At 38.3% G+C, this 117,234-nt stretch overlaps 2 protein-coding genes across 7 annotated transcripts; one reads left to right on the top strand and one right to left on the bottom strand.

The window, feature by feature from the left end:
* Positions 1-44,369: 44,369 nt before the first annotated feature.
* On the bottom strand, positions 44,370-89,893 carry SLC18A1 (solute carrier family 18 member A1). Of its 6 annotated transcripts, XM_072796385.1 has the most exons (19): positions 89,748-89,893; positions 88,991-89,052; positions 76,043-76,239; positions 69,635-69,847; positions 67,453-67,674; positions 66,381-66,741; positions 65,689-65,747; positions 62,580-62,663; positions 61,398-61,490; positions 59,103-59,192; positions 58,638-58,681; positions 56,554-56,614; positions 56,335-56,430; positions 49,299-49,377; positions 48,320-48,371; positions 46,681-46,744; positions 46,103-46,222; positions 45,752-45,885; positions 44,370-44,932 (listed from the first exon to the last, which is right to left on the bottom strand). In XM_072796385.1, exons 5-19 carry the CDS (start codon positions 67,574-67,576, stop codon positions 44,819-44,821), a joined length of 1,575 nt encoding a protein of 524 aa, XP_072652486.1. In that variant the 5' UTR covers positions 67,577-67,674; positions 69,635-69,847; positions 76,043-76,239; positions 88,991-89,052; positions 89,748-89,893; the 3' UTR covers positions 44,370-44,818. The 6 variants fall into 6 exon arrangements, with proteins under 6 accessions (XP_072652486.1, XP_072652492.1, XP_072652489.1 ...); XM_072796391.1 differs by lacking the exon at positions 76,043-76,239; XM_072796388.1 differs by lacking the exons at positions 88,991-89,052; positions 89,748-89,893 and adding an exon at positions 78,558-78,714.
* A 194-nt stretch (positions 89,894-90,087) lies between these two features.
* ATP6V1B2 (ATPase H+ transporting V1 subunit B2) lies at positions 90,088-115,482 on the top strand. Its single transcript, XM_072796392.1, has 14 exons — positions 90,088-90,274; positions 96,560-96,615; positions 101,925-102,023; positions 102,789-102,882; positions 103,015-103,092; positions 103,526-103,665; positions 104,040-104,141; positions 104,490-104,587; positions 105,704-105,827; positions 107,388-107,538; positions 109,470-109,552; positions 110,950-111,054; positions 111,919-112,048; positions 114,049-115,482. Exons 1-14 carry the CDS (start codon positions 90,139-90,141, stop codon positions 114,186-114,188), a joined length of 1,536 nt encoding a protein of 511 aa, XP_072652493.1. The 5' UTR covers positions 90,088-90,138; the 3' UTR covers positions 114,189-115,482.
* Positions 115,483-117,234: the final 1,752 nt, after the last annotated feature.

The raw sequence follows: 117,234 nt of genomic DNA, 5'->3' as shown, positions 1-117,234 counted from the left end.
TGCAAAAAAAACCCCATCAGGGCTAATCTCCTGATAACTGGTCCCTGTTAGCCTGCAAAACAAATGCCACTGGATCACTCCTCACTGCCTCTTGCCCAGACAACCCTCACATTCCACAGTCTGGCCCAATGCCCTCTGTGGCCTATTGCCCCTCATCAGGAAAATGCCATCTAATCTTAGAATCTTCCTGAACTTTACCTTCATTTTCTTGCTCTAACTCAGTGGTTTTTCCCTGGCTGCACATTTGAATTGCCTGAATGTGTAGAAAAAAATTTAAGTTTAAAAATCCATCTTCTCTCTCCCACTAATTAAGTCAGAATTTGGGTGGATGGGGTACAGTACGGGCACTTTTTAAAAGTTCAAATAGGAAGTGGTTTATCAAAGAATATTAGGTATTAGTTAGTGTACAGGATCTTCAAGAGAGTCAGAGCACCAGGTGGATCAGCTGGACCACTAAGAATAAAGCTCAACTCTCCTCCCTGGGAGCTACCCTGGAGATGGGGATGTTTCCACTACCACCTTCACCAAAAAGTTGAATCTACTCATTGCTGGCTTCCCCACAGCCCAACTACTGGTAAAAGGGCTGTTTTGTTGTTTATTTTTTTGTAATTAATATATAGAGAAATTGACATTTTAAGTTGGCATACAACTATATGATTTTTAACATGCGTACACAAAACTATTCCATCACATCAAATAACTCAGGAACCCCTCTGTAGTCACACTCTCCTCCTGCTGTCACCTACCTTGTCCCCATGACTATAATTTTGCCTTTTGGGCAGTGTGATATAAATGGAATCATACAGACTGCCTTTTTTTCACTCAACATAATGCCCTTGAGATGAATCCAAGTGGTTGTGTATCAACAGCCTGCTCCTTTTTATTACTGAATAGGTGTTCCATTGTATGAATACACCAGTTTACATATCCATTTGTCTGTTGAAAGACATTTGAATTATTTCTGGTCTTTGATCATCAGCAATGGAACTGCTATAAGCACTCATGTGTAGGTTTTAGTGTGAAAAAAATTTATTTTTCTTGGGTCAATACCTGGGAGTGGGGTTGCTGAAACATATGGTAAGAAACTGCCAAAATATTTTCCAAAGTGGCTGTACAATCTCACCAGCTGCTCTATCTCCTCGCCAGAAGTTGGTATTGTCAGTACGTTTGTTTTTCTTGTGATGTGTGCTTTTTATTGAGGTATAGTTGACATATAATTATATTAGTTTCAGGTGTGCAATGTAATAATTCTGTATTTGTGAATATTGCAAAATCACACCACAATACGTCTAGCTAACACCCGTCATCATACATAGTTATAATTTTTTCTTATGATGACAACTTTTAAGGTTGACTCTCTTAGCAATTTTCAAATATGCAATATAGTATTATTAGCTGTAGCCATTATGTTACACATTGTATCCCCATGACTTGTTTATTTCATATCTGGAAATTTTTACCTTTGATCCACTTCACTAATCCCCAATCCCTCACCTCTGGCAACTACCAATCTGTTCTGTATTTATAAGCTTGTCTTGTTGCTCTTGTGTTGTTCCGTTTGTCAGTATGCTCCATCTTAGCCATTCTCATAGGTGTGTAGTACTATCTTTTATGGTTTTAATTTGCATTTCTTATCAGTATTTTTTAATGTTCTCATGAAACTCCAATATGTAGCTAGAATTGCAAGCCATTGAAAAAACTAAAGTTTGTTCACTCAACAAGGCCAGTTTTCCACTATAAACTCTATTAATGCACCTGCGCATTTATGCTGTGTTTCCAACTGTGACAATGAGTGAACTGCCCATATTCTCACCAGATGCTCCATCTAGATTCTATCCACACACTGGAGTTTGTCCCTTCTTCCCTGTCCAATGATAGTACTTGTGTAGTTGTTCCTTCTATTTCTTAATATTATCATTTTTTCCTATGGCTGGATAATATTATCAACTACAATTTCTTTACCTCACTTTCACCTACCTCTGTAGCTACCACTCCATTTCTCTACTTTCCTTTCAACAAAAGTCTGTTGAAATAGCTACAACTATCCCTACAACCTTCCCCATTCCATATTTACTATCCCTACAACCTTCCCCATTCCATCTTTTTCTGCCATCATCTTTTATATCTAGTGCAAGAAAGGACTCCTCCAGTCCAAGAAAACTACTCTTATCAAACTCACCAACTGCCTTCATGAGCCAAATTCAAAGTTCAAGCACTCTCAGTACTATGTATTCAACTGTAATCTTCAGAATTGATCACTGTTTCTCTTTTTACATTTTCTTTCTGCTTGTATTGTAGGCTACTCTCCCATCTCAGTAGGTAGTCTGTCTCTGCTTCCTTTTCTGGTTCTTTCTTATCTTTCTGACTTTTATAATTTGGAGTAGCTCTGGGCTCAGTTTCAGATAGCTTCTCTTAACATTCATTTCCTAGGTGGTCTTATTCTATCCTATAGCCTCAAATACCATCTATAGATTAGTGACTTCCAACCATATATCTCTTGGCCTATGCATTTGGATGTCTAATAGGCATTTAAAATATGGGCATGACTGAATTCTTAATCTCCCAATTATCTTTTTTCCATATAGTCTTCCTTATTTCAAAAAACAGCAATTTCATTCTTCCAGCTACTCAAGCTAAAAACCTTGGAATCATGCTTGATTTATTCCTCTCATACCTTACATCTATTCAACCAGCAAATATTGTTGCTCTATCCTTGAGTAGATTCAGAAGGCAAATAATTCTAATTCCACTGCTACATTTCAGTATAAGCCACCATCAAATCCCATGGAATTATTGGAATACCTTTATAAATAGTCCCCTTTTCCCACTTTCCTCCTTCAGTTTATTCTTTACATAGCTCAAGAATAAACATAACGTAAAGACTGCTAACTCTGGGAAACGAACTAGGGGTGGTAGAAGGGGAGGAGGGGGGGGTGGGAGTGATTGGGTGACGGGCACTGGGGGTTATTCTGTATGTTGGTAAATTGAACACCAATAAAAAAAAAAAAGAAAAAAAGAAAAAAAATTAAAAAAAATTAAAAATCAAAGACAAAAAAAGAATAAACATTAAAAACATTCAAACTTTAAAAACATTAGTCAGACAATACCACTCTTTCACTTAAGTTTCAATGGCTTCCCACCTCATTGTGAATAAAATGCAAAGCCCACTGACTTTCCCGTGACCTTGCCTTAACTACCTTGTTAACCTCATTTCTTCCCACTCTACTCATAAGCAATCACTATGGCTGGTAACTTACAGCAAATACAATTGCAGTTGCATTCTTTTTTTTTTTTTTTTTTTTTTAAGATTTTATTCATTTATTCATGAGAGACACAGAGAGGCAGAGACAAAGGCAGAGCTCTGGAGAAGCAGGCTCCATGCAGGGAGCCCGACGCGGGACTCCGATCCCAGGTCCCCAGGATCACGCTCTGGGCTGAAGGCGGCGCCAAACCCCTGAGCCACCTGGGCTGCCCTGCAGTTGCATTCTTAGTGAGTCTGATTTGGAGGAACAGGGATGAAACTGCATTAGTGTACTCATTGGCCATTCTGAGCAACCTTCCACTTTGGAGGGCCTGCACCTGCTTTTCCCTCTGCTCAGAGGTTCTTCCCACAGATAGCTGCTTGAATCATCCCTCCCTTTATTCAGGTCTCTCTGCAAATACCTTCTATCAAAGAGGTTTCCCTGGCCATCCTTTCTATATTCTAATTTATTTTTATTTGTCTTTTTTATATTTTTAAAATTTAAATTCAATTTGCCAACATATAGTATAACACCCAGTGCTCCTCCCATGAAGTGCCCTCCTCGTTGCCTGGCCATCCTTTCTAAAACAGCATCTCTCTCCTCTGTCACTCTCACCCAGTTTAATTTTTCTTCAAGACACTTAACATCACCTCACAGAGTTAACTCCCCTTGAAGTTCCCTCTACCTTCCACCTTGAATAAAAGCCCTCATGAAACAGTGATCTTTCTAGGTATTCTAGGTTTTAGTCCTTGATTTAATCCATGTGCCCAGTATTAGTGCATAGTACGCTGAAGGAGTTTAGTATGAGTTGAACGAGTAAGTGAATGAATCTTTTAGTGATAATTTTTCTTTCTAAATCTTCTCTAAATTTCATTTGAGCTGAGTTATAATGTGTTTTTCCCAACCACATTTTCTAGAAATGACTCTGAGACCCTAAGTCATGCCTAGGGATGCTCTAGCTCTAAATCAATTTATAATGGCATCACTTCAGAGGAGACTCCTATTTGGAAAATTCACGCGAATGGAAATTAACCACAAATGCAGTGCTCTGGGTTGACAGTTTACATACAAAAATGCAATGCATAAATATTCACAAACATTCACCTACACACACACATAGTCTCACGAACTCACATACAGACAGTTTGGACTCTTTGGTAAATTATATATTTTGTCTCCAAGTAAGATATATGTTGTATTTATTCTCTGGAATGTGTATTTTAGCTTTTCAAATGTTTAAAATAAAAACCAAAGAGTTTAACTCTTTAGGGATTTTTAAAAAGATTTAATTTATTTATTAATGAGAGACAGAGATAGAGAGTGGCAGAGACATAGGCAGAGGGAGAAGCAGTCCTATAGGGAGCCTGATGCAGGACTTGATCCCTGGACCCTGGGATCACGACCTGAGCCAAAGGCAGACGCTCAACCACTGAGCCACTCAGGTGCCCCCATAGGGATTCTTACAGAAATAAGTTGGCAGCTTAAGTATTTAAAAGCAGGTCATCCACAATGTAGAAATAACTAAACACAAAACTAAATAGAAAGGAATTAAAAAAACAAAAACAAAAACAAAAACAAAAAAACAAAAAAAAAAAGAAAGAAATTCAAAATGCATCCATTCATGTAATAGACTTATACTTTTAGGACATAAATTGAGAAAATTTTAATCATGTTGATTTTTTTCAAAGTCCTAAACTGGCATTATAGCAAATTACAAGATTACCTGCCTACAAACGTGCTATGTGTGGATAACACTCTATAACTCAATCAATGTTATCATTTTCATGTGTTTCTATATGGAGTTATATTTTATAAACTTAGCCCATCTTGGAAATCTGCATTTACTCCATAATGCAGGGAGATTATCATGGATGTAATTATGGTTATGTCTATGGTATTTATGCTTTAGAGGAACGAAGGTAAAAATAAAGTAGTCTGGACATTTGTACCTTACTGGCTTCTGAGTATTCTTTTCTTACTAAGTTGTTAAAGCATTGTTAAGGATTTTGTACCATTCTAATATCCTTATTCCTTTCATCATCCATTCAACAAATATTTATTATACTTGTTATATTATTATACCTACTATGCACCTGCTCTGAAAGTTTGGGGCATATCCATGAAAATGACTAGAAAAGATTTCTGTCCTTATGGCAATTTTTATTAAGGAGAGACACATAATAAGAATGTATTATTTTTCTACTGTTGCATAAAAAATTATCACAAACTTGACAGTTTAAGAAAACATACATGTATTATCTCACAATTTGTGTAGGTCAGGAGTCAGTGCACAGTCTGTCTTTTAGAAGCTTCCAATATCACTACAACAAAAGAGTCATGTGAAAGTATTACTAACAGTTTATTAGATACTAAAATCTCCTAAAAAATTAGCAACTTAAAAACTAGGTCATCAACTTAATACCATTCAATTTTAGTTTAGGGATGAAAAGACTATAGCTATGATTTCAAATGTACTTCTTAGGGTCGGATTCTAATCGCTGTCTTTATAGCAATTTACTAGGACTGGTATTTATAGTGATGACCTTTAATCATATGAAAAAGTAAGAATCTGCTCAGTGTCATCTGTACAAAAGTCTGCAAACATATATTTTAAATTGATTTCTATCCAAAACAGCTAGAATGTATCCATATTTTGGTGCTTAAAGGCATAGGCCTTCTCTCATTAAAATTAAAATTGGGGGATCCCTGGGTGGCGCAGCGGTTTGGCGCCTGTCTTTGGCCCGGGGCACGATCCTGGAGACCCGGGATCGAATCCCACGTCGGGCTCCCGGTGCATGGAGCCTGCTTCTCCCTCTGCCTGTGTCTCTGCCTCTCTCTCTCTCTCTCTGTGACTATCATAAATAAATAAAAATTAAAAAAAATTAAAATTAAAATTGGTCCTCAGAAATGACTAATTCCCTAATGTTAACTATTCAAAATTTGACTACGCTTTGAAGTTGAAGAGGAAAGGCCGTGAGAGTTTTCTTGGAGAATGCTCAGAGGGGACTTTCCTGCAATGTAGGTAATCCTGAGCACGTTTAGCTTGTAACCTATGTCCCAATTTCTGGTGGACATATGTAGGTTCAAGGCATACTTCCCTGTTTCTCCTTAAATTATTTCTCACTTTCTTTTTAAGTCAAGTAGCAGCATGATTCATACAATTACTCCTTCTCCCACAAAATCTTAGAAAATGTCTTCCAAATGAGAACAACAAAAAGATTACTATGGTTATTTAGTGGCAGGTCAAGATTAGCTCATTGAATTGCAAAATTTCCCCTTCTGCTTTTGATTCTAAAATGGAAAGAGTTGGGTGGGATTCATGTAAGCATTTAGGTTCTGATTCATATCCGTCCCCAATAACTCATTCCTTGTGACATAAGGGACAGTTTCATCCGATAGTACACAGTTATAAGTGGCAACTTTAATGAGGATGTAGACATTCTAGCATTCACAAAATATTTTCCTTTCTACTTGTTGAAAGTGATTAATTACCATAAGTTAGACTACAAAAGAGAAACAGGTAAAATTAATAGTAAAAGGAATGTTGGAGCTCAGAGATGTTACTCTATGATTAAGGAAAAGTCACCTAAACTCAGTCATCCTCACCTGTAAAATGGTGTTTAAGAATATATATTTTGCTTACTTTACAGGCTTGTTTTGAGGATGAAATAAGCAGTATTTTGTAAGCTTGCCTAGTTATAAGAACTACTTGAGCTGCTTTTTTTTTTTTTTTAAGTAACAGTTTACCCAGATTCCTATATTTTCCTGAGAACTTAGTAATTCTTATCATTAGATAGGTTTGGAAAACAATGAGATAATAGGAAATGTAATTTGCCAACTGGAGAAGATTACAGAAATATAAGATGCTTGCTTTTCTGATAGTGTCTTATAACTGCACGAAAATTATTTAAAAAATTATTTTACATTTGTCCTTTATCTACTCAGAGTAGAGATTGTTTTGTTATGGTTATTGTTGTCACTTTTGTTACTTAAGACCTAGGTTCCAGTTGCAACTCTGCTACTAACTGGTTGGGTAATTTGGGTGATTTTTTTCATTTTTCTGGGCCTCACTTTCTTATATACAAAGTGACTAGGTGGTATTCATGTGTGAAGTCCTATCTTCCCTCGATAATCTTTCCAGCTCCTAGTCTCTAAGTGCCTACCATTGTGAAGTATTTGATTATTCCAGAGTTTAACATACCATCATTATTAAGGAGTGGTTGTAATTCTTCAGTTATGTCATTTGAGGACTTACTATTTTAAGAATCTATGGTAATATCACAGGAAATGCAAAAGAGTTCAAAACATTCAATAAGATTTTATTTATTTATTCACAAGAGACACAGAGAGAGTGAGAGAGGCAGAGACACAGGCAGAGAGAGAAGCAGGCTCCATGCAGGGAGCCTGACATGGGACTCGATCCCGGGTCTCCAGGATCATGCCCTGGGCCAAAGGCAGGCCCTAAACTGCTGAGCCACCCAGGGATCCCCACATTCAACAATTTAATTGGGGAGAACAGAGATAAGTGAACAATTATGTGTGAACTCAAAAGAGGATACTGATAAGAATGAGATATAAGTGAATGTGCTATGAATACAGATAAGAGAGATAACACTGTAGGTAAGGACAATTGCTAAATGTTTTGTGAAGGTTTTATTCCTCTTTTAATTTTTAATGACAAATCATGTGTATTTTTAAAAAATCAATACTACCCAAGAATAAGCAATTAAAAGTAAATCCTCCTTCATCTGAAACTAATGATGTAGTATATGTTGGCTAATTGAATTTAAATTTAAAAAAAAAGTAAATCCTCCCACCAATTAGATTCCCAACCATTTATTCCTCAGAAGTCAACTTAGCGAATTCTGCATCTCATTTTCCAGAAATATTCTATACATACACACACATGCACACACAAATCCATAATACACACACATACAATGAACAAACCTTCATACCTTCCTTTTTTCTTAAGAATTTTACTAACATATCTTGTAAAACCATCCATTTCAGCGCATAGAAACATTGTATTTCACATCTTTAAAGTGTTTCATATAGTTCAGCATCATTTACTTTACGATTCCTCATATTGATGAATGTTTGAAGGTCTTTTGCCTTTTTGCTATTAACCAGTCACTAAATAGACCTTCATTGAATATCTTTGTACATATACCTTTGCATATATCATAGGGATTATCTGTAGGATAATTCTTCTAAATGGAATGGTTGAGTATATGCATTTAGAACTTTGAAAGATACTGACAAATTATTTTTCCTTTAAGTTGTAGCTATGTAAGAGTGACTGTTTCCCTACACCCATATAAAGATTCTGTTTATGAACAATCTTTTGCTCTTTGACATTTTAATAGATAAAAATGAGGCCTCATTATTTTCCTTTATATTTCTTATAATAAGGCTAATTTTGAGAATATTCTGTTTTTGCTTCCTTGTTTTCTGCAGTTCTTATTCATGCCTATTGTTCATTTTTAACTTGATTTTATTCTTATTTATAAATTCTTTAAACTTTAAGAAATTAACCCTTTGTTTTAACCACAGGTCTTACAAATATTGTTGCTAAATATTTTTGTCTTTCAACTTTGGTACAGTGTTTTTGTGAAGCACAAATTTTTATGAAATAAAACTATCAGTATTTTTTTCTCATAGTCCTGAGTTTTGCTTCTTACTTAGAAATTCCTAACAAAATAATCCCATTTTTTCTTAGACTGTAGCTTATTTTTCTAATGTTTACATTTATGAACTACCAGGGAAATAATGTAGTGTGAGAAGTAAGTAGGACCCACAACTATATGGTCAACTAATCTTCAACAAAGCAGGAAAGAATATCCAATGGAAAAAATACTGCCTTTTTAATGAATGGTGCTGGAAAAACTGGATAGCAGGATGCAGATGAGTAAAACTAGACCACTTTCTTACACCATACACAAAAATAAATTAAAAATGAATGAAAGACCTAAATGTGAGACAGGAAACTATCAAAATCCTAGAGGAGAACACAGGCAGAAACTTCTTTGACTTTGGCTGCAGTAACATCTTTCTATATACATCACCAGAGGCAAGGGAAACAAAAGCAGAAATGAACTATTGGAAGTTCATCCAGATAAAAAGCTTCTGCACAAAGAAGGAAACAACAAAACTAAAAGGCTACTATGGAGAAGATATGGGAGAAGACATTTGCAAATGACAGATGAGATAAGGTTTAGTATCCAAAATAACTTATCAAATGCAACACCCAAAAAACAAATAATTCAGTTAAGAAATCAACAGAAGACATGAAATAGACACTTTTCCAAAGAAGACATACAGATGGCTAACAGACACATGAGAAGATGCTCACCATCACTCATCTTCAGAGAAAATACAAATCAAAACCATGATGAGATACCACCTCATACCTGTTAGAATGGCTAAAATTGACAACACAGAAATAACAGGTATTGGCAGGGATGTGGAGAAAGGGGAGTCCTCTTCCATTGTTCGTGACCATATAAACTGGTGCAGCCATTCTGGAGACCAGTCTAGAAGTTCCTCAAAAAGTTTAAAATAGAACTACCCTATGATCCCTCAATTGCACTACTTAGTATTTACTCAAAGGATACACAAATACAGAATCAAGGGGATACATGCACTGTGATGTTTATAGTGCCATTATCAACAATAACTAAACTATGGAAAGAGCCCAAATATCCACTGACTGATAAATGGATCAAGAAAATATGGTATGTATACATATAATATTATGGAATATTACTGAGCCATCAAAAAGAATGAAGTCTTGCCATTTGCAACAACGTGGATGGAACTAGAGTGCATTATGCTAAGTGAAATCAGTCAGAGAAAAACAAATACTAAATGATCTCACTCATATATGAAACTTAAGAAAAGAGATGAACATATGGGAAGGGGAGAAGGGAGAGAGAGAAATAAACAATAAAAGATTCTTGATGATAGAGAACAAACTGAGGGTTGATGGAGGGGTGTGGGTGCAGGCTTGGATAGATGGATGATGGGGATTAAGGAGAGCACATTTTATGATGCGCATTCAGTATTGGATGTAAGTGATGAATTACTGAATTCTACTCCAAAAACCAATATTGCACTGTATGTTAACTAAGTAAAGTTCTAAAAAAGGAAGGAAGAAAAAAAGAAAGAGAAAGAGAGAGGGAGAGGGAGGGGAGAGAGAGAGTGAGAGAGAGAAAGAAAGACAAACAGAAAAACAGAAAGAAAGAAAGGAGGGATTGGGGCTCAGTCAGTTAAGCCTCCAACTCTCGATTTTGACTCAAGTCATAACCTTAGGGTCCTGGCTCTGTACTCAGTGTGGGCTCTGCTTGGGATCCTCTCTCTTCCTTTCTTTCTGCCCCTCTCCCAACTCATGTGGCTCAATAAATAAATAAATAGATAAAGAGATAAATAAATAAATAAATAAATAAATTCTTAAAGAAAAAAAAAAAAGGTAAGGTAGGAATTTATTTTTCTCCAGATGGGTAGCTTGTTGTCTCCAAACCATTTATTGAATAAACCATCATTCCTCCAATTAATTGCAATACTTTTTAAAATTACATATTAAATTCACACATACATTAAGTCATATTTCTAAAACATCTATTTTATTATATTGATTGAACTGTAATTATACATCCCACCATAATTGTTTCAATTACCATAATTTTATAATATATTTCAATAACTGGTAGGATTTTTACTTTGATACTCTTCTATGCAGATTTTTTCTAGGTATTCTCACTAGTTTATTTTCTATATTAAAATTTAAGAGAAGTTGGTCTAGTTTCTAAAAAACATTTATCTTGGTATTTTTACTGGGATCATGCTAATTATAAATGATTTTGAGGAGACCTGACCTCTTTACAATATTGAGGGTTTTTTAAAATACAAAACAAGTTATATCTTTCCACTTACTCAAATTTTCCTTGGGTATTGGGAGCAGAGAGAAATGGAAATGCGAAGAAAGGGCAGTAAGATTGAAAAGCTGTAAAAGAAACATTTTGGGAACCTGAGCAGATCTATTGTTTGGAGTCAAAGGGAGAGTAAATAAGACTGGGGGTGTATAGGAGTCAAGTTGTTGAAGAATCTTGAGTGCCAAGTTAAAGAATGTGGACTTGATTCAGGTTATTTATTTATTTATTTTTTTTTCCAGTTTTTTTTTTTTTTATTGGTGTTCAATTTACTAACATACAGAATAACCCCCAGTGCCCGTCACCCATTCACTCCCACCCCCCGCCCTCCTCCCCTTCCAACACCCCTAGTTCGTTTCCCAGAGTTAGCAGTCTTTACGTTCTGTCTCCCTTTCTGATATTTCCCACACATTTCTTCCCCCTTCCCTTATATTCCCTTTCACTATTATTTATATTCCCCAAATGAATGAGAACATATAACGTTTGTCCTTCTCCGACTGGCTTACTTCACTCAGCATGATACCCTCCAGTTCCATCCACGTTGAAACAAATGGTGGGTATTTGTCATTTCTAATAGCTGAGTAATATTCCATTGTATACATAAACCACAGCTTCTTTATCCATTCATCTTTCGTTGGACACCGAGGCTCCTTCCACAGTTTGGCTATCGTGGCCATTGCTGCTATAAACATCGGGGTGCAGGTGTCCCGGCTTTTCACTGCATCTGTATCTTTGGGGTAAATCCCCAACAGTGCAATTGCTGGGTCGTAGGGCAGGTCTATTTTTAACTCTTTGAGGAACCTCCACACAGTTTTCCAGAGTGGCTGCACCAGTTCACATTCCCACCAACAGTGTATGAGGGTTCCCTTTTCTCCACATCCTCTCCAACATTTGTTGTTTCCTGCCTTGTTAATTTTCCCCATTCTCACTGGTGTGAGGTGGTATCTCATTGTGGTTTTGATTTGTATTTCCCTGATGGCAAGTGATGCAGAGCATTTTCTCATGTGCATGTTGGCCATGTCTATGTCTTCCTCTGTGAGATTTCTGTTCATGTCTTTTGCCCATTTCATGATTGGATTGTTTGTTTCTTTGGTGTTGAGTTTAATAAGTTCTTTATAGATCTTGGAAACTAGCCCTTTATCTGATATGTCATTTGCAAATATCTTCTCCCATTCTGTAGGTTGTCTTTGAGTTTTGTTGACTGTATCCTTTGCTGTGCAAAAGCTTCTTATCTTGATTAAGTCCCAATAGTTCATTTTTGCTTTTGTTTCTTTTGCCTTCGTGGATGTATCTTGCAAGAAGTTACTATGGCCGAGTTCAAAAAGGGTGTTGCCTGTGTTCTTCTCTAGGATTTTGATGGAATCTCGTCTCACATTTAGATCTTTTATCCATTTTGAGTTTATCTTTGTGTATGGTGAAAGAGAGTGGTCTAGTTTCATTCTTCTGCATGTGGATGTCCAATTTTCCCAGCACCATTTATTGAAGAGACTGTCTTTCTTCCAATGGATAGTCTTTCCTCCTTTATCGAATATTAGTTGCCCATAAAGTTCAGGGTCCACTTCTGGATTCTCTATTCTGTTCCACTGATCTATGTGTCTGTTTTTGTGCCAGTACCACACTGTCTTGATGACCACAGCTTTGTAGTACAACCTGAAATCTGGCATTGTGATGCCCCCAGATATGGTTTTCTTTTTTAAAATTCCCCTGGCTATTCGGGGTCTTTTCTGATTCCACACAAATCTTAAAATAATTTGTTCTAACTCTCTGAAGAAAGTCCATGGTATTTTGATAGGGATTGCATTAAATGTGTATATTGCCCTGGGTAACATTGACATTTTCACAATATTAATTCTGCCAATCCATGAGCATGGAATATTTTTCCATCTCTCTGTGTCTTCCTCAATTTCTTTCAGAAGTGTTCTATAGTTTTGAGGGTATAGATCCTTTACATCTTTGGTTAGGTTTATTCCTAGGTATCTTATGCTTTTGGGTGCAATTGTAAATGGGATTGACTCCTTAATTTCTCTTTCTTCAGTCTCATTGTTAGTGTATAGAAATGCCACTGACTTCTGGGCATTGATTTTGTATCCTGCCATGCTACCGAATTGCTGTATGAGTTCTAGCAATCTTGGGGTGGAGACTTTTGGGTTTTCTATGTAGAGTATCATGTCATCGGCGAAGAGGGAGAGTTTGACTTCTTCTTTGCCAATTTGAATGCCTTTAATGTCTTTTTGTTGTCTGATTGCTGAGGCTAGGACTTCCAGTACTATGTTGAACAGCAGTGGTGAGAGTGGACATCCCTGTCTTGTTCCTGATCTTAGGGGAAAGGCTCCCAGTGCTTCCCCATTGAGAATGATATTTGCTGTGGGCTTTTCATAGATGGCTTTTAAGATGTCGAGGAATGTTCCCTCTATCCCTACACTCTGAAGAGTTTTGATCAGGAATGGATGCTGTATTTTGTCAAATGCTTTCTCTGCATCCAATGAGAGGATCATATGGTTCTTGGTTTTTCTCTTGCTGATATGATGAATCACATTGATTGTTTTACGGGTGTTGAACCAGCCTTGTGTCCCAGGGATAAATCCTACTTGGTCATGCATGGTGAATAATTTTTTTAATGTACTGTTGGATCCTATTGGCCAGTATCTTGTTGAGAATTTTTGCATCCATGTTCATCAGGGATATTGGTCTGTAATTCTCCTTTTTGGTGGGGTCTTTGTCTGGTTTTGGAATTAAGGTGATGCTGGCTTCATAGAACGAATTTGGAAGTACTCCATCTCTTTCTATCTTTCCAAACAGCTTTAGGAGAATAGGTATGATTTCTTCTTTAAACGTTTGATAGAATTCCCCTGGGAAGCCATCTGGCCCTGGACTCTTGTGTCTTGGGAGGTTTTTGATGACTGCTTCAATTTCCTCCCTGGTTATTGGCCTGTTCAGGTTTTCTATTTCTTCCTGTTCCAGTTTTGGTAGTTTGTGGCTTTCCAGGAATGCGTCCATTTCTTCTAGATTGCCTAATTTATTGGCGTATAGCTGTTCATAATATGTTTTTAAAATCGTTTGTATTTCCTTGGTGTTGGTAGTGATCTCTCCTTTCTCATTCATGATTTTATTAATTTGGGTCTTCTCTCTCTTCTTTTTAATAGGGCTGGCTAATGGTTTATCTATCTTGTTAATTCTTTCAAAGAACCAACTCCTGGTTTTGTTGATCTGTTCCACAGTTCTTCTGGTCTCGATTTCATTGAGTTCTGCTCGAATCTTTATTAACTCCCTTCTTCTCTTGGGTGTAGGATCTATTTGCTGTTTTTTCTCTAGCTCCTTTATGTGTAAGGTTAGCTTTTGTATTTGAGTTCTTTCCAGTTTTTGAATGGATGCTTGTATTGCGATGTATTTCCCCCTCAGGACTGCTTTTGCTGCATCCCAAAGATTTTGAACGGTTGTATCTTCATTCTCATTAGTTTCCATGAATCTTTTTAATTCTTCCTTAATTTCCTGGTTGACCCTTTTATCTTTTAGCAGGATGGTCCTTAACCTCCACGTGTTTGAGGTCCTTCCAAACTTCTTGTTGTGATTTAGTTCTAATTTCAAGGCATTATGGTCTGAGAATATGCAGGGGACAATCCCAATCTTTTGGTATCGGTTCAGACCCGATTTGTGACCCAATATGTGGTCTATTCTGGAGAAAGTTCCATGTGCGCTTGAGAAGAATGTGTATTCAGTTGAGTTTGGATGTAAAGTTCTGTAGATATCTGTGAAATCCATCTGGTCCAGTGTATCATTTAAAGCTCTCGTTTCTTTGGAGATGTTGTGCTTAGAAGACCTATCGAGTATAGAAAGAGCTAGATTGAAGTCACCAAGTATAAGTGTATTATTATCTAAGTATTTCTTCACTTTGGTTAATAATTGATTTATATATTTGGCAGCTCCCACATTCGGGGCATATATATTGAGGATTGTTAAGTCCTCTTGTTGAATAGATCCTTTAAGTATGAGATAGTGTCCCTCTTCATCTCTCACTACAGTCTTTGGGGTAAATTTTAGTTTATCTGATATAAGGATGGCTACCCCTGCTTTCTTTTGAGGACCATTCGAATGGTAAATGGTTCTCCAACCTTTTATTTTCAGGCTGTAGGTGTCCTTCTGTCTAAAATGAGTCTCTTGTAGACAGCAAATAGATGGGTCCTGCTTTTTTATCCAGTCTGAAACCCTGCGCCTTTTGATGGGGTCATTAAGCCCGTTCACATTCAGAGTTACAATTGAGAGATATGAGTTTAGTGTCATCATGTTATCTATTCAGTCCTTGTTTTTGTGGACTGTTCCCCTGAACTTCTTCTTAAAGGGGAATTTTAAGAGTCCCCCTTAAAATTTCTTGCAGAGCTGGTTTGGAGGTCACATATTCTTTTAGTTGCTGCCTGTCTTGGAAGCTCTTTATCTCTCCTTCCATTTTGAATGAGAGCCTTGCTGGATAAAGTATTCTTGGTTGCATGTTCTTCTCATTTAGGACCCTGAATATATCCTGCCAGCCCTTTCTGGCCTGCCAGGTCTCTGTGGAGAGGTCTGCTGTTACCCTAATACTCCTCCCCATAAAAGTCAGGGATTTCTTGTCTCTTGCTGCTTTAAGGATCATCTCTTTATCTTTGGAATTTGCAAGCTTCACTATTAAATGTCGAGGTGTTGAACGGTTTTTATTGATTTTAGGGGGGGATCTCTCTATTTCCTGGATCTGAATGCCTGTTTCCCTTCCCAGATTAGGAAAGTTTTCAGCTAGAATTTGTTCAAATACATATTCTGGCCCTCTGTCCCTTTCGGCGCCCTCGGGAACACCAATTAAACGTAGGTTTTTCTTTCTCAGGCTGTCGTTTATTTCCCTTAATCTATCCTCATGGTCTTTTAATTGTTTGTCTCTTTTTTCCTCAGTTTCCCTCTTTGCTATCAACTTGTCTTCTATGTCACTCACTCGTTCTTCCACCTCGTTAACCCTCGTCGTTAGGACTTCTAGTTTGGATTGCATCTCATTCAATTGATTTTTAATTTCTGCCTGATTAGCTCTAAATTCTGCAGTCATGAAGTCTCTTGAGTCCTTTATACTTTTTTCTAGAGCCACCAGAAGCTGTATAATAGTGCTTCTGAATTGGCTTTCTGACATTGAATTGTAATCCAGATTTTGTAACTCTGTGGAAGAGAGGACTGTTTCTGATTCTTTCTTTTGAGGTGAGGTTTTCCTTCTAGTCATTTTGCTCAGTGCAGAGTGGCCAAAAGCAAGTTGTATTGGGAAAAAGAGAAAAAGAGAGGAGAGAAAGAAGGAAAGAAAAGAGAAAGAGAAAAAAAAGGGAAGAAAAAAAACGAAAAAAAAAAGAAAAAAAAAGAAGAAAAAGAGAAAGAAAAAGAGGAGAAAAAAAGGGGGGTGGAGGAAGGAAACAAATCAAAAAGCAAAACAAAAAAAAAAAAAAAAAAAAAAAAAAAGAACCACAGTGGAGTATCTTCTGATTCTGTGTTCTTTAAGTCCCTTGGCTTCTCCTGGAACTTGTCCGTCTAGCTGGTCTTCTGGGGGAGGGGCCTATTGTGCTGATTTTCAGGTGTTAGCAGTTGGGGGAGCTGCTGTGCCCCTGCCTGGTGCAGGGCTCAGTGGGGGTTGTTTACCCCGTGAGGCCGCAGGAGGAGCAGCCCCAGTGGCGGGGCAGCTCTGGAAACCTGGATTCAGCTCCGGCAGGAACTCCGTCTGCAGGGCCTGGAGGCTCCGGGGCGGGGCCGCTGCTCTGCTCAGCTGGGGCAGGGGCGTCCTCGCTGTCCTGGGCCCTCCCGGCCTCTGCCTGTCCCGGGGGAGGCGGGATCCTGGGCTGTGTCCCGGCGCCCTGTGCTCCGGAGCCTGCGCTGGTGGATTCGCGCTCCCGAGTGTCCTGGGGACACTCGCCCCGGCCTCAGCCCGGCTCCTCGCGGGCCCCTCCCCCTTGGAGGCCTTTGTTTCTTTACTTCTTTTTCCCCGTCTTCCTACCTTGATAGAAGCGCGAACTCTTCTCACTGTAGCATTCCAGCTGGTCTCTCTTTAATTCTCAGGCCGAATTCATAGATTTTCAGGATGATTGGAAGGTTTTCTAGGTAATTTGGTGGAGACAGGTGATTTGGAGACCCTACTCTTCCGCCATCTTGCTCCTCCCCCCTCGATTCAGGTTATTTAATAAGCTTGCTTCAAGAAGATTCTTAAGAGCTGTCAGTGGTTCTCAACAAGAGGTGATTTTGCATCCAGGGGACATTTGACAACTCCTGGAGACTTTTGTATGTCAGAGTGGCATGGAAAGTACTACTGGCATCTAGAAGTATTGGCCAAGGATGCTGTTAAGCACCCTATAACACACTAAACAGCCTACCACAACAAAGAATGATCTAATGCAAAAGGTCAGTAGTGCCAAGATTGAAAATCCCTTAACTGGAAGGATTAAAAGGCAAAGAGATTCCAATTAGGAAAACAATTTAAGAGGCCGGTGCAGACACAGTGGGCTCTGACCATGCCTTAATGTAATTCCCATTGTCATCTCTCCTTCCAGCATCTACTATTCAAAAGCCGTGAGGCCTAGACAGTCCTAGTAGGCCCCACCGCTGCAAAGGAATTGTTATTTAGTGATTTGCATACTTCATACTTAGCTACGTTAATTCAGACAAAGAAAAATCTCAATCCAGAAAACGTTTTGAACAATTCTTGGTGTAAAACTTTCTTTCAAAAGAAAAGCTTGTTTAGAATTTAAATGCTCCGAATTACAGAAACTACACTAGGCTAATTTTAGAAATTCAAGTAATTGTGGGTGGCTTTTCCGATCTTGAGAAAAACGAACAGCATTTCCTGCTAAGGAACCACATCCCTGAAAATGTTATACTTCCCACTGTTCAAAGTGGGCTTAGTTCCTGGGCCCCTAAAATAACAGCATAATACACGCAAATAGTAGGCACTGATAAATAAAAGTGAGTGAGTACATAGTAAGGGAAAAGTAAATAAATATATATAATTATGCTATATGGAACAATTGAATATTATAATTGACTTACAACAACTAAGTTTATTTTGCCTTTAATATGAGCAAACACTGAGTGGATTATCTCACTTCTCACAACAATGAAATGATGAGATAGGTGTCGTCATTGCACATAAGAAAATAAGGCCCAGAGGGTAAGTGGATTGCCAATGGCCACTTAGCTAATGAGTAGAGAACAGGGATATAGGAAATCTGTCACTAGAATCTATCACGTTAAGCACTAGGTTGTATTGACTTTGCTACTCCTCTTACTAATGATACACAACTCCCACCCTCTGTCTGATTTGACCTTAACAATGTCCTTGAGGGATAAGCATATGGTCGTGGAATTTGAGGATCAGAGTTGAACCTGCCTGAAGTCCTACATCCAGTGAGTCGCAGTATTACGTCTATAGCAGCCTGATGTTTTTATAAGATGTCACAGCCTATATCAGTTTTCAATTCATTGCCTCTTAGATCAAAATTCACACTTCACTGCTTTGTGAAAATTCATTTACTGCTTTGTGTAAATGGAGCTGGATCCCATAAATATATCTCCTTTGCCAGTTGACATAATGTTAGTTTTTGTTAGTAGAAAATGTTGGAGAGACACTGCCAGAGGAGGGGGTTTTTCTCTTCTTGGTTCCAGAGTGCTTCTTTCTTGAAGTTCTGGCAAAGCATGATCTGCCCAACATCCAACTCCTGCAGTGAATGACCTCTTTAGCACCCAACTCCTACTGGGTCCAATGACTGGTACCACTCTTTGGCCACTTCTTGGGAAGTTTTGCAATGAGTTTTGAGACATGGCATTGTCTTGTAAGCAGTGTCCCTCGTAATCCAGAGGGCAGGTTTCCAGCAAGTTCAACCAGCATGTTACCTGAGCAACATCATGGCCATCCAGTGAGTTATGGCTATGCCCTCCAAGAGACCTCAATCTTAGCCTTAGGGAGAGTGACTGCTCTTTATATCTGCAATTCTATATTCTTCAGGCCTCTCTTTCCTCCTTACCAAACAATTCCCCATAAATTCAATGTCCTGTTATAGTTAATCACTCTTTATTTTAAACTTTCTCTATTCCAATGACTGTGGAGTCTCTCTCCTGGTTGGTTAATTCCCTTCAGAACATCTTATTAAGAGTAAGACCAGAAAATTACCTGGCATTCCATAACATTAGCAATAGAATCAGGAGACAGAAGCCAAGGGAAATTTGCTTTTATCTTCTTTTCTTTGTCTGTTATTTCAGTTTCATGGAGTGCAGGAGAAAAGGATAGACCATATTGCGCTTTTTATAACTGACATGTATGAAATATATAAATATTAATAGTTTAATGTTCTAAAATAATTCAAAATCCTATTTATTTCTAAACTTATGTTTCAAATACATCTCTAAGTTCAATAGCCAGCATCCAATTCTCCAATCATGGACTTGATTGTTTTCTATCATTTGTAATCTCAGTATGTCCCTTCTTGCAGGAACAAGTGCTTTTGATCACCAGCTCTCATGAGAACAATATCACCTCACATAAACATGGCAACTTTACATATGTTAGGTCATTAAGCTATCAAAGAACCTCCTGGGACATCCAAAGCAAGTTTCCCTGCGAAACCTGTCACTGGGAAAGTTAAATGACTTTCAAAAGAACGAGTGATAAACATCAAAGCTGCAAGCTAGGAATAAAATTCAGACCTTCCGAGTTTTATTGTTTTTTTTTTTTTTTAAATCTTCCCCTTTTTAAAATCTTCCCCTGCTCCCTATCTCCCTGTTTCTTGAACAGAAGCTTTGAGGAATTTCAAAGATAAACATCTGAGAGTATATAGAGGACTATTTGAGAGGCCGCAAGGTTTTTCTAGCACCCCTCCTATCACTGTTGGGCAGAAAGTATCTCAAGTACTGGACCAGCTACACCTCCAGCCTGAAACAGAGGCAGTGACCGAGGGTAGGCAAGGGCTGGGTAGGATTGGGGCCATGAAAATAGCATTATATAATCTGAATGTAAATTTAAGATCCTTCCCCAGCAGAGGGCCAAGACTGCACAGAGAAGGAAGTAAGTGTGTATGTAGGAAGAGGGGGGTCACAGTCATTTTGCCTGTCCTGCTTAGATACTAGCAAGGCTTTGTGGAAGAAGTAGCCTGCCATCTGAAGGGGTATGTAGCCTGTCCTTACATGGTGACTTAGGACTTGTACACTAGCGGAGAACTATCATCACTTTATAGATAAGTTTAGGTATATCATGTTTGCACTAGAGCATTAATTTCTGCTAATTATTTTTAGTACCCTTTCACTCTCAAAATTAAATTACAGTCACCATGTTAGGTCTACCACAGACAGTGAACACTGAGATGCAGAACTAAAGGTTGTGCAATGATGCCCCCACTTTGAATGGGAATGTTCATTCTCTCTAAAGAAGCACTTTGAGTAGAATTGATGTTCTTTGAGGTTCCCTCATTTTGTGGAAAAATTCTCTCCTCTTTTCACGACTGATCCAGCTATTTCTCTGCTGATCAGCACCTCCATCAAGGTTTAGTAGAGTAAACTTGAATTCATTCTCTAATTCTGTATCTTGCAAAGTAGCTAAAGACAAATTTATCAATCAGTCAATCAATCAATCATGTTTTCAATTTCCTAACAAATTATGATGGAGTTGGGTAAGAATCAAACTAAGAGAGAGATCTAACCGGGAAAGAAGGTATATGCAGATGTGAAAATTTCCAAGTGAGATATGTGTGTGATCAGAACACCTCTAGGTTTTACCACCTTGTAACAACGATGGCGGCAATGAAGATGACATTAGGAATGATTAGCATTTATTAAGCAATTATCATGGGCCATTGACTATTCTATGCATTTTTATGCACTATTCCACTCACTGCCAAAATAGCCATATAAACTATATGTAAATTTAAATGTTTTAATGTTTAAACTTAAATGTTTAAATTTAAATGTTTTAATATAATATAAAAGGCATAGACACTTCTACCTGTAGGACATCTTCACTCTCCCACACCCTACCAAAGACCTCCTAGCTACAATCCTCCCCCCCCCCTATTTTTGGTACCCTGGAAAGTTTCACAAGTACTTGTGTTTTTCTTTTCTTTTTTACTTTTTCAAACTTCTCATTCTGAAATAATTTCAGACTTATATAGAGGTTGCAAAAATAGTACAAAGAATTCTAGTATACTTTCACCCATATTCCTCAAATGCTAACACATAGGCCAATGATCACAGCGAATAAATTAGCATTGCATAAATAACACTATTGTCTAGTCTATTAATAAGTCACTAATGTAACTTTTTCTTCTCCAGTATCCAATCCAGAATCACATTTTTTTTAAAGATTTTATTTATTTATTCATGATAGACACACACACACAGAGAGAGGCAGAGATAGGCAGAGGGAGAAGCAGGCTCCATGCCGGGAGCCCAATGTGGGACTCGATCCTGGGACTCCAGGATCGCGCCCTGGGCCAAAGACAGGCGCTAAACGGCTGAGCCACCCAGGGATCCCCAGAATCACATATTGTATTTCTTATTGTCACTTCTCCTTAGTAACGAATCTGATATAGTTCCCCAGTCTTTCTTTGACTATCCCCAACCCCGATACTTTGGCAGAGCACTGATTGTATATAGTGTTGTTCAATTTGGGGTTGTTTGATGAATCCTCATGATTTAAGTTCAACTTAGGCATTTCGGGCAAGATTATCACAAAAGTGATATGTATCCTTTTCAGTGCCTATCAGGACACAGATGATTTTATTTGCCCCTTTACCAGTGATGTTGATTTTGACTGCTTATTCTCATGCTGTCTATGTTTCTCTAAAGTAACTTTTTTTCTCCTATTATGATTAGTAAGTATCATGAGGGAAGATATTTTGAGCAGATAAACACTGTATTTTCATCATGGCTTTGTCAATTAAGTTTAGTCTATTTTGATGATTCTTGACTGTAACAGTAATAATCACTGCTGTGTTTGCCAAATGGTGATGTTTTACTGTATCAATCCTTCTACATTTATTAGTTGGAATCCTACACTAAGAAAGAGTTTTCTCTTCTCCCTTATTTATTTTTAAAAAGATTTTATTTATTTATTCATGAGCGAGAGAGAGAGAAAAGGAGAGAGAGAGAGAGAGAGAGGCACAGACACAGGCTGAGGGAGAAGCAGGCTCCATGCAGGGAGCCTGACATGGGACTCCATCCCGGGTCTCCAGGATCACACCCTGGGCCGAAGGTGGCTCTAAACTGCTGAGCCACTTGGGCTGCCCTGTTTATTTATTTTTAAAGATTTTATTTATTTATTCATGAGAGAGGCAGAGACAGAGGCAGAGGAAGAAGCAGGCTCCATGCAGGGAGCCCAATGTGGGACTCCATCCCATGACAGGATTACCCCCTGGGCCAAAGTCAGGGACTGAACTGCTGAGCCACCCAGGGATCTCCTCCCTCATTTATTTAATGATTCTTTCTATATTTATATCAGTGTGGACAAAAAAAAAATAAATAAATTTTTAATGCACTATTCCACTCATCACCAAAATAGCTATATAAGCTGTATGTAAATTTGAAATGTTACATTTAATGTAATATAAGAGGCATAGATACTTATTTTATTCCATTGACTCTCTAATCACCTCAGACTTGGCCACTGGGAACTGTTTCATGTTGTGCCAATAGGACTCATGTTCTCTTGAGGCTCTTTCCTTATGGAGGTCTGTGTCTGAGAAGCCACTTTTTGCAAAAGGTGGTGTGGCACCATCACTACCTGAAAACCCTGCTTCCCTAATTCTGTATCCCACTGGGTGCTCCTGCCGCCGCTGCTTCTCTTCTGCAGTTCCTGGCTGCACTGGGTTCCAGGGCAGGAAGGAGACATTGCCCAGTTCAATGTGCAGTTGAGCAGTGACTCAGCAGTGCCTCCAGCAGCACTGCCCATATCCCAGAATCACACATCAAGTGTGTGCATTTTCAGAAAGTGATTTTCTCTAGCTTCTAACTTTTTTTTTTAATCTCATGCAGAGACTTTTAGAGGAGTCCTAACAGGAAAAAAATGTGGTGAGTGTAGAGGCTTTGGAACAGCTGACTTCTACAGAAAAGAATCAAAAAGGATCATGGAAAGAAAGTTTAGTGATAAAATGTGAGGTGGAAGGATAGTCTCCAAAACCAAATGTATTAGGACCCTCCTATTGGAACAATAATCACTTTATCAATCTCTTTCTATTAGAGTAATAGTGAGCATCCCTCATATCAAATGCAAATAGTTTCTTTTTCCCCTTCAAATGGCTTTTGCATCCACTATCTGTCTCAATCTTGATGCAAAACAAAGTTGTTATTGCTTAAATCCACTTAGGGATGAGAAAACCGAGGTACTTATAAGATCATACAGGCTAAAGTGAGTATTTAGATGTCCCTGATATAAATGCCTGATTTTACAGTTCAGGTCTTTCTCAGGTCACATTGCTGACCAAGTCACTTTCCTTCTCTTGGCTGGGCTCCTCTAATACACAAAGCTGTGTTTGGATTCAGATTATGTTTATTCTGGGAGGCATATCAGAAATTGGTGGGGAGATGATATAAGACAAAAACAAAGCAGATTGTTGGTGAGAATGCAAACTTGTTTTTTTTTTTTTTTTTTTGAATGCAAACTTGTATAACCACTCTGGAGAACAGTATGGGGGTTCCTCAAAAAGGTAAAAATAGAGATACTGTATGATCTAGCAGTTGCACTACTAGGTATTTACTGAAAGAAAACAAAAATACTAATTCAAAGGGATGCATGCACTCCAATGTTTATAGAAGCATTGTCAACCACAGCCAAATTATAGAAACAGCCCAAGTGTCCATTGATGGTGACTAGATAAGGAAGTTGTGTATGTTGGTGGCAATGCAAACTGGTGCAGCCACTCTGAAAAACAGTATGGAGGTTTCTCAAAAAGTTAAAAATAGAGCTATCCTATGACCCAGTGATTGCACTGGGTACATATCCAGCCCACTCACACCTTCTTCCTCCAAACTCTTGGATCCTGGGGGGATTGAGGGATTGGGATATGAATCAGCTTTCATTGATATAAATGATCCAGAAACGGTTCCAGGTATGTTTTTAGAATGTTTGTGGTTGAGAGGTAGGAGTTAAAGGATAATTTTTGCTAGAAACTAACAGCAAATTTAGCTCAGAGCTTCTCTCTTTTCCTTCTTCTCCTGCCAGGATTGGAAGGAACAGAAAATTAGGTGTTTCTTGGCTTTAATCATAAATAATCATTATCAGCTGGTTAAAAATCAGGTCAAATATGTAATATAAACAGCTATTGTAATCACTGTTTTTATAGATCATTTACTCAGAGAAGGAAATAGGTTCACATTTTAAAGAATCAGGGATGCCTGGGTGGCTCAGCGGTTGAGCGTGTCCCTTCAGCTCAGGGTGTGATCCCGGAGTTCCAGGATCAAATCCCACTTCGAGCTCCCTGCAGGGGGCCTGCTTCTCCCTCTGCCTGTGTCTCTGCCTCTCTGTGTGTCTTTCATGAATAAACAAATAAATCTTAAAAAAAATAAGATAAGGAATCATCCTTTCAGTGTTCAGAAAGTACTGTGGCCTGAAGTAAAGGAGACCTGATTTGCATTCTGAATCTGCCATCTGTTCGTTAAGTGACCTGAGCATGACACTGAACCTCGCAGAATGTCTGTGTCTCCATTTACATAGTGGAGCAAATAATGCCTGCTGTGTTCAATCTGGATCAAGGGAGGGGATTTCTATATGTTGTAAAGTGTCACAAAAATTTAAGATGATATTATTATTATTTGCCATCAGGGACTTTCATCTGCAAAACCTATACTAATTTCCATCTCTCCCAAGACCAAAGGAGACCCTGTCTGTGGTTTTGTTTGTCCCAGACCCACAGAAAGATAGAAGGTTGCCAGAAGCTCTGTTGTTCCTCTCCTCAGAACTGAATGTGCTGTGCGGCTCAATACCTTCAACAGAGACTGCCAGAAACAGAAAGCTCTGTCTTGATCTGAACACAATTTGACATATGATAAGATATAATACAGTGTTATTGCTTCGATAGATCCAGTTTCAGGCCACGCAGTTTCTCAGCCAACTTCCTGTCCTGGGGCTCTGCAGAGCAAGGGTGATTCGACCATGGACCATACCCCAGAAACCACTGGCTTTAGTGTCAGAAATGACTACATCTTTACCACATCTAGCGCCCTGAAGCAGCAGACTTGTGGGAAAAATCAAGGCAGATACTGCTTGCCATTGGTTTGGATTTTTTTTTTCTTGATTTAAGATTACAGAATTGTGTGGAGAATTTGATCAGGCCCTCTTTCACCTAAAAGGATGTGTCTCTAGCTTTCTTTGCCAAGCATAATGAAATGTCTTTACCACAGCTCTCGGGGGAAAAATGGTCATATATTTTAGAAACATTTGGCTCAGCACTGTGAATTATGAAATGATTTTGAGAGAACTATCCAGTGATATCCATTTGGATAGAAAGAGAATGTGAGTTTTTTGTTGTTGTTTTGTTTTTTAGTGGAAAGGTGAATCTTACAAAATCAAGCCAATTCCCTCTGCTTTCTCTACTTCCCTTCTCCTGTATGTAGGAGAGACAATATAGAGGTTGTCTTCTGTCAGTGTCTTCATACTTCCTACTAGACAGAGAAATCATATTCCTGCCAGTGAGCACATTAATCCCATAGTGACCTCTCAGATGCAGTGTATCTCCTCAAAATTGTTTGTCTCTGGCACCTTGAGATACGTGCTTATGATCTGTTTCTCTGGACTGCCATATGCTTCTTGGCTCTCCTCATGCTGTTCTCTCATTTCCTTGATCCAAACAAGATAATGATTTTGAAGAGTCCCTTGGACTTCTGCACCCTACACTAGATTGTGCCATTTTCTCAATTCCGAGAGAAAACAAAGTCAGAGATTAACAGCTATAATACGGCAACTGCAATGCAAGACCTGAAGCTCTGGTTCAGGCTCTGCTTCTCCCAGGAGGAGGCACTGCTGCAGCCTCCTTCCCAGTAGGCCTGTCTCCTACTGCCCCCTCTCGGTCTTGCATAGCCCTGCCAACATCATCTTCCTGGACCATCCTTCTCATGGAGCTCCTTTCCTATCATCAGTAAGATAAAAGCCAACTTTCCTCAACCTGGCTTTAGAGGTTTCTTATAACCCAGGGTCAGCTCATTGCTCCTTTGGTTCCCATTTTGCTCAACGTGAAATTTATTTCCTATCCCATTGCCTCCTTCTTCCCATTGTCACTGGTGTTTTGCTCAAAGCATCTGTGTGCTTTCCTAAGATACATTTCTGAGCATTTTTGCTCAGCTGAAAATAAGCTTCTTTTTTCTTTTTCGTTTTCTAGTTTTTATTTAAATTTCAGTTAGTTATATAGAGTTATAAACTCTGTTAGTTTCAGGAGTAGAATTTAGTGATTAATCGCTTTCATACAATGCCCAGTGCTCCTCCCAAGTGCCCTCCTTAATCCCCATCACCGGTCTATCCCAGCGCCCACCCACCTCCCTCCATCAACCCTCAAATTTGTTCTCTAACATTGGGAGTCTCTTATGGCTTGCTTCCCTCTCTTCCCCTTCCCTTATGTTCATCTGTTTTGTTTCTTAAATTCCACACGAGTGAAATCATCCGGTATTTATCTTTCTCGGACTGACATTTTGCATAGCATAAAATCAGCCTCTTTTTTAAAAAAAGATTTTATTTATTTATTCATGAGAGACACAGAGAAAGAGAGAGAATGGCAGAGAGACAAGCAGAGGGAGAAGCAGGCTCCATGCAGGGATCCTGATGCGGGACTCGATCCTGGGACTCCAGAATCCTGTCCTGGGCCGAAGGCAGGTGCCAAACCGCTGAGCCACCCAGGGATCCCCCAAAATCAGCTTCTTCTTGAGACTACAGTTCAAACTTTACAGCTTCCATAGTGCCTTCCTTCACATGAACTGATCTCTCCATCCTTTGAACTATTTCAGAAATTTTCTGTATTTTTCACTTCAGTCAACCAATCTCCCACAACTGTAATCTTCAGTAATGGCATCGACTGAATGTTTGTATTCCTCTAAAAGTCATTCGTTGTAGCCTTATTCCTCAATGTGATGATATTTAGAGAGGAGCCTTGGGGAAATAATTAGGGTTAAAAGAGGTCATGAGGGCAGATGCCCTGATGAGATTAGTGCTCTTATAAGATTATAAGACATGAGTTCTCTCTATTCTCTCTCTTCCCCTGCCCCCTGCCTCCCTTTTCTCCCTGTAGGCAGGGACTAAGGAAAGTACATATGAGGACAAGACAAGGTGGTGTCCATCAGTAATCCAGAGAGAGGTTCATCACCTAACCATGCTTGCCCTTAATCTTCACAAGGAAATTTTGTTCTTTTGTTTTATTTCTTACTTTCCCAATGGGATAAGCAGACTTGTCGGAAAAGGTCTTCAGTACCTTAACATCCCCCCCCATAGGGCTTGATATTAAAAATATTTTTTAAGATTTTATTTTTATTTATTCATGATACACGGGGGAGGGGGGGGCAGAGACACAAGGCAGAGGGAGAAGCAGGCTCCATGTAGGGAGCCCGATCCCATGATCCAGGATCATGCCCTGAGCCAAAGGCAGAAGCTAAACCGCTGAGCCACCCAAACATCCTTGATATTCAAAATATTAATTGGTAACATTTGAATTCAATTTAGCCTTTCAGGCCAATTGAAAAAAGATCTATCTATATTTATGGAAGTATGTTTTTAAAAAATAACCCAAGAGTTATTTATATCCTCAAGCTTTATATCCTCAAGATCATACCTTAAGTAGAATAATGTTTCCTAAAAATATTGCTCAAAAAAACTGTTTTTGAGTCTTTAATGTATACATAGAAATTATTTCCTGATTCCCTTAGTAACTGGATAATCATGTGTAGTCCTTACTCTTAACAAGATTTATTTTTTCACCCTTCCAACAGTTTGAAACTGACCTTCCATCTTGTTAATATGACATCTTCACAAAAGCCCTTTATAATCACAAAGGTTAATGTCAGTTTATCCTCCATCCTGAACCACTGTGACTTTTCAGGAAGCTGAATCAGAATTGGTGAGGTTTAATAACATAAGCATTTTACAAAATACGTTTTCTTTCTTTCTCAGTCCACATTTTGCAAAAGCTTTATTTTTTTCTTAGCATGCCTAGTACTATGTGGGAGAGGAAAAAAAGCCCCCCCCCCCAAAATGGCCAAAGGTTTGTTTCCCACTCCTCTCCTACAACTGAAGTGGGGTTCTGACTCTTTGAAACACGTCCTGAAAAAACTCCAAGAATAGCAGGAAGGAAAGGACTGACTTCTGGGAACTCATTGCACTTCCACTTAGAAATTCAGGAAGACCAGGTGGCCCAGAGATGTCAGCAGCTGATGAAAATAAGTGTGTGAGCATTGGACAAGTGACCTAATTCAGTGGGGCTGCTGTTCGCTCATGGGGAAAAAGTCCACAATGCATTTTCTGTCCTTAAGTAAATGTCAGTTTGTCAGATGTTATCCATAGAAAGCATATGATTAACAGCTCAGTCTATTAACCCCAAGGACCTAGGCATGATTTAGAGTGCTCTCCAATTTCTCCTTTACTGCAGTGGCTGCTTTCTGGGGATTCTGTTTCCTGACTCTCTGACCACCGCTCTCCCTGCACTTACTGGCCCCAAGTGACTGTGCTCAGCATACTTATTCAGAAGCATTTGATGGCCTTTAAGAGTCTACAACATTAATTCTAAACAAATTCAGAACACTTTTGAAAGCCCTCCACAACATCTCTTCTCTAACCCATTCAGGCTTCTCTCATTATATCTCATACATGTTATCCATAACCCAGTGGATCTGAACACACTCTAGTGCTTCCTACCTTTGCCCAAGGTATTCTCCTTTCACATGCCCTTTCCCTCTTTACTGACCTGGCCAGTGTTGTGCCAACTATGTTGGAGTCAAGGCAAAAGGAAGAATACACGCTCTCAGAGACACTTTTCAAAGTATGCTCTCATTTTTGGAAGCAAATGCAAAAGTCAATAAAAATTCTACAATAAAAAAACTTGACTATCTATAAAGCTCTATGTTGCCCACTCTATTTGCAGGTCATTATCAATCCCCACCATTTATATGGTAAGGAACTAGGAACTAGGAACCTGGGAGCTGATTGAAACCAACGGTTCCCATTATACAAGAATGCACCATTATAAAACAGACAGACATCCTTTCTTTATTGAAATTTTGATGTTCTAGTCATCATGGGCTTTTTTTGTGTGCAATTTTTAAAAAATATTTCATTAAAATTCTATTTATCTCGATAACTGAAGAGTTTTTTCCCCCTTATTTTCCACTTGTTTTTCTTGGAGTACAGTTGACACACAATACTACATTAATTTCAGGTGTGCACCTTAGTGATTTGACAAGTTTATACATTATGCTATGTTCACCACAAGTGTAGCTACCATCTTCACCATACAATGTTGTTATATTATCATGGATTGTATTCCTTGCGCTGTGCCTTTTATTCACATGATTTACTCACTTCATAATGGAGACCTATATCTCCTTCTCACCTTCACCCATTTGGCCCAACTACCCACCTCCCTCCCCTCTAGCAACCATGAGTTTGTTCTCTGTTTATAGGTCTGATTCTGCTTTTTGTTTGTTTATTCATTTGTTTTCATTTTTGTTTTTAGATCCCACTAGTGAGTGGAATCATATGGCATTTATCTTTCTCAGGCTGACTTATTTCACTTGATTGAATGCCTTCTAGGTCATCCATGTTGTCTCAAATGGCATAATCTCATCATTTTTTATGGATGCATAATATTTCTCTTTCTCTCTATATATATATGTATACATGTGTATACATATATACATTTTCTTTATTCATTCGTCTAATAACTGAGTTTTTTAGTAGCACTCTTTTACATTTCGCACCCTAGTCAAAGTGTCTTACTTGCCTTACCTGAATCCCTGCCCTGACTCTGGCAAAACAGGGCTCTTAGATGCTATTTCCTCTAGTAAGCTTTAGCAGATCGCATTCATTGGAATCTCTCTCCATCATCATACTTCTACAGCATGCTGCTTGGGCTGTGTCTGCTCTTTTCCAGGTTATTGGCATGTGGATCTTGCTCACTTACCAGTTGAGGGCTCTTAGAGAAGTTAGTTCACACCTTTTTCATCTCGATATTCTTTGCTGTGCTTAACACAGCACTCTGCATGTGTAACTATTCAATGAATTTTGGTTTGATTAAATAAAAAATACTAATCCTCTGACCTGAAATCCCATTCAGATATTATTTGTTGTAAAATACAACTTAGTATAAATCCTCTTATTGCAACTGAGGGGAACTTGGTTCCTGAAGTTCTGAGGATATTAGAAAGTAGTCTCATTATAGACTGGAGTGTAAATGTACGGCACAGACAAGCCTCCCAACGGCCTCCTACTCTACTCTGTTAGTGTCTCTTTCCAATGAGCCTCTTCCCATTTTTCCCTATTAGATCAGGGAGGGATTCTCCACAATGTAGGCTGCCCACATTCTTTACTCTCTTTGCTAAAGAACTATGCCTGGGCTCAGTACTTCTAGTGATTCTCATATTTGTGCTTATTCCTGATGCTTTCCACTGATCTCTTTCTTCCGGGTAATATCTCTCAATGGGATAGGCCACTGTTTCCCCAGATTGTGGGGGAAGAAGGGAGCTCCTGATCTTTCCTAGTGCAGCCCAAGGTGCAACTGTCCCTGATTTGAAAGTCTTTGGGCCTACTGGTAATTCCCCAGGAAATTTGAAAACATCTCTCCATATGTTTAATGGCATGTTTTTGCATGCTTAGATTAAGTTGCTATGAATTAAAGCAACTCAGAATAGTGGAAATAAATGTTTAAACCAAGAGAATAAATTAACAGCTGAGTAACTGTCTAGGTAAAATGGTCTCAGAGACCTCTCTACCACCCTAAAGGTGAAATATTCCTAGACTCCAGGGAAGAAAGGAAGGAAATGTGGGCCTTTTTATTTGTGGCAGCGTACAAGGTTTTATAGCCTACATCTAAAAAAATTCAATTAGGGACACAGGGGAACAAAACTGAGGATAAATTCCCCCAAGTCAAGCACTGTGACTAACCTGTTGCTTCTAGGTCCAAGAAGCATTGAAGCATCTTTTAAACTCTGTTACAGTTTGCTGTTGCCTGCTGTGGACACCTATCACAAACTCTTTTTTGGCCATGTGACATAGCTTCCTGGTGGCCACTGCTGATACAGCCAAAGCATGCAGCCCAACTCACTGGGCTAAGCCTGGAAATTCCTCAAGAGAAACAAACCACAATGCCATGAAAGAGTTACAATAGCCTTTAATTTGGGTTAACACTATACTTGCTCTATTCAACCTTTGCATCAGCCAATTCTACAGATTCCCAGAGAAAGTCACCAGAATGCTCTCATTCTCAATCCCACATCTGACAGACTGCATTTACATGTCCCAAGGGAGCAAGTATGATAGGTGGTTTTTCTAGAATAAACCCTACATGGCCTCTCAAGCCAAGAACAAGCCCTGAGAAGTCTCTTTAGGAAAGATTTTCTCAATATTCTAACTCCTACTTTTCCTACATCACATCAGTGTATATGAAGTGTGAGTGACGCAAGCACTCTATGAAGTTGAGCACCCCAAATTCCAAGGCTGATCGGCTTTAGACACACACTGAAGCATACATGCTAGCCTGTTTATTCACCTTGCTCTATTCCCAGTACTATGTTCCATCAGTATATCTCTTTCTCAGCCCATTTCCGTTGCTATTCCATGTTGGTCTTTGCCTCTTGAGTAAATGAGTCAAATTTATTCATTCATACCCTCACATATTCACTTCTTCATCCACATGTTTTTTTTTTTTTTTTCATCCACATGTTTTAAGTAACTTCTATATCCAAAGCACTGGGCAGGTGCTGTGAGGGACTCAGAGATGACTCCCAGGGCACCTGTGAGCCCTGCCAGCTGCCACTCTCTTTTCCCTGTCATCCCCTTTCACTGCCAACACCCTTTAGGTTCAAATAAACTATTCCCCTTCCTCTATCCATAATTCCTTGGGTGAATTAAGTTTAAGTCTCTAATAGGAAACGTTTTGGAGACATCCTTACAGGAAGAGGAAAAACAAGATTCCTGAAACCAGTAGACAGGTTTTTCAATTTGAAAATAGAAGTTTGGGTTAGCTAAATACTACTAGGCACCAGGAACTGTGTATAGGCAGAGAAATTGTCTGCAGCAGGGCCTGTGCCAGGAGAATCTGCTGCTCAGCTCCTGTGGGAGTTCAATACGGGCCAATGTACTGACTCACCAGGGAGGGCTTTCTAAGAAAGATGGCAGGACCAGTATTTTTCTAATAGCAAACATGCTGTTTTTCTTGTGGCTAGTTCACCCAACTCCCACCCTAAGCCTACTGAATAAGACAGCTCATTAGCTAGGTTTTTGAGTGCTCAACCTGCCTCACTCTATACTAAATATCCAGTACCCTGCAGTAACTAGAGGCTCCATTTCCTGGCTGAGAAGAGCCCAGACATTGATGTGCGTAGGGAAGATCTACAGGTACATATAAATAGAAATGAGCAAACACCATCATGATTGCAGGCAACACTTGAGAAGGAAGAAATATTATTGTCAGGAACCCCTTATTAAGAATAAGTATGAAAAAAAAAAAGAATAAGTATGAAAATAAGAAGCTTAGAATTTGCTTGCCACATCTAAGAAGCTTAGAATTTGCTTGCCACGTTTCAGGTGCAATGTTGCTAAGCCTCACCACAGCCCCTGAAAAACAGATGTTAATCTCATTTTCCCACAGGAGAAAACCGAGGCACAGAGGTGACCTTGCTTGTTTCACGTGACTGTAGACAGGGATGCCAACCCAAGACTGTCTGACTCCACCTCTCTCTCAAATCTTTCCCAGAAATCAAACCCTTCATGCGATACTGTCCTCTGGGACATACAAAAGCCAGGGCTGCCCATTCAGGCAAGGAGGAGACCACGTTTTTTGACACTTCCTTTTATTCCTAAATCTCCGCATTCACCCACAAAAAGTCCTATAAATTCTACTTTCTTTTACTTATTCTGTCTCCTGTGTTATTTCTACTACTGCCCCTTTTGAGTCCTTGTTTTTTCTGATAATAAAGAGACTCCCAATGGATCTTTCTGCTCATAACATATCCCCACGTTAGTGGAACCTCTACATGGCTGTCAAAGAGATTCTTCAACTGTATAAACATGGTCATATCTGTACATGAATAAAAACCTTATACAACCCTGATTCGCTATAAGATAATGTCCGAATTCCATGGATTAGCCTTGTTACAGAGTCGTTTGCTGGATGGCCTGCAACCACTTCCACCATTTACATAGCTCTCCAGACTCTCAGAAGGACTTGTCACTCCTGAAAAGCTATGCCTTTCCATTTGTGCTGCTTACCTCCCCTTTGTGACGAGCACACTCTTATCCATCCCTCAAGGTCCAATCCAAATATCACCTCTTCTGGCCAAGTCCCCCTTCTCTCCCCAAATTCCTTCCCCCAAGAATGATGGAACTGAGGTGCCCTTTGTACATCCACAGCACTTTCATCCCAGCCCCCAAGCCTTCTTTAATGAGTTGTTGGACAGGTAAGAGCCAGGTTTTGTTTAACTTTGTTTTTTCTAATACAGTAACTGATACATCATAGGAACCAAATAAATGATAATCATGATCATTAAAATACATGAGTGAATAAACTATGAATTTAAATTCTTCTTATAAGGGCTTTCAGGAAGGAGGGAAAAAGAGAGATGGAGGTAGCTAGAAGGGGAAGCAGAAGCAATGAACAGGGTAGCATACCTTAGTTTACCAGATTACCAGCTTTATTTATTTATTTATTTATTTATTTATTTATTTATTTATATTTTACCAGCTATATTTAAATGAAAAGGCTATATTTAAATGAAATGACTTTTATATCATAGGAAGCCAGCTGGCAGTTTAGTACTAGAGGCTGCTTAGGAACCCCAGGCCAGGTAAGAATCAGTAGAGAGATGACGCCAGTCCTAAAAATGGGAATGGTTATACCCGGCCTCTGGATGCCTGTGCATTCTGAATTGAAAGAAGATAGAAAAATGATTAAAACAAACTCTTCACAACTTTTCCTTGGGCCTTTTTGTGGAGTGACAGTTTTCTATGCCCGAAGAAAACTCCCTGAAATTGAAAAAGCTGAAAGTTTTCAAGGAGAGGAGCTAGGTTTCCATAGTGTGATGAGGGCTCCTCCTGGTGGATCTCTATAAAATGAATCTTTCCTAATTTCATCCTCTTACCCATTTATTCAACATTCTCTGTCTTCATCAACTATTGTATGTATATCAATTTTACACTGCTACTGTAACAAATTATCACAAATGTAGTGACTTAAAACAATATAAATATATTATCTTATAGTTCTGTAAGGGTCAAGGGCCCAAGATGGGCCACTTTACAGAAAGATTATTTTGAGCTGAAGGCAATTGAGACTCTATAAGTTGTCGGGAAGGAGGAATACCTGTCTTCTCAAAGGTCCTTCTAGCTGCACTAAGAATCAAGTTTACATAAGACAGATTAACAGGAAAAAAAATCAAATTTAACATGCATATGTTTGGGGACTCCAAATGCACATGCAAATACCAAAGACAATCAGACAAAATAAGATTATATTCATTCTGAACTAAAGAGAAATGGATGGGGTCTGGGATTTCAGAGGAAAAGAGTACACTTGACAGGAAGAAAAGAAGTGCAGATGTTTGATAATTAGATGTTTGCCCTAATATACAGATGGACCACTCAGATAAAATTTATCTCCATGAATAACATTTATTCTGGGAAAGACTCCCAATTTAGATTATTCTGTGTGGTTAAGGGAGGGACAGAAGTTTCTTTTGAGCCCAGAGGGTCTCAAGTGACTTCAGCTCAAAATAATCCATATGCCAAAGTGGCACATTCGTGGCTAGGGGAGAGGGAAGCTGTCCTGAACCCCATCAGTCTCCCGATCTGAAACTTCCATGGGGGTATCACATATTAAAAGTTGGGCTGGTAGGTTGTTTCACTCATTGATTCAGTCTTTTTGTCCTAACAATAGATATGTTTAATTAAACTCATTTCAGGAAACAGTGGTGCAGGTGTATTCTCAAAGGTAAGCTTATGGTTCAAGTAAACAGATATTAAATGAAAGACATTTCTATGGAAATAAAAGAACACCAATAATTATTAATTGGATTAAATGTTAAGCCAGTGCCTGAGTTCTAAGGGTAGCCAGTTGAGAAGATTTCTAGATGTCAGACTTTAAGCATCTTCACATAGAGTGAGGGCAGGTTGAGGAACTCTGACAGATGTTCCTGCTTTGTAGTTCAAATATTTCTGGGGATCTTGTGAGTAGCCTGTAGAGCAACAAGCACAAAGATTGTCTATGAATTTGTTATTATGGTGATTTCTTTACCTCAAGTTATTGATATTTAGGGAGCCTGGGTGGCTCAGTCAGTTAAGAGTCTGCCTTCAGCTCTGGTCATGATCTCAGGGTCCTGGGATCCAGCTCTGTATTGGGCTCCCTGCTCAATGGGGAGTCTGTTTCTCCCTCTCCCTCTTTCCCTCCTCTTTGTTCTCTTTCAAGTAAATAAATAAAATATTTTTTAAAAGTTATTGATATTGGGATCCCTGGGTGGTGCAGCGGTTTGGCACCTGCCTTTGGCCCAGGGCATGATCCTGGAGACCTGGGATAGAATCCCACATTGGGCTCCTGGTGCATGGAGCCTGCTTCTCCCTCTGCCTATGTCTCTGCCTCTCTCTCTCTCTCTCTCTCTCTGTGACTATCATAAAAAAAAAAGTTATTGATATTTAGTTTGCAGGGCCTCAGAAAAATAATGGGCAATTTTAGTTCCCAAATGATTTCAAGTCAGAAAGTTCATATCAAAATGTTAGTTAGGTACTATTGGAGGACACTAGAAGAAATCAGGATCTACTCAAGTTTATAATGAATAGTATTAAAATCTAACACCTAAAAAGACTATTGTTGAAATATATTTTCTTTTTATAATCACTTTCATTTTTACCAAAGATAGCCAAATTGACACTAATGTGTTTGCAAAATAAGTCTAGTCTCAGAAAAACTTGTTTATTTACATAAGTGCAGCAAGAATAGTGGTTGACAATATACACTCTTTAAAACTTGTTTGCTGAGGGAAACAAAAGCAAAAGTAAACCTTGGGGCTTCATCAAGATAAAAGGCTTCTACACAATGAAGGGAACAACCAACAAAATAAAAGGCAACCTTGGGAATTGGGGAAGATATTTATAAATGACGTATCTGATACGGGTTTTATATCCAAAATCTATAAAGAGCTTATCAAATGCAATGCCCCCCAAAACAAATAATCCATTTAAAATAGGCAGAAGACATGAATAGATATTTTTCCAAAGAAGACAACCAGATGGCTAACAGACACATGAAAAGTGCTCAGCATGTACTCATCAAGAGGGAAATACAAACCAAAACCACAATGAGATACTACCTCACACTGATTAGAATGGCTAAAATTAACAACTCAGGAAGCCAACAGATGTTGGTCAGAATGTGGAGAAAGGGGGACCCTCTTACACTGTTGGTAGGGATGCCACTAGTGCAGCCACTCTGGAGGACTGTATAGAGGTTCCTCAAAAAAGTTAAAAATAGAGTTACCCTATGACCCAGCAATTGCACTACTAGGTATTTACCCAAAGGATACAAGAGACATGAATTCAAAGGGATATATGCACTCCAATATTTATAGCAGCATTATCAACAACAGCCAAACTATAGAAACAGCCCATGTGTCCATTGACTGATGAATGGATAAAAAAGAAGTGGTATACACACACACAGGAATATTATTCAGCCATGATAAAAGGAATCTTGCCATTTGCAACAACATGGATTGATCTAGAGAGTATAATGTTAAGAGAAATAAGCCAGTCAGAGAAAGACAAATACCATATTATTTCACTTATATTTGGAATTTGGTCTGTTAAACCAAGTAACAGACTCTCAACTACAGAAAACAAACTGAGGATTACTGAAGGGGAGATGGGCAAAGAGATAGGTTAAATAGGTGATGAATATTAAGGAGTGCACTTGTGATGAGCACTGGGTGTTGTACATAAGTGATGAATTCTACACCTGAAAGTAATATTATACTACGTTAAATAACTTGAATTAAATTAAACCTCAGAAAGAAGAATAAAAAATTTGTTTGCTGGAACTTTTCATAAGAAAGCTCTAGATGAAACTCATAACAGCCTCCTCACGCCAGAAGCAAGCCAAACAGGCTTTGCCTGTAATACCTATAGATTTAGCGAATTATTCTCTTCTCAAGGTCCCCAAAATATCCTGAGGTTCCTACACCTAGCAAGAAGTGACATTCTTTACTTATCTGATAAAGATGTTGGGAACTCTATAAGCAAAGTACCAGGATAATATTTCCAAAGGGTCTTTATTGGCTCCATAAAGCCAACATTTGTTCCTTAAAACTGTCTGATCATATCTGAGTCTATGTAGGTCTTTCTCAAATATGACATTATGGTCAAAGCCAGGTAACGTAACCAGTGTTTCCAGTTGTATCTTGTTAGAAAGAGAACAGATTCTAATTGAACTTACGCAAATAAATATATTGCCATAAAAATATAAGAATATTTGCTGAGAGTTTCTGAGTTCTGGAGAACTCAACTAGAGAGAAACAAATAAATATTGCAATTTGTACACAAAGGTATATTGTGTAAAATTGCTGACTGGTCACTTAAGAAAAAAATGTTTTCTATTCCCCAGTATAAGCAAGAAGAAACTCTGTAGAAGAAGGACCATTGGGAAAGAGCAGCCTAAACCCAACAGCAGAGAGTATACGTGGCATACACCTGAAACAGTTCTTGAAGTTTTTATTGTTATTACTGTTGCTTTTCTGTTTTTTTTTTCTTTCTACCTTTCTTTTCTGGACACAATGACAAGACAGAGAAATTCACCCAAAAAGAAAGAGCAGTAGATAGTACTCAATGCCAGGGATTTAATCAATATGTCTGAACTAGGATTTAAAACAACAATTATAAAGATACTAGCTGGGCTTGCAAAAAACATATAAGACACTAGAGAATCCCTTACTGTAGAAGCAAAAGAACTAAAATATAATCAGGCTGAAATTAAAATGCTATTAATGAGATGTGGTCTAAAATAGAAGCTCTAACAGCGAGGATAAACAAGGTAAAAGAGAGTCAGTGATACATGAGACAAAATGATGGAAAATAAAGAAGGTGAAAAGAAGAGAAAGACAACTACTGGATCACAAAGGAAGACTTTGAGAAAATAGCGATTCCATAAAGCAAAATAAAATCCTGATAATAGGGGTCCTAGAAGATGGAGAGAGAGAGAGACAGACAGACAGACAGACCGAAGGTTTATTTGAATAAATTATACCTGATAACTTTCTTAATCTGGGGAAGGAAATAGTCATTCAAGTCCAGGAGGCACAGAGAATCCTCCTCAAAATCAATAAAAGTAGGTCATATAATAGTGAAGTTCGCAAATTTCAGAGATAAAGAGAAAATCCTGAAAGCAGCTCAGGACAAGAGGTATTTAATCTACAAAAGTAGAAACATAAGGCTGGCAGCAGACCTACCCACAGAGACCTGGCAGGCCAGAAGGGACTGGCATGATGTGTGCTAAATGGGAAAAAATATGAAGCTAAGAATACTGTCATTCAGAATAGAAGGAGAGATAGAGTTTCCAGATCAAACAAAAACTAAAGGAATTTGTGAACACCAAGCCAGCCCTGCAAGAAATATTAAAGGGGATCTTTTGAGCAAAGAAAGAGCCCAAAAGTACCAAAGCCCAGAAAGGAACAGAGGCCATCTACAGAAACAGTGATTTGCAGGTAATACAATGGCACTAAATTCATATCTTTCCATAATTACTCTGAATGTAAATGGAATAAATGCTCCAATCAAAGGACATAGGGTATTCCGAATGGATAAAAAACAAGACATATCAATATGCTGTCTACAAGGAACATATTTTAGACCCAAAGACCCTCCAGATTGAAAGTGAGAGGGTGGAGAATTATTTACCATGCTAATGGACCTCAAAAGAAAGCTGGAGTAGAAATCCTTATCCCAGACAAACTAGACTTTAGAGCAAGGACTGTAATAAGACACGACGAAGGACACTATATCATAATAAATGGGTCTGTTCAACGAGAAGATCTAACAATTTTAAATATTTATACCCCTAACATGGGAGCAGCAAATATATAATCTGATTAATAATAGAATGAAAGAGGGGATCCCTGGGTGACTCAGCTGTTTGGTGCCTGCCTTCGGCCCAGGGCATGATCCTGGAGACCTGGGATCAAGTCCCACATCGGGGTCCCTGCATGGAGCAAAAAGACAAGAAGACAAAAACTAACTAACTAAAATAAATTACCTAAAATTTGAAACCAGAGTATAGAGTATAGTGGATTCAGGAGTGAGGAAGCAGGAAGCAAAAGATTTTGTATTTTTTTTTATTATACACTTGTGGAATTGTTTATTTAGTTTTCCATTTTAAGTATCTGATATATTAAGACAGGATACATTAAGCAACACAGAGAGATGCTGATATAAAGATTACATTAATCAAGTTACTTTAATCAAAACAGGGAGATACTGGCTTAATGAGTAAAAATAGATTAATGAAATAGAAATAAATTCTCAGAAATAAATTCTGACACATGCAGTCAATTGACTTTCAAAAAGGGTTTTGAGAAAATTCAATGGTAGAAAAAATAGTATTTTCAACAGATGATGCTGGGACAACTGGATATTCATATGTAGAAGAATGAAGTCACACCATATACAAAAACAAATGCAAAATGGATATCTAAATGTAAGAGCTAAACCTAAAAACAGTTAGAAGAAAATACAGATATAAGTCTTCACGACCATAACATAGGCAGTGATTTGTTAGCTTTGATGCCAAAGTACAAGGAACAAAGAAAACATTGATACATAGACTTCATCAAAATTACAACTATTTGTGCTTCAAAGGATACTATCAAGAGCATGAAAAGACAACCCACAAAATGGGAGAAAATATTTGCTAATCATATATCTGTAAGGGATTTGAATATAGAATATGCTTCATTCTAGTTGTGTGATCTTAGGCAGCTCATTTTCCCTTATCGGACCTTTGTTTACTCCTTGAGATAAGAAAGTTGGAATAACTGATAATAGAAAGTAGCACTTGAATAGAACTTTATGGTTTATAAAATGTGTTCTTACTTATTATCTTATTTAATCTTCATTACAACTCTGTTATGAAGGCATTACTAGTATTCCAACCTTACAAATAAAGAAGTTTCTATTGTGACATTGCTTTTATGTCGTGGATTTTTACCTGTGCTTCACTTTGTAAGCCTGCTTTCCCCTCCCCAGACCCGACATTCTATGATGATTCCATGGTAGATTGAGGTTGAGCACCACGCCACCTGAACATTGTCATACTTCACTTTCCTTTGTTTCTTGTGAAGATTTGCTAAGCCACCTGTTGCGTCATCCACCTTGTCTGCTGACCCACAGCACACTCAGGACACTGCAACCCTTCCTTTAGGAAATAGTTGCCAGTTACTGAACTGGGCAAGGAGTCTGAATAACCAAAACAAGAAAGATTCGATCCAACTTCACTCTTCTCCCTTGTGATTTCAGGCGACTGCATGATGACTCACTTTGGAGGATAAATGCAAATAGTCTTTGATCACTCCTCCTGCCTCTGCTAATACTGTGCTCTTCCAGAAAAAGAACAAAGACAAAAAAGGGGGAGGAGAAGGAGGAGGAAGAAGCAACACATCTTATTTCCAGTAATTTCCTGAAAGCAGAAATTCAAACCTAAAGCAACATTTGTATTTCTGGAGTGATGTGGAACATTGGACTGACCTCTCAGGTTTGACTCAGGCTCCTCCCAAGGCCCTACCCCTGGCCCTCACTGAAGGGATGCCCCCAAATGAGCCAGTGGTGGAAAGGAAACACAGAAAGATCTGCAGATGGTGATGCAAAGTCCCAGAGATATGAAATGATCTGTACCAGGTCATACAGCTAGATGAAAACATCAGAATTAGGCCTAAAATATTAGGATTAGGTCTACTGCTGGCTTTATCCTCCTATCACTTATGACCGACGATCATTCCTCTCCAAAGACCCTCAAGACAATAAGTATGGAGAGTGCTGTGTTCCAAAGCTACCTCATTCCAATCCTCCCTTGTTCGAGAAACAGTTTTTCTCCTACAGACAAGACTGTAGGGATGAGCCGTGTAACAGGGGCTCCAGTGTGCTGCCCATGAAGCTCAACCTGTGTGGGGAGAACTAACAGGTTTGTTACAGACCACAGAGGGACTTGGCCACATCCTATCCAGGGACATCCCGGAATGCTAGGTGGAGGGACTGCATTGCCCTTTCTTCGTGTCAGCCTCAGAGGACAGACTTATTCCTGCATTACAGATCTGCCTCCAGGAATAGAGTCAATTCGATTTGGGCTATATCCAGGAGTAATGAATTCTGTAAGACAAGACAGTGAGGTATAATATCCCTTAATATTAACTCTCATCTTACCTCTCCAGTGCTTTTGGAGTGGCCCTTTGTGGGAGTGTTCTAAGACCTGATCACCAAGACTGGGAATTACTTATATATTTTAGCTATTTTAATCACATCCCCTCAGATTTGGGTCTCTCCCTATAAGAATTTCCCTGTCTCTCTCTACATCACTCTCCTTGCCACTGATTCATCAGCTCCTGTGCCTCCTCTGCATTTTCTCCACCTCCAGTCACTGCCTTAATTTGTGGTGCTGTGGATTTCACCCAGTTTTGTACTTTGGAAACAGAACATCTTCTGGTTTGTTTCTAATATTCCCTCTGAGAATGCCCAGTATTTCTCTCTCTGGCCTATTGAACACAATGTCTTATCAGTCCTACTGTCTTCTCTGCTGAATCATAATTGATAATTTAGAGCCTATCATTTATTTATTTATTTATTTATTTATTTATTTATTTATTTATTTTTATTTATGATAGTCACAGAGAGAGAGAGAGAGAGAGAGAGGCAGGGACATAGGCAGAGGGAAAAGCAGGCTCCATGCACCGGGAACCCGATGTGGGATTTGATCCCGGGTCTCCAGGATTGCGCCCTGGGCTGTAGGCGGCGCTAAACCGCTGCGCCACCCAGGGATCCCCCTATCATCTTTTTAAAAAAAGATTTTAAAAAATTTATTTATTCATGAAAGACGCAGAGAAAGGCAGAGACACAGGCAGAGGGAGAAGCAGGCTCCCTGCAGGGAGCCTTATTCGGGACTCGATCCCACGACCCTGGGATTATGCCCTGAGCCAAAGGCAGATGCCTGATCACTGAGCCACCCAGGTGTCCCCAGAGCCTATCACTTATAAATATGTTTATGGCCTCCTCAACTCTTCTCTTTCCAAAGGGGAAAATGCATTTCTTTATCTTTTCCACAGGGGAGGTCATCTGACATTTTATGCTACATAAAAAAAAACAAAAAACAAAAAAACAAAAAACAAAAACAACAACAAAAAAAACCCCAAACAATTTATTGTGGCTCATTTTCGCTGGATTGATATTTTCACTTTTCGAAGAACTTAGTGTCACCTGTAAATGTGGGAAGTTTTTAACACATTCTTCTCTTCATATCATTTATAAAATCATCAATAAAAACTAATCTCATTTTCTATTTTTATGGGATTCTCCTTTTAATACTTTTCCATACCTAGACTATGTTTATGACCTATTTGTGAACTAAAATTTAAAAAATATTCTTGACTTACTTTGTAGTATGTAGTGTTAACTTTTCTATAATAAATTATAATTATACATTATACCCATTGTTTTCCTCCAAATATATGTTTTATACTGCTTAAACAGTGTTAACTGGCAAGTCAGGGATGAGTTACTCTTTTAAAAATTCTTCCTATTTTTTAAAATGTGTTAACAATTTTTGCAACAAGCCATTCTTTATTATAAATCCTCCCCCTGTAAGAGTAAGCAGTGTACCATTATCAGTACCCCTGACTCCTTGGCATCCTACCTTACTTCACTCCCACTCTTGTATGGGATCCAGTGGCCATTCACCCAGTCTACATTTGTAGTTACAGCTTACATATTTTGACGAAGGATTTTGTAATTTTACCCGCGGGTTCTTCAAATTCTGAGAAAAATATCATCTTGGCTAAATGACAACCTAAACACATCTGGTTTTGAAAATCAAGTAAGCCTTGTTAATGTTAACCCTCTAAAAACATATCCATAAATGAGATATCCATTGTCTGAGTGATAAGGATTCATTGAGTTTCAGCTTGAAAGTGTTCTGGTGATTTGATACTTGCACTGAGCCCACCAAAATTCTGCAAAGTAGTGCAATGATCAAAGCCAGATAGAATTCCAGGGTAAAGTTTGAACATCTCAATATGATATCCAGATATCCCCACAGCCTGCATTTGTGGGTCTTTCCATTCTTACCTCTGCCTCCATCTCCACCATTATTCTCCATCCGGACCATGAGCATCCCTGCCTCTTCGTTCTTGAACATACAGTGTATGCTAACTTGCAGTATTGATCATATTTATGCCATGTATATCCTGATTGCTCAAGTAGATGAGTGGTTAAAAGTGGGTGCCATGTCTCCCATCTCTTTGAAACCCCACATTTAATAAATGTCCCTAAAAGGTAATAAAACATCAAAATATTCAGAGTACCTATATATTTGCCCGCATATTCTCTTTTGCTATGAGAGAGCATTTAATCGACCGTGTCTGAATCAGGTATAACTTATTCACTAACAAGTGAGAACAATTCCTCATCATAATCCCTGTTTTAGGGAATCCACTATGGGGATGGATTTCAGAGTGGTTGCTTTAAACTTCCTTCAATACATTCTTGGAGTTAATAATTTTTTTTTCTGTCCTTCTCCATTTATTTCTAAGAGTCACAGGAGTTTAGGAAAGGTATAAACCCAGCCCTCCATTTGCAGAGGGCAAAATCACTTTAACAGCTATAGGTTCAGTCACAGAAAAACTACTCAGCTTCTAAAAACCAGGCAAACAATTTCCCAAATTGGCAATCTGGCAGCAAGATAATATTGAGGATACTTTCTCAACTCAGCTGAGAAAACTCAGGAAGGACCACACGGAGGAACAGAAAACAAAAGCTTTATGGTCTGTTGGGAGTGTGCCAAAGAAAATCAAACAACAGATGAAATGAGGTTTGTCGGTCACCCCACTGGTTTCAGGGTCACATTGTACTCACTGCTGTTTCCATGGAATGAGTCACTCCTTGAAGAACCCACTAGCTCAAGTTTAATCAGCCTTACAACAGCCTAGGAAAAGTATCACTATCTTCTATAAAAGATGGGCACCGGAGGCAGCAAAGCTTAGAGGAAGAGCTATACATAGGTAAGGAGAGAATCAAGGAATGGTATTTATGGGAAGGGAGGAAAGGAGATACTCAGGGGAAAGAGAAGTGAAACCCATTGAGCAGCCCATAGTGATTTAGTGATCAGGGAAAGAGGTGGTCATTTTGGTCACTGAAGTTCAAGGCTCATGGATCCACATGTGACAAGGCTCAGAGACCACCTTCTCCTACTACTCCTCACTGCCAGGCTCCTCTTCGCTGTCCTCCCTCAGTGGAAATTTCCTTTTGGGCTTCTGCGTTGTGTACATCCGAGTCTCCATGACGCTGTCCTCGCTCAGAATTGCCTGAAGCAAGATGCAGGAAGACAAATTACTGCGTATCTTTTACAGGATACTGCGTATCCCTGTTCCCTTTCCTTGCTAGCTCATCCAAGTCTAGTGTTGCTCAGGAAAGATTCAAGAAACAAGCATAGGATTCTTTTTCTGCTTCATGTACAGGCACAGGCCTCCCAAGGCACCTAGGTGTAGCAATCCTAGTCAAGACAGATATCTGGTATATCCTTAACTGAATCCTAACAGTGGCAGTGCAAGCTATAGCAGGGAGCCGTCAGAAACTGGTACCATCCCTGTGGTACCAGCCCCTATGTCCATTGCTAAGCTACCCAAACCATTTAGGGTGCTCATGCTACAATAAAAGGAAAGTATCTTATTAAGTAAAATCACATGTTATGGTTCTCTTCCCTGGGATTTTATACTTAAATGATGACCTGGTAAGGATAATGGAAAAGAATGAATGAATGAATGAATGAATGAGCCCAGTAGAGCTTTGCCTACCTTGGGGAGATAATTTGTTAACTCACATTTTGCTGGTAACTAAAATATGGCCCCTGCCCCCAACTCTTTATAAGTTTCTCATTTTTTCCCCTTATTTAGGGCCCTTCTTAACCACCCAGTATAAGAAGTGAAGTCATTATGTAGAAAAGGTAAAATAAGGAAGAGCACAAATGAAAAATAAAGGTGAAAATTGGATCAGAGAATATGGTAAAGGAAAAAGACATCCAAAGAGGGAGGAAATAGCATACAATGAAAAGCAGTGAGAAAGAGATGAAAAAACAAACAAACAGATAGATTATTATTCTTTTAACAATGATCAGAGCCCCTTACAAGATTTTCCTTCTTAGCTGGGGGGCTTCTCAGGTAGTAGCAGAGAGGAGCATAGATGATGTTGATGACTCCAATGATGACCATAAGCCAGGGGAAGCCAATGGCATGCACAATGGCACCCCCAGTTGATGGGCCTGTGAGGAAAAAAACCAAATTCACAATATTTATTTACCCATGATCACACAGAAAACACCATGCAAGGGGCAATGGGTGACACAAAGGATGTCCCAAAGTCAAATATCTTCAGAACCTTGGGAGAATCAGCCTCCTGGGTTTACTTCCAGCTGGTAAACAGTAGATAAGAGAAAATGGGACACCAGGTCCTGGGTGCTCTCTCCCCTGCCAACATACCTATAGCAAAGCCCATACAAAAAGCCACATCAGCTATGGCATAGACACTCCCATATACTGAGGTGTGACGCAGATCCACCAAGTGTCCCATGATGGGCATCACAGAAGAATCAACCATGCCTGTGGCCAAAGGAAACAGAACACTGTCAGCTCTACCACCAGTCCCTTCCCTTTTTGTGGCACCCTTCCTTCCCCTCCTCCCTTTAGTCTATTCTCTTTGCCTGCTATCCTCCCATTCAGCACTAACACCTATTCCTGGTAAGAGTTAAGAGCCCACACCTTTGTCAGCCACCCTCTTCCTCCTTCTGCCTTTCCATATACCTCTTATGATCTGACCCAAAGCCAAAATTCAGGGGCTTGTTGTCGCCTTTTTTTTTTTTTTAAGATTTTATTTATTTATTCATGAGAGAAAGAGAGAGAGGCAGAGACACAGGCAGACAGAGAAGCAGGCTGCACGCAAGAAGCCTGATGTGGGACTTGAACCTGGGAATCCAGGATCACACCTTGAGCCAAAGGCAGGTGCTCAACCACTGAGCCACCAAGGCATCCCTTCTTGTCTCCTTTAAAAGTACTCTTACCTATGGAAAAGCCAAGCCCTGCATTGGGGCCAATGAGACCAAATATATTGTGAGCCAGAGGAACCTGCAGCAGGAAAGGAGGAAGAGTTCATTAGGAGTCCAACTGAGTCACCACAAAAACAAAGGGTTTTCACATGATATACAATTATCAACCATGTGCTATATACCACATGTTTTATCTATCTGGATTCTCACATATCCTCATGAAGAAGAATCCTTGAGCACTGGATATCATACTATATGTTGGCAAATTGAATTTAAATTTTAAAAAATGTAAAAAAAAAAAGGCTAAAAAACCCTTTACTTCTATTTTAAAGATATGAAAGCTAGATTGGTGCCATTTGGGTTAAATGCCCCATCCAAAGTTAAAAAGCTAGTAAGTGGCAAGATGAAGTATAAATCTCAGGTTTGACTCCATTATATATATTAATGGTCCTCTTCTATTGCATGAATTCTTCTTCCCCTTCCTTAACCCGCCTCCCAGACACACTCTGTCCTCACTCTTCCCTGAATGGAGTTTCCTCTCTTTTCTACTAGCAATGTTCAAAGGTTTTAGTTAAATCCTAATTTGGTAGCTACTGGAACAAAAAGACAAAAGACACCAACAACCATTTACCTATAGTCTAGAGGGGCAAGTGGCATGTCTTAGGGTGCTGCATCAGCTTGTGAAACTCATTCTTTTACCTTCCCAATCCTCCACTGAAAGACTTCCTTTCCTCTTTTGTGGATTCCTCACATGCCTCCCTGAGGACCTGTTACCTAAACCTGCTACCCGAACACATTTACTCCTCAGAGGCTAGAGGTTAGTGGTTAATAATTTTAGGGATTATTCCTCAAAAGGTAATTATATTTTAGTAATAGTTTGGGTTAGGATTTACAGTGGGCTTACTGTGTGCCAGACATTGCTGCAGTTTTTATGGACAACCCTATGAGAGGCTATCAGAACCCTCTCTACACAGATGAAAATACTAAACAAAAAGAGCTGATAGATCTAGCTCAAAATCACACAGGCAGCAAGTGGTAAAGCTGGGAGTCAATGTGGAACTCATGCTCCTGATCAAGACCTCCAGCCTTTCTTGAACACTGTACTCCGTGCTTTACAGCTCTAGTCTTATCACCTTTAAGCCTAGGAGGTAAGGTGCTTATGGTCCCCATTACGGGGAGGAGAAATGAAGGCTGAGAGAGCTGGAAGGGGGTTATTGAATATAGGAAAGGACTTCTTTTTTTCTTTTTCTATGAAACATTCTGGCATTGGAGACTACCTCTCAGATGATGGTTCCCCTGGTGGCTTATGGGGTCCTGTCAGGGTGGGATAAGTAAATTATGTCATAAACAAATTTGATAGCTTCATAAATATATACCAACATGAATTGTTTCATGTGCCCATATATAGGGCCTCATACCTCTGTCTATAGCTGCTCCATTGCCCTTTCCTCCTTCCCCACCTTTTTTAATGGGATGCCTAGTGGCATCTCTCCCAGAGCTAAATTCTTACCTATGCAGAAGGTTTTTCCAACAGTCATTCATTGCCAGGTTAGCCTTCTGTTCATTTTCAAGGAAAATGGTCTTTAAATGTTTGAGTCTCTCTCCCCCGCTCCCTCTCTTTCTCTCTCCCTCACCTAGACCTTGTTATACTTACACAAAGCAAGCTGGTGCCTACTACCATCATCCCAATCAGGGAGCACAGCCACCTGGAAGAAAAGAGCCATCAGCAAATAGTGCTAAAGGGAGACATCCCTTTCACCTGCCACCCCATCTCTACCACACTAGCCAGTCCTACCACCCCTAATTCCAGGAACCCCTTAGGATGTGAGAAGATGAAGACATCTTTGCATGATCTGTTTGTAACCAGGTGAGCCCTTCCCTTGCTCTCCTCCTTGCCTGTCTCTATATCACTTTCCATAGTAGAAGCAGAGGAAGTACAGTGGGACATATTCTTTATTCCTCTAGCAAAGGAATCAGCTTGCTCAGAAGATACTTGCCCCTTGGAAGTAACCCTCAAACTTAATTCATGCTGTTTCCCAATTCAGACTATCTCTCACCTATTTGTATTTTATCTGGTCTACGAAGTGCATCTCAAACCCACAAAAAATACCAAACTTTTTCCTTTTCTTATTTCCTATTACAAGGTTTTTAAACTGATTTTAAAAATCTGTATGCTGAGCTTCAAAGATAAAATTGAGGCTGTTCTCACTGCAGTAGAACAGAATCCAGACTCATACCTTTTAGCCCTCAACCCTTTGCACTTGGTGGCCTCTGATGTACCTCTTTAGAACTCTCTAGGGCTCCAGGGAGCACAGTTTCACGACACTGCCCCCAAAGTACTGAGCTTTTTCATAGCTATTCTCTGTGGGGTTATTTTAGCTCTTCAACTAGATAACAAATATTGAAAAGTAAAGGTTATCCCTCATATATTCACAACCAGCTCAGGGCTATCCTTTGTCCATATCATCCTTAACACCTACCCACTCCTATCCTCCCTTGCAGTCAGCTTTTATCCATGTGTCCTAAAGTTTCAACCTCAGAGAAGTTGTTCATTATGCTAGATGCAGAACAATTTCAAAAGCCTCTCCCATCTTACATTCCTATTACTATCCACAGATTCTCAGGCTACATACCGACCCATCTTGTTGGCCAATACACCAAAGATGTTGGTGCCTATGAGGTAGGACACACTGGCGGGCAAGAAAGCTAGACCTGTAGAAAGACACAGTCCTAAGATGAGGACAGGCCAAGTTTACTATAAAACACCTTATTTACTACAATACAGTGAAGTCAGGGCACCTGGGTGGCTCAGTTCATTAAGCATCTGCCTTGGGCTCAGGTCATGATCCCAGGGTCCTAGGATTGAGCCCTGCATCAAGCTCCTTGCTCCGTGGGGAATCTGCTTCTCCCTCTCCTTCTGCCTGCCACTCCCTCTGCTTGTGCTTTCTCTATCAAATAAATAAATAAAATCTTAAAAAAAAAAAAAAGATAGTGAAGTCCCTCTGTCACCTTCAAGGATTCCAAACCACTTTGTTTTAGGTGTTGGAGGTCCTTGTGCAAACCCAGAACAGTTGGCATAGGGCTCTACACTTCCATTTTCCTCAGAGGCAGGGCTTTGTTTAGCTTCAATATGATGTACTCCCAGCTCTCTACTTAGACTTCCTAAAGAATGACCCTAATGAGCCATTCTCATGTATAAAATCATTATGATTATCAGCATAAGAATATCACCAGCCTTACAGAAAGAAATACATATTTCCTTGGGGGGGGGGAGTGAAATTCCTGCCTTGCTATTCACCCTTCTTTCTATTGCCCTGGTAATGATCTTGAATAAGTTACTAAATCTTTCTGAGTTTTAATATCCATATCTGACAAACAACAAAGCTATAATTCTATCATACCAATTTACATTGAGGAGGAAATTGAATAGCGTTCATAAAAGTATTTTATAAATTGAAGCACTGGTCACATTGCTTTTTCTAAAGCAAAGGCTTTGAAGACACACAGTTCTGGATTCAAACTGTGGCGTGGCTACTTTTTAGCTCTGACTTTGGGTAACTTACTTTTTCTGAGTCTCATTCATTCATTCATTCATTCATTCAGTATTTTTAATGAGCTTTTACTATGTACCAGGTGTGCTGGGGTAAATAAACTAGACAAAATCTTAGCTTTCAGGGAGTTTATATTCCAAGGGAGGGAGCCAGACAATAAATAAGTAAACAAATGAAGGAAAAAGATAATTTTGACAAATGATGAGTTCTGTGAAAAAGAATTTAATGTTGTATTATGCAAGTATGACCAGGAATAGAACTAACTTCCATTCAGGGGCCAGGTAAGGCTTTTTTGAGAAGATGGCATTTCAACTGAGATCTAAATAACCAAAACAAAGCATTCCAAGCAGAAACAAACAAAAACATCTAATGCAAATACAAAGACCTTAAAGAACAAACTATTTGTCTGTTATAGGAATAGAAAGAAAGTCTGTGTAGCTGAAGCACAATGAACAAAGTGAAAAGTAATGGAAAGCGTAGGCCTGGAATTTAGAATTTGTAATTTATTCCAAGTGCCATGGAAAACTTTGTAGAGTTTCCATGACTCCAGAGAGTCATATTTTAATTTATATATTTTTAAAGTCTTCTGGTTGTGGTTAGATGAAGGGTTCACAGGATAAGAGTAGAAGCCAGAAGACTATTTGCAGAAGCCAGGAAGAAATGTTTCATCTTAGAAGTCATGATGGAAAGAAGTAAATAAAGTAAAAGGTATTATTATGGTGGTAGAGTCAGTGGGATTTTCTGTTGAATTGGGTATGGGCATAGTGGGAATGAGACAAAGAGAGAAAACAAGTATTACTCATTTTTTTCTTAACTGGGTGACTGGAGATGGAGGAAGAGCTTGGGGAAAACATGAAATGCATATTAGATATACAATTGGAGATGTCAGGCAGTGAGTGTACAAGTCTAGACTTCCAAGGACAGATCCTAAGCACAGATACAAATGATTGACTGTTGGTTTATATATGGTTCTTAAAGCCATAAGAAGAGCTGGGATCACCTCTGAAACATCAGAGAGAGAAGAATAGAGATCCAAGTTGTGAGCCTTCAGGAATTCCTACCTTTAAAAGTTAGCAAAGGAAAACAAGATAACAAAGGTGTTAAGAAGTAGCCAATGAAATAGTTGAGAGGGGATTGAATGAAGAAGAAGAAGAAGAAGAAGAAGAAGAAGAAGAAGAAGAAGAAGAAGAAGAAGAAGAAAGAAGAAGGAGAAGGAGAAGAAGAAGAAGAAGAAGAGGAAGAAGAAGAAAGAAGAAGAAGAAAGAAGGAGAAGGAGAAGAAGAAGAAGAAAGAAGAAGAAGAAGAAGAAGAAGAAGAAGAAGAAGAAGAAGAAGAAGAAGAAGAAGAAGAAGAAGAAGAAGAAGAAAAGAAGAAGAAGGGAGGAGGAAGGAGAAGGAGGGGGAAGAGGAGGAGGGAGAGGAAGAAGAGGGGAGGAGGAGAAAGAGAGGAAGAAGTTTGGCCTCTGAAGAAGTTGAGATGCTTCAACCATAAAAAGAAGGCAATGAATATAGGTACAAGCACAGGAAAATGAGTATACTTATTGACGGTACATGTGCATTCCCATCTCATTGCTTCTGATTTCTCAATGACTAGGAGTTGAGAATGATGAAGATAAAGGGATGAGGGTATGGAGGAGGTTTGAGTGGGCAAGTATAAAATTGTCATTTCAGAAAATAGGAAGGAGAACATAATTGGGGACTTAGAGGAAGATTGTTGGGCAATGTGAAGACCTACTTTAGATTTGTAGCTATAAATATAACGTGTAACTGATAGCCCAATTGTGTGTTTTCCCACAGCCCCGATCCACCACTCATGCATAGGCAAGGAGTGGGAGATCAGATTGGCTTATTCAGAAATAATGCTCTGCCAGCTGACAACCCCAGCGGGAGAGCAGGGCAAAGGAATTAACAATGGTTTCAAAGGAGTGACATCATGATGGAATCCAAATTGAGTACATAAAGAAGAGAGGACATGAGAGGGGATGGAAATAGAAAAAGAATTGAGGCCAATGGATTGGTGACCTCAGAGCGGCCCAAATTTGTTGATATGGGGATATTAGGATATCTGAGCAGGGAATATGTGAGTTGATAAGTGGACTGCTTGGAGTTGAAATTTAAGAGATAATACAGTTAATGTCAAGGTCAAAATTATATAAAGGTTTGATTGGTTAAAGTGGAGAGGAGAAAAAGATCATTGTAAAAGATTATTGCAAGAAAGTAGATTAAGGGCTAGACCAAAATGTTGGTAGGGTTATCCACCTGGATATTGAAGCCACCAAAAGTGGTGACAGGAGTAAAGGAGAAAAGAATATGATCCGGGTAACTTTAATGAATGAGAAGGAGTAACTATGAGTCAATAAGTGATTGCAATGAAGAGAGGTGGGGAGGGGTACAATGTAATGGTATGATCTTCAAGGGAGTTGGGGTCTTTGAAGAAGAATTAAGAAGAGATGATTCTGGTCTGCCTGGGTGGTTCTGTCTTCAGCTCATGTCATGATCCCAGGGTCCTGAGATCAAGCCTGGAGTTGGGCTCCCCACTAAGAGGGGAATCTGCTTCTCCCTCTCCCTCTGCTCCTCCCCCTGCTTGTGCTTACTCTCTCTCACTTAAATAAATAAATAAAACCTGAAGAAGAAGAAGAAGAAGAAGAAGAAGAAGAAGAAGAAGAAGAAGAAGAAGAAGAAGAAGAAGAAGAAGGAGAAGAAGAAGAAGAAATGATTCAGAAGCAGCAAAAGGGAGCAAAGTCTAGAAGAACATAGATTTCCATCAAGATGGCTGGGAAACAGTGTTTTCAGGAAACATTCGACTCTCAGGACTAAGAAGATGAAGGGAGTGTTTAGAGAAGAGGCTGAGGACATGGGGACACTTGTCAATGACAAGAGGTTCCACAAGGCCCAGGATTTTAAGGGGGGGAGATATGAAATTGGGTCAGTTTAAGAAATTTCTGAGAAAAGGGGATAATAATAATTCCTACCAGACAGGCTCGTTGTGAGTCTTAAATGAGGTAATGCATGCCAATCATTTTGCACAGTGTCTGGCACAGAATAAGTGCCCTCTGAGCATCAGCCTTAACTATTATCATCATAACCAGTGAGTAACAGGATCAGGACTTGAACCCAGGCCTTCTCCTTCCAACTTCATGTCTCCACTACCCACACCAGCAGTGTGACCACACAGATGTCTCTGACTGACGTAAGGTACTTTACAGAATCAGCAGTGTGAGTTTCTTCATCTCACCAGCCTCTCTAGGCCTTTCTGTACCTATAGGAAACAGTGCTGCCTAATAGAAACTGCCGTGATGATTACAATTAAACCTAAAGTCAACAATTCACCAGTTACTCGTTGATAGCTTGTTTGATTTTAATATTCTCTTCCATGGGGTGGAAGTTAAGCGTATCTTAGTGTATTTGTCTATTTGTACAGGGCTGCAATCTGTTTCAAACCGTACCCATTTAATTGCTTTTAAAAATTTAGAACTATAACTACTCCACTGTTTACCTGAGATCTGGAGATAGGCATCTCCAGGAAATGCACTAGCTTCTTAGATACATCTCTTTACTATCGTTTTAAATGATGGGAAATTTCCTAAATGAGATTTTCCTCAACTCTTGTTGTTTGTTCTTTAAGACCGAGATAGAGCTTGCATTTCAGTAGCATTTTGTGGAAAATAGGTATTTCAAATTATATGTCTACAAACAAACATATATTTTTCACAGCATATCTCCCAAGGAGCAAGAAATTACACATAGTTGTGACTGTCAAAATAATTTCAATAAAGGGACGTCCTGGTGGCTCAGTGGTTGAGCGTCTGCCTTTGTTTGACTCAGGGCATGATCCCGGGATCCCAGGATCGAGTCCCACATCAGGCACTCTGCAAGAAGCCTGCTTCTCCTCCCTCTTCCTATGTCTCTGCCTCTCTCTGTGTGTCTCTCATGAATAAATAAATAGAATCTTAAAAGTAAATAAAATAATTTCAATAAAAACAATGATGAAAATAGTAACAATTTTTATTTATGGAGTATATCCTGTATTCCATGCACTGTGCTAATCCCATTATGTATTTTTAAAGATTTTATTTATTTATTTAAGAGAAAGAGTGTGTGTGTGTGGGGGGGAGCAGAGGGAGAGTGACAGACTCCACAATGAGCATGGAACCCGATGGGGGGCCTGATCTCAAGACCTTGACATCATGGCCTGAGGCAAAATTAAGAGTCAGATGCTTAATGGACTAATACACTCTGGTGCTCCTGAGGATACATAGCTCAGGGGCAAGAAGGCCCCAAAATGCAGAATAAAAAAATGCTCAAGCCAAAAAAAAAAAAAGAAAAGAAAAGAAAAGAAAAAAGAATACATAGCTCTATTTAATCCTGAAAACAACCCTGAAAGCATCTCCATTTCTTCAGTGGAGTTTGAAGAGGTTAAATAACTCATCCACAGTCACAATCATGTGATCAGGATTGGGCACAAAATGGGTCACTTAGAAAGTACAGTCACGGATTACAAATCACTCTCAAAAGTACTGTCTCCTCTCCTTCAAACACCTGTGACAGGTTGTCTGCATTTAGTCGTATTTTTCAGTGGGGTCACAGATACCATATCAGCACCACTGGGAAGCTTAAAAAAATGTAAATTTGATTCTATTGAAATTCTGGGTGAGGCCCAGCACTCTGAGTTTTAACAAGCTCTCCAGGTGCTGTGAGAGCTTCTTGAAGCTAGACTTAGAGATGCAGATAGCATTGAGGAAAGTTGTAAAGGATGGTGGGAGACAAAGCCTTTTCAGCGTTCTGACTTTCTCTCCTGAGGGCTTTCTACTGTAACCTCACCTGCATAAGGGACTGTGTAGAAACAGCCCAGTGAGTTTCTTTGGGTTTCACTAGCTTCTCTATGCTTTTCTGTACCTAGAAGGAACAGTGCTGCCCACTAGAAATTGTCATAACAACTATAATTAAAGCCAAAGTCAACAATTCACCAGTTACTGAAGGCTAGTTTGCTTTTAATATCCTCTCCTGAAGAAGGGCTGGGGAGGAGTTGTTCTGAGCTGTGTTTGTCCACCTGTACCAAAAGCCTGAGCTGTCAGAGCCTTGGGGCAGAGGATTCTTTTCTGCACCAAGCACCAGCTAACTCAATTAATTGTCATGGTCAGAGGCAGTTGCAGCCCAGAAAAATTCAATTTGAGGCTAGGAGTACAGCTTGGAGACTTGCTTAGAATTGTCCCCTAAAAAAAAAAATTAGATTTAATGCTTTTCATTGCATGCTGAGCCATATCAGGTCCTTATCAACTTCCCCTCTGGCCGCATAAGCCTCTTCTCTCAATAGTGACTGAATGGCTCATAGCCTTCTCTGTCCTCTTTCCTCAGGCTTCCTGGGAAGGGCCAGAGCCTTCTCTCTAAACTCAAATGAGTCACAAGGACATCTCTCCATAAAGCAGGGGAGACTGGAGGACTTTCTCTCAGAATAACATACTCCATAAGCACCTTGTTAGAGGTTAAAAAAAAAAAAGATAGCAAAAGGGCAATCTAGGAAAAGAGTGGTTGAAGAGAGAAAGGCATGGATGGTAATGGTGGTACATATTAATATTCTACAGGTGCAAAGCATTTCCACATATCACGCCATTTATTTCCTCAAATGACCTTTTGAACTAGATAGTATTCTGATGTCCCTTTCAGAGATAAGAAAATTAATCCTTAGAAAATTGAACTATATCTGAAATTAATGATGTACTATATGTTGGCTAATTGAACTCAAATTTTTAAAATCCTTGAAAAAAAAGAAAATTGATATGGCTGCACAAATTTGCATGGCCAATGGAGCTGAAATGAAAACCTAGGTATTTTGACTAAAAATTTATTGATCATTCTACCACATAGTGAGGTATGTTGCCATTCCATAGCTGCTCTCAACCCCTTCCACTCTGCCTTTCTTGGGCTGCTTCTTGGAGGTATTACCTGCCCACTCAGGTTTGATTTACAGGTGTGGACAGAGAAGATAATTCTACAAAGGAAGCCCAATGTGCCTCTGTGACTCCAAAGACCCAGGTCCCACAGAGCTTCTCAATTACTTGAGAAAGGGCTCATGGTACACACCTCCGTCCACACCCAAGTTGGGGAACACGGTCACTTACCTAACTGCCATTCGGGTGAGCACATGGTCTGCATCATCCAGATGGGCAGTGTGGGCTCCAGTATGGCCACTCCCATGTTAGCAAAGCAAAGGGAGCCTAGAGAGACAGGTCTATGAGCCATCAGGGCTACCCAGAAGCCCAGACTCTCCCAGCTTACCTGCCCAGAAGCCCAGACTCTCCCAGCTTACCTGCCCAGAAGCCCAGACTCTCCCAGCTTACCTGCAGCCACCAAGATATAAGGATCTTTGAGAAGTGTAAGGAGAGGAGTCCCCCTGGCACTCTGAGAACATGGACAACAAAAAAACTTCCATTTGTACAGTTTACATCTCTCCTATTGTCAAAGAATGTGAGAATATGCAGACAGGACCTTAGAGACTATATCAACTCCTTTACTGAAGAGACCAGACACCCAAATCAAAGGAGATAAAGTGACTTGCCCAATGTCACAGAGTCACCGGGCAGTGCAGCTCCTGTGTGCAAGGCAAACACCATGGTAGTCATAAAGAACAGGACAACATATTCCAGACATGCTTCCTGCTTTCAAATGATCATCAACCAGATGAGAGTAGATTGTCAGCAAGGCCAGCAATGGACAATGGCTATCTGGATTCCCAGTCTTGGGTCTCGCCACTAGATCTTGCTGGCACTAAACTTTGCCCTTGGACAACCACAGGTAGAGAGCTGAATCCCAAAGGTGAGCACAGAGGTATTAACTCAGAAGTCTCCTCAAGCATTCTGAAGGCTTTATTCTGACCATTTTGAGCTATATTGGCAAGTCTAGCAGAACATCTCGATTAGAAGGCAAGCCTAAATGTTCAGTTCTAATTTCCCTCTCCCCTCAGAAAATCTTTATTCCAGTTAAACTCAATCACTTTGCCTTCTTCCCATGCATTCCAGCAGGTTATTTTTGCCTAAACTATGTTCATGGTTAATTTTGCCTAAACTACCTTCTTTCTCTCTACAGGTCCAACTCCTACCCATTCTTCAAAGTCAGCCTTAAATGGCTCCTTCTTTTCCACTGTATTCCCTGACTCAGTAGCTGAAACTTTTCCCTCTTTCAAACTTCCTGAGGACTGTACTCTAATCTGTGGTGCTAACTACATTCTATCTGGCAATAGATTTAATAGTTTTGATATGATTACCCTCTCTGCATACTCACAGGGGTGGATTAAATATTCAGAAATATTCAAATTAAATATATAATTCAAAATAAAGAGATAGATCTAAATTACAAAATACAAATAAAGAAGTCCAATTAGCCCTTTGGCCCAACAATTCCACTTCTAGGAATTTATTCTATAGATTACCTCCAATGTTATAAAAAATGCATATACATAAGGTTATTAATTACAGCACTATTTGTAACTGCAAAAAACTGGAAACTACCTAAATGTTCAAACATAGAGGATTGAATAAAATATGGTATGGACACAGTGGTGTTTCATAGAGCCAGAAAAATAATAATTGAATTTTTTGAATACGTAGAACACTACCATCAAAGTCAAAGCTATTCAGAAAGATATTAAAGGGAAATCATTTCTCCTCTCACAACACTTTAGTACTAAATGTGGGGGGTTTTCCACCAAGAAATTCTTCAGTTCTCTGTGGGCACCGAGTGTCCTATAATGTAATTCAATTCTGACACTGACTATTTAGAGTTAGCACAGACCCCACAGGTTAAGGGCTCAGTCCTCCAAGGCTGCTCCCTTTCCAGATCCTAACTGCAAATAATGGGTTCCCAGGTTACCCAGACTTCTGTCTGACTTGGCTGTAAAAACAAGGTTTTTAGATCAAACTTTCCCTTATTTTCTGTATTTCCTTATCTTTCATTCTTTGTGGTTTGATATGGATTTCCCAGAGCCATCTTTGGCTTAGAGTCAGACAAATACCAACTCTGACATTTAACCATGATAGAATGATAGTCTATAAACATATTCTTGGGGGAGAGATTATCTAAACATCCTCTAAGGTCTTCTCTAGCTCTGAGGTATTATGACTATGAACATACAGGTCCCACTGTCATTGTCTCCTGGTTCTGAGTTTATATATATATAAATTTTGTAATGTTTCCTTGATTCTTCAAAAGGCCCTTCCTCCATCTTTGTCCAACATCAAGCCAGACTCCCCCATCATCCCTGATGCTACCCTAAATATGACACTATCTGGAATTCCAAGTATGTTTTTACTTTCCTTGACTCCATTCTCTTCACTTTTCTTCTTATGCTTTGACAGGGATAATCAAGAAGTCTTAGTACATAGCCATTCTATACATTCTTTGACAATGGAGCTTAGTGTCTACTTACCTCAGGAGAGACTTTGGAAGGCTGTAGGATACACAGCTGGAGTGCTAAGAAAGGAAATGGGAGAGAATGAGACAGCTTAGTTTGTCTACTGATTAGTTGAAGGCTCCAATAACAGGCACATTGATATCACCTTATCATGCACAGGTCTAACTCCCTGAGTTTCTTCCTTCTTTCCCAGAATAAGGCAGTCCTGGATCTTTTGAGCATGTCAGGACACTCAGCATAGTGCATTCCCAACCTGACTTCAGCTATCGTTTGTCTGGTGACCTATTTTTTAAAAAATTTTATTTATTTATTCATGAGAGACACAAAGAGAGAGAGGCAGAGACATAGGCAGAGGGAGAAGCAGGCTCCACGCAGGAAGCCCAACGTGGGACTCGATCCTGGGACTCTGGGATCATGCCCCAAGCCAAAGGCAGACGCTCAACCACTAAGCCACCCAGGTGACCTCTTATGGTGACTTACCTCCATCCAGTAGTGCTAGGAAAGCCAATATGAGGAACGGTGAAGACCTCCCAACAAACACATACATCACACTTCCAAAAGGAGCTCCCACTGGAAAAGCAAAACAGGTACAGATTTCAGGAGTAAGCACAAATTCCTAATTTGTGTGACGTGTCCCCATTTACCTAATGAACTTCCACATGAGGTTCTGAGGATTCAGAAATGAAGAAGACCTGGTTCCCCGGAGCTCACTTTCTAGTAGAGAAAATGCATGTGGTAGAATGCAAATAATTAGACCACGGTAAAAAGTAGAGTTCAACAATAAAGGTTCAACCTGCAAAGTACTGTGCAGATTACAGTGCAATGAGTTCAGATGGCCACAAGGACTTTGTCAAGTGGATACGACAGGTAGAGAAGAAGTATAAGTGAAGAGCATTGAGGAATCATAAAAGAGAGTGTGGTTGCAATATGGAGGCTCCTCAAAAAGTAAAAAATACAGCTACCCTACAACCCAGCAATTGCACTACTAGGTGTTTATCCAAAGGATACAAGCATAGTGATTCTGAGGGGCACATGTACCCCAATGTTTACAGCAGCAATGTCCACAACAGCCAAGCTATGGAAAGAGCCCAGATGCCCAATGACAGATGAATGGACAAAGGATATATATATAAATATATATATACATATATATATGTATATATATACACCTTGTCATTTGCAATGACATGGATGGAACTAGAGGATATTATGCTAAGCAAAATAAGTCAGCCAGAGAAGGACAAATACATATGATTTCACTCATATGTGGAATTTAAGAAACAAAACAGATGGACATAGTGGAAGGGAAAGAAAAATAAAATAAGAGGAAAACAGAGGGGGAGGCAAACCATAAGAGCCTCTTAGCTATAGGGAACAAACTGAGGGTTGCTGGAGGGGAGGTTGGGGGGGATGGGGTAACTGGGTGAGGGGCATTAGGAAGGGCACTTGAAGTAATGATCACTGGGTGTTGTATGCAACTGATGAATCAATGAATTCTGAAACTCTGAAACTAATAATACAGTATATGTTAATTAAATTGAATTTAAATTTAAAAATTTATAAGATAGACTGTGGTTGGATAACAAATAGGAGAAAATCAGGATTCGGTGTTCAGTCACTGAATATAAGTATTTGGGAGAGGGAGAGTAGAGGTGGGGAATGTTGAAGCCAAATAGTCAAGGGCCCTGTATATCTAGATAAAGCATCTACTTGGCCTTGTGTGGGCAATGGAGAAACATGTCTTTTAGCAAGAGAGAAATACCACCAGCTCTGGGCAGAGAAAGCTTCTTCTGGTGGCACCTTGAGGGAAGGAGAGAAGGCACAAGAGATCAGGCAGTAGGCTGGTTCCAACTGAGATGTGATGAGGAGCCAACCTTGAGGAAGTGGCTGTAGAGAATATACTGGGTTTACAATCTGGAAGTGAGAAGTGATAAAGGAGATGAGGACATACCAAAGTTTTAGCTTGGGTGTTTGGGAAAATGGATATTAACAAAGAGCAGGAATTTTGTTCCTTCTTCTCCCATGGTTGTGGTGGTGGTGGTGAGGGGGTGGTGGGTATGGACAGGGAAAGAGACCTTTGGTGTTTTCTCCTCCACTAGCTTGTGGAGCCCCTAGAGGGTAGGAACCATGTGTGAGGCTTTTTATCTATATCCCCTGTGTGCTAACATTGTCCTTGGCATATAATAAGTGCTTCACAAAATGCTACTTGTTGGTATAGTCAATCAATATATATGAGGGATGAACTTCAAAGAAAGTGTTATGGTTTAGAGCTTGGGGTTTGAGTCCAGAAAATCTGAGTCTATATCCTGGCTCTGACATTTTTTGGCTATGTAACCTTAGATGGCTATTTAACCTTTTTAGTCATCATCTCTGTAATAGAGACAATCATTCCTCCTTCATAGTGATGTGAGGATTAAAAAAGATCATATCAGCAATGTATTTAGCATAAAACCTGACAAAGCACTCCTCTCATTTTGAAAGCACTGACCATGTGTGGAAGTAGAGGTGAGACAGTGGCTGCTAATATGGGGCTATCTGCTCACTGGAATAGACTAGGTTTCTTCCGTTCCCAGGACCTCATGGGCTATTTGCTTCTTAAGGGGAAAGAGATTTTTTCTTTCCTGGAAAAAAATTTCAGAAGGACTCAAAACATGATTGGACAGAAAAGGAAAGAAAATACTACCTTCCATGAACCTTAGGGACACTTGCCTCCTGGAGCCATCTTCGAAGAATATGCAGTGTCTGAACCTAGATTTGCAGCCAGGTGCCACTTACCCAGCACTCCCAAAGCCAGGCCCCCCAAGGCGATTCCCATGGCACGCCCTCTCTCATAGTCATCAGTGTAGACACTTGCCAGCATCCCAAGACCTGAAAGGAGAGTATGGAGTTAGCATATAGGAGACTTCTGTCTGCCTCTCTCACTGAATACTTGATCTGCTAGTCCTTAGTCCACCATCCCTATTATGTCTTCAGGGATCATCTTAGATACAGTTGCAGTTTGAAGGATTTTGTAAAACTTAACCCATAGTATTTTACAAATACTGGACCCCCCAACACCAATTTTTTTAAAAGATTTATTTATTTATTTATTTATGAGAGACACAGACAGAGAGAGGCAGAGACACAGGCAGAGGGAGAAGCAGGCTCCATGCAAGGAGCCCGATGTGAGACTCAATCCCGGGTCTCCAGGATCACGCCCTGGGCCAAAGGTGGTACTAAACCACTGAGCCACCCGGGCTGCCCCCACAACACCCATATTGCTCACTCCTGTTCGCAATATTGTCGGAACTGCAAAGGTCCTTGGCAAGGGTAATACAAAATACCACTGTCCATTGTTATAGCATTTCATTGTATTTCCTAGCACATTTCCCCAAATGAATGGATATGGAGTAAGTCAAAGGAAATTCTATAAACACAGAACACTATTCCATTCAATGGAGGTGCCCAATGAAGAAGAAAGTACAGAAGACATGTAGAAGACAGTATGGGCTGGGCTCTCATGTCATTTACTCATGTGTAAAATGGCATAGAATAGCTACTTTTATAGGATTACATTAAATATTGTTTTTGATGATACTTTGCAAAATGTAATAGTGTTACTGGTAGTATTAGCATTATTCTTCTTATAAAATGTTAAGGAGGAGGAAGAGAAAAGGTCATAGAAGGGCATTAAATAAAAGCTGGGCTTACTTTTTGGTTTTACCTTGGGCTTGGTTTGACCTTAGCTGGCTATATCTAAATATTATCAGAGGAAGTTATGTCAGGCTTAGGGATTTAGAACACTGATGACAACTCTATAATTATCTTGTTTTTGAATCATAATTTCTGCCTACCAGAATACTTTCCTATTTATTCATACAAATCTTAGAGGGTAGTAAGATATGGTAAGAGATGTGTGTGTGTGCACGTGTGTGTGTGTGTGTGTGTGTGTGTGTGCACGCAAGATGTCAGCATTACCTGCAACAGATGAAAATGAGGAACCAATGCCTTGAAGGGTTCGGGCCACAAACAGTAGGGTATAGGTACCAGAAAAAGCAAACACTGTGTATAGAGAATAGTAAGAATGCTCCAGTTAGCAAACTGTCTTTATTCCCTTTCCACCAGAAAATATGCCCATGATATTGTAGATATGAGCCACCATACATATGTTTTAATAAAGCATGATCACTGCTTCCTGTTTTTGGAGTTGTCTTTCTAATCTCTCACACCTTAATCAGGATTGCATTTTAATTGACGTGAAGACAGAGAAACCACAGAAGCATAAACCAATTCATCACTTCCAGTGGATGGAAGTCTGGATTTTCACATTTCCTGCCCAAAGCTCACAACATCCTGTCCACTGGAATCATGGCTGTCTGAAAAGTACAATGCCCTTAGACCCTACTTCTCAATTCTTCATATTCAACACTCCGATTTGACCTTTGCCATTGTTGGGCTTCATTGGGTCATCTACAGTGAGGGAACAAAAACTATATGTAATTGAAGGACCATAGGCATTGGGTAGAAAACAGTATCTTGAGATCCAATCAGATATTTCCTCTTATCTTATACTGGAAAATATTTTAGCTAAATCAGATCAGTGAGTATGTAGCAAGTAATATCAAACATGGAACTATACTAGAAGATGTGAAATAAAGAGAATATTCAGTTCATGCTCTTTAAGAGGTTCCATCTACTCTAAGACTAGCATACACAAGACTAAGTACCAAACAGGAATATGTTATCAAAAACTAAATTATAGGGCATTGGTGGTAAGCTTGGTAAATCCAGACATGTCTCATCTCCATTTCAGGACAATGCCCTTGAAAGAAAGAAGAATTCCTCCCAAAGTATCTGAATCAGCAGAATTTGAATCCCTTTGCCCTTTCATTACAGATGTATTTGGTTGTTTGATGTCTTATAATCTTCTCCCATTACTTCCTGACATGATCACACTGTCTCCCAAACATGCACATGCTTGGTCTCTCTCTGCTGAGCTTCCAGTGCTTTCTCCTAGGACTTCTGATTTCCAGTCTGTTCAAGGTTAGCTATTCCTATGTCCTTTTTTTTTTTAAATGTCTTTTAAATATTTTACTTATTTATTTGACAGAGAGAGGGAGAGAACACAAGCAGAGGGAGCAGCAGGCAGAGGGACAAGCAGATTCCTGCCTGAGCAGGGACCCCAACCCAGGACTTGATCTCAGGACCCTGGGAACATGGCCTGAGGCAAATATAGTTGCTTAACTGACTGAGCCACCTAGGTGCCCCTATTTCTATGTCCTTTGAGAATAGTGTGACCAACTGTCTCAGTTTGCCAAGGACTTTGCATTCTGGGAGGTCCCTGAATTCCAAAGTAGGATGGCTGGTCACCCTATTTAGGAAAACCAAAACAATTTCTTTTTCACTTTACCCCCTAACGTTGGTTATCATTTTGCTCTTAATTACATTACTTATGGCTCTCAGCTGGGGACCCTTAAGGGTAGTAATGGACATCAACTTCTTTTTCTTTTTTTAAATATTTAATTTATTTTTTCATTAGAGACAGAGAGAGAGAAAGAGAGAGAGAGAGGCAGAGACACAGTCAGAGGGAGAAGCAGGCTCCAAGCAGGGAGCCCGATGTGGGACTCAATCCCGGGTCTCTAGGATCACGCCCTGGGCTGAAGGTGGCGCTAAACCGCTGAGCCACCTGAGCTGCCCCTTTTTAGTATTTTAAAAATCTTAAAGACATGCCACATAAGATTCCCTAAAGACCATACATCTGTTAGAATTAGGCCAACTCAGTATAGTGACACTGGTTATGGTGCAGAAATAATGTAATTGCATAGACTTAAGCAAGGACTTCAAGCTAAAGAGTTTGGGATACTCTAGCATTAACTTATTTTGCAGGGTGTTTATTATATCTCCCCTGGCAAGTATCATAAACTCCTAGGCTGGAACCAAGTCATTTCACTCTTTATCTTTCCCCAGTGACTTTTGCCATCAAGATGTATGCGTGCCTCATAAAGTTTTTTAGAGAGAATTCGAGTCTCTTTGATGAAATGGAGAATCCTATTAGTTTTTAATTTACTGTTTGGCATGCGCTGAGATTTTAGAATTTCAGTGAGCATTTCTAACTTGAATTGCCTCATTTTCTTTGATTTACCTAGAATTTTCACAAGTAAGCTGCAGTTCTCAGAACTTTACACATCGAGCTTCTGCTCTTTCCAGCCCTGAATGCAATGGATTCCTGTTAAGCATTGGTTGATAAGAGTCAAAGCTGTACACTGAAAGCAAAGAAAACTTGAGGAGGAGGAATAGAAAAAGCAGAAAAGTAATGAAAAGATAAGAAAAGCAGGAGGTATGTTATTGGGAGCAGAGTCAGCAGAGGCATCAGGGAGCCACTAATGGCTCCAGATGCGGCCTTCTCCTTCAATTAACCTCTAACCCCCACACATCATTCCCTCTTATTTTAATTCTCAGTGTCAATTTCCAAACAATATGTTTACTTACTGTTGTTATTACATCTGCGTTTTATTAGGACATTTATCTGATACTGGATAGACTGTCTTTCTCTTTCTTGTTTTTTTTTTTTTTTAAGCAAATTTATTTCTCTATCTAAGCTATAACCTTTAATGTCCTTACTTGAAGGCAGTAGACTTTTTGGTATTATCCAGTTGCTATTGTCCAATTTAGATTCTTTGTTGGTGGCTCTTTACCTCTGTGTATCAAAATAATAAAACTTCTTCCCAAAGATGGGATGTTTGTACTAACCTCATTCAAGGGACTACTGACACACACACACACACACACACACACACACACACACACACAGAGTCATATCTATTAAGACAGCTTTTACAATTTTCCCCAGCTGAAGGAAGTAAAGTAGCTGTTCTTCTACAGCAGAATATACAAATTCCAACTAGACTGATTTGCCATTAGTGTTCTAATGCCCATATCCCAAACTGCAAACCATTTAAATCAGTGTCATAGGCCATTTAGTCAAATGTCTAATTAGCTAATTTGACCCTACTCTCTTCACTGTAGTGCATGTGATAAAATCAAAGGTAATCAGTGAGAGAAATAAAAGAGGAAGCAAATTACTTACTAACTGTGGAGAGAAAGAGGATAACAAAGCCAGCAAACATGGGGATATGATATCCAATCCTAAAAGAGAATTAAAAAGAAAAAGGATACACTCCCAATAGGCATGCATATACTGAGACTATATTTTTTTCATGTAATTCTGAGCAGAAATGCAGTTATTTGAGTACATGATAAAAACATATTTCTGAATGCAAGTGTGCAGATGGGATATGACAACATTAATGTGTATAAGTAAATAAACAAACATGCATATTTACCCATAGACCCGGGTCAAAATCCTCATTTCCAGAAAGGATGGCCTAGTCAGAGTGCATATCCCTTTGAAACATCAGGATAATCTCAAACACTGCTAATAAGCCATTGCTCTAGATTGCAGTAGTCCTGCCTTCAAGCCATGTTCCAGAGTACTGAAATAACATCAGCAGTGTACTTCTGATCACTGGTTTGTTTGTTTGGTTTTTTTTTTTTTTTGGTGGGGTGGGGGATCCTCAATAGTCATTATACTACTAAGAAAATTTGAAGCCCATGGCATTTCATCAATATCATGTTATCTTTTGGGCAACCAGCTTTCCAAACAGCTGATTTCCCTGGAGACAATGAGTTTTCCCTTATAACTACTTTTATGATACCTTAGCCCATCATTCTCTTATTCCTGAGCCAGTATCATATAGAACATTGCACCCATTGAAATACCTGTTGGTGAGAGGTCCCACAAACGGGTTGACCAGAAGTTGCATCAGAGCCTTTGAAGCAAACAGAACACCAACCCGTACGTTCTCTTCCTCCAAGAACTTTGTGCCTTGGAAGCAGTTGTTTTGTTGTACTGGGATGGCTGCAGTGACTGGAGGGGGGATGGTGCCAGAATTGTCATCTGTCCATGTTGTGCCACTGGGTGCACTTTCTTCAACAGTCATGGTGTTGTTATCAAAGAAGGAGAAGATGGTGGAAAAGGCAGAAGTAAGGACATGCTGAGAAATTGTGGTGGGGCCAAGGTACAGAGGAGCATTGATTTCTTTGAACTCTGTGGCATATAGGAAGTTGGGTACGATGGGCACTGAAAATCAAGAAGAACAAGTGATAAGAACTAAGGATACTTTTTAACACTAATTGGTTCAGGGGGATTACTTTGAGCTTTATATTCATGCTCAAGGAAAGTGTCTAAGTGACATGATTTGAAGTCTATTAAAAGACTGTGCCAATATATTAGTAAGTTGAATTTAAATAAAAAAAAACACAAAAGATTGCCCAAATTCCAACCTGTATACAATTGATCCTCATTCTCCAAAATTCTGTATTGGCCAATCAGCTACTTGCTAACATTTAGTTGTAATCACAAATCAATACTCACAGAGTTTTCATAATTTTTCTTAGACACACATACAGAATAGGGGAAATTTCAAGTCATCAGATGTTTACTTCCACAGCCGAGGGCAAAGAAGGTAGGCTCTGTCTTACTGTTTCAGCTCTAATACAGAGATGACAGCATGAAAATGGTAGAAGCAAGAAAGTATAGTGCAAGAAGCTCCAGCCCTGGGGTCAGTTGGACAGGACTTGAACCCCAACTTGGCACCTAAGGCAAGTCACATAACATTTCTGAACCTCATTTTCTATTTTGAGTTTTCTAAGCATAAAAACAGAAATTCTCAAGTCCACTTACTGCTGAGTTTTAGCAAAGTGTTTGTTGCCTGCTGGGGCCCAGAGCAAATTAACCCAAATTAATTATAATTTATTAATTATGAATTGATACAAAGACACTCAAACATACCCACTACAGTTAGCAGCATGTTGTCCAGGAGCAGAGCAACAAACACCACCACCAGTACCAGCTTCCGTGACTTTCTCCCCTCCTTTAGCAAGTGCTGAGGAGTGTCCAAAAACCTCCTGAGCATGGTGACAGCTGGGGTGGGGGCGTCTTCTCCAGTTTCTTATGAAAGGTCCTGTTACAGCTATAGGTCTTCTGCAGCCTTTATAGAAGAAAGGAGAAATCCTGCTGGGACAAAAGAAACTCACTATTAAAGTGAAAGGTACAAGTAGTTGCAAATACTAGGATGGTGTTGAACCATTTCTATGCCTGTGTCTCTGCTCACTTCTTATACATCTCAATAATTCCACCTGGTTCTCAGATTGCCTTCTAAGAAAGCACTGCTTACCAGCTTTTTGTATCTGGAATTCTAAGCAGATTCTAGCCCTGTTCACCTAGCTCTGTGTCTCAAATGCCTATCATTTCAATGGTTTTTGTAGATATCTGAGGCCTACTTGTATTATTATTACTTGTTCAACCTTTCCTCTAAATCCATTCTTTTTAAAAACCAAAATACTGTTGTTTTAAAAAATAAATGTGCCATACCAAATTATGGTTTGTGTGCATGCACCAACCCAAAATTATAGCCTATATGGTCTGTATCACCCCCAAACATGTCATGTGCCACAAGTGTTACTTGTGCTGCCCACAGAGAAACTTTGGGCTAGACCAACACTGTCAGTTCACAGATGAGAAATCTGAGACTCAGAATGCTAGAAGAGCTGTTTCATACAATTAGTATCAGACTGGAATGAGACTCCAAGCTTTTTAACTTGCAGGATTATGTTCCACCACCTTCTCTTGTTCCGTGGTACTTAAAACACTTCTCTGTTGTCTGAACCATAAATCCCTGCTCAGGAAGGTGTGTTACTGTGTGTAAATGAAATACTATCGTAATTAGTTCTCTACTTAGGATTTCATGTCATTAAGTCACAGTATTCTGTTAAACTTCAGGTAATGGGGATGCCTGGGTGGCTCAGCGGTTGAGTGTTTGCCTTCGGCTCAGGGCATGATCCCGGGTCCAGGGGTCAAGCCCCTGCACATCAGGCTCCCCGTGAGGAGCCTGCTTCTCCTGTCTGTGTCTCTGCCTTTCTTGTGTCTCTCATGAATAAATACATAAGGTCTTTTAAAAAAAAACCTTCAGGTAATAGTTTCAGGGAAGACTATTTCTGTTTTGGCTTCTGTTGTGGTATCAACAATACTAATCATATATATTTTAAAATATATTACTGTCATGAAATGCCTAGGTTCTAAAATTTATGTAACCTTTGATTCAATAACTCTACTTCTAAGAACATATCTTAAGGAAAAGTTCAGAAATATGGCCAAAGATTTATGTTTAAAATTATGAATTGCTGAATTATTTATATTAGTGAAAAAAAGCAAACATTTTAGTGGTGGAATATAAACAGCTCTTAAAATCAATTTTTAAAAATAATTTCAATGTCTTAGAAATACCCAATAAAATATTAAGGTAAAAAAGGGTATTAAACTGTTTTTGCAGCTTGACCTCAATCACATAAAAAAATTATGTGTATACTTTAAAAGGCTAAAAAAATATACACTCAAGTATCAGCTATTATAATCACTGACTTAAATTATTTTCTTTTTGCTTTTCTGTAATTTCTAAATATTCTTTAATTAACTATTTTAATACAAGTAGTAAATAATTTTAAATGATTATCACTGGAGTTCAATAGTGAGCCTTGTTGGGAGTGTCCTAAGCCCTGAGTTACTCTGTTCTATTCTAAGACCAGAGCTAGGAGAGAAACATCATCCACACTACAGTTGTAAGTGACCAAGTGGTCCCCACCGAACCAAAATCCCAGAGTTTTAACTTTTAACCAGAAAAATGCATGCAGTGATTTAAGATCTTTTAATTCTCTATATAAATAAGGTGTTTCTAAATGCAAATTTACCTAGGATACATAAGGAAGAAAATAAGAGATGAAAAAAAAAGGCAATAGACAACTAGAAGATGTAAAATGGGTAAGTACAATAAAGACAGATCAAAAACCACAACCAAATGAAACAAAACCAAACCAAGAATTTGCCAACCAAACTTTACCGTAGAGTCAAAATTCTCTGTTAAGAGACACAAATTATAAGGAAGGATTAAATGTGTCCAGGGAAAGAAACATCTTACCTTAGAGCCCATCTTGTGTGAGGTACTCAGATATTGGCAGCTGTTAGCGGTATAGCAGGGACTCTGTTCTCTGAGTGGTTGTGCTGATGGATTTATTGCCACCTGTTATCTGAGGATGTCATGTGTGCCCTTTGTCCACAATGATTTAATTGGAACTTCCAACAGGTTTCATTCAGAGCCTTAGTTCCCTGCGTCAGAGGCAGGAAAGCAGGACTGGAGAGGATAAAGAGAGGGGGAAATTATTCAACCAAAGATGGACTGGGCTGGGCTGTTTTTCATCTGTGCTTATCTATCATTGAATTCATTAACTCTTGCATAGGTCTGAATATAAATTGGAAGAGAGAATGAAGCCAGAGTACAGTTCCTGTCCCTTGCTATTTAGTCGAAGAGACTCCAATGTACTCCAGTTGCTTTCCCAGAAGAAACAAATCTTAAAACATCCACCAGACCAAAAGCAAGAAAAAACAAAATCAAAAATAAATCTATGCATGTTGTTCTCAAATCATAAAAATCCAAGCTCTATGTCCTCTGTAAGGCATAGATTGTGCTGCATCTTTGCATCTCAATGCTAGCTGATTGCCTGGAACATAGTAGCCTCCAGTAAATACTTCTTGTATGAATGACTGAATTAATGGCTACAGGAGAGAGTGTGGCTCATCGTTAGGTTCTTGGAGTACCACTACAGTTCTTTATTTTTCTGAGATTAAGAATTATTAGTGGGGCAAAGGACATAAACAATTCACCAAAGATCAAGAGCAGCAGTAGAGGTTTCCAACTTATGGCCCCTCCTAATTGTTTTGAACAACTTGGAGACTTTTACTTTTGGCCAAAAAAGGAGTTTTAAAAGAAACCTGGAAAGAGAAATAAGGGGAAGAGGCAAGGAAATTAAGGGAGCATATGAGTTTCTTATTTCTGTGTAACAAATTTAATGGCTTAAAATAATACAAATTTATTATCTTAGAGATCTGGAGGTCAGAATCCAAAATAGGTTGTATTGGCAAAAAATCAAGGTGTTGGCAGAACTGCAATTCTTCTAGAGGCTCTAGGAGAGAATCTGTTTCCTTGCCTTTTTTTTTTTTTTAGCTTCTAGAAGAGACCTGTATTTCTTGGCTTGCAGCTCCCTTCCACCTTCGAGTCAGCAGCAAGGCGCTAACTCATTTAACACATATTCTCTAGCTCCCTCATTCTTAGCTTCCGGTCTATTTCCTTCACTTACAAGAACTCAAGTAATTGCATTGAGCCCATCCAGATAATCCAAAATCATCTCCATCTAAATATCCTGAACTTAGTCACATCCAACAAAGGCTCTTTACCACATAAGGCAACACATTCACAGGTTCCGGGATTTGAATGTAGACATCTCTGGGGGCATTGTTCTGCCTACTATAGGGAGCATAGCATACTACCCCCTCACACATGCCGTGGCCTGAGTCTTTATGAAGAGAGAGGGTTGGGGCCAAAAAATGGAGGAGACATATTTATTAAATGTCTTTATTAGACATTTACAAGACTCCAGGCATAAGGTAGTGTCCTACATGAAACCCAGGGGACACTTCTGCAACCATGATGTCTACCCTAAGTGCAATTCTGGTACACTGAGGGCTTAGGAAAGCTACCAGCAAAGCAAAGCTATGACTAATAGTGAACACCAGCAGCAGAGGGCTTGGTTGGAGCACCTCCACAGTGAAGAAAAAACTGTTCTGAGTTTTTTTCCCAAAAAACTGGGGATGCCCCACGTAACTGGAAAGCCATGGCTTATGAAAGCTGAGGGCCTGAGAAAGCAGGTACAGGTTAAAAATCATCATACTTTGTGCACTAATAGAAACAACAGCAATAATAATAATAATAGTTATCATTTTTGAGCATCTATTATGTAAGGTATGTTTCTAATACATGTATATATTTGTATTTATATTAGTACTCACAGGCTAGCCAAGTCTGGGCTGTTCTCACAAATGCTCATCACTGTTAATATTCAGAGTGTTGTCTATTAAATAGGAATGAGCTTTTATCTTCCTCTTGTTTAATTTTTTAAATATTAATTCCAGTGTAGATAACATATAGTGTTACATTAGTTTCAAGTGTACAATATAGTGATTCAACAGTTCCATATAGTACTTAGTGTTGATCGAGATAAGTGTACTCTTAATCCCCTTCACCTATTTCAACCATTCCCTTACTCACCTACCCTTTGGTAGCCATCAGTTTGTTCTCTATAGTTAAGAGTCTATTTTTTTTTTGTTTGTCTCTTTTTTCCTCCCTTTGTGCATTTGTTTTACTTCTTAAATTCCACATATGAGTAAAATCATATGGCATTTGTCTTTCCCTGGCTGGCTTATTTCTCTTAGCATTTTACTCTCTAGATCCATTCATGTTGTTGCAGATGGCAAGATTTCATTTATTATGGCTGAATAATATTCAATTTCATTGCATATATATATATATATATATATATATATATATACACCATCTTTTCTTTGTCTATTCATCTGTCGATGAACACTTGGGCTAAACCACTTCCATGGTTTGGCTATTGTAAATAATGCTGCAATAAACATAGGGATATATATATATATCCCTATATATAGGGGTCCATATATATAGGATTCCAGTGTCCATGTCTCCTCTTGTCATAAAAACCAAAAGAGGCTGGGCCACTCTGCTCCACCTTGGACTTCTGCAGCAGCCACTTCTCACCCCCTTCTGATGCCTGCAATGCGCCCCCACCCAAAGACGCTGGGTTGCTCCTCTTGGCTTTGCCCGTTGTGTCACAAGCCCACTTGTGGTTCTCCTTGTTGGTGAATTAGTGTTTTTGAATTAGTGTTTTCATATTCTTTGGGAAAATACCCAGCAGTGCAATTACTGAATAGCAGAGTAGGTCTATTTTTACTTTTTTAGGAAACTCCATACTGTTTTCCACAGTGGGTGCAACACTTTGTATTCCCATCAACAGTGCATGAAGGTTCATTTTTCTCTACACCAACACTTTCTTGAGGGTTTTTTTACCCATGCTGACAGGTATGAGGTGATATCTTTGTGGTTTTGATTTGCATTCCCCTGATAGTCAGTGATGTTGAGCATCTTTTCATGTGTCTGTTGGCCATCTGGCTGTCTTTTTTGGAAAAAAATGTCTGTTCATGTCTTCTGTCCATTTTTTAATTGAATTATTTGTTTTTTTTATAAGTTCTTTCTATATTTTGAATACTAACCCTTTATTAGATATGCCATTTGCAAATATCTTCTCTCATTCAGGCTGTTAACTTTTAGTCTTGTTGATTGTTTTATTTTACTTGGCAGAAGCTTTTTTATTTTGATGTAATCCTAATAGTGTATTTTGCTTTTGTTTCCCTTGCCTCAAGAGATATATCTAGAAGGATGTTACTATGAACAATGTCTGAAAATTTACTGTCTGGGCTCTCTTCTAGGATTTTTATGATTTCAGGTCTCACATTTAGGTCCTTAACCCATTTTTTAAAATTTATTTATTCATGAGAGACACACAGAGAGAGAGAGAGGCAGAGACACAGACAGAGGAGAAGCAGGCTCCATGCAGGGAGCCCGATGTGGGACTCCATCCCAGAACTCCAGGATCACACCCTGGGCGGAAGGCAGGCCCCAAACCGCTGAGCCACCCAGGGATCCCCCCCTTAACCCATTTTGAGTGTATTTTTGTGTATGGTATAAGAAAATGGTCCAGTTTCATTCTTTTGCACATAGCTCTCCAGTTTTCCCACCACCATTTGTTGAAGAGACTGTCTTTTTCCCATAGCATAGTTCTTGCCTCCTTTGTCAGAGATTAATTGACCATATAATTGTGGACTTATTTATAGACACTCTTTTGTCCTATAGATCTATGCATCTACTTTTGTGCCAGTACCACACTCTTTTGATTACTACAGGTTTGTAATATAACTTGAAGTCTGGAATTGTGATACTTCCAGTTTTTTTTTTTTTTTTTCTGTTTCAAGTTTACTTTGGCTATTTGGGGTCTTTTTTCATACAAATTTTAGGATTATTTGTTCTAGCTCCGTGAAAAATGCTGTTGGTATTTTGATAGGGATTGCATTAAATGTGCAGATTGCTTAGTGTAGTATAGACATTTTAAGAATATTTGTTTTTCCAATCCTCAACTGGGGATTTCTGTTTCTTTGTGCTGTCTTCAATTTCTTCCATCAGTGTTTTACAGTTTACAAAATACAGGTCTTTCACTTCTTTGGTTGAGATTATTCCTAGACATATTATTATTTTTGGTGCAATGTAGGTAAATGGAACTATTTTCTTAATTTCTCCTTCTGCTGCTTCATTATTAGCATGTAGAAATGCAATGAATTTCTGTACATTGATTTTGTTTTTTTTAATTGTTTTTTTTAAAGATTTTATTTATTTATTCATGAGAGGCCCACAGAGAGAGGCAGAGACACAGGCAGAGGGATAAGTAGGCTCCCTCCGGGGAGCCTGATACAGAACCAATCCCAGGATCCTGGGATCACAACCTGAGCTGAAGGCAGATGCTCAGCCACTGAGCCACCCAGGTCCCCTGTACATTGATTTTGTATCGTGCAACCTTACTGAATTCATTTATCAATTTTTCTTTTTTTTTTTTTTTTTTTAATTTTTTTTTTTTTATTTATTTATGATAGTCACACAGAGAGAGAGAGAGAGAGAGAGGCAGAGACATAGGCAGAAGGAGAAGCAGGCTCCATGCACCGGGAGCCCGACGTGGGATTCGATCCCGGGTCTCCAGGATCGCGCCCTGGGCCAAAGGCAGGCGCCAAACCGCTGCGCCACCCAGGGATCCCTCATTTATCAATTTTTCATCCTCTTTTTAAATTTCTTAATGTAAAAAAAATAAAGCTGATGTATATACAATGAAATGCAAATTAATGTACTATTCATGCTAATAGTAGCTATACAAACAGATACAATTCTTTTATCAACCAATTTGGGTTTCTATCTTTTGTCTTTTAAGTCATAAAATGTTCATAACTTTTGACCCAGCAATTTCACTTCTTAGGAATCTATTCTAAGAAAATAAGCTAAAATATGCAGGGAATATTATAGGTACAAAATTCTTATCTTAGCATTTAGGGAAAAATTAAAAATATCAAACATCAAATATCCAACTATAAAAAATCGCATAAGTATGTGGGCTTGAAGAACTTTAGTTGCTGTTAAAACAGAGAAGAAAAGATTATTATGAAGACTACCTAGAAAAATTTATGCATATACATAGATATTATAATGGAAAGTGAAAGGTAGGACATAACACTTTATATATATTCATGGCAGAATTATGCACAATTGTCAAAAGGTAGAGGTAGCCCCAAATATTCATTGATGTATAAATAGGTAAACAAAAAGTAGTATATCCATATAATGGGCTATCAAAAGTGGGATATATCGATACAGTGCTTCCTTAAAAAGGAAGGCAATTCTGGGGCACTTAGTGGCCTAGCTGGTTGAGCAACCCTGTCTTGGTTTCATCTCTGGTGAAGATTTCCTGTAGGTTGGGAGACTTATCCCCAGAGTCAGACTCCACCCTCAGCTCTGAATCTACTTGAGATTTTCCCCTCCCTCTTCCTCTACCCCGCCCCCCATGCTCTTTCTCTCTCAAATAAATAAATGAATCTTAAAAAAAAAAAAAAAAAAGGAAGGAAGGCAATTCTGACACATGCTCATCTTGAGGATGAATCTTGAGGTCATTATGCTAAGTAAAATAAGCCAGTCACAAAAAGACAAATACTGTATAATTCCACTCATAGAAGAAGATATCTAGAGTAGTGACATTCATAGAAACAGAAAGTAGAATGGTGGTTTCCAGGGTCTGGGGGAGAAGAGGAAATGAGGAATTCTTATTTAATTCATAGACTAAACTAATAGAGTTGCAATTTTGCAAGATGAAAAACTGGAGGTGGTTGCACAACAATGTAAATATACTTAATACCACTGAACTGTATGCCTAAAAAATTTTAAGATAATAAACTTTATGTATATTTGACCACAACTAAAAAAGGTTCAAAACTTTATGTATACTATAAAAATATACCTATAAAAACTCCACTCAAATAGGATAAATACACTTCTATTAGTGGTTATGCTAAATGGCAAATTATGGGAGATTCTTTATTTATTATCTAAGTTATGTGGAAAATGTAAAGATAAAAAATTGCCAGTAAAAAAATAATAGCTCAGTCTATATGTTTTTGGACTAGAGAACTCTGAGTCCCTGATATGGACTAATGATTTCTAGCCAGAGCAGCCTGTTGAGAGCAATTTGGGACTGAAATGGAAGTTTAAGGCTCTTGGATAGTGGTTCTGTTATCACTCCAGTTAAAGTGGCTGGCACACAGCATCATCAGACAGTTTTTTCTCCAGATCAAATAACATGTATAACCTAATTATACCTACCTTTGCTTATGACTGACATGGCCTGCCAGAGCAGATGGTCCTGTAGCTCAAACCTAGAGGGTGCTTTTGTTTCTCATTGTTTCCTGTTTTCCTCACTGTTGAAATATTGAACAATCAGTTCAGACTTCCTCTTATATCAAGTGTATGTCAGTGTTCCAGCCTCAGACTAGAGGGGTTTGGTTCCCTGTCACAGGCTTCTGAAAAGAAGGCCAGGAAGATGTTACTTTATGGCTATGACTTACATGACATTGTAGACCCTATACGGGCGGATTTGTGTCCCAAAAGGCAGGGAATTGCTGCGCCTAGTAAATTGCTGTGCCTAGTAAAAGAGCTCATTTCAGATGAAGGAAAATGAGGTGGTTTAAAACCAAACTCAAAATAAGCTGGAACTTCATTGAATAATTGTATTGTAGGGACCCTGGTGGCAAACTGGATAATCAACGAATAAGTAGACTTGAGATTAGGAAAATTCAGCACTGCCCCATTCCCAACCGACGTCTCTTGATCCCCAGTGCTCTTGAGGACATAGCCCTGCCTATGTAGATAGCAAACTCAGAAATGTTTAAAACCAAAGAAGATATAAAATCTGCCCCCTGTGAAACTAGCTTCCTTATCCCTAGAGCCAGGTCCCTTCAAATTGCCTTGCCTTTAGCCAGGCCTACCAGGGGAGCCTGCAGCTAGCTGTCCCTTGACAATACTAGAGTGCCTTTGTAGAATTTGCCCTTAAGGGGCTTTTCTAGCTGTGGCTTTTCACCGATATCTCGATATCTCGGTTATTTCCTTTGTTTCCTCAGTATAGACCTAAGCCTCATACCCACAGGCCTGCCTATCTTGTACTTTTTACATACTTTTACCTTAATTAACCTGGTAAAGTCTCTCCTTTTCTAGTTTCTTATTGCCTTTTAGTATGTCATTTTCAAAAATCCTCCCTTCTATCAAGTCTCAGCCTGCTGTTTTCCCCCTTGATTATCAGGGTGCATCCTCTCTGCCTAGATTCATGCCCACCATGCTTAGGAAATGCAGCCCCAGCTACCTTTACCAGTCAGTGTTTTCATCTCCTTTCTTTAGTGCCCACCTTGGAGTTATGCAGGAATTGGTTAAGAACAAGACTGGCCAAAAGCCAAAAGCAGAGATATGATATTTTATAACACTTATGGCATTTTTCTTTGATTGCAGTTATCTGCTTCTAGACTGTATACTACTTAAGGGCAAGGTTTTATCTTCTTCATCTTTGCATTCCATGTGGCACCTGGCATCTTGCTCAGTAGAAGTAACTGATAACTATTTGTTGTTATTGTTCTTATGATGATGACGATGATGATGAACTTTCTTGCCTTTTTGAGTATCACTTAAGACTGGCAAAGTATTAGATGCCTTGAAGGAGACTTGCACTTTTCAGAACCTCACTGCTTAAGAATGGAAATAAGCAAATTCCACCTTCCATATGGAATTCAGCTCCCAATCTCACTCACTTTGACTGTATGAGCAGAATTCCACAAGCAGAGTTGAGAGTTTTGACATCTATCACTGGCTCTTGGGATCTTAGCCTCAGCAATAGCTCCTTACTAGCCATAATTCTAGAGCAGGGATGGAAAATCTACCATCTCATGCACGACTGCACTGAATCAGAGTCTGTAGAAATATTCATGGATGGTATTGTCTCTTAAAAACAAGGGCCATGTTTTCTATAAATATCTTTCTATAAATACCAGGAAACAGAAAAGAAGCATCTGAATTAGCAGAGTTTGGGGCCTACTTCTGCTATTCACCAGGTATGAAACCTTGGATAAACTACTTGATTTCTTTGTGCCTCAGTTTACAAACTTATAGAATTGATGTGGAGATTCAATGAGTAGATTAACAAGGAGTACCTGTGAGACTGCCTAGCACATAGTAGTCATATAACACTAGAGTCTGTGAACTTATTTATCAGAAAAACAGTAAAACATTGACCCTGCTCCAACTGAACTCTATTTTGGAGTAGAATTTACAAACAATTAAGTTCCCTAAAATAAATTCCTCTTCTTAATGGACCATCCACCATGAACTGCTTCACTGCAGTTCTTGTTTACCATGATAATTTACATGCCTTGCTCAAGACTGTCATCAGACACTGAATTAATGTTCCTCTAATCCAAATGCTCTCCAAATTCTAACTGGAAAGATCTGCCTTTCCATGAAGACCAATGTAACCTAAGTAAATCTTAGGTGACTTTTCCCTTACCAGTTAGACAATCAGTGTGTCATTTTATGCTGTTTTGCACATTCTTTTGTCAAATCAAATGTGTTAATCTTGTCTCCACCATTTAAACTTAAGCTTCTTAGAAATAAGATTTTAGATACGTCATCTTTACTTTAATGCGACACTGGTCCAAAGAAACTGTCTGCCTGAAAGCACAAGGCTCGATTCAATGGAGTCCAGTCTGCTTACCACTTAGGAACAGAAATATGTCCTCTAATTCTCCCAAGGCTTTCCAGTGCCTAGCACCATGTTGAGTTCATTATTGGTACTCACTCAATATGCATTTGTTGATAGAAAATTTTATTCAGGCTTTAACTGCACCTCTTTAATGAGTACATTGTAAGTAAATCAGGACATAAGGCCTTCCCATTTAGGATGGTCATATTCAGACATTGAGATAGTACAGGTATGTTGCCATGACAACCAGTGGGAAAATAGGGATGGTCCAGATCAGAATAAATCCTTAGAATTTTTCCTGAGAATCCCAGATGTTCTAAGTCTAGCTTGTCCCCAAGTCATCTTTGCAGTCAAAGTAGGAGCTTCAGGCAGACATTAATTCAGGGCCTGGGCCTTGGATTCTTATTTTAGAGAATTATAATCCCCGCCTCTCTGAGGAATAATTTAGTCTTTCAAAGGACCCCTAAATAGGGATAGAATAGACCATCTACAATTACCCTTCATCAGAGGTAATTTCCCAGACTTAAAGAAATGTATACATAGGTGACAGAGCTAGAACTGAGCAGCTATGGAAGCTATGGACAAAAAAAAGATTCTAAAGTTTAGGAAGGTTAGAATGTCTTCTTAGCCCTGCTACTATCTTGCTTCTGGAATTTGGGAAAATCACTGTACTTCCCTGAACTTCAGTTTCTTCACCTAAAACATGGAGAGTAAAGTCTAGTTGATTCCTAAGGTCTATTCTAAGCCAAATAATCATGAACTAATCTTAGAGGGAAAACAGTGAGTTCTCATCAAATGCTGATTCTGTGTCATGTCACTACTTTAACCCAGATTACTTCCAGGTCTCTGTAATACAGAACTTTCCACTTGCCTGATTGTATACTTATTTTACCTCCCTCTGCCTGTTAAAATAAAAACTCTACCATTTTAACCAGAAGCATCTTAACATTCTTAATTTTATTGCTGATTAAAAATGTAATGAAGGCTCATGCAAAAAAAAATATTGACGGAATACAAAACCTCCCATAACTCAGAGACTACCACTGATAATACGTGTTCATATTCCTTTCCAATATTTCCTCTGAGGGTATGTGTAGATAATAGAGATTATACTGTGTATGCCATTTCATATAGAATTTCAACTTAATACTGTATTGTGAAAAATTTCCTATGGTTAAAATATTTCTCTTTGTCTTAATGTTTGAATAGTACTCCCACACATAGACACATCAGCATTTATCCAACTGATTTCTTTTTGTTTGGAACATTTAGGATGAGAAAGGCTTTGACAAAGGGCAGAAAAAGAAAGGCTTTTTTTTTTTTTTTTTTTTTTTTAAAAGAAAGGCTTTGACAAAGGGCATCGAGAGTTTCAAACTTTTTCCCACTTCACACTACGAGGCATGATACAGCCACTACCTGGTAAAAGAATTTCATTTCTTTTTCTTGGATTTACATGTTTAAACATTTGTACCATTTGTTCAGTAGCCATTGTACTGATTATAGGGGGCCCTCTATTGTTCTCTCTCTTTCCAAACACATCAACGACCCTAGTGACAATGAAAACAATATAGAATAAAATTAGAGATCTATTTTCAGGAGGTCAATACAATTTTCAGCCTATAAAGCTCACTTTTCTGTCTGATAGTCAGAAACACAAAATAACCAACACATCAACAACAAAGAGAAAATGCACACACACACACACACACACATACACACCCATACATACATGCAGGAATTAATTAGCTTCCTTTCCCAGCTGCTGCCAAAAATTTTATATTGATGATTTTATACTGGTTTTTGCCATGTTACAGGGAAATGTACAGCTCTGTTTATTTAAACTGCTGTGGTTTGTCTTTTTTTTTTTTTTGGTTTGTCTTCATAATGCTTTCCTTGATCAAAAATTTCCAGCAAGTCAAGAGAGAAACACTGCATATGGGGAAAATTAGATCACTGGCATGAGCTTTTCTTTCACTTCCCTTCTCTGATTTTCTTCCCCCAAAATCATTTGTGATAAAAGAATAAGCTTTTGCATTTCTTTTTTGAGATATTGATTTCTAGAAACCTTCTTTTAAATCGTAGAGAACTATCACATAAAATCTTCCCAACTGACATATGGATGCTCAGAGACAGAAGGGATTGAGTCACACTGTGCATTAGAAGATAGTCCATACTGAGACTGTAGCTGGTGACTCTGAATCTCATGTTTTGACCACATTCCCTAATGCTGGGGCCGGCTGGTCTTGCATTCCTTGGGGATAAAGTAAGGGCACGATTTCAACAAGTAATAAAGGAACAATAACCAGCATACAGGATGAATATACCTTAGGGGAGAAAAAAAAATCCTTCCACGTGGAAGTATGAGATTGGTGAAAAGCTGCTCATCCTTAGAAAAGGAGTGACACTTTTGGTTCATCTAATAGACATTTATGAAATGCTATGTGCAATTTGCCTTGCTAGGTACTATAGATATAAGACACTGGAAAATTACAACATACAATGTCTGCTTAATACAAACTGGTTAGGGAGACATGCCATTTATAAAAACTCTTAGAAAAGAACCTGACACATAGCAATTAATATGTAAATGTTTGATCAATCAAAGTATATAATAATAATGCCAGCTGATATATATTTAGCTTTTGTTGTTTGTCAAATCAATCTCTTTTAAGGCATTACTATCTCTTAAGGCTTACAAGTTTATGAGGAAGGTAGTCTCATGTTTCTCAGTTTACAAATGAGACTTGGAAAGAATAAATAAACAAATTTTTGTCCACGATCATAGAACTAATAAAATCAGGACTTAAATTAAATCTGTCTGGCTCCAGAGCCTCTAAACCATTCCTGAGGTTACACTCCCTGTGTGAGTAAATGTGAGTTTGGATAGTTAATGTCCACTTAAAAGGGGAAAAAAAGATACCCCCTAAAAAACTGCAATTATCAATTATTTATTTCACTACACAATGTCTCCTGATTTTTATCGGGGTACAAAAGTGTTTTATGCTATTGCAATTGGTCTATATTTGTGTCTAGCTCTTTTTATTCACTATTATTTTGTACAAATAGTTCAATATACTTAAAATCCACTAGCTATATATGTATACCAGTATCCATTAAATATAGAATCCTTCTACCAAAAATCTATTAGAAGTAATAAATGAACTTACTAAAACTAAAGCACACAGAATTAATGTACAGAAATATGTTGCATTTCTATACACTAATAATGAAGTAGCAGAAAAAGAAATTAAGAAAACAATTCTACTTACAACTGCAGTCAGGAATAAACTTAATCACAGGGTCAAAGACCTATACTCTAAAAACTGTAAGACATTGATGAAAGAAATTGAAAATAACACAAATAAATGAAATGATATCCCATGCTCACAGATTGGAAGAATTAATATTGTTAAACTTTCCATACTACTCAAAGCAATCTACAGATTCAATGCAATCTCTATTAAAATACCAATAGCACTTTTCAGAGAACTAGAACAAATAATATTAAAATTTATAGGGAACCACAAAGACCCAAATAGCCAAAGCAATCCTGAGAAAAGATAAAGATGGCAGTATTACTATCCCAGATTTTGAGATATCTTACAAAGCTATAAAATCAAAACAGCATGGTGTTGGCACAAAAACAGACATAGATCAATAGAACAGAATAGAGAGCCCAGAAATAAGACCACACTTATAAGGTCAATTAATCTACAACAACAGAAGAAGGAATATTCAGTGGGGGTAAAGACAGTCTCTTCAATAAATAGTGTTGGGAAAACTGGACAGCTACATGCAAAAGAATGAAACTGGGTTACTTTCATACACCATATAGAAAAATCGACTCAAAATAGATTAAAGACCTAAAGGTGAGATTTGAAATCATTAAACTCCTGGAAGAAAACATAGGCAGTCATCTCTGACATTAGCCATAGCAACATATTCATGGATTTGTCTCTTGAGGAATGGGAAACAAAAGCAAAAATAAACTATTGTGACTACACCAAAAAAAAAAAAAAAAAAAAAAAGCTTTTGTACAGAAAAGGAAGCCAGCAACAACAACAACAAAAAAGACAACCTACTAAATTGGGAGAAAATATTTGCAAAATATTTGCAAAAATATTGCAAATGATGTATTCAAGTTAATATCCAAAATATACAAAAGCTTATAAAATTCAACACCGATCCCCCCAAGTATTTTTTCAAATAATCTCCTAGATATTTTTTCAAAGAATATATCCAGATGGTCAACAGACACATGAAAAGATACTTAACATCACTAATTACCAGAGAAATGCAAATCAAACCACAATGAAGTATCACCTCACGCCAGTCCGAATAGCTAGTATCAACAAGACAAGAAATAACAAGTGTTGGTGAGGATATGGAGAAAAACTCCATGTGCACTGTTGGTGGGAATGCAATTGTTGAAGCCTTGTGGAAAACAGTATGGAAGTTCCTCAAAAAATTAAAAATAGAAATAGTGTATGATCTTGCAATTCCATTACTGGGTGTTTACCCCCCAAAATAAAACCATTAATTCAAAAAGTTATATGCACCCCTATGTTTATTGCAGCCTTATGTAAACAGCCAAGATATGGAAGCAGGCTAAGTGTCCATCAGTAAATGAATTAAGAAGACATGATATGTATGTGTGTGTGTGTGAGAGAGACAGAATATTATTCGATCATAAAAAAGAATGAGATCCTGCCATTTGTGAAATTATGGATGGACCTAAGGGGTAATATGCTAAGTGAACTAAGTTAGACTGAAAAAAAAAACCCATATTATTTCACTTATATGTGGAATATTATTTTAGATTCCACATATAAGTGAAATAATATGGGTTTTTTTTTCAGTCTAACTTAGTAACACACAAAGCAACACACAAAGCAGAAACAGATCCAGAGGTTGCCAAAGGAGAAGGGGGTACAGGTATGATCAAAATGGATGAAAGGGAGTGAGAGGTACAGTCTTCCAGTTATGGGAAGAATAAGTCATGAGGATGAAAGGTACAGCATAGGGAACATAGTCAATTGTATTGCAATAGTATTGTAAGGTGACAGATGGTGCTACACTTTTGGTGAAAATAGCATAATCTCTATGTTATACACCTGAAACTAATGTAACTAATGTATAGTTGTGTGCCAACTATATCTCAATTAAAAAAATAAAATTGTTAATAGCCATACACAGATATAAATACAAATTCTTTGTCCAGTTCACTATTGTTAGACATTTGGGTTATTATTTCATTTTTGCTATGATGAATAATAGTATTACTGTAACAAGCTATAAACATGGTTGTATTAACTTTGTTTAATAATCACATTCTTGAGATTACTGAAACAAATTATTGGATCAAACACCATGACCAATTTTGTGATCCCTAACCCACACCAGGTTGCTCTATAGAAGGAATGGCTAATTTACAAAGCTAGGAGAAAAGTGTTGGTTACCTCTTAGTCCCTAATCCTGTCAACATTTTAAAAAATCATTTGGTTAGTTCTGATAACTTTAAAAGATGCAGTGAAACCTCATGGTTGTTTCAGTTTGAATTTCTTCATTTTTAGGGAAACTAAAATTTTTCTGGATTTTCCTATCTTTATTTTTCTATATGTAAAATATTTATTTTGGCTTTTGTTTTTTTATATGAAGAAAATGTTTTTTAAAACATGAGGAAAAGTGTCTAAATATTAATACTCTAATTTTTTTTAAATTTTTTTTTATTTTTATTTATTTATGATAGTCACAGAGAGAGAGAGAGAGGCAGAGACACAGGTAGAGGGAGAAGCAGGCTCCATGCACCGGGAGCCCGATGTGGGATTCCATCCCGGGTCTCCAGGATCACGCCCTGGGCCAAAGGCAGGCGCTAAACCGCTGCGCCACCCAGGGATCCCTTAATACTCTAATTAACTGAGGAACTCTCATGTTCAATTTCAATTGATTAATATTTTTGAGTTATCTGTCAATTATATCATAAAACCTTAAGGAATTTTAAAATAAAAATAATTATAATTGTCCAAGAAGTTGGAGATGGTGCCAAGTAATACCAACTACCTGACACAATCATATAGAAATTTAACACCTGTGAATCTATAAATGGATATCTCGTTTATCCAATTACTCAGTGATGCTTAATTATTTTTTTTAAGAGTTTCAGGTTCCTTTGAGAATCTGATAAAAATTTATGAGTCATTTCCATGAAAAATACTCATATGCATAATGTTTATTTTGTATAAGGATTCTATTCCTAGATAATGACACCTGTTTTACAGCAATCTTAAACTTATCTCTATTATTTTTCCTTTCATAATGTTTCCCCTAAGTGTACTCTTCTCAACCCCATTGCCAATCCCCTTGCTCTGTATCTGAGATTACAGAAAGGTATAGCAGAGGAGAAAAATATAAATGGACACTTATCAGTGCTGTCATTAGAGGTCTGAGTTCTGTGACAGAGATAAAGCCAGAGTGCTGTGGAAGTGCTGCAGGAGAGCCATCAGTCTAGTTTGAATCATTCCTGATCACCCAGACCATTTCAATAGCACCCTAACTGATCTCTCAGTTTCTTTCTCGTCTTTTGTCTCAGTTCTTCACCCAGTAGAACAAGATGTTTTAAAGTCTAATTGGATAACGTTATTCCTTAAAACAACTTTCTGCTAACCCTAATAAAATTCAAACCCCCATCCATATCTTCCAAGGCTTTATCTGACCTGGCCCAGCCTTCTCTCCTACTACTCTCTGTTTAGCTAAATTCTTTCTGGCTGCACTTTAATTCTACCTCAGGACTTTCTACTTACTGTTGTCTCTACGTGGTTCACACATCTTCTGGGCTTCCATGACATCCTTTCTCTTTTAATTTGGGTCTCAGATGGCTGAGACCTTGACTATACCACTTAAAATCTTCTATCCTTCACCTTGTTTTGTTATTTTTCATCATACTTGTCACTAGGCACTTTATTAATCTGTTGCTTGTTTTCTAATTTTCCCACTCTTTTATTTTTTTAAAGATTTTATTTATTTATTCATGAGAGACACACAGAGAGAGAGAGAGCCCAATGTGGGACTCGATCCCAGGATCTGGGATCACGTCCTGAGCCAAAGGCAGAAGCTCAACCGCTGAGCCACCCAGGCGTCCCGACTTTCCCACTCTTATAAGTGCCATGAGGACAGAGACTTTGTTTATTTACTGGTATATGTCTAGGGCTTAGAACAGTACCCAGGACATATTTGTTCAAATATTTGTTAAATGTAAATATAAGTCAATTGTCCGAATATTTGTTAAATAGATTTTGAAGTTATATTTTTTACAGAACTAAAACAAACAATCCTAAAATTTGTATGGAACCAAAAAAGAACCCAAATAGACAAAGGTATGTTAAAAAAGAAAATCAAAGCCGGGGGCATCATAATTCCAGACCTTAAGCTATATTACAAAGCTGTAATCATCAAGACAATATTGCACTGGCACAAAAACAGACACAGAGATCAATGGAACAGAATAGAGAGCCCAGAAGTGGACCCTTAACTCTATGGCCAACTAATCTTTGACAAAGTAGGAAAGAATATCCAATGGGAAAAAAAGAAAAAAGTCTCTTCAACAAATGATGTTGAGGAAATTGGACAGCTACATGCAGAAGAATGAAACTGGACCACTGTCATACACCATATACAAAGATTAACTTGAAATGAATGGAAGACTTAAATATGAGACAGGAATCCATCAAAATCCTAGAGGAGAACAAGGCAACAACCTCTGTGACCTTGGCCACAGCACTTCTTGCTAGACAAGTCTTTGGAGATAAGAGAAACAAAAGCAAAAATGAATTATGGAGACTGCATCAAGATAAAAAGCTTTTGCATAGCAAAGGAAACAGTCAACAAAACTAAAAGACAACCTACAGAATGGGAGAAGATATTTACAAATGTTTTGTCAGATAAAGGACTAATATCTAAGATCTATAAAGAACTTATCAAACTCAACACCCAAAAAACAAGCAAAAAATTCAGTCAAGAAATGGGCAGAATACACAAACACACATTTCACCAAAGGAGACCTCCAGATAGCCAACAGACACATGAAAAAACACACAACATCACTCAGCTTCAGGAAAATACAAATCAAAACCATAATGAGATATCACCTTACACTGGTCAGAATGGCTAAAATTAACAACTCAGGAAACAACAGATGTTGGCAAGGATGCAGGGAAAGGGGAACTCTCTTATACTGTTAGTGGGAATGCAAACTCTGGAAAACAGTGTGGAGTTTCCTCAAAAAGTTAAAGATAGAACTATCCTGTGACTTAGCAATTGCACTATGAGGCATTTATCCAAGGCATACAAACAGTGATTTGAAGGGGCACATGTACCCCAATGTTTCTAGCAGCAATACCCACAATAGTCAAAACATGGAAAGAACCCAGATGTTCACCGCAGAAGAATGGATAAAGAAAGGGTATATATATATATATATATATATATATATATATATATATATATATATATATATATATATCGAATGGAATATTACTCAGCCATCAAAAAGAATGAACTCTTACCATTTGCAACAATGTGGGTGGAGCTAGAGGGTATTATGCTAAGCAAAGTAAGCCAGTCAGAGAAAGACAAGTACATATGATTTCACTCATATGTGCAATTTAAGAAACAAAACAGATGAACATAGGGGAAGGGAAAGAAAAATAAAATAAAAGGAAACAGAGAGGGAGACAAACCATAAGAGACTCTTAGCTATAGGGAACAAACTGAGGGTTTCTGGAGGGTAGATGGGTGGGGGAATGGAGTAAATAGTTGATGAGTATTAAGGAGGGCACTTGAAGTAATGATCACTGGGTGTTATATGCAACTGATGAATTAATGAATTCTACCTCTGAAACTAATATATATATTATATATTAATGAATGTTAATGTTATGTAATATAATGTTAATGTTAATGAAATTGAATTTAAATTAAAAAAATTTTAAATAAATGTTGAGGTAAATACTTTAGGCCAGGTCATGATCTCAGGGTCCTAGGATTGAACCCCATGTTAAGCTTTCCATTCAGCAGGGAGTCTGCTTCTCCCTCACCCTTTGCTCCCCCTCACCCCCTCCATTTGTGCTTTCTATTTATCAAATAAAGAAATAAAATCCTGAAAAAAAAAAGTAGAGGGGCCCCTGCATGGCTCAGTCAGCTAAGCTCCTGCCTTTGGCTCAGGTTATAATCTCAGGGCCCTGCATCAGTCTTCCTGCTCCTGGGGAGCCTGCTTCTCCCTCTCCTCCCTTCTCATGCTCTCTCTCTTAAATAAAGAAAGAAAATATTTTATAAAATAAAAAAAATTAAGAGGTAGAATTCTCTCACATATATCTACATATATACTTATATATGTACATATATACATACATACTTATATGTAGATATATGTACTTTTCTACATTTGTGCTTATATAAACATGTATATACTTATAATACTACATATTTATATACTACCTAAAACGTCTACAAATTTATCTACTTTGCAGTTGCTTTTTAAAAACTTACTAATTTAATTTGATATATATATATATTTTTTTAATTTCAACACTTAAGTCTATGCTGAATTCTTCAAAGGTTAAGGAGTACCTTTGACTCGATAGGAATGGACATCTAGATTATTTCTAGATTTTTGTAATTTTAAAATATTTCAATGAATATGTGTGTATATATCCATGTATATGTATATCAATATAGATCACATATATAATACTATGTGATGTTTATCATATATAATTGAAAATATTCATCATATATACTGATACAGATAAATAGGTGAGTCTGACACCACCAAATTGCTTTTCTAGATATCATACCAATTATACTTTTAGCAATAAATATGAAAATTCTTGTTTCCTTATGTTTTTGCCAACCTAATTGTTGTCATTCTCAGAAATTAAAGCAACATTATGTCTCATACTGTTTTCTCTTTCTTTTCTTTAGTTATTAAGACATACTAAATGATGCTCAATATCACTCAAAATTAAGGAACACTTGCTTCAGTGGTATGGTTCAAAAAGAGCTGTGGGCATTTATACCAAAGGGCATGAAAATGAGATTCACTTAAAATAGACTTTAAATAACCAAGTAATATTCACTTAATTTGTAATATACCATCATGACATATGGTTCAAATCCTAAAATTTTCGCATATGTGAAAAAGTTTATTACTCTCTTAAGCATCCATGGTCCCATCACATCACAGTGGTTTTCTAATGGCCAAATACAATGAATATTTGTAATACTTTTATGACTTGCCTTCTCTTTGGTTTTTGGCATTATACAATAATCTGTCCTAAAGCTTTTCTCTTCCTTTTGCTTCTAGGACATGTGTTCTAGGTTTTCTCCAACTCTAATATCATCCCAAATTTGATTGCAGGATACTCTACATTTGTTCATCCCCTAATCTTAGTGATCCCATATAAGTGGTCTTTAGCACTTCCCCACAGTACACCCATTCTCTGACTTATTTCTTTTATTTCTATATTACCTACATGGTGATAAGTCACGAATTTTGATCTCATTCAGCCTAGGTATCTTCTCCTGAGGCATTTACCTATATAATCAAATAGAAATCTCATTCAGAATATTCCACTGGAAACTTAACAGATCCCCAATTAGCTTTTCACTTTTCCTCCACCACCACCTGCAAAGTTCTTCACTTCCTTCTCTATTCCCCACCTAAAAAAAGCACCACAATCAATTCAATCACTCAGACCCTACCTAAGCCTGGCCTGTCAACCTCCACAACCACCTAGTCATTCTTATATGAGTTCTATCTCTTAAATAGTATCGACATATGTCACACTTTGTTTCACACTGCTAACAGTACCCTACATATTTCACCCTGTTTTTTGGATAGATGCATAAATGAATTCATTGGATCAGTAAAGTGCAGGAAATGATGGCACAAAGTGCCCTATGTTAATCACTAGAACAAATTTACTCATTGTTTTTCTCTCTCTCTCTTTTAAAATATTTTCTTTATTGATTGATGAGAGACACACAGAGAGAGAGAGAGAGAAAGAGAGAGGCAGAGACACAGGTAGAGGGAAAAGCAGGCTCCATGCAGGGAGCCCCATGCGGGACTCTGATTCCAGGACCCAGGGATCACCCCCTGCGCCAAAGGCAGATAGATGCTCAACCACTGAGCCACCCAGGTGCCCCTAGAGCATCTTTCTCTTTTACAAAGTGCTTTTTCAGATTTCGAGGTTTCGTTATTCAAGGTCATGGAAATGGACACCAGTTGACCTTTTCTTCTCTGCGCTCGCCTTTCTTCCCCCTCCGTGCCTTCATGCGCCTCCCTTTTTTCCTTCTCTTCCTCTCTTAAGTCTTGCCTTCCCGGGACCCTCTCAACGCTTCTCCCCGCCGCCCTGGCCCCGCGCCCTCCCTCGCAGCACGCTGGTCAGCTCCCCTCGCCAGTGCGCGGACTCAGCCCCGCCCACCCGGAGCCGGAGTCACGAGGCTGCAGGAGGGGAGCCGCGAGGGGGCGGGGCAATGGGCGGGGCAATGGGCGGGGCGGGGGCGGGGCAAGGCCGAGGCTCCGCAGCGCGCATGGGCGGAGCCGGGAGCCTAGGCCACCCCGGCTATATCTGCGCCTGCGCGGCGCGGCTGCGGGGCCAGTCGGGACGGAGGAGACAAGATGGCGCTGCGGGCGATGCGGGGGATCGTGAACGGGGCCGCACCCGAGCTGCCCGTGCCCACCAGTGGGCCGGTTGCGGGATCTCGGGAGCAAGCGCTGGCGGTTAGCCGGAACTACCTTTCCCAGCCTCGCCTCAGTGAGTATCAGAGAACGAGACGAATCCTGCCTTGCTCCTTACTTGGCTCAGCCTCTTGCTCCCCATTCACTTGCTTAGCGGGGGAGGGGGTCTGCTTCTCCCCCCCCCCGCCCACCCCGCCCCCTTAGTCTGTCTCTAGGAGGAGATCTGAGTGTACCTAGTGTTTTCGTAAACCTAGGAGGGTCGAGGGCAGGAGCCGCGGCGAGAACTTTTTCCCGGGGTTGGTGGGCTCCCGGCCCGTGCCCCGCCCTCCCCAACTTCCCTGCGCTGGAGCCTAGAGTTGGGCCCCGGCTCCTCGTCCCCGAGGGAAGGCCGCGGCTGGCCCCTTCAGTCTCGGTCTTCCCCTGACCTCATTTGGGCCTGTGGGGTCGAGGGAGCGCCCCTTCCCGTCTCCCTCCCCCGGTGTGGACCTCCAGGGATGGGCAGGAGCCCCTGCGGGGGGAGCCGGCGTCGTGCGATGGCTGATCGCTGACGGGGATGGAGGCCAGGCCCGCAGCCCGAGGGAGATGTTCCGTGGAGGGGCCGCTGCGCCCGAGCACACCTTGATAGAGAGAAGCTACAGCTGAAAAGTACCCCGCAGGTTATCTAGTCTAACCCTCTCATTTTACAACTGGGAAGCTTAAGGTTCTGGGAGGGACGGGGACTTGCCAGACTTTAAACACTTAATTATTGACAGAGCAGAAACTAAAAATCTGTTTTTTTTTTTTTGTTTTTTTTTTTTTAATCTAGACTCCACGCTGGGCGTTGAGCCCAACCCGGGGCTTCAGCCCACGACCCTGAGATCAAGGGTCACATGCTCGATGGACTGAGCCAGCAGGGGCCCCTAAAAATCCATTTAATTCTCACCTTTTTTTTTTTTTTTTTTTTTTTACCGTCGACTCTTCATTTACAGAGGAGTTCAACCTATCACAGTTAAATGCAAGGCTGTCTTGGGAAAGCCAAGCAGCTTTGCCGGTATTATTATATGCAAAACTTATCATATGCATGTTTAAATGTTGTGATTATTTAAAGAAAAAAAAACCTACCTTAATAAATAAATCCAGAAAAAAAATTACCTTAATAAATAAATCCAAAAAAACCCTACCTTAATAAATAAGCCTTTTAAGTGGGCTCCCCAGCCGTTCTGAAAGAAATGGATTTTTATTACTAAACCATAGGGTTCTCTTTGCAGCTTCCTTAAGGAATTGGGGATGAGCCCTGGAAATAGACTCTTTTCAAAACTTGGGAAAGCTGGTGTTTCCCCAGGTGGTGAGACTATGTTTGCTCTGGTTAGTTGCCAGAATGCCGGTTTGTGGGTGGCAAACTGGTTAAAAAGAATTTCAGATGAAGGGTTTCAGTCCCGGCGCGCTCTCCTGTCTGACTAATCCCATCCTGATCTGTCATTGGGTCATATGACAGCACTGCAGCTGAGGAAGAAGGGAAACACAGTTGATTCCATGGTTTGCTGAGATGTGATTTTTACACTGAGAATTATCTAAGAGAATGCCTCCTGGAGGCTTATATAAGCTGAAGTGAATGTTTCAGGAAAATGAACAGATGTTGCATTCTTACATAGATTTTGACAATAAATTTATAACTAACAATTCGTATTTGCTTTTATGAATTGCATTTGCATGCTTTGCCTTTCTTTGGGTTGAATAGATAGACGTTAGTGGTGCTTCTAGGAGATGATGATAAGGGTGCAGTAGCCACTTTATGTATAATTATTCATTCTGTGTCAATTCAGAGAGTATCAGCTGAAATAATACAATTGTTTATAAGTAGTACTCTATGATTGTTAACCCTTAAGAGAAGTGAGTTTGGTTTTTCAGCATTCTTTGCGTGTTTAGCCGGTGGCTAAAGAATTCCAGATGAGATTGCTCCTGACAGAGTTGTTGCAATACAATGTTTCATACTGAAAGTCAGGAATCCTTTTTGTATCCTCAGTGCCTAGTACAGCGCTTGACGCATAGAAGGTGTCTTGTAATTAATTGTTTTATCACTTGCCTTTAAACCCCTTGTTCTAATAATTTAGTCTATTCTTAATGTGGGATGGAATCAGAATAGGGAGTTGGGACACTTGGTTGAGTTGCCTTTCTGTATCCTGGTTATTCTAAAAAGCATAAATGATACCATACTTAGACTAACAGCTAACTACATTTGAATATCATTCTAATTTGTCACATTCTTGATTCTAGTTCCACAGTTTTCATTGTTTCTGAGTAAATATTGTTTAACCTCAATTTTTCTAAAGATTGATTATACCATCTTAGGTGGTACGTTATTGTAGTTATTTAATGTGAACTTTTGAATGAAGGAATGGGACTAATAATATTGGCAGTACCGCTGTACAAATTGGATCCTGTTTTAAAACAACTTCATGATTATAGTCTGTTAACAAGAAATGGAAAATGAGATCCACAGGCTTAAAATAATCTTGAGCACTTTAGTTGAATTTCTAAATTTACAAGGAAAGAAAACTTAATTGTGGTTTAAACTTTGAGCAAAATTCAGTAATATATAGAACTTTTAGACACTGAACAGTTTGAATTAGATAATCTTGAGACCTTAGATCAGAACTAACCTTAGGTTTTTTATTTCATGAAGCAGAGATAGCCTTAGTAAAAAGTCAAGTAAATCATAAGGCCTACTTTTTCTAGAACCTCTCCCTCATTGCCCACCTGTCAGGGTGTGGGTCTGTGCTGTTCTTGTGCAATAGAAGATGATTGCTTGGGGTTTTTGTTTTGCTAATAAGGTGGAGGCTAGAGCACTGGATCTCTTCTTGTGCAATGACTGCCTCATTTTCTCTTTGAAAATTTCACAATCATTAAGTGGGGTTTCTAGTGTTGAACAATCTCATATCCTGCAGGAGGAAGAGGATGTCATCTGATAAAACATGTGCTTCTTAAAACCTTTGTAGATTTTGGTTTTGAAATATTAGTCCATAAATATTTATTGCCTTCTTGATCAGAATCAAGATGTAACCAAAAAGATGTAACTTTTTGGTTGTAAAATGTGTTCACATGTAAAGTAAATACGTATCATTGTTGTCAGAAGTTCTGAATATTCCTTGCAGACCTAACTTCGTACTCATTTGGAAAGTTTCATAATGAAGAATGGTCATTATTTTGGTAAATAGAAATGTTTGTATAATATGTGAATGGGTTTTGACTTTTTAGAAGAGCAGCTTAATGTCTTTGGCTGCCTTACTTGAAACTGTCCTCTCTGCTTTGGGCTGTTAATGGTAATGGTGAGAAAGTCCTTATCAATATTGTCGAGAGTTAAAAAGTAATGTTTGATATCATTTTCTCGTATTTTTTTAAATAGTTTTATTATCATGAAAAAGAGCTATAGTTGCTATATAAACTGTCATCTAGTACCTGTTTGTAATACAAATGTTAGGAACTGTGTCATCTATATTTTTAATTATATTGTAAACTAAGTTCAGAAATATTATAAGGTCATAGATTAGCAACCTTAGAATTGGAGGGGGGCGGGGGGGAGAAGCCGAACAAACAACCAGTTTTAAGTCTGGTTCTCCTATTTAGTAACAGATTTCTCAGAGCCTTAGTGTAGAGTGGTGTATCAGCCTTGCCTACCTCTCAGCAGTTTGTGAAGCTGAAATGAGGTAATCTGTCTGAAGATATTCTGTGTTAAGTGTAAAGCACTCTTCAGATGTAAAGTTTGGTGATTATTTTTTATTTAGTTTGAATTATAACATTGGCTCAGTTTGTGTTTTGTCAGTTTAATTTAAATCAAGTGTGTTGCTTAAGCTCTGATTTGTATCTGAAGTAGTCTCCTTGCATTTTCCATGCTTTGCAGTGAGGGGAAGCTGCTGAAGTAAGCATCTCCATTAGGTTCTCCCTTTTCTGCTTAAAAACTTCCAGCGACTATATTACCATTAAAGAAACATTGTTTAGCAGTAGTGACAAAATGTAGACACAAGAGAAATACTGTCCAGTGCATTAGTTTTTTTTTTTTTTCATAGCTAAAGTTGCAGACTCATGAAATTAATCTTGAGTGGTATAGCTACGTAACTCTTGCAAATAATTACAAGAGTGTACCAGGCTACAAAAAACAACCAGTTCAGTTTTGGAATTTGAGCTGTAGTACAGAGTTAAAAGAACAAGTGACTTTGGAGCCAGACTATGTAAGTTTAGGTCCTTGGGCAAGTTACTTGATTTCTGGGAGTCATTTTTCTCTTCTAAAACTTGGAATATTAGTTAACTCATAGATCTGTTATGGAGATTAAGTGAGAATTCCTGACAAATACTTATTAAATATATATTAGTGGTGTAGGTATTAATCAGTTAATTTGGATGATTATTTATAGGCTTTTTAAGGGCTGTATACATTGTTGCAAATCAAACTGCTTTTGATTGAAGTAGAATCTTCTGTAATAGGAGTCAGGTTGATTCAGTGTTTCCAGCAAAGACAATGACTAGTTTCTTTCTCTTGGTCATGCTTTTGCTTGTGACTGGCAAAACTTCATAATTTAAATGAGCTTGAATTTAAACATGAGATTCTGAAGCATCTTTGTTGTAGAGGTTAAAGCTCAAAGGAGGTGCAAATCATGGTGGAAAAAGTAGAGAGAATTCTCAGAACCTGAAGGATTTTGTTGGTTAGATTTTATTCAAGACAATTGCCTCTAAATCTCAAAGGTAGATCCTCTCCCCAACCCCACCAGCCCACACCCTACTCTTATCCCTGACTGTTTAAGTGAAGGTTTTGAGATCTTGTTTCTATATTTTTAAAAACTAGGTTCTAAGAAAGTATGTTTCAAATGTAGCTCCCTTTGCATTTCTATATAGCAATTTTAGAAAGTCATTTAAAAACTGAATGCTTGAACACACTAAAAATGAGAACAACAAATAAATTTTTTTAGCGGTGGGAATTATTTTCAAGAGTATTAGATTATTTTCATGCAATGGGAAGGATTTTCATAAAAGTAAATGTAACAGCTTAGATTTTTCTATAATTTAAAGGGAACAAATGACTAATTCTTTTACAGTACCATACATTCGAGTACTTTTTAAATTTGTGACTTGCCTTTTATTATCTAGGTTAAAAAATAATTTGGGAGCCTCTGTTGAGATATTTACAATTACAGATATTCAAGCAAATATTTGGTATTAAGTTTAAATGTCCTATGAGTGTGAATAACAAGTGCGTGCCCCTATACTGCTTTCTTACTCCCCGCATTCGTACCAGGGCACTTGCTTCCTGGATGGAGAAATTGTTTTTAAGTTCGTAAGCTCCCTGAGTGGGCTATAGTAAATGGTTTCCTCATTCTCGGGAGTCTACATTTGTGCCAGAAATCTCTATCCCAAGACCTCATAAGAAATCAAACAAGTGAAAAATTCTCAATTAGTTGACAGATTTTCATCACCTATTCAAAGCCTTCTAGTAAGTTTTCTTTAGACATTTACTTTTTTTAGCGGTTCTGATTATGAAGTGTGGTTAATTCTGATGTTGTTAGATTGTCTCCTGACTGTTCTGTTTTATACCTGATCACCATTATATTTGACGTTTGTAGGTGTAGAATTGCAGGATAGCTACCTCCTTTCTAAAATGAAGGATTTGGGTAGTTCCTTATAGGCTAATAGATAAGTTATTGCTAGAGAGTAATTTGCAACGAAAATAGAAGCCTCTGAACTGACGGTAACACTTTTTTTTTTTTTTTTTAAAGGATCTTGTTTGACCTCTGGTGTTTCATTCTGTTGTCACTCCCCTCTCCTAAAGCTCTGTTCCCTGTGGTTTTTATGACCTCATTTAATGAAGGCTTTTTATCTCACAGATGACATTTTCTCAGATTTCCTTTGTGAGTTCTGTCACTTACGCTTTAGGTTTTTGAGGCTTTCCTTTCCCTTAGCTACTTTGCTAAGTGTCACCTCTAAAGCATCTCCTTTTCTCTTCTAGGTAAGAACTACTGCTAGGATTTTGCTCTGCTCCACAAACCCTCTATACCACTGTTAAGCAGACCTTAACTCTATCCCCCTTCTCCATATAAAACTGGGAACTCTTAAAATAACTCTGCCCCTCTGTGCCTCCTTTTTTTTGTATCCTGGGTCCTTAAGACTGACTGACGTATGGTAAGAATGCATAATGCTTTGGTTGGATGAGGGTAGACGGTGAAAAGGTGTACAGGTACAGGCATGCTTTATAAATTCAATAAAAAAATTTTGTATCTGTTTTCTCTGTTTTATAATAGGTGCGGTAGAGAGAGGAGCTTTTTGGTAATACTGCAGAGATAATTGGAGGTTGTTGTCCTGTTTGACTAAAGCTGATTCTTCTGTTTCTTTCCAGCATACAAGACAGTATCAGGAGTCAATGGTCCACTAGTGATCTTAGATCATGTTAAGGTAATACCACGATGATTATCATTTCACCATTTATCTAGTTAAAAACATGGCACTGGGATGCCTGGGTGGCGCAGCGGTTTGGCGTCTGCCTTTGGCCCAGGGCATGATCCTGGAGATCCGGGATCGAATCCCACGTCGGGCTCCCGGTGCATGGAGCCTGCTTCTCCCTCTGCCTGTGTCTCTGCCTCTCTCTCTGTGTGTGTGACTATCATAAATAAATAAAAATAAAAAAAAAAAACAAAAACAAAAAACAAAACATGGCACTAAGTCCTTTAAATTTTATGTTAATGATTTTTAACCCACTCTTGAGTCTGAATGTCAGTGCTAAATAGGAGATGAGTTTTAAAAGTCAGAAGACTGTATTCCAGTAGTGGATATGCAAATTTAAAAAAATTTGAGGGGGATGTCAGTTGTACTTCATAGATTTATTGAGGAAAAACAATAATAATCTGTGAGTGTGTTTTATAACTTTTAGGTTATTATATAACTATGTGGCATCTTATGGCTCTTGTCACAGACTGCCATGAGTTTTAATTATTTGTTAATAGTATTTGTCCTTTTTACTAAATTTTAAGGTCTTTGAATGAACAGTTACTTTTATCTTTGAGGGCGTGACACTGGTATTTAAATAACAAATAAACAAGAAGAAATTATCTCAACAGTAACTAAAAACCTAACGCAAAGAACAGTTTTTACTTAGTTTGTTGTAAGGATCTTTAGTTATATGTTGGCTTTTTAGCCTCACCTATACATAAGAATTATAAACACTATTGCTGTTATCATAGATTACAGACCATAATTGAATACCCTAGGAAAAGCCTCCTACCTGAGCTCTATGATCAAAATATCTTCAGGAAAAAATAGTTTATATAGTATGCTCTCTAGAACGGTAATTCTATACTGATTAGTGTTGGGGTGCGTTAGGGGGAAAGGCACACAATTATTAGTTTGTTGAGAAAAGTAATGATGGAAGTATGTTTGAGATGTGACTCCTCTGGAAGCAGAACATAAATTGAAAAACATTTCTAAAAAGAAAGGGCAAAGTGCATTGTCTCTTCAGTTTTATCACTTAAGATTATATTTCTGTGTATCACAAGGTACCTATACAGGGGCACCTGTGTGGCTCAGTGGTTGAGCATCTGCCTTTGACTCAGGTTGTGATCCTGGGGTCCCAGGATCGAGTCCCCCATCAGGCTCCCCATAGGGAACCCACCTTTCCCTCTGCCTATGTTTCTGCCTTCCTCTCTGTGCCTCTCATGAATAAATAAAATCTTTAAAACAAAACAAAACAAAAAACCCCCACGAGGTACCTATGCAAATTAACCTCAGGATTAAACAGAACAAATTTACCTCCTGACCACAGTCTCCAACTAGTCTACAATTTGATTCAGTCTTAATATAGTGCAATTTGTGCAAGATTTAGGCAGGTGTTCATTAATGTTTTGTGAAAGAGAAGATCCTACACTTTTAATTTTGAGGGAAAAATAGGAAGCTTTCTTTGTTTTTTTAATCCTTCTCCTTTTTTTCCTATAATCTTTATTAGATAACATTTTTGGTTCATATTTTAAAAACATGAAACTTTTTTGTTAGTATGTTATTGAAAACAAAAATATTCCCCACTTTCAACATCACTGTCACCATGACTGCCAAGATGCTAGTCCTGCTGATGGGCAAAGAAGGTGTCCACGGTGGTATGATCAACAAGAAATGTTACGAAATGGCTTCCCACCTGCGGCGTTCCCAGTACTGACCTTGTCCGTCCCCGCCCCCTACCACTCCCCACTACTTTTGCACCCCTCTCCTCCCCAGACACACACGTACACCATTTTTATTTTTGGGCCATTACCCCACACCCCTTATTGCTGCCAAAACCACATGGGCTGGGGGCTGGGGCTGGATGGACAGACACCTCCCCCTACCCAAACCCCTCCTGTGTGTGGTTGGAAAACTTTTTTGTTTTTTGGATTTTTTTTTTTTCTGAATAAAAAAGATTCTACTAAAAAAACAAAACAAAACAGAACAAAAACCTCACTGGGACGACCGCCCATCACTGGGCATCAGACGCCTGAATGGCAGGTACCCAGTCAGTGTTACTGATTAAAGGTTGACTTCAAACGACGTCTAAACCATATTTCGGAGACCTCAGCTCTGGCACTTTCCTGGATGTGAGGAAGTACAGCCCTGCTTCTTCACAGCACCGGGCAGAAATCTTAAAGATTTTATTTATTTGAGAGAGAGGAGAAAGAGCACGAGCAGGGGGATGGGCAGAGAGAGAAGGACAAGCAGACTCCCTGCTTAGTCTGACACAGGCTAAATTCCTGGATCCTGAGATCTGGATCTTAGCTGAAGTCAAACTGAGCCTCACACGTGCCCCCCAGATATTCATGTTTCAATTATGTTAAACACTTAGAATAGAAGATAATGGTGAACAATGGACTCTCCCCCAGTGGAACATCATGTAGTGGAGAAGCAAATATAATGCAGATAAACACGTCTAATAAGCAAGTGCTATGAAGTCTAAGTGTGGGATGCTGTGAGAGTAGTGAGAAGGACTTTAGAAAACATTTTGAGGAAATAATTTTAAGAGTGCTTAAAAAGTTTCAATGAATTTTTGCTTGGAGTACAGCTCCAGCTGAGGAAAACTCACGAATAAATTACAGATAGTTGTAGGAATGGCTTTATAACACCAGATTTAGAGTGGCTTTGTTTTTGACTTAAAAGATCAAGGAGTAGATAATCTTTCACAAATTATGTCAGAGTAGAAGACCGAGTCTGCTACTGAATTCATGTTATAAAGTTGGCGTATCTTTGCTTTCCAAAGCAAAGGGTGTACTAGAAAAGAAGGACAATTATCCTCACTTAGAGACACAGATTCCAAAATTCTTAATAAAAGTACAGCCATATATTGGAGTTAAGCAAAAATAACTATGGAAAAAAAAATCACTGGAATTATGACAAATAGAATTAGTAATACAAAAATGATTTGATGTTAGGAAATATATCAGTAACTTAGCTTAATACTCAGTTCATTAAGAGCTTGTAGTCTTCTTGATAAAAATAGTGTCTGATAAAGTTACTCATTTCTTTAAAAAAAAAAAAGATCTTTTGGAAATATGGAGTAGAATATACTTAACCTCTTACAAGATATCCAGCCATAACCTATAGCAAACAACATACTTAAGGAGAGACTCTGGTTAACGTTCTCCTTTAAATCAGCAATAAGATGAGGATGTCTGGTTGTCACCACCACTGTCCATCTTTGTATTTGGAACCAAATAAAGGTGTTAGGAGGGAAAAGGGCCAGCTGTCATCATATCTTGGTCTTAAAATTAATGAAAACCCAAGGCATTCAGTGGGCAAACTATTAGAAACAATGGTATAACACAGAGTTGCTGGACACAGTCAGTCTACAGAAATCAGGAGTGTTGTGTATACCGTAGCTCATTATTTATAGAAAACCATAAAACTTTGTTGAAAGGCATAAAGGAAGACTTAAAATAATTGGAGATTCCTTCATGAATGAAAAGACTGAGTGGTAAATATATTGATTCCACTAGGCAACAGAATCAGTTAGGGATAAAGTAATTAAGATTAAAGATGTGGTGCAGGTATAAGCAGTTGTATCACTGGAGCAAAATTAAGCACCCTGAAACCGGGTCTTGTCACTCTGGATATTTGACTTGGTAAATGGTAAAAGCAGCATTACAAGTCAATGGGGGGACATGTTGTGCTGCTTAGCAAATAGTATTGGGGTGATTGGCTTTCTATGTGAGAAAGAATGAAAATGAGAAAAATAAAATTGCATACCACAAACAAAGCCGATTGGATTAAAAGCCTAAACCTGAAGAACCTATTAGAAGACAAAACTGAAGACCATTTGTATGAATTTAGATTAGAAGGTTTTCCTAAACAAGGCACAAAAGGCACAAATCATAAAGGAAGACAAGTCATTTTATTACATAAAAGGTTTTGAAACTTTTGTATGATGAGATACCATAAACAAAATTAAAAGACAAGAAACGGTGGAAGCACATGTTTTACAAAAAGGATTAATATCCAGAATCTATAAAACTCCTACACATTAAAGAAAAAGCAGATCCACTTGAAAAGTGAATAAGAGATACCAGCCAGTCGTAGGTAATGAAGTTTGAATTGTCAATGAGCATGAAAAGCTGTTCAGTATTAGGAAAAATAGGAAAGTGCAAGTTGAATAGATGCTATTTTTTTTTTATTTTATCAAAGTGGCAGAAATTAAAGTTTAATAATACAAGATTGGCATCAATGTAAGGAAAAGATGATTTTCGTATACTGCTCAGGAAACTGTAAATACAGTTCCTTTGCGGAGTAATTTGAAAATTTAAAGAACGGGCATAGCCTTTATGTAGCCCACCACTTGGTAACCAGATACCTTAGGGAAAACATATGGCATGAGGAGCCACATGTTAGAATGCTCTCATAGCACATTTGTATAGTGTAAATTTGGAACAACCTTGAACTCCATTGGTAGAGAACAATTAAATAAAATGTGTCATTTGATTTCAACTACATTTGTTTTGTTTTAACATTAATTCTAAGATACCCATTTATTCACCTTAGCATCTCCACAATCAAAAGTTTCACAGTGGTGCACCATATTTTAATTGACAGGTATTTACCTTCATATCACTCAAAGTAGTGATGCACTTTTCAGCAGATTATGTTGAAAAAAATGAGGTAAATATTACCATACATAACAGAATCTATAAAATGCCAAGTGAAGAAAATGAAAAGTTGCAGGATGATATATTTAGTATGTTGCCATTTATGTAAATAGAACACTAAAATCTATTTTTGAAAACCTTTTAGTATTTTAAAATACTAAAAGTGGAAGAGGAATATATATTTGGCTAGGAGAATTTGAGGGGTGAGCATTTATCTTATGATAGCAATTATTGTATTTTTAATTGCAATTTTATTGCCTCCCCACAAAGTATACAGGTGAGTATACAAACGGCCCAGAAGCAAACATCAGTTCTGAGTAGTGGGAACATGGTTATTGTTAAGTTTTATGCCTTTTCTTTAGTCTCAGAGTTTAAAACATATACATGGGAGAAAAATTTAATTGCTCTATTTTTATGGAGCTTTCTCTGGACCTTATGCTGTGTTTACCATTTTATGTGCCAGTGTTTAAGTATTTTAAAGATGTTACCTGAGGATGTTATAGACTCTTAGTATATATCTGTGTGGTTTAGGGGGGGTGGGGGAGCATATAGAGTAATATGGGGAGTTTTAAAATATTGGTTATTGATCTTTTATATTTTCCTGTATAGTTTCCCAGATATGCTGAGATTGTCCACTTGACATTACCAGATGGCACAAAGAGAAGTGGGCAAGTTCTAGAAGTTAGTGGTTCCAAAGCAGTGGTTCAGGTAAGTATCACTTTCAAAACCTGGCCAGTTGAACAAAAATATAAGGAACACCTCTTGCCTTTTTTAGAGATTGTAACGTAAGTCTGTCTTTAGAGACTGATTACTGGCTGTGGGGAGAAAATATTTTTTCTCGTTGTCTTGCCTAATGTTGGCTACCTGTATCCATTCTAGCCCAACAGCTCCACTGCCACTGGCGAATAACCTTTTTTTTTTTTTTAAATGGATAAAACAAAGCAGATAATTACATGGAAGGAGAGAGATGAAAGGCAGAATTTATAGGTTATGGGATGAAAACAAAACAAGATCTGAGTCTGTTTCTTTAAGTTGTCTCTTATAATACCTAGTTTTTAATGTTACGAATTATAGGAAATGCCAGTTTTCTCAAATACGTATTCCCCTAAAAAGTGATCTAGAGCAAGGGTCAGCAAGATTTTTGTAAAAGGCTAGATAATAAATATTTTAGGCTTTGTGAGGCCACTTAAGGTCTCTGATGCATATTCTTCTTCCTTTTCCTTTTTTGTTTTTTTAAACCCTTTAAAAATGTGAAAACATTCTTAGCTTGATGGAGGTGGACTAGAGTCATGATCCTTGGTCTATAGATAGGTTGGCAATTTGGTTCATCACCATGGACATCTCTTTGTTCATTATATTGAAAATAGTATCCCCTTATGTATTTTTATATGGGCTGTTGAACAGACAAATAATAATTAAGTACTTACAGTCTAAATTCCTTTTGCCCTTCTGATTACTTGTCTTTCTCAATAGGTATTTGAGGGAACATCAGGTATAGATGCCAAGAAAACGTCCTGTGAGTTTACTGGGGATATTCTTCGAACACCAGTGTCTGAGGATATGCTTGGTAAATGGATGTTATTATGCATTCTGAGCAGAGATCTGTTTTCTTTTAAACATAATTCCATGGGATGTTTCTTAAAAATTACACCTATTTGAGTCATAGTCCATTCTGTCCTGTCTTGTTACTGTTTCACAGGTCGGGTCTTCAATGGATCAGGAAAACCCATCGATAGAGGTCCTGTTGTACTGGCTGAAGACTTCCTTGACATCATGGGTAGGATGATAAATGGGTTTCTGTTTTTTGAAGAAAATAGCTTCTGTTTTATATCTTTGTCAAATAGTGATTTTTGTGATATTTTAAATAGATGACCAATATGGTCCATATTAATTGCTCTAATGTTTAATAAATTTGTTTTCTAGAAATCATCTTAAAATTTTATATAAAATATTTTAAGATATTATAAAGTATTGTGTATCTGAAATGTAGATAGTTTTCAAATGTAAATGGCTTCTAAATTAGGATTTTTCTCTTATTTGCATACTTTTATTTAATTTTAGGAATTTATTCTGCTACCATGTGTTTTGTGAGTCTACAAAAGACTATTGGAAAATTTCTTAAACAGTTTCAGATTTTAAAAAATAACTGATTTTCTAAGAGAAGAAAGAAAATCTTAATGTCTTAATTTTCTCTTTTGGAAATGCATTAGGCCAGCCAATCAATCCTCAGTGTCGAATCTACCCAGAGGAGATGATTCAGACTGGCATTTCAGCCATAGATGGCATGAACAGTATTGCTCGGGGGCAGAAAATTCCAATCTTCTCTGCTGCTGGCTTACCACACAATGAGGTGAGAGCTAGGTAGGCTCTGTTTGGTGTGAAATTTAACAAGGGAGAATTTCTAAATGCTTCATTTATTAGTAAGAAGCCAAATAAGAGGTTTTCAGCAATACTCACTTGTACCTAATACCCATTTCAATAATACTCAATGTTACTGTTTATATAATCAAATTAAATTGAATCTTTATCCATGCCTGATATCTATATTCTTGCTTACTCTTACAAATCTTTACAAAAATACAAAATAGCTTTTTTTGGGTAAAGTCCTTTAGAACATTATTTCATATATGTAATTGCAATTCCAAAAAGTTTGGGATAAAAGTTATTTTGATGTAGAAATGTTATTTTAGAGCTCAACTCAGTTCTTTTGTACTTTCTCATCAGATTGCAGCTCAGATCTGTCGCCAGGCTGGTTTGGTAAAGAAATCCAAAGATGTGGTGGACTACAGTGAGGAAAATTTTGCAATTGTATTTGCTGCTATGGGTGTAAGTATTTTTTTGTTTTAGTGTAACAAATAAGATTGTTTATTTTATTAGAACAGTGTAGAAAACAAAACACACATACTTGGATTTATCTCTAGGCAGAGGAGTTACAACTTGGCATTTTGGGTAAACTCAGGATTAAAATTTAACATTGACTATAAAATTTAAGAATAATTTTCTTTATGCCCAAAGCAGGCTGTTTACTCTGTTGGCTTTTGTTTTTGAAATTTTGAAATTTTGGAGGTACTTGAAATTTCAAAAGAAGGAATAGTGTAGATCCATAGATGAGCCTTCCTCAGAAATACTGAGAATTTTTCTTCTCCCAGCACTGATGAACTCATTGCTATTTAGGTAAACATGGAAACTGCCCGGTTCTTCAAATCTGACTTTGAAGAAAATGGCTCAATGGACAATGTCTGCCTCTTTTTGAACTTGGCTAATGACCCAACGTAAGTAAATAGAGCTATTTCTTTCTGTTCACTCAGGCTTCAGATAAAAAATGGTACTTAAGGCAAGGAAAGTAAAATGTTACAGTGAAAGCAACATGGGGCTAGGAGTGGGAGAGCTGTGTTTAATTAAATACAGCTCTATTTCTTGCTGGTTACTTGGCTTTTGATGAATCATGTAGGCTCTGAAGTTCAGTTTTCTCTTTCAGAAAGTATGACGAATAATACTTGTCTCATATAGTTATTGTACTTCTTAAATGAGAGAATACTTGTAAGTTATCTAGTACCCAGACCATATTCAATAAATGATTCTTTTCCTTCTCTCTAGTTCTTGGCTGAGAACTAGCCACTCTTGTTTTTCCCCCCCTCCCTGTTTCTCTCTCAGTTTTGAGAGGGATGTAATTTTTTTTTTAAAAAGATTTTATTTATTCATGAGAGACATGCAGAGAGAGAGAGAGAGAGAGAGAGGCAGAGACACAGGCAGAGGGAGAAGCAGGCTCCATGCAGGGAGCCCGATGTGAGACTAGATCCCGGGTCTCCAGGATCACTCCCTGGGCCAAAGGGCAGGCGCTAAACCGCTGAGCCACCCAGGGATCCTGAGAGGGATATAATTTGAATAATTATGGACCCATTTCTAAAATATTCTAACTTTGTAGCATTAAGTAATTCTTATGAAAATATATAATATATGATTGCTTACTTCTAAAGTAATAATTGCTTTCTTATTTATTAAAATAAATTTATTTACTAAAAACTTAAACATATTTAAGTTTCCCAGAATTTATTTAAAACTTTGAAGAGAGGGCAGCCCAGGTGACTCAGCGGTTTAGCGCCGCCTTCAGCCCAGGGTGTGATCCTGGAGACCCGGGATTGAGTCCCACATTGGGCTCCCTGCATGGAGTCTGCTTCTCCCTCTGCTTGTGTCTCTGCCTCTCTCTCTCTCTCTCTCTCTCTCTCTCTGTGTCTCTAATGAATAAATAAATAAAATCTTATAAATAAATAAAATAAAGTAAAATAAAATAAGATAAACTTTGAAGGGAGACTGTAATTTCCAGAATCATGTTATTTTGTCTTTGGCCTTTTTATTGGAATAACAAAGGACTTAATGTTCCATTTCAGTATTGAGCGAATTATCACTCCTCGCTTGGCTCTAACTACAGCTGAATTTCTGGCCTATCAATGTGAGAAACATGTATTGGTTATCCTAACAGATATGAGTTCTTATGCAGAAGCACTTCGAGAGGTAACTTTTTTCTCAAAATGGATTACTTTTCAGAGTTATCGTGTCTCTTTAGTTATCGTGTCTCTTTAGTTTTCATTTTTCTTTAATCATGTTTTTTTTAAATTCACTCATATATTAGTAGAATACCTTAATTAATTGAGAAGGAAAACTGTCAACTTAGTTGAAATGATTATGAGATTTAAATCATTAGCCTATAAAAAAAAATAAATAAATAAATCATTAGCCTAGTCATACTGTCACATCTCTATGCATTTAAGAATTTATTCTAAAAGGGAATGAATGATGCAAGCTATTTGTTCAGTTACTCTCCCAGGATGTTCTTTGTCCAGATTGTCAATTTTTAACCCTCTTCAGAATTTCATTTTTAATAATGTTAGTATTTGAATAAATGAAGAGCATACTCTAACAGCACCCTGTTTAGAACTTTTTTCCTTTAGAAAACTTGGTGTTTATTTAGGTGTTAAGATTCTAGCAGTTACACCCAGAAGTTTGGAGTGTTCATTATAATACAAGTTATTGAAATTTTGGTTAAGTTACTCTTTTAAACATGTGAAAAGGGGAAAAAAGACTTTGAAGAGACCTGCTACATAAATATGTAGCTTCTTAAAAGTCCCTGAGATCTATCACCATATCTTACTCTGTTGCAGTCCTTTTCCTGTAAAGGACTTTTTTTCCATCCATCACAGACCAGTAATTTTCTAAAGTACGATTAAAATGAGTTAGTAGAAAAGGGCATGTTTTAAAGAAGATATACAACTTATAAGCCTGGATTTTTTTTTTTTTAACTAATTTCAACAGACAAAATTATTCTTAGATTGCCATTAGAGTTTTTCAAATGCTTACCCTACTTTCTGTGTTATCTCATTGCACATTAATAAAAGCTGGCCTGCAGACCACACTTTGAGTAGCACCTAAAAGTTGGGCTTAATGCTTTTAGGGTTTGGCTGTAATGTAATGTTCATGTCTCCAGGAGAAAGACTGTTCATAACTATTATGTTGTGCAATGAATGGACTTCCTGGCTCTGTAATTTTGGGAAATTATTTAACTGACCCTTGGTTCCAACTGTAAATTGGGGTTAACAACATTTCCTTCCTCATTTTGGAAGGATTGTGAGGATTAAATTAAATATGTAAACTGCATCAAACGATTCCTGGTATATATTTCCTTCCCTTTTGACCTTTTTATTATTAGCTTACATTAATATGGCAAGATCCATGGCATGAAATAGATCTTTGAACTAAGAATGTTCTTCTAGTTCTAAAATAACTTCCTTTGATTTATAAAATTGCAAGCAGATTTTTTTCTAGCAAGTTATTGAAGATTTTCATTATGGTGATATGACTGTAGCAAAAAACTTTTGGTCCCCAGTTGTCAACGTTTTTGTTGCAGAATAATCTGAACTTGTATTGGTAAATTTTTAAATTTTCTTCTAGAGACAGTATTTAAAATTAAAAGATGATGCTTCCAACTTTGTGATTGAGCATGTTCAGGCAAACGTGTTCTAAGCTTTTCTTTTCATATTCTAGTATGTGACTTTCTCCTTCTTGTGTTACTGTCAGGTTTCAGCAGCCAGGGAAGAGGTTCCTGGTCGACGAGGTTTCCCAGGTTACATGTATACAGATTTATCTACAATATATGAACGCGCTGGTCGAGTAGAAGGTAGAAATGGTTCCATTACTCAAATCCCTATTCTCACCATGCCAAATGATGGTAAGTTTTTGGTCTTTGGATTAGAGCAGACCTAATCATTGTAAAGACTTGATTCTAAGAATATCTATGTTTTTGAGTTGAAATTTTTAAATTTCTTTCCAAGTGTTTACTTAAATTCCAGCTGGTTAATTAACATCCAGTGCGATATTAGTTTCAGGTATAGAATTTAGTGATTCATCACTAACATACAATACCTGGTGCTCATCCCTAGTGCCCTTCTTAATCCCCATCACCTATTTTACCCATCCCCCTACCCACCACCCCTCCAGTAACCCTCAGTTTCTTCTCTGTAGTTAAGAGTCTGTTTCTTCGTTTGCATTTTCCCCCTATGTTCATTTGTTTTGGAGTTGAAATTCTTTGGAGGGCTTATCCTTTGAGAATTTCTTAACTAGTGATTTGTTTCTAAATGAAAATTTTCATTTGTAAACTGCCCATAATAATCTTCCTTTTATGGATGCCTGGGTGGTTCAGTGGGTAAGTGTCTGCCTTCGGCTCAGGGCACGATCCTGGAGTCCCGGGATTGAGTCCCACATGGCGCTTCCTGCATGGGGCCTGCTTCTCCCTCTGCCTATGTCTCTGCCTCTCTTTCTTTGTGTGTCTCATGAATAAATAAATAAAATCTTAAAAAATAATAATAATCTTCCTTTTATGGAAGAAGAAAAACAATTTTCTTTGTAATTAGAATTTTCAGTTTTCATTTATTAGGTTACTGTTGAATGTCTGCTATTTGTGGGACACTGATCTAGATATGAGGAAATTTTTTTTTTTAATTCAGTCTCTTATTTAACATAAGTTAATCTAGTTGGATATTTTTATGTACATGCACCAATAAATTAAGGTAGCTTAAGTATCAGATGAAGAGCACAAATAGTAAATGCCACCAAGACTTTAGGGACAGAGTGATCACCAGAGGCTGATTGAAAATGACTCTGTTTTATTTTGTATGTGAAAGCACACGGTGCAGTGCCTATTTGAGTGTATGCTTGGAGATGAAACCAGTCAGTATTCCTCTTCTATTCTCCTTTTTTGTCCTTATCTCAACGTTTAGAAAGCACTTTTACAAGGCATTTTCAGAAACAATAATAACTCATTATAATTGAACACTGTTTACATTGCAAGTATTAACCTCATTTGATCCTCGTAGCAACTTTCAGGTAAATGCTGTACTCTGAGGCACATGGAGGTTAAAGTAATCTATTGAGGTTAAGAAGTGATAGCTTTAGAACCCAGGCAGTCTGATTTGGTAATTCACACTACACTGTCTCTGACACGAACATTATTTGTTCCAAGAAAGTACCTAAGAAATTACTTTATGTAATTTAACCAACTTAGGAACATCTTGCTTTATAGAACTTTTTTAGTGCTGACCGCATAGTGGAATTTTGTTCATCTAACATTCCTATATTTTCCATATTGAAATGGTGTGTATCCATCTGAAATAGCTTATGAACTAAGAATGTTTTTTCAATATATATTAAATTGGCAATCCTCTGCTAGGGAACTTTGTGTTTAAAATGGAGTTCTATTTATATTTTGGGGAGAAATAACTAGGAGAAATGGTACTTTTTCTGAAAGCTGAATTACCTTATGTGCTAATACGTATCTAACTGTGCTGCAACTCTGTAAGTAATACCATCCAATATGATAACCGCTAGCTACATTTGGCTGTTTAAATTCTAAAGTTCACTAAAATTAGAGGAAATTTGAAATAAAGTTTTTTGCTTACGTTAACCACATTTCAAGTGCTCAGTAGCCACATTTGTCTGGTGGCTTAACATATTAGCACAGATACAGCACTTTTCTTTTATCACAGAAAATTATTTTAAAGAGCACCATTTTATGCAATGCTGTAGGTAATGCACACTCACTTCCTGTGGATTTGTTTGTATGCTGTGGACACTGTGACTAATGTCAGATGTCTTCTCTGGTAGATATCACTCACCCCATCCCTGACCTGACTGGATATATTACCGAGGGGCAGATCTACGTGGACAGGCAACTACACAACAGACAGGTGTGTGACATTTCAGCAGTACTATGAAGCTTAAACATTGGCTCTCCAGTCATCCTTAGGGATTAGTGACTTTGACTTCACTCCTAGGAATTATTTTTTTAGAAAATAATAACTCATTTCTCATGTAATTGCCATCTCTATATACCAAAATCCTGTTGTGATTAAGAGTAGCAGTATTAAGAATTAAGTTTCCACTTTTCTGTACTGTGCCTTAAAATGGAGTTAGTGGTCTCAAAGAACTTTTATGGGTCTTCTCTTCCATAGTAATATCTACCAACCTTATTAATATAAAAAAATACATTTTTATTTTTTTTACTGATATATAATTAACATTATATTAGCTTTAGCTGTACAAAGTAATGACTTGATATTGATATATATTGCAAAATGATCACTGTAAGTCCAGTTAACATCCATCAGTACACATAATTACAAAGTGCATTTTCCTTACAATGAGAACTTTAGGGCAGCCCCGGTGGCTCAGCGGTTTGGCGCCGCCTGCAGCCTGGGGTGTGATCCTGCAGACCCAGGATCGAGTTCCACGTCGGGCTCCCTGCGTGGAGCTTGCTTCTCCCTCTGCCTGTGTCTCTGCCTCTCTCTCTCTCTCTTTCTGTGTCTATGAATAAATAAATAAAGTCTTAAAAAAAAAAAAAAAGAACTTTACCTAGCACTCTCAGATACATAATACAGTATTATGCATACTTATAGTCCCTATGCTCTGGATTACATCTTTATGACATTTCATTTTGTAATTGGAAATTTGTACATTTTGACCCCCTTCACCCATTTTGCCCAGCCCTTGTCTCAGGCAGCTACTTGTCTGCTCTCTCTATCCATAAGGTCACGGGTTTTTTTAGGTTCCACATATAAGTGAGATCATAATACTATTTATCTTTTTCTGTCTGACTAATATCATTTAGCATAATCCCCTCAAGGCCTATCCGTGTCGTTAAATGACAAGATTTCTTTTTTTTTAATGACTGAATAATCAAAAAAAGATTGATGGTTCTGTAACAGATGCCGACTTCTATTAGCTTTTAGGTGGAATTACTGCTAATCTTTTTATTTGGTATGTCATCATATGAGTTAGAGCTCAGAAGGCTGTTTAGATTTGATGCTATAGGCAAATGTTAAAAATCTAGTGAAAATCTACTGAAAAAAATATCATCTTATATTGCTTTTTGTAGACTTCATTTTTTGAGTTTGATTCTTAAAGAAATACTATGCCATAAAGTCTCACTTCATTTTCTTACTAGCAAAAGATATTAGAACCCCTCTAGGAAACATCAGTTTTTTTATAATTTAAGGGATAATAATGAGTTTCAAAATGTTTCTTTACTACTGGTAATTCTTGAGTTTGTTCTTAAATGTATTTTTTCCCGTATGTTCTATGCAAGATTTACCCACCTATTAATGTGCTGCCCTCGTTATCACGGTTAATGAAATCTGCTATTGGAGAAGGTATGACCAGAAAGGATCATGCCGATGTATCTAACCAGCTGGTAGGTATATCCTTTTAAGGATGGTGCTTAAAGAAAAGAATACCTTTCGTAGTCCATTCTTTCTGCTGTCTTATATCTCTTATCTTTCTCCCATATCACTGTACTTATTCCCCATCCAAGTAGAATTTTAGTATAGGTTACATGTAGAATATATAATCATTCATTAGAATCAAGCAAGCAGTCCTTTTTTTAATAAGGATAGATGCTGATAAGCAAGATTAAAATATGCTTGAAACCCACATCTAATGCTGTACAAGTAATTTGTAAAATAAAAAATAAAAAAAACAAACAAAAACAAGCCATAAGGCCATTTTAACCATAATAATTAGAATAGTCCTGAAAATCTTCTCTAATTTTGTACTTTAGAAATGAAGCAGTGACTAGAACACTAAGGGATACATACAGCTTTATATATTCTATGAAATCCTTGGTTTCTCTGATTGTATGAGAGTGTACACCAAGCATAAATAAAAAAGGATACTTTTGAAATGGTAAACTTTACTCGTACCATGGATATTTTTCTTGACCTTCAAGTAGATTTCTCTGTGGTATGAGTTCTGACTTTCAAGTGCTCTATAAAATGGAAGCTGATTGACATATTGAGGAAGTATATTTTTTAGAGAGTGTTAGTAATGCCCATGGACTACATGCCTGAAGATTCCTTTCTCAATGAGACTACTTAATAATAAAATCTTTCTGATACTTTCATATGAACTTTATGTGAATTGTGTTTGTAAATGTGAAATTCCGTTTGTGGTCTCTTGTGAAGAAGATAGCTACAGATACTCTTAATATATAGCCCGGATTATTGCTAACATTTATAAAATCTTATCTGCATTCATATAAATATTTTTTTCTCTTTAGTATGCTTGTTATGCTATTGGTAAGGATGTACAAGCCATGAAAGCCGTAGTTGGAGAAGAAGCCCTTACCTCAGATGATCTTCTTTACTTGGAATTTTTGCAGAAGTTTGAGCGGAACTTCATTGCTCAGGGTAAGATGACTATTTTCTTACAAACACAAACAAGATCATGTATAGTTTTGAAGACTTCTTTCCCACATTTGCATTGGTTTCTACATGATTTTCTTTCTGATTAGAGAAGAGCGTTCTTCAACTCATGTCTTTTTGCACTTAGCTCTCTGGCGCCCTCCTCTCTGCCTCCAACTTCATAGTCTGTTTAGCTTCCAACTGAATTTTTCCCTTCCTTATACTTGGCTGCCTTCTCTTCCACCTCCGTTGCTGGTTTTCTTTCCTCCTTACCTCTCTGCAATGACCTCCTCTTGCTTTGGGAATTTGGGGCTTTTCAGATCAGCTTATTTTCATCTCCTTTTCTGATTTTGTATCTTCCTGCTCCTTCATTGTTTGTGTTCTCAAAGGCCTAACTCCCTGTTCTTTCTGTGCTTTCTCCTCCTCCTCTCCAGCATTGAGTTTTTCTCTATGCTGGTGACTGAATTGCTGTGTGTGATACCCTCTTTCTGAAGTTCTAATCCCACATGGCCAACTAGGATACCTTTGTTCATGCTGCCATCTCTTCAGGCTCAGAGTGGTCAGAACCCAAAGTTTTTTGTTTTTGTTTTTTAAGCTGGCCACCTGGCTAGTGATTCCCTTTTCATTTTGTCTACCTCCTGCATGAACATTATCCTACCTAGCCCAAGCTCAATAATTGGGCATTATTCATAACTTTTTTTTTTTTTTTAATTTTTATTTATTTGTGATAGTCACAGAGAGAGAGAGAGAGAGAGAGGCAGAGACATAGGCAGAGGGAGAAGCAGGCTCCATGCCGGGAGCCTGACGTGGGATTCGATCCCGGGTCTCCAGGATCGCGCCCTGGGCCAAAGGCAGGCGCCAAACTGCCGCCACCCAGGGATCCCTATTCATAACTTTATTCCTTTAATTCCCAGTGACCAAATATTTACTGATTTCTGCTTTTCTTATTTAAAATATCCTGTTCTGGTTTCACTTCCATTACTGAACCTTAGTCCAGTGTTTCTCAAATTTTAATATGCTTTTGAATCAACTGGGGAGATTGTTAAGTTGCAGATTCTGATTCAGTAGATCTGGATAGGGCCAGAGATCCTGTTTCTAGACAAGTTTCTCATGTGATGCGGAAAGCTGCTGATCTCTGACCACACTTTGAGTCTTAAGACCTACTCCAAACCCTTGTCCCATCATCCTGTTGTTAGTGCCAGCCTTTTCATCGTTTTTCCTGATTGAATTTATTATTAATTCTATTGCTAGTCCCTCTAGTGAAAAGACTGTAATGATTTTCATTACATAGCACATGTATAGTTTTCAAGCTATTTTGACTGGTCTCTCCCTTCCCACTAGTTCTGACCTTACTGGTACTCAACTAGTACCAGTAGTTGTGTTAACTTTGGAATAATGCATCACACTACACTCTTATATTTATTTGATGCATGTTTTATTAACACCAAACCCCACAAAATATGTATAATTTTTTAATGGAAAACTATAATACCTTAAAAAGATAAAAATTGAAATTCTTCTGGTAGAGAAAAAACCCAGAATTTCAGGCACTGATTCCTTGGTTAAGAAATTAAATTTATTTGCAGAATAATGATGACTCTGCTATTAAGAGTAGCTAGTAACAACTTTGAAAACAGCTGACCTATTCAAAGTGTTCAGGTGGCAGTCATCCTCTGTTCCTGGAAAACTGCCTTTTTCAATCCATAGACAAAACGCTGGGTCTAGTTTTCATTACTCCAGGTATTTAGAATCCTACCCAGGTGTCCACAGAGTTGTCCCATACACACTAGATGGCCTGCTGCCTCTAGCTTGCAGGCCTCGCCCTTTACTCTGATTTCTAATGGTACTTAACTCTTTGAACCCTTGCCTACGCATTTGGTTGCATCCAGTGTTAGGAGACCTAACTGCTTTTTATGCCTATAGTAGTCATACAGTGGAATAAATAATAACACTGATAAGTTGCAAGTAGTTTGCCTTTATTCATTCAATTTCAATTTTTTTCTAAGGTCCTTATGAAAACCGCACTGTCTATGAGACTTTGGACATTGGCTGGCAACTACTCCGAATCTTCCCCAAAGAAATGCTGAAGAGGATCCCTCAGAGCACGCTGAGTGAATTTTACCCTCGAGACTCTGCAAAGCATTAGCTGCTACTTCATCGCTGGCTCGATACACTTGTGAAATACTGGTTCTGTTTTCTTTATTCCTTTTGCACTCCCCATCCCCCCATCTTTGTGTTGGAGTTTACCTTGTTACCCTGTAATTAAAAACAAAGAATAGGTAACATATTGTGCCAGTGTTGCAATGTTTTAAACTTCTAACAGACTTTAAAATATCCCCTGTTCAGAAAACCTGGATCATCAGTGCTTTTTTAAAAGTAGCTGCAGGGATGGAGGTACAATTTTCCTATGGATGTGTGTGTTTGTACATAGTGTTGTAGTTAGTTGCCTAATAATGTCTTCATTATATGGTCTCCTCGACCTTACCTCTCAGCCCCCTCAAGAGTTATCATTGTCTGAAGTTATAATGCTTTGATCTCCAAGTTAGAGCTAGGATCAGGTCTGAAAGAAGCCTCCTCTCTGTAGAGCCAAGACCTCTTCCCTGAGCATTTGAGTTTTGGATTGTTGCTGTGCCCATAGGTCTGTGCTGCTGCTCTAAGCAGATGGTTTTTACTGTCCACCTGCTCTTTCCTATTTAATGACTAGATTAGAAAAGGAGTTTCCTTTTTCTCTTTAGTCCTTATGAGTTGGGACTCCTGTGTCTTACTGTTCTCCCTCCTTCTGAGTAACACAGAATCCTGCAGCTATTGCACAGCTGGCATTGATCTGATAGTAGTGAGATGCCTTGTCTTAATGATCCGTACTGTGTTTCCCTGCAGAGGAATCATAATTAAAATAACTAATAGAACTTGCTTTGAAAGAGTTGGGGTACAATAAAAGAAGAAAGAAAAACCCATATGCATTCTACATTCTGACATGTTAAGAGTGGTTTAAGTTTCTAAAGTGTTTACCAGATGCTGAGGGCAAGGTGGGGAGGAGAAAGCTCTTCTGTGAATGGATATTTTAAACTCTGTTAGCAGTCTTTGGAAGATCCCCTATTTGGTCCTGTTTTCTGACCCATCTCTACCTTTTCAGGGTAATCTTTGTGGCACAAGTGATAGCATTTAAAAGCTTTAGCCTTTTAATTCTCGCTCCTTGCTGTGAGCCCTGAGCTGTCTTCTATGCACTTCGGCTATGTCTACTGTTTGGTCTCTTTGTGTTCCTTGTTACTTGGTGCAATAGCAACTTCTTTGTGCATTCCATCTTTCCAGTTGTGTAAAGTTCTTCACTTTTTTCTCTGAGGGTGTAGGGGGTGGGGGGAGTCAGCATGATTATATTTTAATGTAGAAAATGTGACATCTGGATATAAAATGAAAATAAATGTTAAATTAAATGGAAGTTACCTAAAGTGACTCTGTATCTTCTAATCAGAAAAGCAGTATCAACAAATGGATATATAATATATAATAATGTACCTCTTTGATTTACAGTTTTGAACATCATGACCAGAGTTGTGAACTGCCCCCCTATGTTATAGGGACACGGCCCAATTTTTATATCCTGTCTTAGGCTGCCCTTTCTACCCTTTCACACGCTTTCCACAGTAATAGATCTTCCAGCTTAGTGTATTTTTTTTTAAAGATTTATTTATTTATGATAGACATAGAGAGAGAGAGAGAGAGAGAGAGGCAGAGACACAGGAGGAGGGAGAAGCAGGCTCCATGCCGGGAGCCTGACGTGGGACTCGATCCCGGGACTCCAGGATCGCGCCCTGGGCCAAAGGCAGTCGCTAAACCGCTGAGCCACCCAGGGATCCCCAGTGTGGTGTATTTTGATCCAAGCTTGAGAGTTATTACTGCAGGTGTTGTATAGCATTCTTTGTTTCAAATCTATCTGCAATAAATGATAGAGGATGATAAACAGTAAATGAAATACATATTAAAGCAAGCCAAAACTTGCTTCAAATAAAATCTTAAATAGATGTCCAGAATATTAAGAAAACATGCTGGTTAAGGACCAGGGTGTGGCATCATGGAGGCCTTTCATTTTTCTCCCCTCTTCAATTCAAGGCAACTTTTAGAAGATACAGAGGAAGAGGCTCAATCAGGCAAGAACTAGGTAGACCTGTGTTCTAATTCTGGTTCTGTCGGTAACTGTAGGACCTTGTTTAGTCTTCTGACACATTTGAGTCTGTTTGCTTGTGTTTCTTTGAGGGTTATTATAAGGACCATAGATACTGTGTATAAATGACTAGACACTGCTCGAACCATAATTGGCACTCATAGTAGGCTACTTTTATTAACAAACTTTTATTAAGGCAGATTTGACTTAATATTCTTACATAATATAACTTAGGAATAGTTGACTTGGTAGCACTCTTGTTAGTTATTTTTTAGTGGAAACATTTTCTTTTTTTTCTTTTTTAAGATTTTATTTATTTATTCATGAGAGACAGAGAGAGAGAGGCAGAGGGAGAAGCAGGCTCCCTGTGGGGAGTCTGATGTGGGACTCAATCCCGGGACTCCAGGATCACGACCTGAGCCAAAGGCAGACGCTTAACCGCTGAGCCACCCATGCATCCCATGTGGAAACATTTTCTTGATGTACCTTCTTATACCAGTGATAAGACCAAATGAAAGGACCAGTTAAAATGAGGCTTTAACATGGATTCTCACTGTGATTATGTCATTTAATAAAGGAAATATTTCAGTCAGCTTAAAATACCTGGAAAGAGAAAAAGTATCTTCAAATGTCAGGCTAACTAGATGACTCATTAAACATTTATTGCTTGCAGTTGACTGTCACTGCAGTTTGTGAGATTTCACGTAAGTGAAAAAATGTTTTCAGACTAACGTAATAAATACCTCACCTCACTGAGCTCTGTTTTATTTTCAGATGTCTGAGGTCAACAAAACATTGTGTGCTTTTAAATTTTTCTCTTTTTTTTTCTTTTAAAATTTTCTGATTGTTAACACAAGTAAGGGAAATTTCTGGGTTAGCTTAATCTAATATTAAAAACAACAGAAAATAGTTTTCTAGACTAAAATGTACCATTTGTAGACTACAAGAAAAACTTGGCAAAGCAGGTCTTGAGGGAAAATGATATTTGGGGAAAACTTAAGTACAAAGAAATGGGTTTTAAAAATAAAAATTT

This window comes from Canis lupus, chromosome 24 (assembly GCF_048164855.1).
Source record: "Canis lupus baileyi chromosome 24, mCanLup2.hap1, whole genome shotgun sequence".
NCBI classification, from domain to species: domain Eukaryota; kingdom Metazoa; phylum Chordata; class Mammalia; order Carnivora; family Canidae; genus Canis; species Canis lupus.
Note: the sequence above shows the minus strand (reverse complement) of the source record. Positions and strands in the feature narration are given on the sequence as shown.

Bases quoted from the DNA above. Each gene is read 5' to 3' on its own strand.
- SLC18A1 (XM_072796385.1), bottom strand. From the start codon at position 67,576: ATGCTCAGGAGGTTTTTGGACACTCCTCAGCACTTGCTAAAGGAGGGG. The intron at 58,682-59,102 runs GTAAGTCACCAT...TTCCTTTCTTAG, and splicing joins CCTAGCACTACTGGATGGAG to CACTCCAGCTGTGTATCCTA. The intron at 56,615-58,637 runs GTAAGTAGACAC...CCATGTTCTCAG, and splicing joins CTTCCAAAGTCTCTCCTGAG to AGTGCCAGGGGGACTCCTCT.
- ATP6V1B2 (XM_072796392.1), top strand. From the start codon at position 90,139: ATGGCGCTGCGGGCGATGCGGGGGATCGTGAACGGGGCCGCACCCGAG. The intron at 102,883-103,014 runs GTAAATGGATGT...ACTGTTTCACAG, and splicing joins AGTGTCTGAGGATATGCTTG to GTCGGGTCTTCAATGGATCA. The intron at 112,049-114,048 runs GTAAGATGACTA...TTTTTTTCTAAG, and splicing joins GCGGAACTTCATTGCTCAGG to GTCCTTATGAAAACCGCACT.